Source organism: Dreissena polymorpha, chromosome 1 (assembly GCF_020536995.1).
Source record: "Dreissena polymorpha isolate Duluth1 chromosome 1, UMN_Dpol_1.0, whole genome shotgun sequence".
Classification (NCBI taxonomy): domain Eukaryota; kingdom Metazoa; phylum Mollusca; class Bivalvia; order Myida; family Dreissenidae; genus Dreissena; species Dreissena polymorpha.
Genome location: NC_068355.1, coordinates 116,034,892 through 116,179,070, shown reverse-complemented (window position 1 = coordinate 116,179,070; position 144,179 = coordinate 116,034,892). Strand labels below are relative to the sequence as shown.

Sequence of the window (144,179 nt, the reverse complement as noted above, 5' to 3'; positions counted from 1 at the left end):
TTTTTGGAGATAATGCTGACTTAATTAATTGACAGCTGTACTGAAAAAAAGTTGATATTAATATATAACATTGCAGTAAACAGGGTAGTATGCAATCCTACGTAAATTACAGTATTTAAAAGCAAATGTATTTCCCTTATAGTCAGGAATAAGAATTAAATCCAAAATATATTAAACCATGTATCTATTTTTATTTACATGCAGTTTAAAGTTAAAATATTATGTCACAGAAAAGGTGCAAAAAATCCTGTTTTATAGGATGCAATCACATGTTGTAGCGATGTCAGTTACTGAAAACTACTGTATTTACTTGAACGCGTATTCCGTCTCAGACGGATTCTCAGAATAAAACATGTTGTTAAGTTCAGCAAAAACATAAGGCCACTGGTAATTGACACCTAATGTCTCACGGGATGTTATGTTTGAAAGAGAAAATACTATTCAATATGCAAACGGCGAAATTAGAATCGCTTTTATGAAATGTTTAGTAAATTATTGACGACATCAAGAGGGCATTGGCATTGCAAACAATAGACGTATCTGATAAATAAAACACCACATATATCAGAAGGAACACCATCAAAACAGAAAATGTCTTGTATTAATAAATATATATATATAAACGATATGAGTGTCTATTTAAATCAACAAGTTTTAAGATTTTACTTGAACACGAGTTGAACGCCTTCGACAATTAAAGGGATCTTTTCACGCTTTGGTAAATTGACAAAATTGAAAAAAGTTGTTTCAGATTCGCAAATTTTCGTTTTAGTTATGATATTTGTGACTAAACAGTAATACTGAACATTTACCAAGGTCTAATATAGCCATTATATGCAACTTTTGACGATTTTCAAACCTAAAAATTATAAAGCGTTGCAACGCAAAACGATTAAATAATTTGGAGAGTTCTGTTTTTGTCGTTAAATTTTGTGAAACTACGAAGATTGCTTATATAAGGTATAAAATACGGTGACATGTGTACTCGGCGGAATAGCTCAGTAGGCTAAAGCGTTTTTACTTCAGGACTCTGGCAGGACTCCAGGGGTCACTGGTTCGAAACCTGGTCCGGGCAATGTTCTTTTCCTTTTTTAAATTTTATTCTTGATTTTTTACTGGAGCTTTTACGATCCAATTTTTACATTTATCGATATAAAGCATTTAATGAATAAGTTTAAAAAAATGCCAAAATCTGTGAAAAGGCCCCTTTAATATACCAGTAAACGGCCATATACAGTGTTATAAACCATAGACATATATACATGTTTAAAAACAATTCAGAATGAACAAACACGTTATCCTTACAACTAAAATAAAATAAAGTTTAATAATTTCTTCGATGTTGTAAATTCACCATATTAAACATTCATATAAATAATTGGAATAGATGTGGACAGATTTTTGTATCACTTATTTACTAACATTTCACAAGAAATGATTATACGATTTTAAAGAATGGTCATTTTCTGATTTTATTGCTCTTGATATGTAACCAGTAAAATGTCGAGTTGACATCAACAATTTTATTGTTTTTTATGATCATCAAGAGGTAATATGTCTTAACTAAATGATTTATACGGAATATTTGAATGTATATTAAGTAATTCGTTTTAATATTTATTAAAATACAATTTACTGAAATAGTAACATTATTATTCAGTGCCAATAATGATTTAAAGCAAATAATAATCATTAGTACTTCATAATATTTCATGAAATCATTTCCGGATAAAATAGTTACATTCAATTGATAGGCTTTTAATGCTTTATACAGCGGTTAATTTGTGGAAAGTATGACGGGTCCATAAGTAAACAGAAACCTCGTCTGCAGGTTACAAATTGTAGAGTGTTTTTGGAAATCAGTTCAAACATTTGAGCTTTTACTTTTACGTTTAAGTATTAATTTATAGCCAGAAATAAGAATGCCATTGTTTCCAGCGACATAACGTCGTTCAGAATTTTAACTTATTTATCGTTCTTTTATGATAATTATATTATAATCGTTTAGTCAGTCCGGCAACCTGTACGTCTTATTCGCCATGATGGCAAGTTATCAATACAAGATATTAAGTTATTAACCGTCTACGATACTCAGTGTAATACATGGCTACGTGTAGTTGATAATTCAGTCGGTCTGACTCCTCTAAATCATTTTACAGTAGAATAGGGTAGACATATATTAAATACTAACGCCAATTCACTATGTCTTTCATCAGTTCTATGTCAAACCATAAGTTAACACACACGTTCCCTCTAAATTGAATTGGTCTCCATAATTAATGTAGATGCTTTGAAGTAAATTGCTGTAAACGTTCGACAAAAAAGACTGCAAATGGTCTGACGTCGAGAAATAACAAATGTATTTGATGTCAATTGCATTATCCGTATAACATGTCTTTCAAATTGTTATGTTTCATAAAAATGTCGGTACTCGTAAAATATAGTTAAGATTTATTAAACATGAACATCTCTCAGATTGAAACTGCTTGGTATTGTTTACTGCCGGAGTATCAACCGGTGAAAGTCAACGACGAGAATGTTGTAGCTTATTAATTAAATCAATCAGAATCACAGAACTACGTAACAGCGTATTGAGATATCATTACAATGTTCAATATAATTATGTCTCCATCGATGTTTACCTATGGACGATGTAAAGAGAAAATTTAACATGTTATTAAATTATATAACATTATAGGTACGACGCAATGAAAATGAAAAAGCAACCTTGTTTTTACTCATTGAATTATGTGACGCATCCATTTGTTTCATACTGCCGACATATCCAAATTGTATTTCAGCATTGTGTCTTTTGATTTTATACATATACTTTAATAAGCATTTTGCATATCTAATACAGATTCATGATGTGATTCAAATAAAATTCACGTATAGATAAATATTAAAACAACTCAAAGTTTGTCAAAGCAGTAGAGAAATGAAAAGCGGTATTCAAATCTCAGCTTAATATTACATATAATGAACTTTATAACCATTATCAACTTTTTTGTTAGTATTCGCTAGTCTTTTATTTGAGGTTAATGACACATAACGTATACGATACAAGAAAATAAATATAAGGATCTCTCACATATAGCAGTAGATTGCTCTAATAAGCACTTCGACACTATTGTGTCGATCGCCACGTTCTTGAACATATAAGGATAGGTGGGTTATAGAACAGATTGTTCGGAAACCGACCCTAAACTGGACTCCTTTGCCCGGCCAACAATCTTCAAACTTCACAAGCAAAATAATTACCTACTTTCTGAACGTTTCAAGAATGTCAACACTTAATAAAGTTTAAATTCTAGGTTTACATTTTATGTGTTTAATTTATTCACGGTCTTTTTTATACAAATGGAAATAAAATATACTTTCATACTACTAACATTTCTTAAGACATAGATATTGGTCGAACCACAAGTGTGTGAAATCGCGTCTATCGCGTCGCTTCATAACGCCCTGCTTAAAAATTTCCAATTTCCCAATATCAGCTATAAATTATTACACACCATTACCCTTCTTCGACACTTGATTAAACGCAATTTGATATATTGCTAATGTCAAACAAACTCCCTCATGTTATAAGCTGAGCCGACAGTCGCATCCATATAAGTACATGCGCTTTAAAGTGGCGACAAGACAAATGACCATCAAGAAATATGTTGTTTAAGGCATGTATAGCAACATCTTTCATCTACATACCTCAATCCTGGAATGATGATCTCCATTCCTAAAACTAATATAACTCTACATATACCGAAGGTTGCTATGGCTATTTGGTGTTTGCAATCGGCGTTTGATCCAATACTGGAAAAATTATGAAGAAAACAATTGTAAGACCCTGTATTCAGTAATAAATATACTGATGAAAATCTTCTCCATGGTTCACAATTTGCTACGTTCTAATTTATCACAATAGCTGCCATTGTGTGTTATTGAGTATATCATTACCATGACATTTCACCACTCAAAATGTGCAGCTTCATGAGATACACCTGCATGCCAAATATCAAGTTGTTACCTTTAATATTGCAACAGTTATGGCCAATGTTAAAGTTTGACGCAAACAAACCAAAAAAAACAACAAACAGACAGGGCACACACAATATGTCCCCACTATAGACTTGGGGGACATAAAAACGGTTCACTATTGCTTAAACATTAAAGCTCATATTGAATTCAGTTTGTACTCCGCAAGTAGCTAAGCAATTATTTCGAGATATCATGTAAATTAAATTCATGTTTTATGTATATTTGTCAACCTAATGTTTTAATAATTTATTTCCTGATCGTGCGCTGGGGTTAAGTTAGAAAAATATGATGGATCTATGTGTGATTCATATCCGAACGGAAATACAATATTTAAAATGACGCAATATTTAAATAGTAAAATGTAGGACTGTTTCAACTTAAAAGCCGTAAAATGTGCGCTGTTGTCGTTCTTATCATTATCAGAACTAATAATGTTTTTTCCAGACCTACTAAGATGATTTTTAAATAACTTTAGTTTATTGAATATTAAAGAGCAAAAGTGTCGGTGAAATGTTCTCTTATAGTTAATATTTTATTGACGACGGAGTAAATACCGTGGGGTCGTTTTATTGATGACAGTACTTTTTTAAAGACCATATGTTCAAAGTTTTTCTGACAGCATAGTGGATATCTACATTCTTTTCGAGGCCTCTAAATTTTGAACATAACCATGCGGCACTTAATACGTTTCGTTGCATTAATTTACAAAAAAAACGTATGAAAGTCTTGCCCGGGTAAATTTTTAAATTATCTCAACATTATGACAAAGACAGTCGAGCGCTTTTATGATATTTACTATAGTACAATACACACGTTATATACTCAATGCTAAATGAATTCTCACATGAAGAATAAAGTATTTAATTACGTGAACGTTTGGTACATTACACCACGTTTTAATAATAGATGTATGTTTTTTTTCGACTTAGATTTAATTAATTTCATTAACATATTTATTGAATTATATAATGGCAGCATATGTTTTGAATGTATCGCTGATTAAACATGTTAAACATACCTGTGTTTATGTGTGAAGAAAAAATCAATTTGAATCTGTATAAATCTATTTAGCCAACGTGTAAACAATATACAACATTTAATCAATGAAATGTTTTGCAAGCGCATTACCTTTTATCAAGATTTTATTTTAATAGTATTAATGTATAAACGTGTCTCAAAACTCAGCTAATAACTGATAGCATTGCATAATAAATAACTAAAAAAGTTGGATTTAAGAGAGCATACCATCTTAGCAAGTGTCCATTTATATTTTAAAATATCGTTTTGCGTAATAATGAACATAAAATAAATGAATCAAATAAAAATATTGCACATTGATATTAAATGTGTTCTTAATAAAGGCATATTTTTAAAATAGTTTTCTTTAAGCTTAGTAAATATGGAATGAGCATTGCTTTATCGAAAAAGACAATAATATTCGCATTTCACTTATCCTTAGATGCAAACACATTTGAACGTGGTTTGAACTTGTTTCACTCAATTATTCGCGTACTGACACACGATTTTAGCTCACTTCAGTTTGCATGACATAACATTAAAAATGGAAGTAGGTTTTATTTTAATATCATTCAAATTAGAGTAAACAACTGTTTTATCAGAGCTCCCAACAACTGTTCTGCTGAATAAATTGAAGTAAGGACATTTTAATAATAGTAATTATACAAGAAATTGTTACACATATTTACTTCAGTACTTACGCTCAATTTAAAGCTTATGTCTTAATAATTAATGATCTCAAGAAATATAAGAGCTTAGATCATTGAATTATTAGTACCTGGTAAAGACATAATCGTTACTACTTTGTGTGAAAATTTGCTTTTTGTGGAATTCATTACGTGGAATCGATTTTGAAGCTGTAAAGCGGATATTGCCTGGGCCAGTAAATTATCCGCATTTACGTGCGTCAGTGGTCCCTAATAGAAAATCTAATTTATAGCTGTGATAATGAAAATGCTCGCTAATTGCATTTCACAAGTTCGCAAGCAATTGATGGAACTTTTGAGGAAGTCTACGAAAGGCATTAGAAGCCTTTAGAAGTACAGTTGTTAAACACCGTTAGGTAGTACATTGACTCATGAGATATAAAGTTGCTATTAAAACCGGGAAATATCTTAACACATTCATAAGGAAACATAAGTGGTTAATTGTGTATCGATCTTAACTTGTGTATTCCTAAATTGTAAAGGTGTATTATTCATTCTAAAGAAAACGTCCATCATATGGTTGTACAGTGCACAAAAAAATGCACAAGCTGCAAACAAATCTTTTCATCTGAATCTTATAATGCTATGTCCTGTAGGCTTATTTATCCTATATGATTTGTAGCATATGCTTTGCTTTCGTTTCTTGTTTCGCTTTCGAAAGTTACAATTTTGATGACAATGTTTGTATCCAGCAATTACAGATGTTAATTGTACTCAAATAAATATTTTATATCTTTTATATTTTTGTATTTGAAATCTGACGCCATACAAGAAATTGCTTTTTACACTCATATGGTTTGTGAATAATTTGGCCGAAATATTTATGTGTTTCTCCATAAACTAGTTTAAGCCCCAAAGAGGTTTGGATTGTCTGTACAAATACGGTTACCGCAGTAAAGTTAATTATAAGGGATTGGATGACCGTTACTAGGCGGTGAACGCAGTTTCATTCATGTTCGTGTGTCTGTTTTGTTCTTGTGCGTGTTGTCTAATGCATTTGATCTAAGTCTAATTGTTTGAAAATGTGTGCCATGCAATGAACCAGGACTGCATGTCAAGATAAAGTTTGTATTTGCGCAAATAAAGAAACCACGAACGACCATTTCATGATCTAATATATGACGCACCAATTACTTGGAACTTGGTGGAAGTTTATTTAGAAGCCATGTACAAATATTGTTCACTATACTTGATGTGCGAAACACGCTTAAATAGTCAACCTTACGATTAATAATATGAATTAACGACACCATAATGTATGTCATACTTATTTGGTTTTTCATTTAATTTGTTTTGTGTGATAAAGGCTTTTAATAAACGAATACAAAAGAACAAAATTGTGATTTTCATCATGTGTAATCGGTATTAATATTTTGTGTTTATATGTATTTTCAGTGTGATATGGCCGTGGCTACTAAGTTCTTTTTCGACATGGTGGACAGCAACATCACGATGGTTTTATTGTTTGGTGACGCGTGCTTAACTGTATCGGGGCCAATAGCAGAAATATCCAAAGAGTGGAACGTTTCTCTGGTAAAATATCATTGTCGGAATCGAACGCTGTATATTAGCCCATTTACCGCGAATAGTGCACATATATGACATAAGAACAAAACGTTGCCAGTGCCTACGACTTTTAATGGAATATTATCGTGATTGTAACAAACAACCGAAAATAAACAGACTGATTTTATATTGTTATAAAAAGGTAAATCAATTTAATGAAATACAATTGTTACAAAATCCAAATACTTTAAATACAAACTGGCCATGAGATAAAGTTCATTATGTAACACACTGGTACAAAGTTAAAAAAAGTAAAATGTGAATTTTGAACTAATCAAACGTATGTCGTAGCCGTTATGCGTCTTTCATTTTCATCAGTTAATTTGTGGGCTGACATACTCTCAACATAGCATACCAAACTTATTTGGTTCTTCTTCTTATATAAGATATTTTCAAGGGGCATAATTAAACATGACCCAACAGTATTGTTTAATTGCATGTAATATAATTAAAAGAATAATCATTAACTGTTCACGCAAGAGCGCTTAAAAAATCTATATTAAATATACGTTTCTAGTCGTAATGCATATCAAATTAGCATGTTGTTGAATTAATAACAGTCATTGTATTCAATACAAATACCGATATATGTCAATATTGGTGATGACAATTCAAACAAGACCCAATTAAAGATCTTACAGATATCGGAATTTTAATAATTCTACCAACATTTATCCAATCAATAAACTGTCAGTGGAAGCAACTTTATTCTAAGTCTCGATGGCTTGATCAAATACCACAGAGCAACTGATTCAAATAAATCTTGGCATTTTGACATTTCGTTTGGTGACAAAATTTGCTCTTTGTTAGAAATCGATTCCACTATAGGAACGACTAAGGTTTTGAAATGTATCCACAGCCGCGCGTAAAAGTGATAAATACAACATGGGGAGATATTTAACACACAAGAACGATCGTTACAACAAAACAAACACATGTGATTGAAAACAATTTCAAAATGATCATGCCTAGGTAAAAATTACGTAATTTACTTATTGCATCAATTTTAAATTCGGATAAAAAAATTCGTTTACATATATTCTAACAAATGTAACTAATAATTCCTTACTCAAACAGCCCATACAACAGTTGTAATTATGTGGCTCTAATGTGTCTTAATTTTTAAGTGCTCAAAAAGTAATGAAACCCATTTATTACTCTGTTTTATTAATTTGAATTACGATGCGTTAACTTTTATTGTTTCTAAAACGTGTATTTTTTATGATTTATTCTAGGCTTAGTGCTTTCAAATGGTCTTAAAGCCCAATTCTGAATTATTATTATTCCAAAGCGGTGATCACAGCTGTATTCATGATTTTATGTTCAATTTCGTGTTGTATGTATTGTATAGTAAATCCGACAATTAACACACATACAAACAAACGAACGAATAAGATTGATGCTTATAAGCTGTATAGTGTATATTGTAAAATGGGCGATTTTGTTATTTCAGAAAATTGGGTTTAAACCTATTTATTTTAACCTTTTTATTTTCACCTATTTATTTTGGCTCGATTGCATAGAAATCCTAAGACTTATTTGAAACGCTCTCGAGTCAGTTTTCTCTGAATAGAACCTGTAGTTGGTGTCTATGGGGGAAATCTAAACAACGCTCCCACAGTGGATATCGAACCCGTGACCTCCCGATTGCTAGGCGGACAACAAAACCACTACACCACTGCGACCTAAAATTTTAGAGCAAATGTCTCATAAAATTAAAAACACATATTTTTGACACTTGCATTTCAATGCAGTTGTCATACGCTGACATGGACCCGGCCCTTTCCGACAGAAAGAATTATCACAATTTCTACAGAACTGTTCCCAGCGACAACGATTTTAATCCTGCACGCCTGGCTCTGTTGAAAACATTTAATTGGACAACTGTGGGGACCATATTTCAAAGCGTTTCCAAAGGAACTGCCAGATATGGTCATGTAAGCACCATCACCATATCTTATTTCAGCCTTTTTTAAATCTGATTGTGTCAAGATAAATATATTGAAGCCCGCGTCCTGTTACAGTAATATATGATGTAGTAAAAAATCAGCAATGGTGATAATCCGATTTCAAGACAGAGCCAAAACCGAGTTTTCAGAGCAGTAAATACTGTTGAGAGTGGAAACTCAAATATGACGACAGTGAAATCTCAAACAAGCATTATTAAATTTAACATGATCAAAATCACTTACCTTGTATTGACTTGAGTTGAAACTCTGTTGTTGAGTCTTTTATACTTACTTCTGTTGGTTTGCACTGGCTGAACAACACGAATTATGTAGTCGTTTCTTATTAATCACAAAACAACATACTTAATGCATATGTTTGCCGGTTATATTTAGGTTTGCCTGTTGTATTTCCACTATCATATAAGTTTAAGCTATGTAATGGATCTTCGTATCCATGCATTTTTTCTTGAACTATGTTACGCTCGATTCCAAACTCATGGACGATTTTGTTGTAATATGTTAGTGTTTTTCAACACAATGTATACTTATCTACATAACAGCGCAGTAGAGTTCATTTTAAATACTTTGTGATGATGTAATTTGTTAATATTGTCTTAGCGTGCTTTCCAACATTTTCGTGGCAGCCATCTTGTTTTAACTGTCAGTATCGGCTAAGTAGCGAAAGTATGTTTTTCTCCCGAAAACGAGTTGAGGTTCGTTTTCAAAACGCTAAATTAACTTATCATGTGTAATTTGAACCCATTTTTTTTGTTCACATGTTGTTTTTACGAGAAAATAATACATTGGTCCTTGACATGCTATTGTAAACGACGCGCACCTAGCTGCCACATTAGTATCGATTTGCTTCGTCATGCCACAGGAGCTGTGGCGTTCCACAAAAATTGTGGCGCGACGCAATGTGGTGCCACATTGGGGTGTGTGGCATGTGGCATGCCACAATGTGGCACCATGACGAGTATAAATAGCCCGAGCGCGTTCATTCGGGACTCCAACTTTTCTGAACTCCATCTCGGTTTTTCTTAAAACTAGAACTTCTAAATTAAAACTTAGCAAAAAGGTATTTCAAACTTATTATTTAATTAGTAACTTATAGATAGTAATATAAACAATATTAAGTAAATAATATATTATAATATACTTTAATGAATTGAATATATTTGATCATAATTTTAGTAACGCACTTTGAGCCAGCTAGTCTCTTTTCGATAATAGTACGTTTTGCTAGGCTACACTTCACTAAACTGTGTAAACGTTTTATTATACTATCATCGCCATATCTTAACGAGTTTTCTTCAATAAAAGTCATAACTGTTTTCAAACTCTTTGTCGTCTTTAATCCTTTAAGTTTGAGTCATTAACAACAGCAATCACTCACTCGCTCATAATAACACACAAAACAATTCACAATCACCAAAAAGTACTAACGGATGACGAAGACCAGTCACCCCTGAAGGCGAATTCCAAGCCTGACAAAAACCAGTAACCCCTGAAGGCGAAGGTCAAGGCCGACTCGCAACATCTTTTGGTGTCAGACGTGTGAGATCTGTTTTTAAAAACTACAACAGATCCAGTGATCCGGACCTAATCTGGTGCAACAACCATGGATGACGATTGTGATCGTAAACTTGTTTTCAGGACTGCTGGGGACAGAAGGTATTGTGATGCGGAGACACAACTTTGTAGTGAAAATGTATCGTTTGGAAATGATTGCTCCGAATTGGACATTGTGTCGCAAGCGTCTGGCGATAGTGATCATCCTTCATCAGGAGAAACAAACTGTCCAAGTCAATGTAGCAAAGAGAAAATAGACAGCTTGACGCTTATTATCAAGGACTTGGTCAAAGAGCTTCAGTGCATGAAAGAAAATAAGCAGACAAAAATCCAATCACAAGAATATGGTGAGAATAACTTACAGCCCCCTGGACAACACTCTCTTATGGAAGGTCGCTCCAACACTGTACCTGTCGATGCTGGTATGGGGCGCGACTCCAACCTATCAACAATTGCACCACCTTTCTATGGGAGGGCTGATGGGTCATATGGAGACAGAAATCAGAATAAATGGGTTCCATATGACCAACGGTGCAACCAAGGTCAAGTACAAGGTCGCTGGAATCGCCAAATGCCATGTGGTATAGGTCAGTATCAACGGCACGGATACAGAACAGTGAACCCAGATCATGTGAAGATATCCCCATTCACAGGGAAGGAAGATTGGCAGGTTTGGATTTCGAGGTTTGAGGCAATAAGTATGCGTTACGGATGGGATGATGACACAAGAATAGACCAGCTATTACCTCGGTTGGAAGGTCAAGCAGCACAATTTGCCTCCACTCAACTCCCTCAAGATGTGATGCACAATTATAATCTGCTGATTGGTGAGCTTAATAGCCGCTTCAGAGTCATCGAAACAGCGAAGTCATTTGCTTCAAAGTTTGCACACAGGTATCAACGGCAAGGGGAGTCAGTTGAAGAATATGCTGCCAATCTGCGAGAATTGTATGACAGGGCACATGCACGTCGGGATAAAAAGACTAGGGATGAACATCTTGTGCGAAGATTTTTAGATGGGTTACGTGACGAAGAGGCACGGTTTGAAATTGAATTTCACAAGGATCCATCGACTCTTGACGAGGCCGTGTACTATGACGTTACATTTAGCGAAGTGAGAAAGTCTCAAGACTCAGAACGCCGCAGGAAGCTTGCTCGGGTAGTGCGAGAAGATCAGTTCTCTCAACGGGGTTCATCTGGAACACATACCGAAACAGTCATGAAGGACAAAAGGCACTTCAACAGAGTTGCGCAAAATACAAATAAACATGTTGACCAAACTGAGCTATTGAACGAAATACTAAAGCGCCTCGATAATTTGGAGCATAAACAACCTGCTTATAATAAGGGGCATCAGCTGAAGAAGGCTGGTGTTGAATGTTTTTTGCTGTCACAAGCTTGGACATTTTGCGCGTGGATGTCCGGAGAAGAAGGATGACAACAAAATAGAACAAAAGAGACTTAAGGCGGTCACTAGCAGATGGAATATACGTTCATGGAACGGTTAACGGGATTGAGTTGATCTTTACAGCGGATACTGGGGCATCTCGAACTGTAATATCCAGTAAGGCATTTGACAAACTACCTAGTACCATGCAGCCAAAGTTGGTGCGGTCTGCATGTTTAGTAGGTGCAGGGGGTGTTCCTGTGCCTGAGGTGGGAAAGGGGAGTTTTGAAATATCACGTGGGCCACACAAACTTATCAAAGAAGTGATCGTGGCAGACATCGAGGATGAAGCCCTACTTGGATATGATATACTGATGGGTAGCGGTCAGGTACCGGCTGACATCATTTTAAGCCAAAATAAGATCGTGTTAGATGGTAAGGAGATCCCGGGTTTTCAAATGGGTAGAGTAAAATTTTCCAGAAGAGTGACAGTGGCGGATGATGTGAAAATCCCTGGATTAACGGAAGCACTGGTGGACGTTTACATAGAGAGAGAAGAATCAGACGATTGCTTAATGGCTGCGAAATACATAGTGGAACCTAGCAATAACTTTAAGGACACATATCAGTTGGTCATGGCTTCCACCCTTGTTGATATCAATAAACTGTCGACATGCAAGGTCAGGGTCTTGAACCCGATGGATGTTGAAGTTACCCTGAGGCAGAATGCTGATGTCGGTAAAGCGGAGCTGATTGAAAGAATTGTAAGCGTCATCGCTGAAGAAGAACCTGAAAAATTAAGGCAAAGACATGGCAAATTGAGAAAAGTTTCTGAAGTAAGCAGCACGCAAACAAAACTGCATCAGTATATGGATCAACCAATACCGGATCACCTAAAAGACCTTTATGAAAAATCTGTTGATGGCAAAAGCCAAGAACAACAGCGTACTGTCGCAGCTCTTCTATGCAAATTTGGTGAGACATTTTCGAAGAACGAATGGGATGTAGGCCTTACCAATGTTGCGGAACACTCAATTGACACTGGAGATGCTAAGCCGATCAAGCAGAGGCCTCGACGCGTGCCATTCGCATTCGCAGAAGAGGAGAAATCTGCAATAGATGATCTTCTGAAAAAGGGGGTTATACAGAAAAGCACGTCTCCATGGGCCAGCCCAATTGTCTTTGTTAGGAAAAAGTCTGGAGCTGTAGGACCATGTGTAGACTACAGAAAGCTCAATGCGGTGGTCAAACCTGATGGGTTCCCTTTGCCAAGGACTCAAGATTGTCTTGATGCAATTGCAGTCTCTGCTTACGTTAGCAGTTTCGACCTTACAAGCGGGTATTTTCAAATACCTGTGAAAAGTGAGGATATCCGGAAGACAGCATTTACATGCAAGTACGGACTCTATGAAATGACGCGTATGCCCTTCGGACTGAACAACAGTGGCAGTACTTTTCAGCGAACGATGGAGCTCGTACTTCAGGGTCTGCAATGGCAAACATGTCTTATAGATGAAGATGACATTATTGTCTATGCAATTACATTTCAGCAAAACATTGAGAGGGTTTATGATGTCTTGGAAAGGATAGTAGAGGCCGGCTTGAAACTAAGTCACCTTCTAAAGACTGAAGTCGTTTTCTTAGGGCACGTGGTATCCAATGACGGTGTTCGGCCAAACCCAGTGAATGTATCCAAAATACTATCCTGGCCACAACCTGTTAACCAAAAGCAGTTGAAGCAATTTGTCGCAACAGCATCATATTACCGTCGTGTTGTGAAAAACTTCGCAAAAATTGCCGAACCATTGACAGACCTGACACGTAAAGATGCCCTATTTGCATGAGCAGAGGCTTGTCAAGAAGCATTTGAGGCACTGAAAGGGCAACTTACAAGTCCCAATGTAATGAGCTACCCTCTTAACGATGGAGGTACCTTCTACCTTGACGTTGACGCGTCAGGTAATGGAATTGGTGCGGTCCTGTCTCAGATGCAAGACTATAAGGAACGGTTGATAGCATATGCCAGCCGTGGTTTGAACAAGGCTGAAAGAAACTACTGTGTAACCGAGAGAGAGCTTCTTGCCGTTGTGTACTTTGTTCAGTATTTCCGGCAGTATTTGATGGGCAGACAATTCATAGGAAGATCAGATCACCAGGCTCTAGTGTGGTTGTTTAGTATGTAAGAGCCGAATGGAAAGATAGCCAGATGGAGTGAAATATTAGCAGCATTCCATTTTTCGATTGAATACAGACCTGGTAAACATCAGCCACACTGCGACGCCTTGTCAAGGTGTGAAGTACCAAGAGACTGTGAATGGGACAAGAATGATACCAGTGAACCTCTACCCTGTGGTCCACGCTCGAAGTGTCGACGAAGAGCAGAAATGATGAAGTCTGAAGATTTTGTGGCCCAGCTTGCTGAAAAGGAAACCGGAAAATAAAGGACCGTTGACACTAGAAGTACAGTTAAACCCTGGTTCCAACAATTTACCCCAGAAGAAATGTCCAAAATACAAGACAGGGATCCTGACATCCAAATCATTAAACAAGCACAAATCAAAGGGGAGAGACCAACAGCTGGTGACATGGCAAAGGAAAGTGCTGCTGCCAGATTCTAGTGGACCCTCTGGGAACAACTGTATCTTGAAGGGGTGCTATGTAAGCGTTTCAAGAAAGACAACGGCCCCGGGACAGGACAATATACTCAAATTATAGTCCCAGTTGAGTTGAAGCAAGAGTTGATGCGGTTGGCACATGACAATGTAATATCTTGGCACCTCGGAATCAAGAAAACCCTCCAAAAAATATTGCACCAGTTCTTCTGGTTTAATCTGAAGGAAGACCTGAAATTATACATCAAAGCTTGTGATACCTGTGCATACGACAAGAAACCACAGAAGAAAGCAAAAGCTCCGATGGGCCATTTACCAAGCGGCGCACCATGGGACACCTTAGCAATTGATTTTTTGGGACCATTGCCAGTAACAGAACGGGGTAACCAATACATTATGGTGGCTACAGACCATTTCACCAAATATGTAGAAGTAATTGCTGTACCGACACTGAGCGCCAATGACTGCGCTTTAAAAATTGCAAACGAGTTTAGAGCCAGATGGGGTGCACCGTTGTCAATTCACACAGACATGGGGTCAACCTTCGAGAGTGCCATTTTTCAAGCCTTGTGCAAGCTCTTAGAAATAAGGAAAACGCGCACTACTCCAAGAAATCCAAAGGGGAATGGTCAAACTGAGCGTTTCAACAGAACACTGGTCAAAATGATTAAGGCTTACCTGGTTAACCAAGACGAATGGGATTTATACCTGGGATGTCTGGCAGGGGCCTACAGATCAACGCCACACGAAGCCACCGGTCTTTCGCCAAATCTGATGTGTCTTGGGAGAGAGGTGAGGGTACCTGCTGATCTGGTTTATGGATATGCAAAGGGCAAAGAGCAAACATCAGACGCAAAATGTGTCAGTTCTATCCGAGCACACCTGCAAAAGGCACATGAAATTGCCCGTAACCACATGAAGGCATATGCAAAACGTAGCAAAGATGCATATGATGTCAAAACAGTATTCCATACATACAATGTGGGTGATGCCGTATGGCTTCTGCATGAATCACGAAAGGTGGGTGTGATGCAGAAGCTCGAAAAGGCATTCAATGGGCCATATTTAGTGGTGGAAAAGAAGTCCCCTGTCGCCTACAAAATACTGCTGAATGGGAAAGGTGGGTCACAGATGGTTCACGATGACAAGTTAAAGAAATATGAAGGAAATAAGAGGCCAACCTGGTTGATTAAAGCGGCGAACCATTTGGTTTCGCAAAGCAACACTCATTCGCAAGCATAATTAAACATGTAGCTATTTGTTTACGCACACATAATCAAGTACATAGTCATGACGAGATTATTAACTCCGATCACGCACACCAGACCTCATCACAACACCAATTCCTCACGCACAAGGCTCCAACAAAAGCTAACATTTCCTCAACTACTCGCTCACCTTTGATTCCCAAACCCTCCCTCTTTTGGCATAAATGACGATATGGTCACGTTGACGGTAGTGGCGTATTGCTTGTGGAGCCAGTCCTCAAGACCGTTTACTTCTTGTGTATTTCCAGGGAACAATGGAGGCTCGTAGGACCAAAAGACGCCAGTTCACCTGCCTGCACTGCGCAAAGTAGGGAAACATACGCGTCACAGAGAAGTATAGAATGGTTGATCACATTTACAAGCACCACCAGGTCCTCGACGATTGCCCATTCTTTTGCAAGTTGTGCATGTTTAGGTGCACCATAAAGGAAGCCCTACAAAAACACGTGACAAACTACACAAAACACACGGCGCTAGCTGGCAACAACAACGACGCGGCTCTTCCGAAACAATGCCAATCCAATGCCTGTTGCAGAAGGAACGGACTTCAGGGAGGCGACACAATATGAGACGGACCATCGAGTGATTATGATCTCCGACTCCTTGATGAGTGACCACGAAGAAGAAGAAAACAACGATGGTCTAGTCACAATAAAAGTCACGCCGGAAGTCCTGGCCCAGTTATCTTTTCATAAAAAGGTGCAGGAATATGACCCCTGTAACCCCGGGATGGGCGATCTGCTTTCCAGCGGGACACACCGCCAGATGTCGAGCGCAGCTGTAGCACAACCACAACAACCGTTGAGACCATCTGCGATTGCCTTCAACTCTTCAGCTGTAGAACAACCACCACAACTGTTGAGACCACCCGTCATAATAAACTCTCCAGTTAGCACCACCATCTCTATGACTGTCAACGCCCGTGGACCAAAGCCGAACAGCTCCGCAGACGCGTATCAAGCCACATCCACGGCTGAGGTGTTGCACACACCAGTAACAGTAAAGGTGCTGACACCCTCTTCCTTGATGATGATACGGATTTTCCTTTATCACTGCCTGAAACCAGAAACATCACAGAAGTTGGCGTGCAGACTGACGATGTGAGGCCATCAGAGGCAAACCAGACACTGTTGTTCAACGCCATCGGAACCAATCCTTGAGGCCGGGTTCGCGAAAGTGGCTGAGGCAATCGACCGGAACACCAGGGGCATAAGAGATGTCGATCGTGGCTTGACCAGGGTGACCTCGACCATGGACAGGATCGAAAGGTCAGTAGGGCGCATCGCCGCCGACTCAAGACCGCGGGGCAGGCCGGAGGAGACCGTACCGAAGAGGCAGCGCCTTCTCGAAGACAAAGAAAACAATAATTTTAGAAGATAAATTATAATTGTTGGAGATAAATTTTGCCTTATACTATCATCATCAGTATTATAAATAATAAGTAACCATTAAGAATAGTCATTTCCATTAGCTTAATTAAAATTATTCATTTTTTACACCTTGCCACATGTATTTGCGTATTATTCATTATTACCTTATAGTCAGCTATGCTTAAAGATCTAAAGTATTCTTAACATTTATCAATTGAAGAACTCCAATTGGTTGGAAATTGTCAAATATGTATCAAATCTGGTATTATTTTAAAGTTTAAATGTTTGTCGATATCTAGTCATTTGTATTAGTACACTAAAATTGTTTGATATCTATGGGATAATGATGTTAACAATTCTTAATGTTTTGAAATATTGTATGTCAGATTGTCATTATTTTAAAATTGAGTTGTGATTGTTGCAATGTTTAAAATGTTTAAGCCTTGTTTATTTAAATGTCAGTTCCAGGATTGCATTCTGAATGCGTTGGTGTTAAGTGTTGTGCTTACTGTAAAATTGCAGTGTTAAGATTAGGGAACTGTAAAATTGTTATTTGTTAATAAGATTATTTAACGACTTTATTGTTATTAAATTGTTTGATTTTCAAATACTTATCATTCACAAAGTTGTTAGAGTTATGGCTATCGGAGTTTAGCCATAAACAACGAGGGGGGTAATGTTGAGAGTGGAAATTCAAATATGACGACAGTGAAATCTCAAACAAGCATTATTAAATTTAACATGATCAAAATCACTTACCTTGTTTTGACTTGAGTTGAAACTCTATTGTTGAGTCTTTTATACTTACTTCTGTTGGTTTGCACTGGCTGAACCACATGAATTATGTAGTCGTTTTTTAATAATCACGAAACAACATACTTAATGCATATGTTTGTCGGTTATATTTAGGTTTTGCCTGTTGTATTTCCACTATCATATTACTTTAAGCTATGTAATGGATCTTCGTATCCGTGCATTTTTTCTTGAACTATGTTACGCTCGATTCCAGACTCATTGACGATTTTGTTGTAAAATGTTAGTGTTTTTCAACACAATGTATACTTATCTACATAACAGCGCAGTAGGGTTCATTTTAAATACTTTGTGATGATGTAATTTGTTAATATTGTCTTAGCGTTCTTTCCAACATTTTCGTGGCAGCCATCTTGTTTTAACTGTCAGTATCGGCTAAGTAGCGAAAGTATGTTTTTCTCCCGAAAACGAGTTGAGGTTCGTCTTCAAAACGCTTAATTAACTTATCATGTGTAATTTGAACCCATTTATTTGTAAACATGTTGTTTTTACGAGAAAATAATACATTGGCCTTTGAAATGCTATTGTAAACGACGCGCACCTAGCTGCCACATTAGTATTGATTTACTTCGTCATGCCACAGGAGCTGTGGTGTTCCACAAAAATTGTGGCGCGACACAATGTGGTGACATATTGAGGTGTGTGGCACACAATGCGGCACCGTGACGAGTATAAATAGCCCGAGCGCGTTCATTCGGGACTCCAACATTTCTAAAAGAGCCTGAACTCCATCTCGGTTTTTCTTAAAACTAGAACTTCTAAATTAAAACTTAACAAAAAGGTGCGCGTATTTCAAACTTATTATTTAATTAGTAACTTATAGATAGTAATATAAACAATATTAAGTAAATAATATATTATAATATACTTTAATGAATTGAATATATTTGATCATATTTTTTGTAACGCACTTTGAGCCAGTAAGTCTCTTTTCGAAAATAGTACGTTTTGATAGGCTACACTTCACTAAACTGTGTAAACGTTTTATTATACTATCATCGCCATATCTTAACGAGTTTCCTTCAATAAAAATCTTAACTTTTTTCAAACTCTTTGTCGTCTTTAACCCTTTAAGTTGGAGTCATTAACAACAGCAATCACTCACTTGCTCATAATTACACACACAAAAAATTCACAATCACCAAAAAGTACTAACGGATGACGAAGGCAAGTCATCCCTGAAGGCAAAGGCCAAGCCTGACAAAGACCAGTCACCCCTTAAGGCGAAGGTCAAGGCCGACTCGCAACAATACAGAGTAAAATTAGTTCATGTTTTTGTTTATATTCGATTAAGGACAGAGAAAAATATTATCGTAATAGTTGGTTATATTTGCATAATCATGTAATAACATACATAATTTATAGAAAGTGTAACTCTCATCATTCGTATACAAATACGCTGATGTATTTTTTATTGGAAGGCCCACAACCACTTAGTGTTCGCGTTGGAAAAGGAAGGAATTAGCGTGGTGAAATCGGTCGCTTTCGTAGATGGCACGGAACAATCCATTCAGGAACTCAAGGTTTAAAAAAAAAACAGTGACAAAACACACTTTTTTATACTTTAATTCCCATTTATTGTAAATGAGATGACGTGTTCTCTGTTGCCATGTTTTGATTGCTAGTAAGTTATGCATTTAAAAACGTTATATAAAGCCCTATGTTTTCAGAAAAATTTTGCTTTCAGAGAAATGATGTTCGGATTATTATTGCAAAATTTGATGGAAAGATGGCTAGACGTGTCTTTTGTCAGGTAGGTTTATTTATGCTGAAAATGATAAAACGTTATGCGACCTGACAGTAAACGAAACATACAAAGAGTGAAACGAAAATATAACCCAGCTTAATTTATACATTCAATATTGTAATTGCATTTCCGATATCACGCGAGTGTAACAGCAGAAAACATTGATGTTTTCTGACGGATTAATTATTGATGCTTCTGAAATGGTAAGGCATGAACGTCAATTGAAATAATAAAACCTGTCTGATTCTGTTTGAGACTACGTCAATCGCGGATATTTTACGACGTGATACCAATTGAGACTGGTTAATGTCAAGATGAAAGAAGCGATTGTATAGGGAAGTAGTCATAAACAGTTCGAAAGCATTTGGTCCGCCGTGAAAAACTTCCTATGCAAATGAAATAATATATATTCGTATTCAGATAACGTATTTTGTTAATGTATGTGCGTTGAATCCAACTGTGTGGGGTGATTCCAGTCAACGATTTAATTCTAAAACACGAAATTTGTGATCTTTGAATCTGGATTAGGTTGTCGATGGTTTTATCCTTCATAATATTTCACAATTATGTAATTTGGTTTTCAAACGTTTGTATAGCATTTGATTTGAAACCATACCACCACACCTTTATGAATAATGTTAAATTTCAGGCGTACTTAAATCAAATGTATGGTGCCAAATACCATTGGATTATTGTCGGCGGCTACCCTCCAGACTGGTGGATGGCGGAGGATGCGCAATTCAACCTTACCTGTTCTGCAGCACAACTAAACGACTCAATTCAGGGTTACATCTCCACGGATGTCCTTCCACTCAGTACTAGCACTAAAATGACAGAGTCGGGTCTTGTATGTACCATGCAATCATGTAACACATTATTATTTGCTGATAGTCTATGGACTACTCACAAAGGTGGAAATGATACATAAATATTTTTTAACTGTGTATGTTTTTTTTTCATATTTATACGCGAGATTTGAACAAAGAATGTTTTCAACCTTTCTTGAATACACGAACTGACTTATTGTCTGTGTTTTGATCTGAAACAATACGCAAAGTACTCCCTGTTTTACCCTCTTTATCAGAAACTTCATCATTGAATTTGTTAAAGCAGCTATGCTATTTAAAGATGTTCAGTAAAAGATGCACTATTCGACAATCGAACTTTTGCAGACTTCCTCAGAATACTTAAAAGAATATCAGAAGTACCTGCGGCAACACGGCAATCCATATAGCAAGTACCACGGATACGCATTTGACGGAGTCTGGGTCATTGCAAGGCTGTAGATGCAGTTATGAAGGCAATAGGGGATGGATTGCCGGCTACACTTAGCAATAATCTCTTCCGAGGAGACCGCCTAGCAATCGCTCTAAATAGCATGGATTTTAGAGGTGTTACGGTAACCAAGTAACTGACACATGTTTACACGTGTCATGATTTTTACGTCGTCGTATATTTAAATGCAAACTATTAATAACAGTGCACCTATCCAATTACGAGTTTAAATAGCATTTTGGTAGTTACGACACACGGGCACTATAATCGTATGCACTAAAAAGCTTACTAGCGGGTGGAAGGTATAATTTATTTCTAATAATGCTTATATTGAATCATTATGTTAGTACGTATTTTGGAAATCCACGCATATTTTTTACTTCTGGTTTATTTTATTTTTAATTCGGATAATTGCAGTCATGAGCATGAAAAGTTTGCGTAACCGTATAATGTCTGGGATTTCGCATATGCATGTATTATTAACTTTTAAGGCGGTTTTTTTAACAAGGAAAAACACATATTGCAGGGGCGTATCCGCTTCAACGGGGGTGACAGGATGTGATCTATTTTAGTAACAGTACCAAGGTTACTTGATCTTTTTGCATAAAAACTGCGGATATTATCTGATCGTCAGCCGCATGACCCTGGCGCATAATTACATTTATTAAAATGTATGTACATGTACTATGACGAAGTCATTTTTTCATTTAATTAAATAAATTAATATTTATCATTTTCTCACATTGTTGTATATAATATTATGTATTTGCAGGAGATTATATGGTAAAGATATACGAATACCATCGTATAACTTATGTTTTGACTTATAAATGCCAAGATTGTAGACCTCTTATTGTTCAAGGTAAGTTGTATAAGTGATAAAGAGATTAACTGCATGCTTCTTTGACGTCAATATAAAATAATTCTTATGAAATTTAATAATAGACAATATGATAACGAATTTACACCAATTGGTTCGATAATTATTAAAACTTTGGGTTTACTGGTTATTTTGCGATCTTTTTTTCGAATCTTTGATATAACCAAAACCAGAATGATTGTTTATTGTTAAGTATGAATAATAAATTAAATCGTATACTATCATTCAGGAAGAGGTCCGCATATCAATCGGAAGCACGTACGTGAGGAGTTCCGACGGATTCCACAGGGAATATACTACGGCATGTGTACCCTGTCCGTACTGGGCATCATCATGTCCATCTTTTTCCTAGCTGTTAATATCTGGTTCCGCGAACACAGGTACGAACACGTCCACTGCCCGACTATTAATTGTAATACACATTAAACATCGTTTAATATGTTATGAGATTTTTGGGTGAATTATTTCCGTTGAATTTAATCAATTTTCTGTTTCGAATTATACAAAATCCACTGTAATAATGAGGTACATGTAGCTGTATGTTGACATGTGTATATTTGTTATTTGAACAGACTTATATGTCTTTCCGTTTGAAACTTTTCAATGGTGTATTTATGTGTCTTGTTCTGTGAAAATTTGGCAAAATGCATGTGCGTAAAGTGTCGTCCCAGATTAGCCTGTGCAGTCTGCAAAGGCTAATCAGGGACGACACTTTCCGCTTTTATGGTATTTTTAGTTTCAAGGAAATCCTTCCTTACCGAAAATCAAGTTTAGGTGGAAAGTGTCGTCTCTGATTAGCCTGTGCGGACTGCACAGGCTAATCTGAGACGACACTTTACGCACATGCATTAAGCCCAGTTTACTCAGAACAAGGCTCATATTTACGCTCAGTACCATGTGATGTACATGTTTGTAATGATTTTAAAATGTTGATCGTTGTCTTCGTCTTGATAAAATGGATGGCTCGTTTTAGTCCTTAGAACTTTGTCCGTTTTAGGTACATAAAGATGTCTTCCCCTAACCTGAACAACATTATCATTGTGGGGTGTATCATGACCTACCTCAGCGTCTTCTTACTTGGAACGGACGGAGGGGTCATTGACATCCATTATCTTGGCAACATGTGTACAGAACGTGGCTTCACACCCACTTACGGCTTGGAGAATTTTTAAATTATAACAATTAAATTGTTAGGATAACATTTACAATGAATACTCGTATTCATAAGAACCTAATAACTTTTTAAAGTGAAACATAACTTACATAAAATCGGTCAGAAATATGAATATATTTTCCGCCATTTGTAAGATACATGCAGAATACATCTGACTTTAGATGTGTATATATATTTTACTTCCGATGATTACGTTTTATTACAGTGGTTGTATTACAGTCTCGTTCCTGGGTGCTTTCCATTGGCTTCACTTTAGCTTTCGGGGCAATGTTCTCCAAGACATGGCGAGTTCATTCCATATTTACAAATATTAAACTTCATAAAAAGGTAATGACATGTCATTCAACCGAAAGTTTCTCAAAAATTCAGCAACTAGTAGTCTCATTCAATCATAACGTATGCAAATGATATTATATATTGTATCACGGGTTATACATCTTTCGAACAATGTTATCGTTATTCATTTTTGGATTTATAGTCGTTTTAAAACAAAATGTAAATATATTAATAATAATCGTTAATCATGGGTAAATAAATCATCAAAACGAGAATGTTTGCAATTATATTTTTTCTAGGTTATCAAAGATTACAAATTAATTATTGTTGTGACCATATTATTGTTTCTTGACGCTGCAATCCTTGTGTCTTGGCAAATCAAAGATCCTCTTCGTACATCCGTCAAACATCTAGCCGTCCTGGTATGCGATTTATTGAAGTGAATAACAGTACAGCTTAATAACGTTACATGCATTAACTCATGTTTCGAACTAAACCAACATTGCTATGATGTTGTTTTATTTTGTTAGGTGTGTGCAATGTATAACGTCTTTATTTATGTGTAAATAGGTTGAAGGCGATTTGGATATCATACCAATCGTTGAATATTGTAGCAGTGAACGAATGACCATATGGCTTGTGCTCATATATGCGTACAAGGGATTGCTTTTGGTATGTTAGGGTTGGATTAGTTTTGTATAAAACACGTTAATTAGAAAAAAAGTCAATTAATTATGATGCTATGGAGTAATGCCATGGTTACTTTTTGATAAGGTGTAGTTAAAATAATGATGATTTAAAATATAATGTTGTATACGGTAGACATGCCATTTCGTTTAATGTCTACAATAATTTCATATTTGTCAGTAGGTCCTGATAGTTTCGTCTAAAACACGAAAGACGTATCAAAATAATACGTAATTTCAAATCAACTTTTTTATGTAGGTGTTCGGTTGTTTCCTCGCTTGGGAGACGCGTCAGGTGACCATTCCGGCACTGAACGACTCCAAGTACATCGGCATGAGCGTCTATAATGTGGTAATCACATGCGTTTGCGGTGCCGCAGTGTCCTTTCTCATCAACGACCAGCCAACATCCTCTCTCGTTATCATCGGTCTCTTCATTATCTTCAGTACAACCGTCACATTGTGTCTTGTCTTTGTCCCAAAGGTTGGCCATGTTTTTATTGTTGTACTATTTGTCTTTGTTTCTTAAATAGACAATTCATTATTGGCTTTATTTTCCAAGAACACATTCAACAGTTCCTTGGGTAGCAAGCATATTTGCGTTTCTTTAAGAATGCTTCAATGTTTGAAATAATGCTTCTTTACGAATATGTCTTCCTTATAGATCTCTCATTTATTTAAATCAACGGAACTGTATTACTTAGCCTTTATTGTCTTTTCTACTACATTGTTATGTTTGTTATATCTGTTACTTTGTCAAACTTTTAATTCAGATTGTTGAACTGCAACGCGACCCAACTGGGGAGGAAATGCGAATTCGTGCCAAGCTTCAGAGGCCAAAGAAACAAACGAGCAGTGATGATGCGACTATAGATCTGCATCGGCGCAACGAGGAGCTGCAGGAAGAGAACATCAAATTCAGAGCAATTATTGCAGATGTTAGTGACATATACCACTATTTGTTCATTTTCGTCAGTACCATCATAAGCGTCAAAATCATTACTATCGTCAGTCAATTGGTTGAAGTACCTTTTGTTATGCCTGTTATTTTTTGTTTATGTCTAGCGTTCTATGAACCATATACATACGAGAGGTTATTCGTATTTTTTAGAAAATGCGTGCGCTGCAAAGTCTTATGGAGCAACTGGGGAAAGATCCAAACGAATTGCAGTACCTCGGCAAAAGTCCTATTCATAAAAAGGTTGTCGAACTGCGACTTGCGAAGCCTTCGCCCGGTAAAATATCCTCAGGTAGTACTAAACATACACATTTAATGCCTTACAGTTGTTATTATTTGAATGGAGTAATGTCTTCATGTCACGTCTATTGTTCAGTTGTTTATCACGCGATTGAAATAACAAACACTTGAAGCGGAGTTAAGTATTCAATATACGATTTGTTTTCGGGTCCGAAATCGACAACGGGTCTGTGTGCTCTGATTCAAGTTTCGGGTCTGAGGTCTGGTCATTTCAGAAACATCCGAATGTGTATGTCCGACGAAAGAGAAGTTTTACTTCCATGGACTCGACGGAAGATAACGGGTTTGTTAAAACATAGCATTCAACTTAAGTATATTACTCGTTAAATGATACATATTAGTAAAGTGTCTGAAAAAATGCGTTAAAAAACACATTTCTGAAAACGTCGCATTTTGATATGCTATGTATTCTGCTTGAAGAAAAAAGATTATGTTTAGAAAACAAGGATTGACGAAATGCAACTCTGTCCAGACGTGCAAAAGTGAAATAGAAGAAGACGTCGAAGACGAAGATGATGACGTTTTCGGAGGAGTATATTGTGGACCATCAGGCAATCGAAATTCTATCAAACTCAAAACTATTCGTTTCGAAAATGGACGGTAATAATATAAAAGTTCAAATGTTTTTCAACATTCACATAAATAGTCACTATAATATTTATAAACTCATCTTTAAACATATATATATATACCACAATCAACTGGATAGAAACGATTGTGGAACACGTTATTTTGCCAAACAGTAAAATATTGATTGCTGTCCTAATGTAACTTTCAGAGCCAAGTCCATAACGGAAGTCATTCCATTAGTGCACGACTGTTCAAACAAGACATATAAGACGACGGATAACAAGGTTCGCATACCAATTACTGGTAAAATAACGATCGGTTCTGGTAAGTTATCGTCGGTTTGCGGCGGAATGACATAGTGATTTTCTGATCTCGAGTCCTTAAATAAAGGAATAAGTGTAGAAATTTGTATATATTAACATGAGCGACATTGAAGTAAAATATATATCTCGCTTCATATACAGATATGTAGAAATTTTATTAATTGAATTGTATAATATATTATATTATGAATGGAAATAAATGGTTTGTGATATATTTACATTTTCAAGTTTTAAATTTTAATACGCATGGTTTGTTGCTTGTTTTGACACAATTGTGTAACAAGCTACTGTGTAATCTAATATATTTTTAATATTATTATTAGCGCTCACTTTTACGATATAACAATTGGTCTCTAATAAATGCAACAGAATGTTACAATTGACATATGCTTTATTTTGTATACTAACACCAATGCATGATGTAATGTACGCATTTGAAGCGGTGCCTTACTAACACAAACTACTAACAAATTGCTTGCTGCATGTATGCTTGACCGTTTAATAATTAAGCGTACGTAACAGAACATGTGAAAGCTGCCATTTAATCCGCGGAATTAGGACATCACTTCTTTTCAGAGAATTGCACAGAACGTGGTCGGAAGACAGCGTTGCTGTCATAAAATGTAACCATGTTTGTTGTGCATGAGTTATTAAGTATGTTTTAACCACAGAAATTTAAATATGTTTTTTATTTATTGTGTTGTGTTAGTGATTATGCTGCTTTATTTGTTAAAAATTGTTTTTTTCAAGATGATTATAATAAGAACTTGACTATATGATTATAGTTTATATTGTTATTTACTATATAACTTTTTTTATTTACTCTATAGCTATAATAAAATGAAATATAGTAAATACATGTTATTATATTTTTTATTGGACATAAATCTTTCAGAAATTAAAAATAACATTTTTGGCTAAGGTTTCCAATGAATCGATTTAAACCGTAAACTAACAAAATGTCGTGTTGTTCAAGAATATAATTTAATAATTAAATCTCATTTATTTGAGTTTAATTTATTATTTGCTAACAATACATGTTCAATGTTAAATTGACTGTATAAGCATGTTCATAATGTCGATCGCCGTGATCTTTGCATGATTACATTAGCAATGTGAATGGCTTTCTGTATGTGAAAAAAATGTTGTTCAAATAACTAACACAGATTTTGTATTCAATTTTCGACAAAGATTTACTTTCAGCTGGGTCATCTAAAAAAATAGTAGCTTCTTTTTACAAAAATATAGAGTATAACCTATTATGTGCAACTGTTTTAAATTATTGTTACATTTTTGCTTAATTTATTTTTGTATTATATAATTAATTATTTACTCTTTTTTGTACAGTCAGGAAAAGCAACGACAAATCGACCAGTATTGATTGTGATCCGAAACGCGCTGGGCTATTAGGAAACAGGCGAAAGATTCGGCACATCTCCTTTCTGTTCCATGACAACAATGTTGATGTGGTGCCACGGTCTCATAGTACCATTGAACCCATAAGTGGGGACCCATCTATCTCTTGTTTGTCCTCTGAAAACAGAAGCTCACCATTCACATCGAACGGGGGGAACATTTCGTGCGACATAATCGAACACATATAGATTCAAAAGACACGATTATTAACACATTTATATTAATTCAAAAGTGAATGTTTATGTTTTTAATATGAGAAGCATCTTCATCGATGCTTATTGTTCTAACTTGATATGCCCATTTAACAAAGTAAATTTAAAATTCTTTAACATTGTTTGAATACGATGGAACTCTTTAATCTTTTTATAAACACTAACTACGTGATCAAGAGGAAATATACGCAACCACTGGTTTGTCCTTATTGATTCAGATTACGTTTCATTAACACAATGGAATGCAACATGTTTTGTGCATTTACTTTTGTGAGACAGTACTGTGCTTTGTTGAACGGGATAAACTCGTGACATCTTCGACCGAATATGTCACATGTATTTGTTTTTAGTCTTTAAAAATGACAAGCACTTAAAACTAAGAACATACTGAAAATTAAGTTTGCTTTTATATGTGATACAATATAAAACACCCGCTTTAAAGAAATAATTACTAAATGTCAATATCTCAATCATTATTTCTTATATCCGTTTTGACAAAAACACTAATTTGTCAATCGCATTATATGATACATTATTTATTACCCAACTTGTGTGACTGGTTTCATCACAGTTTCTAAGTATCTCAAAGTAGCGGTAATAACACAGCAATCAAACTTAAGATTTTCTTATATTTACATGTGCAAGCCCGTTGATTTTAAATGGGTATAGAAAACGTTTTATAAATGACTTCCTTGATGAAAGTGATGGATTTGAATCACAACGTATGTTTGTACAAACACATGCAACAAAATGTGCACTTTACATTTTTTAGGGCGAAATGTATCACACATTGTGAAATTATCGATCAATGGCATATAAACTTAAACAATCCTTGAAATCTGCCATTTGAACACATTATAAGCACAACGCAAAATATGGTAATTGTAGATTTTTCAAAAATTAAATCAATTCCAAATTGCGACCATCACTTGTATAAGGACTTTCTGTCAAAGAATGCCTATGGCTGTATGTTCAGGTTTTATCAGACATATACGTCTGGAAAGTAAATTGGTATTTCTTAAATGAGATGAAAGTCACGAATAAATACCTTATTTTGTGTGGCTGTTCTTATTCCTCTGACATATGTTTACTTATTTGAAATTTCATTTGCAACCTCACATACGATGGTGAAAATACAACGTTGAGAAATAAGTTGTTGGTGGTTTATTTCCCTTACAAAATTTTCGTTTAAGTTACATTTATAACTATAATACATAAATTAATATGTAAACACATGAATGATTTGTATTGTTTCGCTGGATGTCGATCGGTCGGTGTGTCGGTCGGTCTGTCTGTATGTCGGTAGACCAGTTTGTTTCCGATAAATAACTCATGAACGTTTGATCAATTGGCTTGATGCTGTACATGTTACATTGGCTTTGCCAGTCGCAGACCCCTATTGAAACTAGGATAAATAGATCAAAGGTCAAGGTCACTGTCACAATAAGTCTGAAAAGCGTTTGGGTTCAATAACTCGTCGCCGAATTGACTGATTATCTTGAAATTTCACATTTGCATTGGCCTTGGACAGGCGATTCGCCCCTAATTGATTCGGGGTCACTAGGTCGACGGTCAATGTCACTGTCACAACAAGTGTGACGTTGTTCCTGATCAATAATTCGTCAACCATTTGACCAATTGGCTTGATAATCCATATGTGCAGTTGTCTTGGACAGTAGATGTCACCTTTCGAAATTGGGGTCACTATGTCGAAGATCAAGCTTACTGCCAATAATATTTAAACTCTAACTTGATCTGTAAGTCAGGTAGATTGACTCAAACACAAAAAATCAAGATTATCTGCAGGCGTTAATGAAAAAAAGTCCGGAAAACTGTTACTCTAGAGAATAATCCAGTTACAGTATTTTTGCAAAAAATCATTGGACAGGAACTCAACTCGAACTCGATCTGTAAGTCATTCAGGAGGACACACACAACAAAAAGCAGATACTTATCTCAAAACGTTCAGGAAAAACTTCGGAAAATGGTGTGCCCAACTTACGGGCAGACGGACGGTCAGTCCTACTAGTATATGACATTATACCGGGGGCATGCAAAGTGCCAGGTATTATTTTACTTCTACAAATGACATGCCGGATTTGAATTCAGTTATATTCATCCAAAAAATCCTATCAAAAGGAAGTGTTGATCACGATTATATCAGTTGAACTATCGTCGGAACCAAAATTAGATTTCCGGATTTATTAAGTGCATTATATTTTAGGCACAAAGAAGTTCTGAGCTGTTCAATTCAGAAATGCCAAATTATCCTCAAGGAAAGAATACGTTTAAACTTAATGAGTTTTTTTATTTAATTATAATGCTGTTAAACGGTTTAAATAAACCAGGTTTGTTTAGTGCTCATAAACGTTGTGTTTTATTCTGAGAAAATTAAACTGGTGCGTTCAATGAAAATACGCACAATTTAAATACGCCATTGATTCCCATGTGGTTTTCTAATATTCTCATAAACTGCATCTTGAATATCAACGCTGCTTTCGATTTTTCTTAATTCGATCACTCAATATGACATGGATTACATGAGCGTTCAGACAATTCTGATATTTGAGTTAAGCACGGTTCATTTGAAAACTGCCCTTAAGGATTGCTTTGGTATTTGATATTCTCTAAATACTTAGAGCCTACGAATTGCTGCGAGTCTTCACTGGCAACATTTTTTGTACGGTTTCGTTAAATATATATATATATATATACATATATATGTATTATGTAACCTGCAATACTGTCAATGTATTGTTTGTAATTATGCATTTTAATCTTGACCTCTCGAATTAAAAGCGAAACAATCAATATTGTTTCAATTAATTTCTGTCTTCCAAATTATACGTAAACGTTTTAAACTTTTAATATTCCTGTTAATTTATTTATGTGTTTTTCTCCAGTTATCTCCTCATTTGTTCATATGTACATTATAATTGCTACAAATACTCAGTCAAACAGAATACCATGTGTCAATACCGCCATTCGACCGCCTGACCATACAAGTCTCTCTGTGGTCTATAGTCTTAAAAGAAGGGAAGCTCATGTCGGTTAAGTTTATTACTGTCGTTAAATCCTTTGTAGTTCTTAATTTTTACGGTTGAAGCTCCGGGCACTCAATAAGCGGTAACATTATTTTCTTAAAGACAGATGGTGCAACCTTCAACGATTGCAGTCATAACGGATTTTTGGGGTTTGTTTTCCTGAATGTAAATATAATTTCAGTAGACGATTCAGTCTAGAATATCGGATTAAACCTCAAATCAAGCGCAACAAAAATCATAAATTAAAATAATTGATTATGATTTTTTTATAATAGAAATGTACAGAAAGGTCAGCTACTGTAACATGTTACTATGTGAATCAAATTGTATAATTATTTATGTTAAATAGTTGGTTTACTTAAGCCAGTATCAGCGCCCAATAGGTCATGAAAAATACCTAGGACAGTGGACATTAATTACGTGTTTGAACACTCAAATTTGAACTTGGAAAACATTGTTTTTGAATGTACATAACGTAAATATGTTGGACTTTAACATTTGGATATCTGAGCAATCGTATTACTCAAACAATACTATCAGAACAGAACAGTACATAATAGTTTATTTTGACTTAAGCATGTATACAGCTCGTCGTCATAAACATATATATACAATAACAGCATGCGTTTCAATCAAATACAAAACATACATCATTTCAAAGAAAGATCGTTTCAAATAGAAATAAAATACAACATGTTTAAGTGAGAATGTCATATGGAATAGGTAAATACTTAGTGACCACATAATGTTAAAACGTTGTTTAATGATTGCAACAATTATTACAATATTCTAAGCTTATTAGCTTTATGAAAGATAAATAATGTATACTAAATATATACGACATTTTCTCGCATTCCAAAGCCTTTTACACAAAACTTGGCTAGTTTTCTTAACATTGTGTTCTTTGAACTATTAAGTAGTTCGATAAACTTAAACATATTTGAACGAAATCTATAATACTTTGGAAATAATGTTTTCCTAACATCGGCATAGTAAGGAAATTTAAGAACAAAGTGATACTTATCCTCGATATCATTAAGGTTGCATAAAACACATTTACGTTGATCTCTAGCAATGTTCTGGTGTCTACCCGTTTCAATAAATAATGTGTGAGACGACATACGTAATTTAGCAATAATATTTCTATGATTTTTATTTTCAACAATATCAAGATAAGCCGATCTTTCGAATACTGGTTTCAATTCCTTATATAAAATCATTGAACTAGATGATGTGACACTTATATTCCAGTAAGTGATATATTGGTCCCGTAATCTGTTTTTAACGAACGTAGTCCGTGGAGGTATTGAAAAAAAGCCTCATAAACGCTACTCCAACCGTTCGCGAACTTGCGCAATATTCACGAAAAAACAACTGCAATAAACACTTCGCAATATTAAGTCTTACCGACTGACGCAACATGCTGCAAGAGGATTACATGTTCAAAAAGGAAATTCTGAGGGAATAGAAAATCCTTGATGATCCCATAACAATTACTCTGACCGTGAATATCTATTAGGACAAAAAAAACACGCCACATTTAGAGTAAAGACAAATAAATGCATATAGGTGAGCATTATTTCAGTAGTTTATAGATTACATTTTCATGAGCGTTATAGTGCACTTACAACCATTTCCAAGTGAACAATAAGCATTTACAAAAAGATCACTTCCATGACACATATTAACGAACTTTTGTTTCGAAAATGTATAAGCTCATACTAGTGTAAATGAGCGTGTTCATCGATTTGAAAACAATATATGTTAATAACTTTGATAAAATAATTTAATGCTTTTAATAGGGTTAGACATTTATAATTGAAGAAAATCAAGTTTGATACAAAATAGTGTCTTTCGAACCCGTAATCTTTGGAAGCAAATCCAAAATCGCTATCTCTGCGTCACACAGACTTTCTAAAGGCGAATTATAAACCTCATGAAAGTAATACGCGTGTTTGTAAATATTTTTTTTTCCTTAAAGGGATCGTAACAAAAGCTTCGTTATTATACCGACTAAGAATTATGATAATCCATTTGTGAACTATGATTTTTCCGCGTACTTCACAAATGATCATGTTGTCTTATAGTCATATTTTTTATTTCAATCTTGATTAATCATAGGATTTAGTAATCTGTTTGTGCAGAGGTTAGTTGTTTGCAATATTTTTAAATATTTATTTTCATTTAAATGCTATTGTCTTTAACTAAGAGCCTATATGGTGCTCAATTTGTTTCATTTTGCTTCGGCTTATTTCAAGCTTAATAGTTTTTAGTTCAGAGTTATTTTGTGTAATAAGCAAATTCAAACTTGCTGTAGTTATTATGTATTTGAAAAGTCCCAAACTAACCATAAACATAATTATTAGAACTCATACGCGAGAGTCTGTATTTGTTTATTGCCTCATTTTAAAGCATGGGTAGAACATGTATTTAACATTGTTTAAAACACGCCAGACTGAGCTATGCTTCTATCGGTTGTTCTACACAAAAAGTACCGCACAATACACTAACTAACATACGTTACATTTAAAATTGTACATCATAGTACTCATCTTTTGTTTTCCGAAATATTTTTCAGTAATTTCAAGTCATTTGGGGTCTTAACTTTAAAATTGTTATCTTTCTATTCATTTTCCCAACGTTTATTTATAATTGTGTTAGCCCGCTATCAATCTTCCAAACGAGCAGAAAAAAAAAAAAAAAAAAAAATTAACAACAAAAAAATGTTGACCTTCTTTCTTACAGATCTCTCATTCTGGAAAAACAAACACAGATAACTAATAAAAATTCATCGACATAGGCTATATCAAGTCTTTGTTCACATGAAATCGCCTGGGAAATACGAACCATCTCATTCGGGAACGTTTATCACAACCAATAGCATACTAGCGACGTCAGAACAAGCCAGTGTAGGAACTATTGGAGTAAAAGTAGAATTTAACGTTAACATGATCAGTTTTCAATATTTAAATCTATAAATAGTAGTTCCACTAACAATTCAGTGTTCTTAGGTGTGATTTATCTACATTATTTTATTTTATCAAACATAACTGCCAATGGTAAAATTACATGTCTAATAATTAAATATAAAATCATATGAATCCATAGGCGCACACCAATAAAATTCCCAATCATTAAAATCAAAGTACTGACAGTACTGGTGTGACGATGCTTTTAAAGAGGATTGATATAAAAGCATCTTTTTAAGTTTATCTATATCACCACAATTGTGTATGTGGGTACGAAAATTGTGGGTAGGAACAAAATGGGTACGAACATTTTGGGTACAAAAATTATGCCAAAAACAAATTAGGTACGAAAAAGATTTGGTAACGGAAAAAAGTGGGTACGAAAAAAATTTTGGTACGAAAAAAAATTGGGTACGAGCAAAAATTTGGGTCCGAAAAAAAATTGGTACGAACAAAATTGGGTACGAAAAATGTAGGGTACGAAAAAAAAATGGGGATACGGGGAAGTAGTACCCGTGGGGAACTTGATCCATTCAGCGAAACTCGGAAGCTGGTTATATTCTCGATAAAATATAACAAGAAATATCTTTAAAAAGATATTCGACGTGTATTTTCTGTACCACTTATCTTTAAAAAACGTTCTGTTGCAGTAAAACGTTTGTGGGTTATAACATAACGTTTCAGCATATAAATTCAAAATTTAACATGCTCTTTAATTACACCATGCTCTTTAATTTCACATGTATATCATACCAAACTTTATATTTCGTTGTGTCCTTTCCTAAGTTAATGATGCTATGTGTACGGACGTGATTTCACATGCTTATGTGCATGAACATATATTTTTTCTCTTTTGATTATTGTTTTTTTCTCTAATTCAATAAGCTTAACATGTCTGTTCGTTAAGTACGGCAATAATTTCATGATGATTCCCGAAAGTAGGTATGAGCACATAGTCGTAAGAGCACTTGATACGTGAGTTCGCCCAAGAACACATGGTAAGGTTAACTAAATCTCCGCGATATGACCTAATATGTGTTTAAAACAGCAAACAATATCCAACAAACGAATGAATTGTCAAACACAGTATGTGCACTGATGTGGCTCTGTAATACCGTTTGAAAAGTTTATTAAATATGCAAAATGAGAAAGCACGCATAAGAGCGAGTTTCACAAATGCCATATGTCTATTATGCTGTGTATATACCATAGTCGCTACAACGTTTACAAATGGCAGGTCCGAAATAATTCGTTTTCATTACACTCATGATCGCGTTGAAAGTTAATTATACACGTTTTAATTCGCAGTTTATTTACTGAATCACGACAAATGTCAAATACAATACAGAAAATGCATAGTTGTTTCATTGATCTATAAACATATAATGGATTGAATATAACTGATTTAAAATTAACGTTTTAAACTATTATTAAATCTTTTCCCCAGAATATGCTGTCCTATTTATAGCTGAGCTTCCTATACCTTTACCAATGATAATCAGCGAGGTATGCCGATTAGAAAAATCGAGCTATCTTAATCGGACTGGCTCGGTCTTTTACATAGGTCGCCATTGTAAATATTTTTTTCATGGTATGATAACTAAGACGAGCTGCTTCGCAGCATCGTCAATATCACGAACCATATAATTTATTGTTGCGCATTAAACTGGAAACAAAAATAAATGGCGACACTACGCGTTGCGCACATCTTGTTTAATATGTTTATTATTTAACGATTACGTATTTTGATTTTTGCCTAACTTTAATATAAAACATAGATTATCAAGGTCATACATATATTTCACAATTTAACTCTTTATGAATTGTGTAGCAAAACCTACATTTAATACCAATATACAGCAATCACGTGATTAAGTAGAACCAAGAAGTCAATATATTTATTATTTAAGGCTCAGAGATCGTGGTTTGATTTTAATAAGAAAATCTTCATATTGTGGCTGCTTAGTATATTTGCTTTAACACGCTAACAATAGGTTCATGCGGTTTATCGTTGTCAAGAAAATAAGTCATCAATTGACAAATGGTTATATGTCCATTATAGTATTGAACGCTACTTGTATTAAATAATGGTAGCATATGCATTTCCACATTTGTCAAGAGACGTTTGAGTTATAACGATGTTCATTTTAAATCAGACATTAATCCGTGACATTCATATGAGTCGCGTTCTGAGAAAACTGGGCATAATGCATGTGCGTAAAGTGTCGTCCCAGATTAACCTATGCAATCCGCACAGGCTATTCTGGGACGACACTTTCCGATTTAATGGGGGTTTTTTTTTCGTTTAAAAGAAGTCTCTTCTACACGGACATCCAGTTAAGGCGGAAAGTGTCGTCCCTGGTTAGCCTGTTCGGACTGCACAGGCTAATCTGGGACGACACTTTACGCACATGCATTATGCCCAGTGTTCTCAGAACGCGACTCTGAGATTTCACTACGTCCAATTTACCGACCAGATTTGTATGCTTGATAAAATATTCCAGAGAAAATTTGTGTGAACATCTCAGGCATTTGTGACAAGAAAACTTATTAATATTAGTGACGCTATTCGGAATTGAGGCATTACTCGACAAATCGCTATGATCGCCCGTCATCGTAGTTTTGTAGACGACATCACAGTGTGTGATTATTTTACTCTGAGATTTCACTACGTCCAATTTACCGACCAGATTTGTATGCTTGATAAAATATTCCAGAGATAATTTGTGTGAACATCTCAGGCATTTATGACAAGAAAACTTATTAATGTTAGGGACGCAATTCGGAATTGAGACATTACTCGACAAATCGCTATGATCGCTCGTCATCGTAGTTTTGTAGACGACATCACAGTGTGTGATTATTTTTGATTTATGTAAACAAAAATAGCACCTTTCACCAATCGTATCATAAAAAGTGTACTTATATGTATGGCTTTAAGTATACTTAATAAATTAATAAGGAGGTATCTCAACAAAAGTTCGTGTCTATTGCTTATATGTATAAATGAGCAATACCACATATTTTATTCACTTATTCTTATAAGGGCTCCTGTAAAATGAACGTTTGTACCTAGACTTTATAAGCCCATGTAATAAGAGCACAATACTGATTATAACCCATATATTGTAGATGTATTTTAAACTCTTCTTTATAATACCCGGACAAGTTTTTGGATAAATATTCATATTGCATAAGTCCGATTCATACAAGATGTGGGTCGAATTTTGTAGCACACACTAGTTATATATACATATGGAAAATGCAAGTCTTAGTATACAGGCCGTTTGCTATCAAAGCAGTATTTGTTGGATTTGGTGGAATATCGATTTTACTTAACGTATGAATTAAATCGATATTCCACCAAATCCAACAAATTTTCTTTTATTTTATGCTTACACATCATTATTTTGGTAATTTTGCCATTCTGGACAATAAAAGTTCCCGTTGGCCGCCCTGAAATGTTATCACATGCATTTTTAAGCGAGCTAACCCGTTTGTTTTTTATAAACTTCAATGCAGAGAAGTCGCCCTTGGGCTTGGTAGAATTGCCTTTAACTTTGGGTTACAACGGGGAAATCAAAGATATCTAAAAGATAGTTCCGGTAAAACAATTAAAAGTTTCGATAATTTTCACTGTTATTTTTCGCTGTTTGAAACAGTGAAATATCAGTTTTAATTCACTGATATTTCTCTATAAACAATCGAAAAGCTCAAAATAAAAGACTTTACTTTGACAGCATAAAGGCTTTGTGTGAACATGTGTACAGTTTTCATTAAATATTGAGGATAATTGAAAGCGACATGTAATCCCCAGGTAATATCACGTGGCAACTGGCGTATACCTATGTTCAAGTGTAAACAAAGTTCAAAGACCTATTGCATGATGCGGCGTCTCATCAGGGTCTGCGATGTTTGATAGGTCTTTGTTTCTATGTTCTTACAAATAAATTGGTTCACTCTGTTAAGAATAAAGATTTTTTTTTTTACAACATGACTTACTTGAAAATTGAAAACAACTAATATTCATCCACATTTGATATCTTTTTTATGTTTATTCTGCAAAAATCGATGCTCAAGTTTGCCAAATAGTATGAGTATAATGCTATATATAGCATAATATTGCTCGCTGAACAAAACAATGGCTGAATTAGCATAGCCACTGTGTCTATACAGATTGAATAATGTTGTAAATATTACGTGTTCTGGTATAAAATACCTGCATTATCTACACTTATGACACAAAACGTAACATGAAGTGATATTAAAGCATACAATAGGTTTATTGGTCACACATACATCATAACGACGGGCATAGGTGCTTTGGTTACTTACAAAAATGGTTTTGCAATAGCAATCTGCGTTCAGAAGGTCATGTATTTGATTTGATTGACGTGTCGAATTATAACCATTACTATTCTTAAAAACAAATAGTTAAATTTAATCTTAGCAAGAGATAGAAATCTAGTCAAAATAATTACAACGTCGCTCAATGGAGAACTGAATTGATCTGACCAATGCGATCACAATATTACTTACACTGGTTACCAATAGCCATTCAAGCAAACACTTAACCGATGTTTCTGCAATGCTTCAAAAAGCGTCTCATCTGACATCAGGACAGAAAAAGCATGTTCACAGATCGTCAATCGCCTTCTTGTGTAGTAATTTTACTAAAACAAGTTAATTTTAAAAGCAGTCCCACACTGAAATGTACATAATTATTGCATACATATACGGGATATAGGTCTAACCACAATGATAAAAATTGCTACTGTTTTATCAGACGAAGATTAAATTCATAAGCAATAGATATTTATGTATAGATGATTAATACGCCTTTACAAAATAATTGCAAACACAAATGAGCTAATAACTCTTTTATTGTTCAGCGATGACCATAAAAAACATTTTAGAAAATCAACATGTTTTAGTCAGGGAAAGGTCCAGTCTTATGTATTAGAGGCTGAGCAAACCTGGGAACGCTTTCATCATATTTGGCTTGTAAACAAGAACAAGTAATTGTCACATACTTTTGTTTTTATATTACAACATTAAAAATACAATGGATTTCGAAACGCTTAACAATTACGGGAGTCTTTTTAATTGCAACGCGTTACAGAGTTTTTGATTTGATTGTTTTCCGTGCGAAACTTTAACATATGATTGTATAAACGAGCATACATAGAGATAAAGATACCGTTTAAGCAACCGTTTCCAGTTATTTTAAATTATCGCTCCTACCTAAAATTGATTTTAAATTATATACACTTCTACTGAATATAGAAAATAACGAGCTTGCTGAATACAATAAATCTTCCTCCAGATGGCGTCCAAGCTAAGATTGCCGCAATAATTGACATAATATTATTTGAATTTCCCTAAAATCCACGACAACCCTAACATAAAACGGTAATATATTAAAAACAATTCTAAGCTCACTCAGCTGACTGGAGTATGTAATGTTTGATGTATGTACACAATGATTTTTAGCTCGCAAATATTAACCTAACACTGACCTTCATGAATAACTATAAAATAATATGTTAACATACTAAAAGCGGTATGAATCGATTAGAGCCTAAGTCAGTATATATGAGTCGCGTTCTGAGAAAACTGGGCGTAATGCATGTGCCTAAAGTGTCGTCCCAGATTAGCCTGTGCAGCCCGCACAGGCTAATCAGGGACGAGATTTTCCGCCGTAATTGGATTTTTGCTTAGAAGAGACTTCATTTAAACGAAAAATGTCATAAAAGCGGAAAGTGTCGTCCCTGATTAGCCTGTGCGGACTGCACAGGCTAATCTGGGACGACACTTTACGCACACGCATTATGCCCAGTTTCCTCAGAACACGACTCATATAATGTTATGGTATATTTTGCGCGTGTCAAATCAGCATGAACACAACCAAATGCAAGTATGGAAAACATGCCTTTTGATAAATGTATGCGAACATAATTCATGAGTGAAAGGTCAATTGTGTTGAGCTGTTACTGCTGTTAAAATGAAATTATACCAAACAGACCAAAAATCATTTTGTGATTTCTTTCTACACATCGGCATTTCAGTTTGGTGAATAGCACTTAGATCTTTTAGAAAACCATACTGTCTTCCTTTTCAATCGTCGAAAGAATATGATCTCAAAAATACAAAAGTATAATGAATAAACGTAGTTTGCCTGCTAAACGTAAAAACAATAGCATGACGGTTTACGAGTGTTTCTATTGTTACAATATACATTTAAATATCTTGCCAAGTATTGTATATAATTGTTGTCGTATTCGTCACAATGTGTGTCTTGCTCAAATGTTACTATTTTGCGATACGCATACTGTCTCAATGTTACATACCAGTTAAACAAAGTGTATACTGTTTTATAATTCCTTTTTCTTCTATTCACCATACCTTAAGCAGGCGAAAAAAAAATTCCCGATAAGTTCATATATCTCGTATGTGTCTAGACACTTGTATGCATTTCAGTTTAAAGTAAACCGCTATTTTGCATTTACCAAACAAAAGGAATATTGTCGATCTCTCACTATTGTCTGCCTTTTTTGTTGTTCATTGTTGTTGTTTTTTCAGATGGGATGCTTTTTGGAAGATGACATATTCACATCATTGGTAGCAGGATAGCACATTCTAAAAGACAAAAGCGGTGGAAAAAAGGAATAGAAAGATAACCATTTTAAATTTAGACCCAAAATGAGTTGGAATTACTGGAAAATACTACGGAAAACAAAGGATGAGTACTATGAAGTACAATTTTAATTAAATGTATGATAGTTATTGCAGTGTGTGCTACATTTTATGTAAAACAACCGATAGTAGCATAGCTCAGTCTGGCGTGTTTTAAACAATGTTAAATACATGTTCTACTTATGCTCTCACACATACATGTATTTTAGTTCTAATAATGATGTTTTTGGATAGTTATGGACTTTTCGAATACATAGTCACTAAAGCAAGTTCGAATTTGCTTATTTAACAAAATAAGTCTGAACTAAAAATATTAAGCTTGAAATAAACCGAAGCAAAATAAAACAAATTAAACTCCATAAAGGCTCGTTATTTTAAGAAAATATCATTTTAATAAAATGAAATATTACAACTATTGCTACAAACACCCTTCTTCACAAACATACTACTATATTCTAAGATAAATTAACATTGAAACAAAAGAATATAATGACTGTAAGACAACATGAACATGTGTGAAGTGCGTGGGAAAATCATAGTTCACTAATGGAATGGATTGTCATCATTCTTCATCGGCATAATAACAAATCCTGTGTAAAGCTCCTTCTAGAAAAAGATTTGCAGATACATGCTTTACTTTCACGAGGTTTGTTATTCGCCTTTAGAAAGCCTGTGTGACGAAGAGGTAGCGATTCTGGTTTTGCTTCCAAAGATTACGGGTTCGAATGACAACCTTTTGTATCGAACTTGATTTTCTGGCAATTATAAATGTCTAATCCTATCAAAACATTGATAACTTTAATCAAATTTGTTTAAATATATTGTTTGTAAATCCATGAACATGCTCATTAATACTATTATTAGCTTATACATTTCCGAAGCAAACATGCGTAAATGTGTGCCATTGAAGTGACCTTTTTGTAAATGCTTATAAATGACTTGAAAAAAGGTGTAGAGGATATTTGTTGGATTCGGTGGATTATCGATTTTAATTCACGAGTGATCATAGAAAATAACATTTTCACGAGTGGCGCAAATTTTCTTTTTATTTTAGACTTTTTTTCACAGTTTATATATATTGTTAAAGAGTTAAACTAAAGAATTTTGCTGGGATAATGACGTCATTTCGTCAAAAAAGTGACGTCATTTCACAGTAAACAATGACAATTATCGATAATTTTCACTGATAATTTTCACTGTTTGAAACAGTGAAATTATCAGTTTTAATTCACTGATATTTCTCTATAAACCACCGGAAAGCATTAAAAAAATGTCGATAATAACGTCCTGAAAATGTCATCTATAAACTACTTAAATAATGCTCATATATACACATTTATTTATCTTTACTTTAAATGTGACGTGTTCTTTATCTTAATTGATATTCACGGTCGGGATGATTGTTATGGGCTCAGAAAGGATTTTCAAATCCCTCCGACATCTTTTTTGTACATTTAATCCTCTTGCGGCATATCATCAGTCGTTTAGACTTAATAGTGCGAAGTCTTTATTGCAGTGTTTTTATTTCGTGATTATTGCGTAATATTGCGAACGGTTGGAGAAGCGTTTATATTGCGTTTTTGTCAAGCTCTCTATGGACTACGTTTTGATGTTATAGTTTGAGTTATGCGATTGCACAGATATCCCTATGTTTAAGTCCAACAGATTCACGTTATGTACATTGGTTATTCAAAAACAATGTGTTCTTTGTTCAAAATTGAGTGTAAAAACACGTTACCAATGTCCACTGCCCAAGGTCTTTTTCATGATCCCTTAGGCGCTGATAATGAATTAGTGAACGAACTATTTAACATACATTATCATACAATTTGATGCACATAAATATATGTTACAGTAGCGGACATTTCTGTGTATTTCTTTTATAAAAAACCATAATAATTTAATTGACTTATTATTTTTATCGCGCTAGATTTAAGTTTGAATCCGCTAATCTAGACAGAAACTTCTACTGAATTCGTATTTACACTCAGGAAAAGAAACGTATATCAGTTATAACTTCCGTCGTTATGAAACTCGCGCAACAGTTGGCACAACTCGCTTCAGTTACCAGACAAAAAAACGCTTATATGGAGCTCATGAGTGTTTTAAAAATGTGGACCCACCGATGTCCGGTTTTACCGCTGGTCAAAAAAGCGAGCATGTTTGATCGAAAGGGACGTGTGTTGCTATTTGATATACTATCGGATACATACAGCGGGACGAACACAATCAACAACAGTTTGGATTTGTTTCAAAGACAGCGATAATTAAAAGATTGTATCTAGCCCTGGCTTTCACAAAGATATTGTCTACCAGTTAAAAGTGCTTATACTTAAAGGTTTTAATATCGTTCATTGATATTGAATGAAAATCCCGTATCGGAATCTATTTTACAAACAATAAAGACTGATTTTTAAAAGCACTGAGGTAACCGTATTTGGTTTTATTGATTTTTCGAATTAATGTTAGGAACTTTGATAAACACAATGACATCGATGTGTTGTACATAAACTTTAACGAACCGTTCTTAATATATGTCGTTTCCAAATGCCCGACGAACAATGGAAAATATCGATTTGTCAAGCACTTTCTGAATTCCAAATTGCGTCCCTGACATTAATAAGGATTTCTTTCTCACAAATGCCATAAGCTATTTACTCTTATTTTGTTACTGAATAATGTATTAGGCATACACGTTGGAAAATAAATTGGATTTTCTCATATATTATGAATACTACAGACAAAAGCCTGACTTTGTGTTTTTTCTCCGACAAATATTAACTATGTTGGAAATGGAATCTGGAAACACAAAGATTAGTTGTTCGATATAATGTAGCTTTTAATCATTTCGTAAAAAAGCGCAGACCATTGCATGCACCTACTGTAAATTGGGATCCAAACGTTTACCTATTACCAATCAGTTGGTTTTACCTATATTATTCCCACACACATGTCTTCGTTTAAAGCGTTTATATGTTTTATCATTCGAATTTCTTCACTTGTTAACAATGCTTTTTCTGTATCTAACGAATTAGATTGCAAGAGTGTATCTGTAATGCCTCGAATTACGAAAATATACGTTGACGCGCGTTTTATAGTTAGCGGTATTACACAGTTTGAATTATGCAGACCTAAATTCGTCTGACAAATATTTGTTTGCAGTTTAAAATTTAGCATAATGTTTTGTCAAGATTATGGGGTTTTAATCATTCAATTCTATTTTTCTGTATTTTGAGTGATTGGCGACCAGATAGTGATTACTTTTTGACATAAGCGTGGGTTATTGTTTTAATTTAAATATTCCATTTACTAGTTAACAAATCTTTGTCCTACGTACATCAAATAGATCATGATAAAACGTATAAAATTCGATCGCATGTATGCTTGAACATATCTGTAATGTGGAAATATTGCATTCCCATTTGAGATGGTCGTTCACGGATGAAATAGATAATTCGGATTTCCCAAGCGATTTAATGGGAATAAACAAATTGGTGTCTATAAATTCGACCAATGCCTGTCAGTAATGTGTAAAATCTTTGCATGTTAAACACTGTTTTAATTTGTATTTGAATATTTGATTTTCATTTTCATTTCTGTATGAAAATAAAGGAATTGCGCAAAAACACCCAGTATAATATTTAATCATAATCAGAAACATATAAATCTGAACTTGTTTGTGTACAACGAAGGATATATGTTAGAAAATAAAAATAACAATTTTATATTTTAATCTGTATTCGTTTTATAAAGGTACATTGGTCTGTTGCTAATGATCTGTCATTGCTAGGGGCAGTTTAATTTAAAGAGATGGTTATTTACACAACATGTCCTTTTTCTTGCATTTCGCTGAACTTTTGAAGAATACAATTGGACGGTATCAAGACAATTTCACTCGTGTGAAATAAAAAAAGGATATTTTCCCTTGTTTCTAGTTGGCATTTCTTTTTATTTTATTTCTAATTCAGTTTGAATATAAACTTAAAAAGTTGTTTTCCGTGTGCAAACTGACCCCATTTAACATTACAAGCACTACATGCTATACAATTAGGCAACAACGACAACAATAAATTAAATATACAAACATACATTTTAAAAGGTCTACTGCATCGTACATTTGTTTAACAACTTTTTTAATTCTTTATTGATTATTGCATTGAATTTATACGAAGACTTACAATATTGATTATACCGGTGAGCGAGAATCAGTTATTGTTCCTGACATATAAAATATGTAATTTATGTTCACAAACATGTCATGTTGCAATCTGCCATTGTTTCCCTGTAAGCTTCTTTGTTTGCATGAAATCAGAACTTTAAATCCGAATAAATCACATGTAATTAAGAGACAATCTGGAGTGAAAATGGCGACAGGATTGTTTTGTAATATAAGGTCACATGTGATTAGCTTGGGGCTATGATATTTTTTTTGTCAAAAAATATTTTGAATGAAAAATAAACAATTTATAACGAAAATCAACTTCTCCGGAAAAAAAATCACTATCAAAGATATATATAATAATATATTCAACACACAATCACCAGAAAACAGAGTGCATCGCTTTGAAAAGCCATAACTTCATCAATTGCGCAGCGATTTCCATGCACCCGGTTTAATTGAACGCAGATATAAATCCTGTCTGGAAATTTACATATTTTGTTATATAATTTTACAAATGCTGAGTCAAATGTAAAAAAAAATAACACGATACCCAATTCGCGTGACCTACTTGTCATCGACAAGACCCGATTCAAGTATGAAATCTTCAGGGAATAAAGACACACCTTTGCATTGGACCAATGAAATCACGCGTGTGCTTAAAATGTGGGTCAGTAAATGCATGCAAACAAATGTTTCAAAATGCGCTGGACATTAACTTCTTTCATGCATAATGTAACGGCAAGAACAGTAAGAATGTTTTGTTTCATACGTTTTATTTAATTATGGTACCGATGTCCGTGAACATTGTAGGGAAAATGCCCTTTACTCCGTACAGATTTCAGTCTTGGATCGGGATATAAAAATGAATTTCTTGCTTACTCATCAAACGTGGACAATAATGATTACTCAATTAATCTTTTTAAAGAATTCGCATCGAACCTTAGTATAACGTTATGTTACGGAATAAGGAATACATCCTAAGACGGTTGTCGTGCTTTGATATATGAATTATAAACGTTGCACACAGACAATGAACTTAAGTACGTCTCAAATAAATATATATATACATATATAATACGTAAGTTATCATCGTAGAAAACATAAAAGACATTGAATAATTAATATATAAAAAATATGCGTTAGTCTAAACAAATTTATTAGAAGCGAAGGTACAACAGTGTTAAAAACTTACATGTAAAACATAATAAGCAAGTAAATTTCATTAATAACCATTTTCTAGCGCAATGTGTCTTGTAAATGTAACATCTGTATCGTGAAGATAAGATTTCAACCGTTTGAACTATAAATTGTTGATGTGATGTGTGCGATATGGATTGTCACAAAAAATACTAAATTGTATTGTGTTTCGCAAACTAAAGGTATAATTATTTTCACAGATAAAAGTAAGATATAATTAGAAAGGGGTTTCAAGTAAAATATTTATATGTTCTGGCAGCCATAAATACATGCCCATATTATGTAATAAAATATTGCACCTCAACAACTTTGGCACGTACACGACGCTTATTAGGCATTGCTCTATAAATAGTTGATAACAACAGTTTGCCTAGATAAATTAGACATCACAACATAGTTAATATAGTTAATCGATGTTTTACCGGTTTACTATCTAATCAAACGCGAAATATCCATCCCATCAATAAATTCAACCAATTTTTAAAAACGATTGAACATTTAACTGGAAGCAGCCAGACTTGTTCTGTGAACTATTTCCTAAAGAGGTTGTAGTACAAGACGTTTCATCAAACGTTGCATATAATGAGCTATATGCTGCCAAACAATCGACCGGGTGCATGTTAATCACTGCCCAATTTTCGAAATGGCGACCCATGCTCTGTTTGGCTATATATATGACTATATATATATTTATAATATGTGCATATTATTAAATAATCTAACCGTTTGGACAGAAAGCATGCTATTGTTCATCAATTAAGCGCCAATAAAGTTCATTAAACGCTAATTATGACAGACATATCGGGTCAAAATGTGAACTGTGTTTGTTGTTTTCTGCTTGAAATCTAGCTAGATAGTACCTTTGTTCGTTTAATGAAAATGCAATAAGAACACCAAACACATGAAAACATCAGTTGTTAAATATATAAGTGTAAACCGCTGGCTAATTTTGTATATATGAGAATATTAAAAAATCTAGTTATGAACGTTTAGTATGTACGGGTGATAAACTATTCTGAGAACACATTAACTTGTTAGTATCTTAACAATGTATACTTAATTTCTCAAAATAAAATTGCAAGCACCAATGACAAATTATTATACAATATCGCACTATAGATAATTGGTTGTAATTCAGTTGACCATTTAAACAAAATAACAAAATATTTTTAAATAAATATCTGTCTTTAAAATGGCTTGCTATCAAAAATGACAAAACTTTTTAAAAACAATACACCCTTGTTAACTAATATCCTACAATATAACAGTTATATATTGTATTATACTTATATATACAAAATTACTGAAGCGATGTTTTATTTGATGAATGATGTAATTTATATATAATTCCCTACCGTTTGGATTCAGTTTCGAGATTATATCACACTTCAAAATAAACAAGGCTATTGTCAAGCAATATGGTCCCCTACCGGCTCCACCATTGTCAGAAATTTCACCATTTTCAGAATATTTTTTTTGGTTGCCATAGCAAACAAATTTTTTGACGTACGAACAAAATGAAATGACGTGCATAATGTCCATGTTGCCATCAATCCATGTTGTAAGTTTCATGAAAAAATATGAAGAACTTTTTAAGTTATCGCAGGATCCAGAAAAATGTGACGGACAGACAGACAGACTGACTAACACACAGAGCGCAAACCATAAGTCCCCTCCGGTTTCACCGGTAGGGGACAATAATTTACTAATGCGCACACATCTAAATTAAAAATTGTCTGTTAAACTCGAAGATAAAAACCTAGTATACCGTATTGTAAAATGATTTGCACATTGTAATCATTTTTACGAATTCGACTTATATTCCCCAGCATACAGTATAATTCGACTCAATGTCTACACTATGTAGCTTTTACTATTTGGCTAAACGCCTAAATTCTTAAGGAGACAAACCAACATACTGTGTTATTCTATCTGTGGTGATACTTAATATATATTGCTTATGAATGTAATCTTCGTCTGATAAAACAGCAGCAATATTAATCAGTGTGGTTTGTCCTATAACCCGTATGTGTATGCAATACTTATGTACATTTCAGTGTGGGATTGAGAAATAAGTTGACTTGTTTTAGTAAAATTACTATACAAGAAGGAGATGGACGAACTGTGAACATGCTTTTTCTGTCTCGGTGTCAGATGATACACTTTTTGGAACATTGCAGAATAATAAGTGTTTGCTTGAATGGCTATATAAAACCGTTGAAAGTTATATTGAAATCGCATTGATCATAGCAATTCAGTTCTCCATTGAACGACGTTGGGTCTATTACGGTTGTTATTATTTTGACTAGGTTTCTATCTCTCGCTAAGATTAAGTTAAGTTTAACTATTTGTTTTTAAGAATATTATGCATGTCCTTCTGAAACGCAGATTGCTTTTGCAAAACCATGTTTGTAAGTAAGCAAAGAACCTGTGCCCGTCGATATGATGCTTGTGTGATCGATAAACCTAGTGTATGCTCTAAGATCACTATATGTTACGTTTTGTGTTATAAGTGTAGCTAATACAGGTATTTTATACCAGAACACGTAATATTTACAACATTATTCCATCTGTATAGACGTGATGGCTAATTCAGTCGGTGTTTTGTTCAGCGAACAATATTATGCTATATATAGCATAATACTCATAATATTTGGCAATTTTGAGCATCGAATATTGTAGAATAATCATAAAAAACACTTTAAAATTTAAATTTGGATGAATATTGGTTGTAAAAAAAAATTAAAGTTAGTTATGTCGCAAAATAACCATCTTCATTCTTAACAGAGTGAACCAAATTATTTGCAAGAACATAGAAATAACGGTCAATGAAATTTGTTCACACTTGTACATAGGTATTCACCAGTTGCCACGTGATATTACCTAAGGATAATATGCCGCTTCCAATTATCTTCAATATTTAATGAAAAGTGTACACATGTTCACACAAAGCCTTTATTCAGTTAAAGTACAGTCTTTTATTATTTTAAGCTTTCCGATAGTTTATAGAGAAATAGCAGTGAATTAAAACTGATATTTCACTGTTTCAAACAGTGAAAAATAACAGTGAAAGTTATTGATACTTTTTATTGTTTTACCGGAACTTTTTTTATATATCTTTGATTTCCCCATTGTGACCCCCACTTAAAGGCAATTCAACCAAGGGCGACTTCTCTGCATTGATGTTTATATAAACAAACGGATAAGCTCGCTTTCCAAATGCATTTACTTACATTTCAGGGCGCCCAACGGGTAATTATATTTTCCAGAATGGCAAAAATACAAATTTGTTTGATTTGGTGGAATATCGATTTTAATTTACTCGTGAAGAAAAATCGATATTCCACCAAATCCATCAAATATCCTATATTTAATAATGCTTTAATAGTAAACGGTCAATATACTTAGAGTTGCATTTTCCATATGTATATATATATAACTATTGTGTGCTCCAAAATTCGACCCACATCTTGCAAAAATGGGTCTGATGCAATATGAATATTTATCCACTGACTTGTCCACGTATGATTAAGAAGAGTTTAAAATACAGTTACAATATATGTGATATTATTAGTATTGTGCACTCGTTACATGGGCTTCTATAGTCTATTTACAAACGTTGACTTTACCGGAGCCCTTATAATAATGAGTGAATAAAATATGTGGTATTGCTCATTTATATTTGGCATTATATTGTTATTTTGTAACATATATTTAAGCGATAGACACGAAATGATGTTTAGATGTCTTCTTATTAATTTATTAGGCAAACTTAAATCCATACATATAAATACACGTTTTATAATACGGTTGGTGTAAGGTGTTATTTTTGTTTACATGAATCAAAAGCATTCACACACTGTGATGTCGTCTACAAAACTACGATAACGAGCGAACATATCGATTTGTCAAGCACTTCCTCAATTTCAAATTGCGTCCCTAACATTAATAAGGATTTTTGTCACAAATGCCCTGAGCTGTTCACACTAATTTTTCTCTGGAATATTTTATCAAGCATACAAATCCGGTCGGTAAATTGGACTTAGTGAAATCTGATTAAAGTCACGAATCAATGTCTGATTTGAAATGAACATCGTTATTACTTAAACATCCCTTGACAAATGTAAAAATGCATATGCTACCATTATTAAATACAAGAAGCGTAGAATACCAATATAGAAATATATCGATTTGTCGGTTGATGATTATTTTCTTGACAACGATAAACCGCATGAACATATTGTCAATGTGTTAAAGCAAATATACTAAGTAGCAACAATATTAAGAAATTTCCACTTAAAATATTATAACGATCGCTGAGCCTTAAAAAATAAATAAATTGACTTCTGGGTTATACTTTATCACTAGATTGCTGTATTTGTTATTTAATGCAGGTTTTTATACACAATTCATAAAGGGTTAAATTCTGAAATATATGTATGGCATTGATAACTTATGATTTCTATTAAAGTTAGGCGAAAATCAAAATATCAAATCGTCAAATATTAAACAAGATGTGCACAACGCGTTTTGTCGCCATTTTATTTTGTTTCCAGTTCCATGTGCAACTTATATGGTTCATTTGAATGATGGGGAATAGTATTGGTGTGCGTCTATGTATTCATAACAGTTTATATTTAATTATTAGACATGTAATTTTACCACTGGCAGTTATATTGGATTAAATAAAATAAAATGATGTAGATAAGTCACACATAGAAACACTGGTGTGTTTGTCGTAATACTATTTATAAATTAAATATTGAAAACTGATCCTGTAAACGTTAAATTCTACGAAAAAGATATTTACTGTGAAACAAAACTTGATATAGCTAAATTCGATGTATATGTATCAGTTATATATGTCGGTTTTTCCAGAATGAGAGATCTATAGAAGAAAAGGTCAACATTTTTTTTATCTTAATTGTTGTTGTTTTCCAAGATTGGATGCTTGTTTGGAAGATTGATAGCCGGCTAACACATTCTTAAATAAAAAAGGCGTTAGGAAAATGAATAGAAAGATAGCATTTGTATATTTAGACCCCAAATGACTTGGACTAACTAGAAAATACCACGGAAAACAAAGGATGAGTACTATGATGTGCAATTTAAATGAAATGTATGTTAGTTATTGCAGTGTAGTTATTATAGTAGCAGTACTCAGCCTGGCGTGTTTTAAACAATTTTAAATACATGTTCTACCAATTCTTTAAAAATTAGGCAATAAACAAATAAAGGCTCTCGCGTATGGGTTCTAATAATGATGTTTATGGATAGTAATGGGCTTTTAGAATACATAGTTACTAAAACAAGTCCGAATTTGCTTATTAACCAAATGCATCTGAACAAAAAACAATTAAGCTTGACATAAACCAAAGCAAAATGAAACAAATTGAACTCCATATAGGCTAGTTATTTTAAGAAAATATCATTTTAATAAAATGAAATATTAAAATCTATTGCTACAAACACTCTTCTGCACAAACAGATTACTAAAAACTAAGATCAATCAACATTGAAATAAAAGAATTTAATGACTGTAAGACATCATGAACTTGTGTGAAGTGGGTGGGAAAATCATAGTTCACTAATGGAATGGATTATCATCATTCTTAATCGGTTTAATAACTAATCCTTTGTAACGACCCCTTTAAGTAACAGATGTGCAAATACGTGTGTTACTTTCATGAGGTTTGTTATTCGCCTTTAGAAAGCCTGTGTGACGAAGAGGTAGCGATTCTGGTTTTGCTGCCAAATATTACGGGTTCAAAAGACAACCTTTTGTATCTAACTTGATTTTCTTGCAACTATAAATTTCTAATCCTATCAAAACATTGATAAATTTTATCAAATTTATTTAAATATATTGTTTTTAAATATATGAACATGCTCATTAACACTATTATAAACTTATGCATTTCCGAAGCAAAAATGCGTAACTGTGTGCCATTGAAATGACCTTCATGTAAATGCTTATAGATGACTTGGAAAAAGTAATGTCAATAATAACGTCCTGAAAATTTAATATATATTAACTACTTCAATAATGCTGACATATACACACTTATTTATCTTTACTCTAAATGTGATTTTTTTTTTATCTTAATGGATATTCACGGTCGGAATGATTGTTATGGGATCAGAAAGGATTTTCAAATCCCTCCGACTTTACTTTTTTAGCATTTAATCCTCTTGCGGCATATAGCGTCAGTCGTTTAGACTTAATAGCGCGAAGTCTTTATTGCAGTGTTTTTATTTCGTGATTATTGCGTAAGATTGCGAACGGTTGGAGTAGCGTTTATGAGGCTTTTCTCTCAAGCCCTCCAAGGACTACGTTTTGATGTTATCGTTTGAGTAATGCGATGGCTCAGATATGCCTATGTTTAAGTCCAACAGATTCACGTTATGTACATTTGTTACTCAAAAACAATGTGTTCTTTGTTCAAAATTGAGTATTAAAACACGTTACCAATGTCTACTGTCCAAGGTCTTTTTCATGATCCCTTAGGCGCTGATAATGAATTTAGTAAATGAACTATTTAACATAAAAAGCACTGAGGTAACCGTATTTGGTTTTATTGATTTTCCGAATTAATATTAGGAACTTTGATAAACACAATAACATCGATGTGTTGTACATAAACTTTATCGAACCGTTCTTTATAGATGTCGTTTCGGAATATTCGCTGAATAATGGTAAATATCGATTTGTCAAGCACTTTCTGAATTCCAAATTGCGTCCCTGACATTAATAAGGATTTCTTTGTCACAAATGCCATTAGCTATTTACTCTTATTGTGTTATTGAATAATGTATCAGGCATACACGTTTGGAAAATAAATTGGAATTTTCCAGATATTATGAATACTACAGACAAAATCCTGACTTAAGTGTTTTTTCTCCGACAAATGTTAACTATGTTGGAAATGGAATCTGGAAACACAAAGATTAGTTGTTCGATATAATGTAGCTTTTAAGCATTTCGTAAAAAAGCGCAGACCATTGCATGCACCAATTGTAAATTTGGATCCAAACGTTTACTTATTACCGATCAGTTGGTTTTACCTATATTATTCCCACACACATGTCTTTGTTTAAAGCGTTTATATGTTTTATCATTCGAATTTCTTCATTTGTTAACAATACATTTTTTGGATCTAACGAATTAAATTGCATATGCGCATGAGTGTATCTGTAATTCCTCGAATTACGATAAAAATACGTTGACGCGCGTTTGATAGTTAGCGTTATTATACAGTTTGAATTATTCAGACCTATATTTGACAAATATTTGTTTGCAGTTTAAAATCTAGCATAATGTTTTGTAAAGAGTATAGGTTGTTAATGATTAAATTCTATATTTCTGTATTTTGAGTGATTGGCGACCAGATGGAGATAGCTTTTTGACATAAGCGTGGGTTATTGTTTTAATTTCAATATTCCATTTAAACAAATCTTTGTCATACGTACATCAAATTGATCATGATAAATCGTATAAAATTCGACCGCATGTATGCTAGAACATCTCTTTAATGTGAAAATATTGCATTCCCATTTCAGATGGTCGTTCACGGATGAAATAGATAATTCGGATTTCCCAAGCGATTTAATGGGTATGAAAAATTGGTTTCTATGAATTCGACCAATGCCTGTCAGTTATGTGTAAAATGTTTGCATGTTCAATTGTGTTTTAATTTGTATTTGAATATTTGATATTCATTTTAAATTCTGTATTAAATGAAAATGAATTGTGAAAAAAAAAACAATATTATATTTAATCATAATCAGAAATATACAATTCTGAACTTGTATGTCTACAACGAAGGATATATGTCAGAAAAAAAATCACAATCTTACATTTTAATATGTATTCACTTTACAAAGGTACATTCGTCTGTTGCCAATGATTTCTGATTGCTAGGTGCAGTTTAATTCATAGAGATGGTTATTTACACAACATGTCATTTTTCTTGCAGTTCGCTGAACTTTTGAAGAATACAATTGGACGTATCAAGACAATTTCACTCGTGTGAAATACAAAAAGGACATTTTTCCTTGTTTCTAGTTTGCATTTCTTTTTATTTTATTTTTAATTCAGTTTGAATATAAACTTAATACGTTGTTTTCCGTTTGCAAACTGACCACTTTTTAACATAACAAGCACTACACGTAATACAATTAGGCAACAACGACATCAATAAATTAAATCTACAAACATACATTGAAAAAGTCTACTGTATCGTATTTTTTTAACTACTACGTGAAATATGTTTAGTGTATTATCATCTTTTCAGTGAAATCATAAACTGTACTGCAGAAAAATCTCATTCAGTGATTTTGTTAAATTTGTATTGATTATTGCATTGAATTTATACGAACACCTACATTATTGATGATTCCGGTGAGCGAGAATCAGTTATTTTTCCTGACATATAAAATGTGTAATTTATGTTTACAAACATATCACGTTGCAATATGTCCTTGTTTCCCTGTAAGCTTCTTTATTAGCATGAAAGCAGAACTTTAAATCCGAATAAATCACATGTTATTAAGAGATGATCTGGAATGAAAATGGCGACGTGATTGTTTTGTAATATATATGGTCACAGCTTGGGGTTATGGTATTTTTTTAATACAAATTATTTTCAATGAAACATAAACAAATTATTATGAAAATCATCTTTTCTGGAAAAAATCAATATCAGATATAATATATATATAACAAGGTATTCAACTCACAATCACCAGAAAACAGGGTGCCTCGCTTTGAAAAGCCATAACGTCATCAACTGTGCAGCGATTTCCATGTACCCGGTCTAATTGGACGCAGAAATTAATCCTGTCTGGAAATTTACATATAGTGTTATATATTTTTACAAATGCTGAGTCAAAGTTTAAGAAATAACACGATACACAATTCGCGTGACCTACTTGTCATCGACAAGACCCGATTCAAGTATGAAATCTGCAGGGAATAAAGACACACCTTTGCATTGGACCAATGAAATCACGCGATTGTTTAAAATGTGGGCCAGTTTAAATGCATGCAAACAAAGGTTTCAACATGCGCCGGACATTAACTTCTTTCATGCATAATGTAACGGCAAGAACGGTAAAAATGTTTTTTCATACGTTTTATTGAATTATGGTACCGGGTCCGTGAACATTGTAGGGAAAATGCCCTTTACTCCGTACAGATTTCAGTTTTGGATCGGGTTATAAAAATGAATTTCTTGTTTATTCATCAAACGTGGACAAAATGATTAATCAATGAATCTTTTTAAAGAATTCGCATCAAACCTTAGTTTAACGTTATGTTACGGAATAAGGAATACATCCTAAGACGGTTGTTGTGCTTTGATATATAAATTACATCCGTTGCACTCAGACAATGAACTTAAGTACGTCTCAAATAAATAAATATATATATATATATATATATATATATATATATATAATAACACGTAAGTAATCATCGTAGAATACATAAAAGACATTGAATACTTAGTAAAAAAAATATGCGTTAGCCTTAACAAATTTATTAGAGGCAAAGGTACAACAGTATTAAACACTTACATGTAACTTACGTTTTCGAAAACATAATAAGCAAGTAAAGTTCATTGATAACCATTTTCTAGCGCAATGTGTCTTTTGAATGTAGCATCTGTATCGTGAAGATAAGATTTCAACCGTATAAATTAGTGATGTGATATGAACGATATGAATTGTCACAAAACACTAGATTTTATTGTGTTTCGCAAAATAAAAGTATGCTTATTTTCACAGGTAAAAGTAAGATATAATTAAAAAGGGGGTTTCAGGTAAAATATTCATATGTTCTTGCAGCCATAAAAACATGTCTAAATTCATTTAATAAAATATTGCACCTCAATAACTTTGGCACGTACAAGACGCTAAGGCATTGCTCTATAAATAGTTGATAACAACAGTTTTCCTAGATAAATTAGACACCACAACATAGTTAATATACTTAATCGATATTTTACCGGCTTACTATGTAATCAAACGCGAAAGATCCATCGCATCCATAAATTAAACACATTTTCTAAAACGATAAAACATTTAACTGGATGCAGTCAGACTTGTTCCGGGAACTATTTCCTAACGAAATTGTAGTACAAGACGTTTCATCAAATAATGAGCTAAAGGCTGCCAAACAATCGATCGTTTTCAAAATGGCGACCCATGCTGTGGTTGACTACATAATTATATATATATATATATATATTATTTATTTATTTATTTATTTATTTATTTATATTTATATATATATAAACGCGTTTAGTTATATTCGTAAACGTCAGAACGGAATGTTACCCGTAATCGTATCAAGTGAGAATCGTTTAAACGAAAATAAGGCTTCAGTGTTATGAAACTGCATTTCTTTTTCCGACACATAGATGTGTCTGTTCAAGTTAGCGATGCCGTATTATCCTATGGGCAACAATTTAAGTAAAGACTAAATGAATTCTTTATTTGCATAACGCCTGTTAAACGGCCTCAGCAAGCAATCGGCGTGGTACAACGTCCAGATGTATGGTTCGACAACAATATATACTGACGTGAAAACTTATATATCAGTTGATTAAAACTAGATGCATCCTGTTGAACGATGCTGCTTTCGTGTGTTTTTTTCGATACATAACTCTACAAACAAGCATTGTAAGGTTGATTCTTATCACAGTGCAATCAAATCAGTTAATAGTTTAATATTGATCAAATCAGAAACTCGAATGTATTTTTTTTAATCATGAACAAAAAATATTTTTCACAGATAAGTAAAATCTATCACACGCACACAGAGTTTGTAATAAACTTTTAGGCATGACATACTTTATACAACTGTATGACATGTATTTTGTTATTGAGAAGAAGAGCTATTGTAGCCTGTATAATATTTAAATAACATCGTGCATAAAACACTGTCAAATACAACGATATAACATTTACTATACATGCAAAATGTACTCAAATATAGTATAAGCGTATGCTGCTATAATCGGGATTGTTTGATCCGTATAAAAGCAACTGTTAAGAAACATTTTTTTTCAAGTCGTAAAAGCTGCATCTATTGACATGACTTTCTTGTTCCGACATCAAACGTGGATAAAAATGATGTTCAGAATGTATGAGATAACAGTGCTCCCAGTAAGCATTAGTATTGAAAATAATTCATAATATGGAATGACGGTCAAAGCGTGTCCATTTGCTCTTTCATTAACCATAATTACGTATAAAAAATGAACGCAACTTTAGCACATTCAAGCAAATGAATAATTGTCAACACTAACATAGTAGTAGAAAGCAAATGAATAATTATTAACACTTAAATAGTAGTAGAAGAAGTAGTAGTAGAAGAGTAGTAGTAAAGTAGTAGTAGAAGTAGTAACATTTAAGATAACATTGAGATGAATTCCACTGAGGTTGCAAACTTTTAATAACACATATTGTCTAAATGTGTATGTTAAAACTTCATTATCTGTTGAACGTATATATCGATATACACTGTCGTCTTAATGGTAACTATTTGAAGTAATAATGAAAATTGTCTTAATCAATTAAAATCACTTAAAATGAATTATATGCTTAAACTCAATGCATTCCTCCAAAAACGAAACGATGCAATGTATGTCAGATGTCAGGACAGAATGTATTATTCCGAGCGCAACCACAAAATTATCAAAATTCACTGTCCTCACATGGGTCTCCATCTTGTGGATAGTCTATGACAGGAGAACCAGGGGCCACCTGGTTTTGGACCAAGGTTTGGTCGCTGTAGAACCACACCCTTCGGTCAAGGTAACCCGGAGAGCGGCAAAATGAAGGCAGGGATTTCACCCCAGGTGAGCGAAGCAGCGACCTTACGTCTGTAGCACTCACGCTGTGAAAAGGTGCGAATAAATCTGCAAAAGGGCATATAGTTTATAAATCTGTTACTGTATTTGTTGTAAAGGGCAAATTTAATGATTACTATAAAAACCAAGTTTAAACATCGCTGTGCCCTTTTGCTCAGGAGGTGTTCAATAAAACGCATTAATTCGTCCTATTCTGCAATTAGGTAACAGTCTAAGCGCATTTTGTCAATGTGTTGCAATGTTCTGAAGTTATATTATAAGTCTTACCAATATTCCCAGGTAGTTTGGACCTGTTTGGTGATTTAAACAACGCGAATGACGTCGGTGACGTTACAGACATCGTTGGAGACTGCGGCGAACCAGAAGTCACGTTGACAAAGCATTCGCTATCTATGAAATTGAATTTTATTTTATTTAGGATAATACCTAAAAGACAAACCAAGTAGCGTCATTAAAATTCTCAGACTATGTTTCAAGTATGTACACTTATGATGTTGGCCATATGCATATTAAGAAAATGTCATACATGTATTTCTGTTCGATGTAAATATCGATTCGAAATGATAATCAAACACTTTTACCTTCAATGACTTCCGTTTTAAACGGGGTATCTTTGCTGCCGTCTGGGTACGCATGTTGTTTTAGAGACAACTGATCCAAACCTGCAGTCATTGAATACAAAACATTTTAACCTACGACATTAGTTTTCAGCATTTTAAAATATAATACGTTATTAACTTTTATTAAACTGTACAAATTTAAACAGTAACAAACGCCGAAACTTGGACCAAGTTATGAAAATAGTTAAATATAAGCTATATGATTTATTGATTCACGTTAAGACCCCATTGTGTTACTAATTATATACAGTTGTACCTTTAACAAAACAGTTTCAGATCCCATATATACCATGACTTGTTTGATTAAGAATAACAAATTCAATGATTAAATGTCGTGATTCTAATACGCCTTCGTATGCCTTTGTTCTAATATTGAGTCGTTAGTCTATGCTAATAACATATCGTTAGTCCTGCCTTTAGGATTTGACAAATAATTTATTAAGACCTCTTTCTACCCTTATAACATCTACATACTTAGTACCTTGTAACTCTTGGCGGTATGCGAGAGGAATGGTGTGTAGAATCCTGGGCGCTTGCAACACCAGAATGGTCAATATCCCCGAACCAACTGCAAGTAGCAGCGCAGTCAATACGTTCCACAGGAGAGCCTTCAAGGTACAGTGTTCACACACGTTGGCATCAGCACGTGTGTTAGTTATGCCATAGATTTTATGCTGATGTTTTTTTTTAGATATATAAGTGAATTAACACTGATATCTCACTGTTTCAATCAGTGAAAAATATAAGTAAAAAATAACAGTGAAAATTATCGATACTTTTCATTGTTTGACGGGAACTATGTTTAGATTTCTGTTTCCCCCATTGTACCCCCAATGTTACCAAGGGCGACTTCTCTGCATTGAATGTTTATAGAAACATACGGATAAGATTCCCTTAAACATACATGTAATAACATTTCGGGGCGCCCATATTGTCCGGAATGGCAAACAAATACAAAGAAAATACAAAAATAATCATTTGTAAGAATAAAATAACAAGAGCTGAGTTCGTGAAATACAAATCATTCGATCCGGGGGCATAAACATGAAGCGAAAGTGTCGTCCCTGATTAGGCTGTGCAGACTTCACAGGTTAATCTGGGATGACACTTTGCACACATGCTTTAAGGTCGGTTTTCCCAGCATGGAACAAACATCACTATTTAGCAATGTCTTGTTAAAACAAGGTACAATGTGATGCTTCAAGAAATATGGCTTGTTAAACTATGTGTTTTAACAAGCGGTAGCGCCCTGTAACATGTGTAAAGATTTCAACTATTTAAAACATATGTTTACCATTTCTTGTGCCGCTTTTTTTTGTTTTCAAGATAAATGTAGCATAAGCAAATTCTCGATTTGTACCAGTATTCAAAATGGGTGTGTTAAAATTGTTTAAATGTTAACACATTTCCTTACAAAATTAAGTTAATGGAAAATTCATGTTTAATTATTATTCAGACGTGAGCCTTTCATGTATACATAATCCTCAATAAAATCATATCTTAAATAGTTTTGTACATGAAGAGAAAAACAAGAAATGTGTTTTCAGAAACACAATGCCCCCTATTGCGCCGCTTTGAAATAAAATTTCAATATTATCATTTGGCAGGTTTAGATATTATCTCCCTGTTAAAGCTTATTACTTCCCTTGGATTTTTTGACTTTTGACCTTGAAGGATGACATTGACCTTGATCTCTCACCACTCAAATGTGCAGCTTTATGAGATACACATGCATGCTAAATATCAAGTTGCTATCTTCAATATTCAAAAAGTTATGAACAAACTTTAACAAAGGTAAAGGTTTTGGGACACAAACAATGAATGAATGACAGACAGACAGGCCAAAAACAATATGCCCCCGATCTTACGATCCGGGGCATAAAAAGGCAATACACTGTGCCATAGAAACAAATTAGTACATAATAGGCATTAACAGATAATGTTTACACAAACTTCGAATAGATTTTTTAGAATTTATACATCATAATTGTTCTTAAAGAGTTATTTGAAGAGATGAATCTTTGATGCATTATGAATGATATCTTAGGTGTATACACAAAATCAGCAAATATTGATAATATAGCAAATATTCGTTTAGAATAGACATTTACTATTTGAAGTTCTGCATTGAGTTTTGTCTATGAATCAAAAATATTATTGACATACCACGATAAAAAATATGTCATTCAGATAAATGAAGGAAAATATTAAACCAATATTTCCCTTCCAATGTCGCAACTAAAGCAAACAGTCTTTATAAAGAGCTACAGAATCGTCAATCGTATTATATGATTAATACCCAGTTTCAAAAGAATTTTCAACAAGTTTCAGTTTCAGTTTATTAGCAATCGGCAAAATATTTGCCTTTCAACAACAGAGCCAGATATAATAAACTAGAAAATAAAATCATAACGTACCCATTTTTTTATGAAAGAATAAGTCCAAAAAACTGTTACTTGAAAAACCGTCATACAAACAAAACCTGTTTTATATGACTCTTGTTATTTGTTAACCCATCCCTTGATGGCGATTTAAACGAGCATATATGTCTTGTTCTGATAAAACTGGGCATAATACATGTGCGTAAAGTGTCGTCCCAGATTAGCCAGTCCGCACAGGCTAATCAGGGACGACACTTTCCGCCTAAACTTGATTTTCGGTAAGGAGGGACTTCCTTGAAACTAAAAATACCATAAAAGCGGAGAGTGTCGTCCCTGATTAGCCTGTGCGGACTGCACAGGCTAATCTGGTACGACACTTTACGCACATGCATTAAGCCCATTTTTCTCAGAACACGACACATATTAGTTACACAAGCGTCTCATTCTGTTTCAAAATATTTTCCTTTCCAATATTATATTGAAGAGAGATGATGAAAATTGATTTTGCACTGAGATCTGTATCAAAGTAAAATAGAAAATATCTTCGGCTCCCTGTAACTTTATGTTGGGATGGACAAAAGAAAATTATGAACCATAAGCACGAAAATCCTCTGGTAACCAAACGTGTTAATAAATTAGCTTCAAGCATGAATAAACTAATTAGATAATGCTATGTCTCCCTATTTAAGACTAATATTTACATAATAATTAGCAGATAGATAGAGAGTTGTAGCAATTGAATGACTGGCGACAAGGAGGATGGAAGGAATTCATGAAATGTTATAGGGGTTATTAAGCATTGAGAAATGTACAAGCAGTACTTTGTTCCTTAATTTGTGAATGGGACCGGGCCACCTTTGGATTTGAATTGGGGAAAAATAGCGTTGTTTCTACTAATATTAGGAAAATGTGTGGGTATTTTTGCTTGCAATAATACTACAGAATCGGGAAAGGCAGTGAAATGATGGTTGTTATTGGCTTAAAAACTTTTTTTTTTTAAACCCTCAATTGTGAATTTTGAGATTGGCACTTGTCCCCAAAACTTAAACAAAAAAACAACAAAACACAATGATTTCTTAATAAGGAGAGACTAAATAATTGGGACCAAAAATGAATGAAATTACATAACATACATTTTAAATCACATGTACTTAGTGTATTTACTTTAAATACCTGAGAAGTTTTTATAAGCACATTGTGTACAGTGATTATATAAATTTTCAATATTTTCTTTTCTCTTGTATGTTTAACTTCATATTGCAGAACGTCAAATGAGACATAGGGTGGAATCCTTACACATAAGAAGAATAATTGTCAAATGTATATATCAAATGTGTGCAAAGTCAGACAGTTTAAATATCAACAGCAAAGTAATTTTACTTTTAACAAAGTGAAGTTATCATTAAACATACTAAAAATATATAAATGTCAGGTTGAATGATTGATATTTTTGTGGCTTTCAATGTAAAGCTAATGAAAATAGGTATAAATTTAATATTATTAATGTGATGTCAATTTTTTCAACTGCGTATATATGAACAATGGATGTGTTTGTCAGAAACACAATGCCCCATATTGCGCCGCTTTGAAATAAAATTTCAATATATCATTTGGCAGGTTTAGAAATTATCTCCCTTTTAAAGCTTATTACTTCCCTTGGATTATTTTTTTTAATTTTGACCTTGAAGGATGACCTTGACCTTTCACCACTCAAAATGTGCAGCTCCATGAGATACACACGGATGCCAAATATCAAGTTGCTATCTTCAATATTGCAAAAGTTATGGCCAATGTTAAAGTTTTCGGACGGACTGACGGACGGACTGACAGACAGTTCAAATGCTATATGCCACCCAACCGGGGGCATAAAAAGGGTGTTGGATTTGGTAAAATATCGATTTTAATTCACTGGCGATCATAGACAAAATATATTTTCACTCGTGGCTGCTCAACTCGTGAAAATATCATTTTATATGATCACTCGTAAATTAAATTCAATATCCCACCAAATCCAAAAGATATCATCTATATATTACATAAGGTAAACTCTTCATAAGCTATATAGTACCTATAGTACCTATCATTCGCTTTCGATGGAAGACTATGATAAGTGCGCATCGTATGTATAACGTTTCTGTGGTATGTTTCAGACGATTGCCTTAAGTTGTCATGTATGTAAAGGAAAATAAATGTACTAAGCATTTTTTTAAATTCATGTAGACGATTTTGAATAATAATAATAATATAATAAAATTATAATAATAATAATGAAACCACATTTTAAAAGAAACGTCGAACGTAATAGTTATAAAGCCTAACAAGAGCACCGCATAACGGGTGCCTACACTCGGCTGTGGGTGCAGTTTTGAATAAATGAAAGCTTGTCAGAAGTGACCTTGACCTTTGACCTAGTGACCCCAAAATGGGTGTGGCGTGTAGAACTCATCATGGTGCATCTACATATGAAGTTTCAAAGTTGTATGTGGCAGCACTTTGATTTTAGAGGTTTTAGCACGACGCGGATTAAAAACATACACATTTAAATTTTAAATGAATTCGCAATACCATTAAACATAACATGAACAGATTTCAAATAAAAAAACTGAGCTTCTATTATAAGCACCATCGATTTAAGCATAACCGTTCAGCGTCCGTAACTGGGCTATTTATGAGTGAACAGTTTGTACACATATGTATTTAAATCAAACATTTTACAGATGCCTTGACAGTTATATTTGGTCTGTTTCGGATGTCCATTAGGAGGTCACATAGAGCCAGATAATGAACTCACCAGTCCCGCCTGACTAGAACTGTCTGCAAAAAGGAGCCCAGAGCCTTCTGCAAATATCTGTACGCATACCACTCCCCATAGGCCTCCGCCAAAGTGGACTGCAACACACAAACGATGGTAAATATGTATTGCTAAGAACATTATACCGTGCTTTCTCGCGAAAATAGGACAACGTGCATTATTTCAGATAATAAGCATGCTTATATAATAACTAGAGAGTTATGAGATAGTTATCTAAATATAAGATCGTCGACACCATACATTTAGACTTCCACATTGAAAATGCACGTCTGATGACATTCATCAATACGAATCGCACGTTGAACAAGATACTGGCATGTGCTTCATTATAGAGAAATGTTTTTCGAAGTAAATAATCAACCGATGACAAAACTGTTCGAACAATTACACATATAGTTGTAAAACTAATAAAGCTTACTGGAAACAGAAAACATATGTGAGGTCATAACTATTTGACTAACAGAGCCGACAAGCATTTTTTTAATTAATTAAAGGGCCACTATTCAGAAATGTTGGGATATAAAACTAGCTCGAGATTATTTGGCCATTGTCACAAATACTGTGAACAAGTTTGATGTTTATTTAAACTAATTTTAAATTATTGACAGTGTGGATATTTCAGTGCTTTAGTCGATCTGGCTGGTTTGCTTAGATATTATGCAGACAAACATTGTCCCCAGATGAACACCCAAATAAAATCCCGCCAAAACGCCAGCCAACTGCAGGTTTTTTATGCTATAATAATAATATTGTTAAAAATGATAAATAAATAAATTGTTACAAGCTCATAATATTTAAACTTAAAAAAACCCTGCATTTTATGCTAAAAATGCAATCTTTGGTAATATGGGTTTATATGGCTAAAGACACCAAATATGACTGATACGGTTTTTAACACCTGACAAGAGTTTTTACCAGCTATAGCGCCAACTGGGTCATCTACGTTAAGTAAGTGAAGAAGTTCGCTCCAGAACAGGTACCCGAATGATGACGTCACGCCTACGACGAAAGCCGCCCAGTGCGCGTAAACATTGCAGCCTGCCGCTACAGCTGCCTGAGGTATGAACATTGAATTTCCGAAAAGATGCCATGTTTTAAATATTTCAAAATAACAGTTTTTAATAATACTTCCTTATCTCATCGCCCATTAACAAATTGTATATTTTGACATTACATTTTCCCTCAAATATTTGAGGTTCGTAATGGTCATTTAAATTTCGTTTTCTAATTGTGAATATGGCTTTACTCATCTGTTCGTGTCTAATTTATTTTTTAGAATGTGTTATGGTTTTGTCGATATCTGGGCCTAGTGTTAGTAGGTATTTTTCGTTTATATAGCAATTGGTTTCATTAAAAATAATGTTCGAAAACAACACAGAAGGAATTACCAATCCGCATATGGCGCCGTTTGCCAGCACTCTTGACGGCAGGTAGTGAAACTTGTGTCTGCCCTGAAAACATTCGTTTTATTAAGGTTTAACCAATTAGATTAGTGTGTATTATTAATAACAGTTGGTAGATGCACACATGGTAGACGTGCACATTTCTGTATCCCAGAAAACATTCATTGGACGTGAAATCTTAGACGTTGTCCTTAATCCCAATTTGAACATACTGGAGTATTAGTTTTCAAGAATATCAAATGTATTACAAAAAAAAGAGCGATACAACTTACCACTAAAGTAGTTATAATGTGCGTTATTATCACAATGAACAGTGCCGTTGTAGCTGACGCAATAAGGCTATTGATGACAGCACGTGAGATAACCTGCGCGATTGTCTGACACGAGATGCACGTGACAGTGACGCGCATACAGTTGCAGCAAAGAAGGCAGATGAAGGTCAGGTACCATCCCAACATTTCTAGCTAAAACAACAAATAAGTAAAGCCGTGAATTATTTTTTTCACTGCATGAATAAGTGAAGCTGTCGCATGCTCCACAATAATGCGCTGTTTACATGGCTGGGTGAGTATGGAAGCAATCAAGTATGGTTAATTGTTAATTAATGATAAATAGATAAAAACAATACTGGAAAACTCTGGAGATATGTTCATGCCCGAATATTGGGTAGTTGCCAATACAGTTTAAACCATTCTTGTTACTAGTTGCTGAGGTATTGTAAAAAAAAAACTTCATAAGAAATGTCATAATAAATCTAAGGACAATAACACTTTATGAACATTATTAGAACGGTACGACCAGATTTTCTATTTGAAAGAAATGAACAATCTCTATAAATAACATTAACAGACAAAGGCTTGTATCAAACATAAGCGAAATCAGCAAAAATGTCGTTATCCGCCGAAGGTATTATACCCTGATATTTCAGATGACATTTTTCAATCATACCTTATGCCAGACATTGTATTGAGGGAAAAAAATCTTGTTATTGTCATTTAGCCCATTAGCAATTTAGAAAAATGTTTAACTAATACGTTGTTACTTATATTATGCACGTCAACTTCCTTACCGGAATTGAGTGTCCAGCCAGATCAGTGTACAAGATTCCTGCATCTCTCCGCCGGATACGAGAATATCGCGGACCGATGACGTAGGTGAGCACTAATGCAGATGCCCCGCCAACAACGTGTATGACGCCACTTCCTCCGTAATCCTACTAGCAAGATAATATGTACGTCAATGTTTGTCAAATATGAAAACAACGGCATAATATGACCAGAGTTCAATATATAGGAAAAAATATTGAAAACGGGTCAATATTGAAAACCAGTGAATTTTAAATCCATAGTCCGTGCAGTAGAATTATGCTTGCTTTGCACATGTCCCTCGGTCGGCCGGTCGGATGGTCGATCAATCGGTCTGTCAGTACACCATGTCTTTACTTATTCTCGTACAAATTGGTATGATATAATGGTAACTTGAGCGGAACGGACACATATTTTGTGTTTGTTCATGTTTTAAGATATACATGTTTTTCTGTGTTAAGATATATTTAGTTTAATAAACTGTGGGTTTTTTTTGCATAAAAATTTCAAATTTATTGACGTTTGCTTTCATTTGTTAGAACTCGTATGCAATGCATGCACATATCCTATGTAGAACACGTCACAAAAGTCAAGTATGCCATTTTCATTTGTTTGCTGCTTTTTTTCTTTTTTTTTTAAATAATGTTTCGTTGTATGTTTCGATCGACATCAATTTATTTATCTTAACGCACTCGTTAATTATATTGTCTAAATAGAACAAAAGTGTCATTTTCATATAAATGGCAGTAATTTAAAAATAAAGAACAACAATGTTCTCTTCATGTCAACGGCATACCCTGTAAGCGACGCCTCCGAATGGGCAGTACAGTTGGTTCCAGCCGTCAGAGTTCCACACCCATCTTATGGCCAGGCTACATCCAAAACCTGAATTACATTATGTCAGCATTTTGAGCATGGTTTCGATCGTTTGCTTGGTAGAATCATGCAAAAAGCTGCTTTCATATGGAACATCACGTGATCATGAAAGTAATGTCACATGCTTTGATGGGTGTTGTGACAGTCTTTAGAGTTGTATGCATTTGATAAGTTTACGCTAACGTTAATTTTTTTTTGCAACACTTTTAAATTGAATATATAAAATATGAAAGTCAATATAAACAGTTCTCTTTTATTCTGTTACCAACGATATTTACCTGAAATAGCCGGAACTAGCATGCAGTAAACGTGTAGCGGACACCTCTCCAGTCCACCGGCAGTGACGATGTGGGCCGTTGTCGTACATATACATATTTGCACGAGCCAGTGCGAGGAGAATTGGGTCTCGAATTCATGACTGAACCATTGGCCAAACCCGATCACAGAGCTGCCTTCGGACATCGCTATGGCGTAACCAACACTCCAGACCGACATGGAAGAAAGGGCTGAAAATACAACATTTTGTTTTAGCTACTCACAATGCATCGGTTTCTTTTCCCCCTAAACTGTAAACAATGAGTAATATATTAGCTGATATAATTGACATTTTATAAGTAATTAATGATACGCTTAAAGAGAGTATGCACGATTTTGTCAAATATTTATGAATTGACCTAAAATGTGTAAACAACTTAATATACGTATATTTCAATATAAATTTAAATAAAAGTAAAAACGAACATTTGTCGAAAAATGCGAAATAAGCAAGATTTTTAATTCTGAAATCGAAAATGTCGGTACATTCGAATTCGCCAGCATGTATATCATGCATGTACGATGTGAATCTAAATTTAGTTTTACAGATCATTTTAATTTCCTGCAACAATATCAATTCATACGACACACGAATACTAACTCCGATCCTGATAAAAAGACGAATGCTTCGGTTATTGTAGGAAAATATGTACGAAATATCTTCGTCACAATCGGCTCGGGGCGCTATTTTGTCTTTGCTGCATTTTATGAATTTCATTTCAATGTATAATTGTTCTTGCTTATTTTGTGTTATTGTAACATATTTTTATCAATATATTACTATTTAACACATATAAAAATCGTGCATACTCTCTTTAACCATGAAGTAGACAGAAAATGGAATTTATCTAATGGACTATTTCTTTCTGAAAAAAATTATCATTGTAATTTTCATATAAGGGTAATACATGACTTAACATAAAAAGATCTGCAACTGCAATTCTTAACCGTGTATTATGAACTACCAACAATATGATAAATACTTCACTGTACATAATGAACTACCAACAATATGATAAATACTTCACTGTACATAATGAACTACTAACAATATGATGAATATTCCATCGTGCAAAATGAACAACGTACAATACGATAAATACTAAAATATTATTAAGTTTAGCAACTGTCACTTCTAGAAATTATTAACCAATTGCAGCGTTAACGTTTTAAATTATCGATTTTTTTAACAGATCAAGGTCCGCTAAAAAAGTTTCAAAAAACAGACAACAGCGGATAATTAAATCGTTTGAAACGCATTGAATGATGTATTTCATTATATTAATATCCAGTCTATTGTATTGCATGTTAAGCGACAAAACAAGAAATTGTCACTTAAAAGTGACATACTTATGACAGTTAATGTTATTTCAATAAGCCTAACATTGGTATTACATTTTTGGAATATCAATGATACAACTATATGGGCACAACGAAAAATGAACTGGACTTTCATAATTAACTGGGTGTTTCTGCGCATGCCATTCACACGGTTTTCAAAGAAGTCAATTTGCTGGGAACTTATATTTTCGTTTAGTGCATTACTATATTGGTTTGCATCCGAATGGTTGGTATTTCGTTAAATTAAATTTGGCAAATCTTCATGAGACGAAAGCTTCTTTTCTATATTACTATACTTTTTAATTGCTTGTGAAAGAGTAAGATTTCATTCATTTTCAAAATGAGTCATTATTAAAAGAAGTGAATATACACTTTATAAATCACTTTTTAATACATTGCAGGAATGATTGCTTCTGAGAAGAAATTTGTCGATGGAATATAATATCGTATAAGTATTTCAATTCACATAACCTAAATTTATATAAAAATCTATGAAAACTAAAATGCTTCTAAATCATTTATAAATTTAGGTGCTTCTAACATCGTTACACAAACATAATTAACAAAAAGATTGTTGAATTAGTCATTTTATACTGAACTATTTTTACGTAAATTCTTAATTTATAATCGTCATTGTCTTGCACATTTAAAAGAAATGCATTTCAGCAAATTGTCTTTGTAATTATTTATAGACAATTTTGTCATGACTCAACAATTGCAAAACAGCAAACAATCAAACTATTCCACGGTCGCGATGTTCGCTATATAATTTGGATTTATACATCTTTGCTTAACATCATTTAAAGGGGCCTTTTCACAGATTTTGGCAGGCTTTGAAGTAATTCATTAAATGCTTTATATTGATACAAGAGCACCGCCTTGCGGGTGCAGACCGCTCATCTATTTTTCTTTTTAAATGTGTAGGGACCTGTCTCAATTTCAATCACAAAGGAGGGAGGGGTGAAGTGGAGAGGTGTGTATAGTGTGGGGGTGTGGTCATTTATTACATTATCTTCCAAAAATGCACAAAAAATGCGATAACAAAAAAAATTGTTTGGGGGGTGGATTCTTGGGTGGGATGGTTGGACGGTATTTAAAAAATAAAATAATAAAAATCAATCTTTGTGTTTTTTAACCATGTTTGAAAAAAACAAGAGATGTGTTTGTCAGAAACACAATGCCCCCAATTGCGCCGCTTTGAAAAAAAAAAGTTTTTTTTTACCTTTGACCTTGAAGGATGACCTTGACCTTGAAGGATGACCTTGACCTTGAACATCCACCACTCAAAATGTGCAGCTTCATGATAACGCCGCTTTGAAATGTATTTTATTTTTTTACCCTTGACCTTGACGGATGACCTTGTCCTTGAAGAATTACCTTGACCTTGAACTTCCACCACTCAAAATGTGCAGCTTCATGAGAACGCCGCTTTGAAATTTTTTATTAATTTTTTATATTTGACCTTGAAGGATGACCTTGACCTTGAAGGATGACCTTGACCTTGAACTTCCACCACTCAAAATGTGCAGCTTCATAAGAACGCCGCTTTGAAAATTTTTATCGTTGACCTTGAAGGATGACCTTGACCTTGAAGGATGACCTTGACCTTGAACTTTCATCACTCAAAATGTGCAGCTTCATGAGAACGCCGCTTTGATTTTTTTTGATTTTTTTTTTACCTTGAAGGATGACCTTGACCTTGAACTTCAACCACTCAAAATGTGCAGCTTCATGATAACGCCGCTTTGAATTTTTATATATTTTTTTACCTTTGACCTTGAAGGATGACCTCGACCTTGAAGGATGACCTTGACCTTAAACTTTCACTACTCAAAATGTGTAGCTTCATGAGAACGCCGCTTTGAAATTTTTTATTAATTTTTTATATTTGACCTTGAAGGATGACCTTGACCTTGAAGGATGACCTTGACCTTGAACTTCCACCACTCAAAATGTGCAGCTTCATAAGAACGCCGCTTTGAAATTTTTTATCGTTGACCTTGAAGGATGACCTCGACCTTGAAGGATGACCTTAAACTTTCACTACTCAAAATGTGCAGCTTCATGATAACGCTGCTTTGAAATTATTTTTTTTTACGTTTGACCTTGAAGGATGACCTCGACCTTGAAGAATGACCTTGACCTTGAACTTCCACCACTCAAAATGTGCAGCTTCATGAGAACGCCGCTTTGAAATCATTATTTTTTTACCTTTGACCTTAAAGGATGATCTTGACCTTGAAGGATGACCTTGACCTTGAACTTCCACCACTCACAATGTGCAGCTTCATGAAAACGCCGCTTTGAATTTATTTATTTGTTAAACCTTGAAGGATGACCTTGACCTTGAACTTCCACAACTCAAAATGTGCAGCTTCATGAGATACACATGCATGCCAAATATCAAGTTGCTATCTTCAATATTAAAAAAGTTATGGCCAATGTTAAAGTTTTCGGACGGACAGACGCCATATATTTGACATTTGACCTTAAAGGATGACCTACACCTTCACCTTTCACCACTCAAAATGTTCAGCTCCATGAGATACACATGCATGCCAAATATCAAGTTGTTATCTTCAATATAAAAAATGTTATGGCCAATGTTAAAGTTTTCGGACGGACAGACACCATAAATTTGACATTTGACCTTGAAGGATGTCCTTGACCTTTCACCACTCATAATGTGCAGCTCCATAAGATACACATGCATGCCAAATATCAAGTTGCTATCTTCAAAAGTGAAAAAGTTATGGCCAATATTAAAGTTTTTTTTCGGACGGACGGACGGATTGACTGACATACTGACGGACAGTTCAACTGCTATATGCCACCCTACCGGGGGCATAAACATTATTTTTGGGGGGTGAGGGTGGAGGGTATAGTGTGAGGGTGTGGTCGTCATTTATTAGATGATCTTTAATTAAAAAAATAATGGGGGGGATTCAGGGGGGATTCGGGGAAGGGGGCGTGGGGGATGGTTTGGGTGGAGTCTATTGTGGTATGTCAGGTAAAAGTTGTTTTGTCAAAGTATCAATCGAATCGAATCATAAATAAAGAAGTTATGGCAATTTTAGCAAAATTTAATAATTTGACCTTGAGGGTCAAGGTCATTCAAAGGTCAAGGTAAAATACAACTTGCCAGGTACAGTACCCTCATGATTGCATGAAAGTATTTGAAGTTTAAAAGCAATAGCCTTGATACTTAATAAGTAAAGTGGATCTAAACACAAAATGTAACCATATATTCAAAGTTTCTAAGTCAAAAAAGGGCCATAATTCCGTAAAAATGACAACCAGAGTTATGCAACTTGTCTTTTACTGTCCCCTTATGATAGTTTGCGAGTGTTCAAAGTATGAAAGCAATATCTATAATACTTTAGGGGTAAAGTGGACCAAAACACAAAACTTAACCAAATTTTCAAGTATAAAGGGCACATAACACTGTCAAAATGCCAGTCAGAGTTACATAACTTTGCCTGCACAGTCCCCTTACGATAGTTAGTAAGTGCTGCAAGTATGAAAGCAATAGCTTTGATACTTTAGGAAAAAAGTGGACCTAAACACAAAACTTAACCAAATTTTCAATTTTCTAAGTATAAAAAGGGCACATAATTCTGTCAAAATGCCAGTCAGAGATACATAACTTTACCTGCACAGTCCCCTTATGATAGTTAGTAAGTGTTGCAAGTATGAAAGCAATAGCTTTGATACTTAAGGAATAAAATGGACCTAAACACAAAACTTAACAAAAAATTCAATTTTCTAAGTATAAAAAGGGCACATAATTCTGTCAAAATGCAAGCCAGAGTTATCTAACTTTGCCTGCCCAGTCCCCTCATGATAGTAAGTAAGTGTACCAAGTTTGAATGCAATAGCATTGATACTTTATGAGAAAAGTGGACCTAAACGCAAAACTTAACCGGACGCCGACGCCGACACCGACGCCAAGTAGATGACAATAACTCATTTATTTTTTTCAAAAAATAGATGAGCTAAAAAGTAACCCTCACATGGCTCGAACCACTGACCTCTGGAGTCCTGGAGTAAAAAGTCTTCTACTTAGACCACTCGGCCATCCTTCCAGATACAATGTTAGATGTATTTAATACTATATATAAGCAATCTTCGTAGTTTCACAAAATATAACGACAACAACAGAACTCTCCAAATTATTAATTTGTTTCGCGTTGCAACGCTTTATAATTTTCAGGTTTTAAAATCGTATAAAGGTGCATATTAAGGCTATTTTAGAGCATGGTAAATGTTCATTATTACTGTTTCCTCACAAATATCATAACTCGAACGAAAATTTGAGAATCAGAAACAACATTTTTCAATTTTGTCAGTTTACCCAAACGTGAAAAGGCCCCTTTAACTCTTTATATATCCACTAGTGTACTGAACATTTGTGAAAAACAATAGTTTTACACTTAAAAGTATATCTAGTGTTGAGCAAAAAATCGATCAAATACTAAGTACATTATAACGTAGTAAGATAATATCACTTCAATTAAAGCCAAAAAAATAAAAATAAACAGCAGATCCATCCAAATTATGATTTTAAGCCAGTAACAAATTGATGTTGAAGTGTTGCTGCTTAAAGCTCAACATTGTCAAATCGAGTAAAATACAATTTCTGAGCATAAAAATTACTAAAAATAACCTACTTCCAGGTTAAAGTAAAGCAATGGGCAATTTAAGTAATTATGCGATATATCGGTTGAAAGTATTTCGGAATACCAATAAAAAAGATGTGGCATTGCACCTCTTGTAAATAGCAAAATGTCAATACAGTATTCGAAATCGTCATCTCTATTGAAGTGACTATCGGACGGACGTAAAGTCATAATTATTTCATTGTTTGCGCATATATTAAACACCTATAAGCGAATAATACATTTACCCATTGTAAGCAGGTTGTTAATGAACGGGAAGGCTGCATTTTCCACTCTGGATGCTCCGCTCTGTACCATTGCAAAACCAACTCCACTCACTGAAAATGCAAACATTCTTGGGCATCACACGCGTTTGCCGTAACTGGTCTAACTCTTGTTCTGAATGAAGTCTCAAATGATTAAAAGCAATGCTATTTAAAGTAACGGCTGATAACAAAATGTGCAACGTTGTGAAAGATGTGAAAGGTAAGCTTAAGTACTGGCACGTATTGGCATACGATCATTGGTGTTCGTTTTTTTTTAAAGTTACGAGTCATTCAAATGAAATTGTTTATTGTATACACATACAACCGCATTTCATGTATACATCGTACAATACTCGTACGAACTGGTCTACCGACCGACAGACTGGTCTACCGACAGTCAGACCGACCGACATCCTCCAAAACAATATACACTTTCTTTGAAGAGTGGCATAAAAACCACGCGGTCGAAATGCTGCAATAGGTAGTATTCTCTTTATGCACACAACTGAAATAGATGCTCAAATATTCATTCACATATACGACGGTAATAATCAAATCACAGACAACAAGAGCTGTCACCATAGGATGACTCATGCCCCCTATAAACGCTTGATAGAAGTTATGAGCATTTTTCGAAACCTAAACGCAAAGTGTGACGGACAGACGGACAGACGGACAGTCCGATCACTATATGCCCTTCTTCGGGGGCATAAAAAGACAAGCAGCTGGGGTTATATAACACCAAAAGCTGTGTTTGTGAACCACAATGCCCCAGAAAAGTGAAATTTTAGAGAAACGTTCAAGGCCCGTAACTAAGTAAAACAAGAGCACCGCCTTGCGGGTGCAGACCGCTCATCTATTTTTCTTTTTAAAGGTGTAGGGACCTATCTTAATTTCAATCACAAAAGGATGGTGGGATTGGAGTGGAGAGGGGTGTATAGTGTGGAGGTGTGGTAATTTATTACATCATCTTCCAAAAATGCACAAAAAAAATGCAAAAAATAAAATAAAAAAATTGGCGGGGGGATTCTTGGGTGAGATGGTTGGACGGTATTTCAAAAATAAAATAATAAAAATAAATATTTGTGTTTTTTTAACCATGTTTGAAAAATCAAGAGATGTCTTTGTCACAAACACAATGCCCCCTATTGCGCCGCTTTGAAATTATTATTATTTTACCTTTGACCTTGAAGAATTACCTTGACCTTGAACTTCCACTTCTCAAAATGTGCAGCTTTATGAGGAGGCCGCTTTGAAATATTATTTTTTTAACCTTTGACCTTGAAGAATTACCTTGACCTTGAAGGATGACCTTGAACTTCCACCACTCAATATGTGCAGCTTCATGATAACGCCGCTTTGAAATTATTTAAAAAAATACCTTTGACCTTGAAGGATGAGCTTGACCTTGAAGAATGACCTTGACCTTGAACTTCCACCACTCAAAATGTGCAGCTTCATAAGAACGCCGATTTGAATTATTTTATTTTTTACCTTCGACCTTGAAGGATGACCTTGACCTTGAAGGATGACCTTGACCTTGAACTTCCACCACTCAAAATATGCAGCTTCATGAGAACGCCGCTTTGATTTTTTTTAATTCTGTTTGACCTTTGACCTTGAAGGATGACCTTGACCTTGAAGAATGACATTGACCTTGAACTTACACCACTCAAAATGTGCAGCTTCATGATAATGCCGCTTTGAAATTTTGTATTTGTTTTTTGACCTTTGACCTTGAAGGATGAGCTTGACCTTGAAGGATGACCTTGAACTTCCACCACTCAAAATGTGCAGCTTCATGAAAACGCCGCTTTGATTATTTTTTTTACTTGAAGGATGACCTTGAAGGATAACATTGACCTTGAACTTCCACCACTCACAATGTGCAGCTTCATGAGATACACATGCATGCCAAATATCAAGTTGCTATCTTCAATATTAAAAAAGTTATGGCCAATGTTAAAGTTTTCGGACGGACAGACGCCATATATTTGACATTTGACCTTGAAGGATGACCTTCACCTTTCACCACTCAAAATGTTCAGCTCCATGAGATACACATGCATGCCAAATATCAAGTTGCTATCTTCAATATTGAAAAAGTTATGACCAATGTTAAAGTTTTCGGACAGACAGACACATAAATTTGATATTTGACCTTGAAGGATGACCTTTACCTTGACCTTTCACCACTCAAAATGTGCAGTTCCGTGAGATACACATGCATGCCAAAACCTCAAGTTGCTATCTTAAAAAGTGAAAAAGTTATGACCAATGTTAAAGTTTTTTTCGGAATGACAAACAGACTGACTGACATACTGACGGACAGTTCAACTGCTATATGCCACCCTACCGGGGGCATAAAAAATATTTTTTTGGGGTGGGGGTGAGGGGGGTATAGTGTGAGGGTGTGGTGGTCATTTATTAGATGATCTTTAATTAAAAAAAATAATGGGGGGATTGAGGGGGGATTCGGGGGGAGGGGGATTCGGGGGGTGGGCGTGGGGGATGGTTTGGACGGAGTCAATTGTGGTATGTCAGGTAATAGTGGTTTTTTTTCAAAGTATCAATCGAATCTAATAAAGAAGTTATGGCAATTTAGCAAAATTTAATAATTTGACCTTGAGAGTCAAGGTCATTCAAAGGTCAAGGTAAAATTCAACTTGCCAGGCACAGTACCCTCATGATAACATGAAAGTATATAAAGTTTAAAAGCTATAGCCTTGATACTTTAGAAGTAAAGTGAATCTTAACACAAAATGTAACCATATATTCAAAGTTACTAAGTCAAAACAGGGCCATAATTCGGTAAAAATGACAACCAGAGTTATGCAACTTGTCCTTTACTGTCCCCTTATGATAGTTTGCGAGTGTTCAAAGTATGAAAGCAATATCTATGATACTTAAGAGGTTAAGTGGACCAAAACACAAAACTTAACCAAATTTTCAAGTATAAAATTCCCATAATTCCGTCAAATTGCCAGTCAGAGATACATAACTTTGCCTGCACAGTCCCCTTACGATAGTTAGTAAGTGTTGCAAGTATGAAAGCAATGGCTTTGATACTTTAGGAAAAAAGTGGACCTAAACACAAAACTTAACCAAATTTTCAAGTTTCTAAGTATAAAAAGGGCATATAATTCTGTCAAAATGCCAGTCAGAGTTACATAACTTTGCCTGCACAGTCCCCTGATGATAGTTAGTAAGTGTTGCAAGTATGAAAGCAATAGCTTTGATACTTAAGGAATAAAATGGACCTAAACACAAAACTTAACCAAAATTTTCAATTTTCTCAGTATAAAAAGGGCACATAATTCTGTCAAAATGCAAGCCAGAATTATCTAACTTTGAATGCAATAGCATTAATACTTTATGAGAAAAGTGGACCTAAACGCCAAACTTAACCGGACGTCGACGCCGACACCGACCCCGACACCGACGCCGACGCCAAGATGATGACAATAGCTCATATTATTTTTTTTAAATAGATGCGCTAATAATCAACGGGCTGGAGCGATACTCAAACTTGATCTTAGAGTCATGTTAAAAGACTCCACACACCAAAAGTCCTGAATAATACTATTCTTGAGAAAACTTTCAAGTCCAAGGCCCGTAACTTCGCCAAAAGTCAATTGATCTGAGTCATGCAGGTAGACTCACACACTAAAAGTCAGGTCAAGTTATGCAAGTGTATCTGAATAGAAAATCCGGAAACTGAATACCGGACGGACGAGAAGCCGGACGGATAGTGGGGTTTGAAAAAGATTCCTTATCTAGATATCAAAACAGAACCTACTTACGCAATATTACGACTATGGGACACAATGCGATAGTTTCCGCAAGAGTGGTGTACATGTTCACCCAATCGGACTGTGTTGACGTGACGTTGAACCGGAACAGAGACATGATGTCATTATGCTTCGCTAAAACATAAGAGATACGTGTGAAAGTTATAGCGACATCGACTTCCAAACTCAACCTCGTACGTTTTGCCCTCCTAATACTTTACAGAAATGACACAACGTATGGCGCCATCAATGGTTGTTTTACAATAAAATTGACGTTTATAATATATATCAGTGAGTCATGTGCGTGCTCAGACTCGCATTTCTTGTTTTACCTCTGGTAACTTTTGGCTGAATGGGTCAAGTTCCCCACGGGTACTTCTTCCCCGTACCCCCGGTATTTTAAAATATACTTCACCGTACACCGATTTTCAAATGATACGTTTGGGTACCCCGGTATACTAACAGGTAGCCCATCTTTCGTAATAAAAACATTCGTACCAAAAACATTTCGAACCCAATTTTATTTCATACCCTTTTTTTTTTTCCTACCCACATTTTGTTCGTACCCAAAATTTTCGTACCCACATTTTTTTCTCGTAGCCCTATGTGAAAAATGTGTGTACGAAAATTTTTGGTACGAAAAAAATGTGGGTACAAACATTTTGGGTACGAAAAAAATTTGGGTACGAACATTTTGAGTACGAAAAAATGTATGCCAAAACGAAAAAAAAATGGGTATGAAAATTTTGCGTACGAAATATTATGCCCAAAAAATTTGGCTACGAAAAAAAAATTTAGTTAGGAAAAAAAATTGTGTACGAAAAAAAATTTGGGTACGAAAAAAAAAATGGGTACGAAAAAGAATCGGAAACGAGATGTGGTTACGATTTTTTTTATTAGGAAAGATGGGGTACCTGTAAGTATACCGGGGTACCCAAAAGTATCATTTGAAAATCGGTGTACGGTGAAGTATACTTCTAAGTACCCGGGGTACGTGGAAGTAGTTTCCGTGGTGAACTTGACCAATTCAGCGTAACTTTAAAACATATGGCCGCGTTGTGTGTTGACACTATGCAATTAACATGCACACACAAAGTCCTGAATACGTTTATCGAGCTTGTAATTATGTGTATCTCTTTGTGTTTTAGGTGTATACCCTACATTTAATAACAAAGGTATATCCTGTTTTCGTAATACTAATCAATAAGACATATATGTATTTTATCCATACCCTGTTTCCCATGTAATATATCCATAATGAATATTTTTATCTTACACATGTGTAATATACTTTTTAAGCGTTTTCATTGGCTAAGTTTTTGCTCGATTGACTAATCGCCTTTTGTTGTTTTGCTGAAATGACGTTCCAACGTCAAATGACGTCACGAAATGTGTGTAAAAAAACATTCAGTTTTTATCATTATGTTTGCGTAAATAGTTATTGAATTTGCTCATTTAAAAGCCAAAGGCTCGCTAACTAACAAAATTCCTGAACTCGTTTAATAAAATAGGGTATGATATGACAACTAGTGCCAGGTCCTATATTTGTTGAATACTTGTACGTAACGTGTGGCATAGGTTTAGAGATTGTTCTGGCGTTAGTTTCTGGTGCTGTTTACTAGGTTTAAAGTGATATTATGGGCATTTTTCACTGTTGAATTGAGTTGAAAAGAATTAACAGGTCAAAAAAGTTAGTTAAAATGTGGTTACTGACCAATTATTTGCAACTCATCTTGCTACCAGTTGTTTATAAAAAAATATATATTATATTCGATATTTTACGTGACTCACCCAGTCCTCTAAGCCGAAATGATCCGTAAAGCAAAATAGCGTCTTTGTGTCGTATGAACGAATCTGCACTTAAACTAGATTTAGATTCACATCGTACATCGAATCATTTTTGTCGTCAGTTGTCAAAACGAAAGTACGGTTGATATTCAAATGCATTATTTTTCTCTTTCAGGAATATTGTTTTAGTATGTTGATGCTGCATTAACACATATAAGTGTATATGAAGTGAAAACACCAAAAAATAAACAACGGTTGCGATAGATACCTATAAACTGCAAGATGTCCATAATATCACTTTAAAAGCAAACAGTATGAATACATCTTTGCGGGAGTTTTATGTGCAGAGTAACATCTGTACGAGAGTGTATTTTGTCGAGGATAAAAGCACTTGTTGCTACTATAACTTAATACGTTGTTTTTGTTACAACGTACAACCTTAAAACGGAAGGCATTGAGCCATGGAATTATTTCATAAATCTGTGGTACTACGGCTTTTATTAGTCGGATAACCATACAGTTCGTATGCAGCTCGTACAACGTGGAGTACAATACAGCTCGTATAACGCGAAAAGTACTTAGCACGTCAGTACTTCATGCGCGGATATATCTACAGTTCGTTTAAGGCGGATAGCACTACAGCTCGTATTACAGGGAAAGAACTTCAGCTCGTATAAGGCGGATAGCACTAAGGCTCGTATTACGCAGAAAGCACTTCGGCTCGTATAAGACGGATAGCACTAAGGCTCGTATTACGCAGAAAGCACTTCAGCTCATATAAGGCGGATAGCACTAAGGCTCGTATTACGCAGAAAGCACTTCAGCTCGTATAAGGCGGATAACACTAAGGCTCGTATTACGCAGAAAGCACTTCAGTTCGTATAAGGCCGAAAGCACTACAGCGGATAACTCTACAGCTCGTAATTCGCGGAAAGCCATACAGCTCACATCCCGCTGATAACCAGACAGCTCTTATTGCGCTGATTACCATACATCTCGTATAACGCTGATTACCATACATCTCGTATAACGCTGATTACCATACATCTCGTATAACGCTGATTACCATACATCTCGTATAACGCTGATTACCATACATCTCGTGTAACGCTGATTACCATACATCTCGTATAACGCTGATTACCATACATCTAGTATAACGCTGATTACCATACATCTCGTATAACGCTGATTACTATAAAGCTCGTTTTACGCTGATTACCATACATCTCGTATAACGCTGATTACCATAAAGCTCGTTTAAGCGAAAAAAAAACACTTCAGTTCGTATTTCGTGGATAGCACTACAGCTCGTATCACGCGGATAACCATACAGCTCGTATAAGACGCGAAAAGCACTACAGCTCTTGTTACGAGGGTGCCGTGCGGACTATCGGTTTCATCATGAATTAATTTCGCTTCCTAAAAAACCTCGTAACATTTTCGGTCATGTAAGCCAGTTTGGTTTTGAAAGAATAATACAGCAATCCAAGATTTATAGTAACCAAATCGACAAATGTCTGCCAAAGGGCTTACAAATTCGCCATGTTTCTAATATACGCATTTTCACTCAAAAATTACAGCTTGAATCAAAACAAATATTTGTTTGAGCAAATTATTTACATGAATTGAACAAAATGAAAAGTTTCGTATGTCTAACATTTCTGTATCAAATACTTTAAAACAACATTACGTTAGTAATCAATAGGGTGTGTAAACCTCGTACATGTTAAAGAATTAAGTAATTACTTTAATCCTGAAATGTTAAGTCACGCTTTTACATCGATTAACAGTCACTAGTATGCTTTTTTGGAAAAATATATACATGCAAATGTTAATTAATAATCGAACTGCATTAAAATACTATTTCTGTCGCATGTGCAAGGTGTTAAAGATAAAATGTATATATATTGCCATAATTCTAGTTCTTTCAAAGATTTTAACAATATTATACCTTACCTTATCATAATGGCTGACGTGTAATTTTGGCATAATAACGATGGCATAGAGGTGACATTCACTCCTCTTTTTTTAAATTGCCCTCCTTTTTTTCTATCTCGTGGCCACGAATTAACTATGTCGTGACCTCGAGTTAATAAGTCGAGGCCACGAGATAGAAAAAAGAGGAGTGTAAAACATAATAAACCATAATAAAACAAGAGCTGTCAGAGGACAGCGCGCTCGACTATTCGAGTGCTTGACATTATAACGTAAGCTATCATGGGGAAATTGTTCATATTCAATAATTTATTAGACGATCTTTCAAAAATAAAAAAAGGAAAAAAATATTTATATTTTTTTTTGGTGGGGGGGGGGGGGTTGAGAGGGGGTATAATTCGGTGTAATTTATTAGATGATGTTTAAAAAAAATAAAATTTGGGGGGGTGGTAGGGGGGTAGGGGATGGGGGTGAGAGGGGGGTTTAATGTGGGGTGGGGTAATTTATTAGATGATGTTTAAAAAAAAAACAATTTTTTGGAAAGGGGGAGGTTGGGGGGGGGGGGAGGGATTCTGGGTAGGGGCGTGGGGTATTGTTTGGGTGGAATCCATTGTGGTATTCAGGTAAGTGTTGTTTTGTCAAAGTAATAATAAAATGTGATCATAAATAAAGAAGTTATGGCAATTTAAGCAAAATGTTCAATTATCTAAGTGTAAAAGGGGCCATAATTATGACCAAATGCTTGATAGCGTTGTCTGCTCTTGTTTATAGGTCGGGTCATGTTGGTAAACAAGTATGCAAAATATAAAAGCAATATGTCAAGGGACAATGAAAATAATTGGGGTAGTACGAAAACTTTAACATTTGCACGCTAACGACACGGAACGGAACGCCGACGACGGGGTGAGTAGGATTACTCCACTATATAGATTTCATATATAATAGTCGAGCTAAAAAAGGAGTGCAATTAAAAAATGAGCGGTACAGTAAATAAAGGAAGGGTGAATTAAACAAAAGAGGAGCGAATTTTAGCTATCTCGAGGGAACGAGTTAGTCAGCCAATCAAATTTTGCGTAACATGTGCAAATAGTCTGTACGCATAAATATAGCTGACCAAAGCGAGCTTTTACTGTGATGATTACTTCCCATTGTTTAAAGATCACGACCATATGGAACAATTTGATTGCCTGACTACTCGTGGCCACGAGTTAGCTATGTCGGGATCTCGAGATAGCTAAAATTCTCTCCTCTTTTGTTTTCTGCACCCTTCCTTCATTTACTGCTTCGCTCTTTTTTTAATTGCACTCCTCTTTTATTTAGTTTTACACTCCTCTTTTTTCTATCTCGTGGCCTCGACTTAGTAACTCGTGGCCTCGAGTTACTGAGTCGAGACCACGAGATAGAAAAAAGAGGAGTGCAATTTCAAAAAATTGTGAGAGTCACCACTATGCCACTGTACATAATAATGTTGTTTACCGTTAAATTGTCCACCGACAAGAATTTGTTGCGGTAGAAATGCCTGACCGGGTCTGACCAGCTGACTGTAGTCTGACACATTTGTGTAGCGCTCCCTGACGATTCCGAACAATGTCACCATTGCCTGGGAAAAAACAACTAAGGATACAATAATAACATACAACATTGAAAGGCTAAAACAATATATGTCGAAGTTACATGGATATGTACTTGTTGCAAGCAAACCTTAACCTAATTTTCATCTTGCACGCAAGCCTCACCCAGATTTGTATAAGTCAAGACGGAAGAATAGTCCTACAAAAACGGCTAATGGTTATTTGCGCGTGATTATTCTTGGAGACCATGAAGACCTGGGTAACATTTACATATTTGTAGTAGATATTGAAATAGTAGCTGCAAAAATACTTAAACCCGATTTTTAAGAAAAATAATGTGGCATCATACGGTAAAGCGGAATACGTCTACTCAATTACAGTTCGAGTTATGGAACTTGATCAGTGGCCTCACACACTGGACCCAAATACATTTGAGAAGTTCCAAGTAATACTTTTAGTAAAAACGGTGATATAAGGTTGTTGCACTTTTATATTAACCAGTGCGTAAGGCAAATGCCGCCAAAAAGCCGACAATTTGGTGAGGGCAATAGCTCAAACTATTCGGTCAATAGTCGAGCTAAAACGCATAGAATACACAATCAATTTCGCTTTTAATTACTCGTGAAGTTTGAGACTTTGGATTCGGTTATGATCGGTTGTTTGATCATTTTGAAAAATACCCACATTCCCTATTACGAAAACTTGGTCTTGTAAGTTGTATTTTGACTAGTTCATATGGAATTTATTAAACCAGTCTCGTCTAGTTCAATGTAAACCACCACGAAACCATACAGAAAAATATCTCATTTAGATTTCGTAAACATTTCCCAATCTACGCACAAACGCATAGTAACAATAAAATATACTGATTACAAACAATATGCGTCATGTTTAGGCTTCGTGTTCACAATGTCTTGCTATCTGGTTATAATTCCAGTTGAAGTACTATGAATTAGCACTAAATGCTTGAACCGAACATTCGAATCACACATCAATTGAGTTAATGCATGTGTGCTTTTGAACAAAACACGCGTAACAACACAAACAGACAGGCAACCAAACAATGCAAAATAACATTGAAAAAAGTGATGTGTTTGTGAAACACTATGCCCCCCTCATATATTTGACCTTTGACCTTGAATGATGACTTTGACGTTGACCTTTCACCACTCAAAATGTGCAGCTCTATGAGATGCATGCCAAATATCAAGTTGCTATCTTAAATATTCCAAAAGTTATGACCAATGTTAAAGTTTTGGAGCAGACACACACATACAATGACAGACAGACAGGCTAAAAACAATATACCCCCTCTTCTTCGAAGGGGGGCATAACAACTTCAATCAGAAAACACAAAAAGTACTGGTAAGTTTGTATTCAATAGCCAACTAGCTGTTTAAAATGCAAAAGTTAATAAGTTATAAGTACAAGCGGTTGAAGTAACTATATTGAAAAGGATTTCTACAGTTTAATAAATAATTTGTATCAACAACATCATGTACCTGATTGCGGGTGTTAATCCATACAAATGTTATGCTCAGATTTGCTACCTCTGATGTGTTTATACACTTGATTGATAGTGAATTGTAGTTTTCACAAATCACGTGAAATACGTTTTTACAGATTATATCGTGCAATTTGTTTGTGTTTTGAAGCAAACGTGTACAGTTTATGTTTTTTTATTGTTTATTGATAAAGGCCTGTCAATTTATGTCGATCGGATTACACCTAACCACATAATTATGTAATTACTCAATACATCATTCGTAAATTGTGTAAGAACGAAATGTCATCATTTTAATTAATATTCATCTGACATCGACTTCGTGTAAATAGGGAAAGCCTCCGCGTTGAAACAGTTAAATTCATAAGCCTTCCATTGGTCTTATTACATTTTTTACTTGTATGTATTGTATTAAATTATTTAAATTGACTTAAATGTAAATATTAACCTATGTACGTTCGTCTGGGCTAAACGCTACCTTTTACAAATCATGTTATGGCACACAAATTCAATTGTTTAATACAATTCGGTTGTCTTTCGTGTTGTTTTCTATGTTTAATATGCCTTGAATGACATTTTCACCATCAATTTAATGCTTGAATTAATTACAAACAAAGATATTGCATGATGTTTCCATTGTTATACTTTTGTTTCAAATTCTCTGGAAATGATTGTTCGTTTTGCAGTTTTTCTCGATGGGCGGTCGACGGTTAATCTTATAGAGCTATGTGTGGATGTTTGTAAATCTGCGAGCTTTGTATTTCATCCCGTATAACAAAATAAAAACAACCAATGTTTCTTATCAGAAAGGAATTGAATAGTCAACGAAAAAAAGCACATTCTATGTTGCAGTATATTGTTTTTCCTCTGACAGAATATAATCCATCTGAATTGTATACACCTAAAAATAATAGGCGATTATAAGGCTTTTTAATATGGGCCCAAAAACGCCTTACGTTTGGATTATGTCCATAGTAAGAAGTCGTCAATGATTCTACGTTGAACAGGATCGCCACCATATATGCAATCAATTGGTCAATAGTGCTACATGTCTTTGACGGGACATGGACACTTTGAAAGTAAAATAATACCGAGATCATTCGGTACACAATGTACACAGAGTTTGAGATGTGATCGTTCTGTCACAGATTAAATTCCTCGACGTTGAGTGATCTTCATGTCTGATTGTCGCGGGCGTCGGTAGCCAGAGTCAGTTGCAAACCTGTTTGACATTACACAAACTTTACACTTCAAGTGAAACTGTACTTAACAAATATCGGTGCTAACAATAAATTGCTCGAAACATTAAAGCTAGTGTGCATTGTGAGGGTTTCACAAAAATTAAGTTAAATTGCATATAGTTTATGTTATTTTCGAAATTTCGGATGACTGGTAAGAACATTATATTTTTCCCCAGAATATTACATGTATTATTATTTCGGATCAGCTATTATTATATAGCTGCAAATTTATTATAATATAATCTTATTTATAAATTTGAATCTACATTGAGGAACCCATAAGAGTTTTTCCTAATTTGTGTTAATTGATAAATCAAATTTTAATTTGCATAATCAGTGTTCATTAAGGTACATGTAGTCTGTATTCCATGTTTAGTTAAATTTATCACTACAAGTCGGGTTTCGGACTAGTGGCTATATGATCTAGACAAGTAGTTAACAATAAGTAATGCTTGTTACAGAAGTTAAGTGTCGTTCCAGATTAGCCCATGCTATTCGCACAGGCCAATCAGGGACGACAATATCCGCATTTATGATATTTCTCGTTAAAAGACAGTCGCGTCTTAGCAAAATCCAGTTAAGGCAGAAAGTGTCGTCCTTGATTAGCCTGTGCGGACTGCACAGGCTAATCTGGGACGAAGCTTTACGCATCTGCATTAAACCCCATTTTCACAGAGGACGACCCATATAAGTGTGCCTTAAATAAGAAAAGGCTAATACATTGGCGTTTTCTAAAAATTAAAACACGTTCATACAGTATCCTCGTTATTGTTTAAACATATCAACAATTAACATGCAAATTAGGCCGGCGTTACAAAAATATACTGCAGAGGGCGTCATTTGTAATTATACAGTATTCATCGTCCAATAAATTCATGTGTTGATTACACACTAAATCGAAAATTGTATTGTAAACAAGAAACCACATGTGTTCATTTAAGTTGGGCCATAAGTGTCTCGATCGTACGGCGAAATCAATAATTATTCAAAATACAATAAGATAACTGAATTAAAATCAACCTATCGGAACGTCCTGATTATGTGCATGTATGTATGTATGTATGTATGTATGTGAATTGTTCATTCAATAAAAAAGGTTGTATACAAAAATTGAATCACTAGGTCTCGCAATCGCGCGCAGAAACAAAATGTTTGATATTTAACTTATTGGAATCATTTTAACTCTGACGCGATGTCATATGTATGGTGTCGTGAATAGCTTTTTAAATCTGTTAACAAATTTTAAAGCAATAGCCTATACTTTTGAACATATTATGCGAAATGCGAAACAACTAGTTTGTGCAATTATACGGACTCGCCCGTTTACCGTTTGACTGTTTAAAATGTTAATAATATTTTTATGTTCTGTTATGTTCTATGTTTAAATAAGACAGACTACTGAATTATTCCTGTTTACTTATTTAAGTGCTTGAAAAATTTAGTAACATTAAAATGACTTAAATTTTAAAAAAGGGGATGGGTTTCCGTAATTATTCATTTTCTTTTCTAACATCTTTTGTATTTATTGTTAATACAGTGCAAACATGAAACGACTACTACTACTACTACTTAAATGTGCTACTACTACTACTACTACTACTACTACTACTACTACTACTACTACTACTACTACTACTACTACTACTACTACTACTACTACTACTACTACTACTACTACTACTACTACTACTACTACTACTACTACTACTACTACTACTACTACTACTACTACTACTACTACTACTACTACTACTACTACTACTACTACTACTACTACTACTACTACTACTACTACCACCACCACCACCACCACTACTACTACTACTACTACTACTACTACTACTACTACTACTACTACTACTACTACTACTACTACTTCTACCACTACTACTACTACTACTACTGCTACTGCTACCGCTACTGCTACTTATACAAAAACTACTACTACTACTTCTACTACTACTACTACTACTACTACTACTACTACTACTACTCCTACTTCTACTTCTACTACTACTACTACTACTACTACTTCAACCATTACTTCTAGTACTACTACTACTACTACTACTACTACTACTACTACTACTACTACTACTACTACTACTACTACTACTACTACTACTACTACTACTACTACTACTACTACTACTACTACTACTACTACTACTACTACTACTACAACTACTACTACTATTACTACTACTACAACTTCTACTACTACTACTGCTACTGCTACTGCTAATGCTACTGCAACTTCTACTACTACTACTACTTCTACTACTACTACTACTACTACTACTACTACTACTACTACTACTACTACTACTACTACTACTACTACTACTACTACTACTTCTACTACTACTGCTACCGCTACCGCTACTGCTGCTGCTGCTGCTGCTGCTGCTACTACTACTACTACTACTACTACTACTACTACTACTACTACTACTACTACTACTACTACTACTACTACTACTAGTACTACTACTACTACTACTACTACTACTACTACTACTACTACTACTACTACTACTACTACTACTACTACTACCACTACTACTACTTATACAAATACTGCTGATGCTGCTATTATTGTTGTTCCTCCAAGCAACTGACTTCTCCAACTCTTTCTCAAATGTATGTATATGTACATTAAAGGGTGATTAATCTTCGCTGAATCGCACTGCATTGCCCGAATTCTAAACTAATGCGAAATACGTCAAACGAAACACATATAAAACATATTCATCCTGTTTATTTTTTCATGCATTTTAAATACTTGACGTCCATAGTGCCAACTCGACAATGGCATTGACACATTTATCAATTCATGTCAAAACAGAGGTGGCGCTTGCGATTAACGTCCATGAATATGCAATCAACAATATTTTGATTGGTTAGCACTAAAAATATGTGTTAGATATTTATTGACAATAATTTCATGACAATGCTCGGTTTGCTAAGGGGTTGTCTCTAAATTTATTGTCATGGTCAATATGTACTTGTATTGACTTAATAACATTCATTATAAAATGGTGGTAAGGAGTTCATTTAGTAGCTATAAGATACTTCTTTACAGCTTAATTGAACTGTCTTAATAAGTATAGTATGCACATTGTAATGCTACTGATTTGAAAGAAAGTTAGTGCGGATACTTGTATGTTAAAAACTGTAATATCGTTCGTAGCTGCAGACTTGATATTTAAAAAAAGGGCCCTAATTAGTTGTTAGCCCTTAAAGGGAGCTTTGCACGGTTTGGTAAATTGACAAAATTGAAAAAAGTTGTTTCAGATTCGCAAATTTTCGTTTAAGTTATGACATTTGTGAGGAAACAGTATTACTGAATATTTACTATAGTCTAATATAGCCATTATACGTATCTTTTGACGATTTGAAAACCTAAAGATTATAAAGCGTTGCAACGCGAAACGATTGAATAATTTGGAGAGTTCTGTTGTTGTCGTTTAAATTTACGAAACTACGAAGATTGCTTATATAAGGTATAAAATACTTGTAATGTGTATTCTCGGCGGAATAGCCGAGAGGGCTAATGCGTTTTTACTTCAGACTATATCCAGGACTCGGGGGGTCACTGGTTCGAGCCGGCTACTTTTTTTTCCTTTTTTTAATTTTATTCTTGATTTTTTACTGGAGCTTTTAAAATCCAATGTTTACATTTATCAATATAAAGCATTTAATGACAAACTTCAAAATATGCCAAAATCTGTGAAAAGGCCCCTTTATGATATGTTCACTTATTAAATGAATGTTATTATAATATCGTTAATATATAATTATGTATTAAAATCATTAAAGTAAATATAAATATAAATATTTATAGAGAGTAAAAACCCAGAGCGATTTGGTTTTTAGAGGTAAAATTGTTCATATGTTGATATTTATAGTTACTGCGTTTTTAAAGTTTTTCAATAAATAGCTTTCAATAAAAATCACAAGAAACCATAAAACAAAAATATCTCCTTTCGTATTAATCTGTAACGCATGATTTTTTATAAAATTACTACAACTCTGCATAACTATTTTGACACTTGTAAAGTCGAAAATTAAAGATTTATATATGATATGTTTTAGTGGTTATTGGTCCTATGACATTATTGCACCCTTCAAAAATAAGCAATTATAAGGCTCCGATCACGACAAACCGTCGCGTCGGAACAAAACTGCACACCGTTTTGTCGGCAAATTTGTCTCCTTCTTCCTCTTCTCCCTTTTCTTCATCTGCTTGCTCTCTCCATTTCTCTGTCACTATCTCTTTCATTCTCGCTCTCTGCCTCGCTTTTACTGATTCTCCATTTCCCTGTCTCTATCTCTCTCACTCCCGCTCTGCCTCACTCTAACTGACTCTCCATTTATCTGTCTCTATCTCTCTCATTCTCACTCTCTGCCTCGCTCTTACTGACTCTCCATTTCTCTGTCTCTATCTCTCTCACTTTCGCTCTCTGCCTCACTCTAACTGACTCTTCATTTCCCTGTCTCTATCTCTTTCACTCTCGCTCTCTGCCTAGCTCTTACTGACTCTCCATTTCCCTGTCTCTATCTCTCTCAATCCCGCTCTCTGCCTCACTCTAACTGACTCTCCGTTTCTCTGTCTCTATCTCTCTCACTATCGCTCTGAGAGCTATCTATCTCATTCTCGCTCTCTGCCTCCCTTCACTGCCACTCTCACTCTCGCTCTTGTGAAACTCTGAACACAGCAGATTGCAGAGGTTGGACGAGACAATACAAGACAAGACAATGTATTTATTAATTAAAGGCCACCTGCCCCAAATGCAATATACAGACATGTTGCGTTATACATGCATCGGCTGTGAATAGTTTTATATTTATACTTTTCGCATTTAGAAATATATAACGAATGCAATTTTATTCAATGTCATATCATTTTTCGTTTTCATCAGATAAATAAAATCAATTTCTTCTCTGTTTCCACTAAACAAAAAAAGGGTGCATGTTACGTTCCTCGTGACATTTAGAACAATAAAAAAACATAAAATTCGTAATCACAAGTATTTTGTGCATTAAAACAATATGTTCAATTTCTAAAATCAAGTTCTTTAACAAGATGTCGTCAAGTTTCCAAGCTTTTTCTATGGTAGAATGTTATTTAAAGCGAAAGATATTTTTCTTGTGCAAGCCATGATTTGTACATTCTATATGTTTCCCATCCAAACGAGTCAAATAAACTCATTAACGGACGATTCACACGATCAAATACATTTTGGATACGTCGAGTCCGCTCAAACGCATTGAAGGGCTTAGTTTTCGATAACTTACTTGCTGAATATAATGAACATTTGCAGTATGCAGTTATGAAGTGTTGTCAACATTAAATGATGATAACCATCTTTTTGGATTGCTGCTTGCGGATGAATGTCCAAACAACAACGCATAATTCATAGAGAACTGCAAGAACAGTGAAGCCAATAAGGACAATAAATACACCGAACATATTTGATATATTAAGTTCGGAAGCCGTGTTGACTTTTGTCTTAGTTGCCTCGGTCGAACAATTGGATTCTGCAGACCACCACCTAGAATAGCAATGTTTATTTTATTGTAATTTATATGTAAATATAATATGTAAATATTTACACTTAAATTGTTAAAATGTAATATTGTCAACTTTATTCAATAACATATCGCTTATATTTGTTTTCATACTTCTCCCGAAGGGAATCCAGAATTCGATGTTCTTTGAGCTTCAGTAAAGCAAGGTTGATGTCGCCGAGATAGGGGGCGCCCTTTGGAAATCCCATCCCAAAATGCTTTACACCGAAGTTTTGTTGGATTGACTCGAGTTTACAGTTTTTTTGCGCACTATAGTCATTAATCACACCATCGTCTATGTAGGCATAATTATCTTTCTCCAGCACAAAGCTGACACCAACCTTTCTTTCAGACAGAATAGACACATCCTCGTTAAGTTTCATAAAAGCCCACATTCTCTCGTAAGGGTCGTCTCTAAAATAAAGTTTGTACAGTTAAGTCGGTAAACATACAGTCATACACTTAATATCAATTTAAACGGAAATCAAAAGTTTTAATATTAATGTAATAACACACCAAACCTTGAATTTTCGAAGAACTGCATTAGATCACTATTGTTCAAAACTCCATACTTGACCTTCGTCTGCCGTGCAAGATGGTCTACTGACTTAATACGATCGTCTATTTGCTGTAATGTGAGGAACGCCGCCAGATTAGCTGTATAAGCAGCATTGATCACCAATGTGCAAAACCAGAAAAAGGCAACTATTGTGCGCATGCTTGTGGTTTGCGGGGCGTACTCTGAGCTTCCTGCCAATTTAAATAAAAATATGAACATATCTGTAGGACCTTCGCATGTAACACAACGACAAATTCATATTACAGTAATTAAAGAATATAGCGATGTCAAAATAATAGATTTGTTTTAAATGTATTGATGCACGAGTTTGTGAAAGAAATTGCGGAAGTATAAATTCACTAACATATGTTTATTTAATAAAAAGCATGTACCTTGTAAAAGAACTGTTAGAGTATACCACATGCTTTCTTTTAACTCAAACTTTTGATTCTCGGATCCATTCAGAGTGGAATCAAATTTAGCCATAACGAAAAGGCCTAGCCCAACTGTCAGAACAAATCCAACTATAAGTAGCCATAGCTGCCATGAAAACGGGCCAAGAAACTGAAACAAATATAAAATTGCATATATTTTTGTCGAACTGATGTGGGTTTTTTTTAATTCTATATTTAACGACTCAACTGTCTTAACAGCTATTGACTTGTTTTACTGAACCAAAGTTGCCTAAAATGCAAATATTAGTTTACGTATATGCCATCATTTTAAAATTAAAATTACTTACCAAGGAGACAAAATCTAGAGCGATACAAGTGCGATAGTTATTCTCCGTAATATACTTAAAATGCGCCATATTTGTCCGTGAGGCTACCTAAGATACCTTTTGATCTTGAAATGCTGTGTAATTTGTTGCGTAATAATTGGATGCCAAATCGATTTGCAGAAATGTTCAAACTTTAAGAATTGAACATTAACAACAATTATTTAGAGGTCAACAATAACTGAGGGGTTCAGTTAGGGATTAAAATATAGATGGTAATTCACATAAGCAGTAACAATAAATTAATGAGTACGGATTCGACAAAAACATTGTCCCTAAAGATAATAATGAACATAATTAATGGTTGCATGTCATAAATAGAAGGTTGTAATAATGCGCGTAATACATTTTACGCCAACATAAGCGCTCTATACATAGCTAATTATTCAGCTCACTTCATTCGGCTTTGTCGATCATAAGGTGAGAATGCATGTTGAGCTCGCGCCCCGTATCATTTTGTTCTAATTATGTTGAGCTTATGACGCTTATCAAACTGTTATGCATTTAAAAATATACTATAATGGCGGTTGCGTTTTATTGTGATTTTTTTTACGGTAACATCAATAACTTCATCCGTATACGCTTGACTCTATCTTATTTTAATGGGTCTATCTAATATACAATCATTAACGTTAAAATCAAATACAATATGTGAAAGAAGTATTGCATTACGAGAAAATGTAACCTATATTATTTTAGTTGCATTAACACACTTTTTGCATTTCAACAGTTAAATAAGAACGCGTGTGTGTTTTTTTTTTTCAAGTTAAAAATACATATATTAAACCGTAATAAGTAGCGCTCTTAAATCAAGAAAACGTTTTGAATGTGCTAACACTTTAAAACGGTAGTCACAGTGTCGGCCATTGTATTTCACCATGTTCTGACATGCATGCGAAAACACTGAAGAAAAACGTTAGCATATTGATTCCAAGTATTCTTGTCTTGTCTCATTAACTTAATTTCTTCCAAGCTTAGATTGTTCCGCTTAAATTGCTTACCTGAAAGTAGTTTGTGCTATCGGGAGGGCGTGTCAGAAGCAAGCTTACAGAAGATGAAATGATAGTATATGAGAACGAGATTTGAGACTCTCTATCAGCTGTCACTGCAAAAGCTCCGATTGCCATTGACGCGTTCTACAAGAATAAAAAAATATATAGTACATGTTATACAGACAGTTGTTGAGAACATTTTAAAGGCTTAATATGGACACTTACTCCAATAATAAGCTGATTGGTGATGTCATCCCAGATTGTAAGCGATTTTCCAGCCTTGATTCCTCTAGCTGAGGAGGATAGCTGTTTAAGGCGGTCCTCATCCGCTTCAATTATTTCGTATTTGAAGTTGTTCAATTCTTTAGAGAGCTCATTCAGAACATCAACACAAAAACCATCGTATATTTTGGCACCATGTTTGTCTGTTCCTTTGACCATGACAAAAGGTTCATCCTGAATTTAAAGAATCGACATACAACGTGTAAAAATATCAATCAGTTTCCTCTGTAATGATGCAATTACAAATCCGTATGTATACGGCGTTAAAATGCATTTTTTAAATGTCCCACAATATGTTTAGGCAAAGGCAATTTCTACTGTTCCGAACGCTCAAAAGTTAAAAAAAAAGATGACTTGATTAATTGGTATGTCATCAACATAAACTGCATGTTCAGAATTTGAACGAAACTTAAATTGATAATAACGTTTGATGTCAAATAAATTTTTACCAGTTTTGCAATGACGGTGAAATATTTATCCTTGAATGGCTCAGTTACTTTGGGCTCTTCTTTTGCAGCAAAGGTCGAAATCCGAATGTCTTTTTTTGTCTGGAAAGATACCTCTGCTAACCGTAACTGAAATCAACAAACTGTTGTTAAGTAAGCAGCCCAGCAGCAATGCGGGTTTAATCAGGGCTTAGCATCATAACAGTTGTATATACATAAATATCGCTATATCAGCAGTCCAACAGCATGACAAACTTGTAGCGTGAAGTCAGCAGTCAAGCTGCTTATAAGTTTGGCAGTGGAAATTTAGCAGTACAACAGCCAAGGCACCTGTCAGCGTTCAGTAGGCAGTCCAGATTATCAGTTTGTCAGTGTCAAGTCGGCAGTCAAGTAAACGAGAAATCTGTAATTATGGAGAAAGTAATCAAACAGCTCAACACTTGGTCTGAACTGCTCAAAAATTGTATTATATTTACGATTGGAATCATTTACTGTTAATTATTATAGCCATACGTCTATAATATTGACAAAGCAAAACGCGCTAAGATTATGCTCCTGCATTAATTTTGCTTGTGATACATATATATAGAGAGATTAATATCGAGTAAGTCAGAGAAAAAAAATGTCGTTGCTTTTCTAAATCTCTGTGCATTATATGTGTACATACCAGATCATTTTCGCCGGTATATCTGAGCAAATCAATAGAGTAGTCATTCCTGACATTTGTTGATTGGTCCATGCCTAATTTTGGCCAAATATAATTGTCCAATGAACCACTGTAAGCGTTGGTCTAGAATGAGCAATGTAATAATTAGTGTCTTGTTCTGAGAAAACTGAGCATAATGCATGTTCGTAAAGTGTCGTCCCAGATTAACCTGTGCAGTCTGCACAGGCTAATCAGGGACGACACTTTCCACTTTAATGGTATTTTTCGTTTAAAGGAAGTCCTTTTATATATTAGTATATATTATTCCCATATCTTGGTGTCTTAATAAAAATGTGCCGAAAACCAATTAGACATAACATGAATATTTTCAATAACGTTAGCAATTTATATGCATTATTTAAATTATTTTAAACAATCATTATGTCAAACCATTATCGAAAATTTCTTGATTTTGTTTGCTCTGACAAAATATACCGTTTTTCCTAAAGCTGCAATAAACTCGAGAGCAGACATGCTCGAATTTGCCGACGGCTCTGTTCTGCAGTCTTGTGCATGCGACGTCAAATAATGACGTAGAATACCTACTACATCAACCATCAATCCAAGCTGTAACCTGGAGAGTTCGTGTCCAAATAGCCCTGTATATCCATTTGAAATGTGAAATCTCATATGTAACGACCATTCATTAAACAAAACTGCGCATGTTCCCAATAAATGGCAATGGCTCGTTATAAGTGCTCTTAAATCTAAGCTTGCAAGCTGATTTCTTAAGATTAATTTTGGTTTAGTTTGAATGCCTTAGGATAAACTTAAAATAAAGTTGCAGTTGAAATATAACGGATACAATATAATAGCTAATATACATCTCTAACGAAGCAGACATATTTGAATGTGTTTTCTAAATGAAAATAGATGGTCTAAGACGATATTATAACAAGTACAAACCGCGGACTTTGTGTGGAAATGAGCTATTATCAAACAGCTGAAGTCCATAGACCTTTGCCATTCCTATGATTTCCTTTGATACATCTTCAAAGTCCTGCAATTAAAAAATGTAATGCATGAATAAGGAGAAGAAAAAAGAATATTTATTTCAGAAGATTAAGTATATCAACGTTACTAAATGTCACGTTCATATAAAAAATAATTACTTGCGAGTGTCAATAAGGCGAAAACTCAATAAGGCGAAAATGGCTTGCGTTAGTTAAGTTTCATAATTATGGATTTGTAAACAGCAAAGGAGTTTTTTTAATTAACAGCGAGAGACTTAGACCAACTTTGTTTTCACATAATCAAAATGGATTTAGTGGATGGTTACACAAGATTTGTTGTAAAATTATTGTTACATTTAGCAATTATTTAGCTAATAGTTTGTTGTTGTTGTTTTTGTTTGTTATTTTATCTACGTTAGAAAAATAACCCCACATGTTTAGCCATTTCGATAAGCTTTATTTTAAGCAACCTTTATTATGCTGCACACATTCTGATTAAGTGACGATTTTTTTGCGCTTTTCTTTTCCATTTGCGCTCATATGTTTAATATTCTTTATAATAAAAATAAAATACAAGAAAGGAGGCGTAATAGGATTGAAGGGTTATCGGCAAAAATAAAATAGGCAACCCACCCCAACCTTGATTTGGCCATTTTCGTTTCAATGTCTTAAAATCCATTTACATTAGCTATGAAGTAGTTTATACTACGGTTAAAACGTATATTTCGGTAACTTGCTCATTTCCGCGGAGCAATATATTTCGTTAAACATACAATAACAAAATATAAAAGGCATGGGTTTATGTAAGAAAATTATCATCTGCAACAAAGCAATGAATACTAGCTTCTGATAAAAAAACTGGATTAATTTCTATCATACAAAAAAACGCAAAACGTACAAACTATATTGACGTTTAAAAGTATTTGTTCCAATTAAACGGATTTATTCACTCGTGATCATACAAAATACATATTTTCACTCGTGGCTGCGCCACTCGTGAAAATATTATTTTATATGATCACTCGCGAAATAAATTCGATATTCCATCAAATCCAACAAATATCCTCTATCTCTTACATGAGCTGAGCAGTTTAGTGTGAATTGTAGTCGTTGGTTAGTTTTATATATCACGCCCATGTATTTTAATCCTCTATTCGCGCAAGGTGATGATTTAAAAATATTGGGATGACTAATTTTGTGTTTTATTAAGATAGTACATACAGGATATTTGTTGGATTCGATGGAATATCGATTTAATTTCACGAGTGATCATATAAAATATGTACTTTTATGATCACGAGTGAATTAAAATCGATATTTCATCGAATCCAACTAATTTTCTTTTATTTTATGCTTTTTTCACCGTTTATTTACATTGTAAACGAGTTTAACAGGATCATATCGTCGAAAAAGACGTCATTTCACAGTTAAACAGTGAAAAATATCGTTATTTTTCACTGTTATTTTTCACTGTTTAAAACAGTGAAATACCAGATAAATTTCACCGATAGTTCTCTATAAACCACCGGAAAGCATAAATAAAGGTATATAACGTACCCACATTTACGCATAAAAAGTCAAAACACTACAATAGAACAATTTAAATGATAAATTAAAAGTTTGAAAGCACACGATATAGTTAATTCACATCAATATAATTGCTAAATATATGTGTATTCGCTGAAGAATGACTACATATAGTATTAAATATTTTCTTTATTACAACCATATTCTCGAACTGTTATACTTGTTTAATGTATCAATCGTATTCAACTTAAATGCAGTTGTATTCAATCTGGTTTATTTCAAAACCTTGGCGACTTAACACACGAAATATATTTATAAACTCAAAAGTATAATATTACAAGAAAATGATCAACGTGATCCGCTTAAAGTGAATACATCATTGGTAACCCATAGGTGTAATGAAGTGCTTACCAAGTATGTTATAAGCCACCGAATGGAATGGTGAAGAAGATGCAAATCTTGCGCCTGCAAAAGATAGTGAAATCAACGAAGTGAACAAGAATATACAGTTGAATTTAATGTATCAATAGACAATTGCTTAATAATACATCATATACCGCTAGAAGTACGTATTTCACTACATCCCGCTTCATAGAATGCAGGATAAATTTATCCATTTGCGATTCTCTCAGCGTTGTCAGCGTCTGTGTAAGTTGGGGATTCTTCGCTGACCGGATGTCTGTAGGCAATCGAATCGGGGACACGAATACCTTTTTCCCACCCAAAGCAATGACAGGTGAGAAATCTTCTGGTGAATAAAACAAAACAATATGTGTAAATGAATGTCAATGGTGTTGACAATAGACAATACAATAATTATGTAATTTTTCTGTAAAAGAACAATGGAATTCTTATTTCAAAAGCGGGAGAGCGTGCTTAAAAACGCAGTCGCTAAACGCAAACACAGACTTGCGGGGGCCTTTCACAGATTGTGGCATGAATTGAGGTTTGTCATTAAATGCTTTATATGGATAAATGTAAACATTTGATCTAAAAAGCTCCAGTAAGAAAAAGAATTAAATTAAAGAAAGAAAAAAAGTATCCCACAACTGAGCTCGAATCACTGACCACCGGAGTAAATGTCAATCGCTTAGACCACTCGGCCATCCATGCTCATACAATGAGTCATATATTTTTTGCCTTATATAAGCAATCATCGTAGTATCCCCAAATCTAACGACAACAACAGAAATCTCCAAATTATTCAATCGTTTCGCGTTGCAACGTTTTAAAACTGATAGATTTTTAAATCGTCAAAAGATGCATGAAATGGATATTTTAGAGCATCGTAAATGTTCAGCATTACTGTTCTCACAAATATCATAAATAAAACGAAAATTTGCGAATCTGGTAAAAGTTTTAAATTTTGTAAATTTACCAAAACGTGAAAAGGGCCCTTTAAGTACCTTACAGAGCGTTTGTGAAATGGTTGGAATCAGACAAAAAAATATACAGATACCTTGTGATAAAAATGCAACCTTGTTCCATTCTAGATAGCTGACAATACTCGCAATTGCTTTGGACAGTGATTTCTGATCCGGCAAGATAGGCAAAGCTCTTGCACTTTCCTCGTTAATAAGTCCCAAAGATGTCACGAAATGAATTTGATGAAGAATGACATATTCGGTTGATGTAAAAACATCAATTTGTGGTCCAATTGCTACAGCTATATGTGTGTCTTCAAACGTCTGTCTTGCTGTTGAAATAGAGAAAATTAGAGTGCTGAGTTAATAACAATTCTATTCCAATGCTCGTCTAAAATTTTGCTTTGAATCGTGGCACGTTATCTTACAGAATTTCTGACTTCCGATATGGTTTTAAATAAAATGAAAACCAACATCCCAAATCATTAAGTTATTTGTCTATGTTTAATAGTAAAAAATAGTTATGTTATAAACTTTAACTCATCTTAAAACAATTGTTAACACATACTATAAATATATGTGGCATCACATGCCTATCACGCAAAATGATTTAGTATTTAAAAAAATCTCTGTGAACATGTTTACTATATAACATAAGTGGTTTATTTTATGTCGAACAAACACGCGATCCAATTTTGAAGTTGCCGAAACACAATTGTAATAAATGTAATTTAGCGCACGTACATATCATATTTGGTATGAAATGACACATACCCATAAGTAAATCTATGTCGGGTATCTTGATTAGTGCACACACGTTTTCTTACTGGCAACACTCTTTTTATTAAATACTCTCGATAACAGGCTCTTCACAAAACAAAATGTACAACTCATGCATCTATAAAACACGACCCGAAGTAACAGGGTGTTTATAGTAAAATAACTTTTTAACTCTCGAGGGTCGTCTTCAACGTTTGTTAAAATCAGGACTCTCTGGTCACAGCAGGTCAAGTCCGTGGTCAAATTTTGTAATTATAAAACCTTAACAGTTATATTGGGTAAGTAAAATCGGATTGTGGTCCTCTACCAAGGTGGTATATCCCCGGTTTTACCATCTCATTAAAAATCAAACCTTTTACAGGAGAATAACGATGTTATATGCGTTAAAACCAAACGCTGAGTCTCGCGGTCTTAGAGGACACGATTTATGCAGTTTAAATATTTTTAACTTTAAAACTTTATAAACCTACATACGATGTTTACCGGGACGATTTGAAAGACGTTGAAAGAGGGTCAGCCAACAATCATTTATGTGAAGTTTCACAAAAATGCGTTTTAGTAGATGCGGTTGGAATTGTAAAATATTATTGTGTTTATTTTTTACTTATTCATATGTGAATAATGATGATGAGTTACCGTTCTTGAGGCTGGAGTACATGGAGCTTCCATTTGAGCTGTCATACTCAAGTGAAGTGAACTTGATGCGACAATACTGCTCGTTTTCTGTAGTAAGAGCGTCAGCAATCACTTGATACTGAGTGACATTGACATCGCCGCGTTCCCCCAGAACAACTGCAAGTATACGTTTCAGCTTGTTCAAACAGTATTTGTCTTCTATTGAATGCTGCATCAAAACATATTATTGTTAATGTGTACCTGACTATTTCCACTTCAATTCTAGCGAACAGTACTGTTGTAGAAAGTAGAGAACCAGCCATTAAACACATGTGAATGTATTTGTAGTATATTTAATTTATATGTATAATTGCCGTACGCGTTTGTATAATTCAAGTCATGCACTGTATTTTCTCTTTGATTGGTTTGTTTAACGAGTAAGCTAAAACTGGAAATAACTTATGAACACAAAGGGAACTGACTGCCGCCCATGATGTCCCATTACTGAAGCAAAATTTCAGATTATCGGGACATTAACCTATGATGAACTTTCTGATAATTGAATGCATTAAAAGCCATGATTATTTTAAGTTTTACACGGCCTTAAGCTCAACAACCCAGGCCATTATTAACTTAAAACTTTTTTATAAGTAATAGAAACATGCATACATACTGGACAAAGTTATGGCCCGCATAAAATGCTAATATATAATGTCACAAAATTGTCACATCTGAATTCGAAATGTCACCTTGGTTTTAGACCAAATTGTACCGTCTAATCTTGCTTATATCTACTGCCAAGTATTTTCACACACCCCACCCCCAAGTCGAGGCAATGCTTAGCACAACGCAAACGTTAAATACTTTTTTTTTAATTAAATAATAATATTTATAATAATTTTATTATTAATACTTATATTGACTATAAGCATAATAACAATATTTTAATTATAATCATTATTATTAGTATTATTATTATTATTATTATTATTATTATTATTATTATTATTATTATTATTATTATTATAATATTACTATTATTAGAAGTAGTAATAGTATTTTTAATAATAATAATAATTATAATAATAATATAATAATTATTATTATTATTATTATTATTATTATTATTATTATTATTATTATTATTATTATTGTTATTATTATTAGTAGTAGTAGCAGTAGTAGTAGTAGTAGTAGTAGTAGTAGTAGTAGTAGTAGTAGTAGTAGTAGCAGTAGTAGTAGTAGTAGTAGTAGTAGTAGTAGTAGTATTATACTATGATTATTGTTGTTGTTGTTCTAATTCTTTTTCTTTTTCTTCTTCCTCTTCTTCTTCTTATTTTTATTATTATAATTATTGTTATATTTTTATTTTTAATTTAATCAAACAAGAGCAAAATAAGTATTACTTACCTGCGCGTATCACAGTTTCCGATTTTTGTTGTGAAAATCTTAGGAGCGTAAAGATTATAACACATCTACAATCCATGGTCTGGCCGAGAAATGCTATCTTTCAGACTTCGCCGGGCTTAATGAGCCGTCTACGTTTCATTTCCGAAAAGCCAATTATATGCGGAACGATATTGGAATCGTATTGTCTTCAATTCTGTTTAATAATGCACTGCGCGTGTTCATAAAAGAACAATATTGCTTCGTGTGCTTTGTAAAAGTAATTACACTAATGCTTTTTTGATGGATATAGAATGATTACCTTCATCATAGATTGCATTGGCATTCCAGAGGGAGCCAGCGTTACTCCCTTGACAAGAGAATCAACGACAAATGGATGTTTTCAATTTGATGACCCATCATACTAGTTCAAAATGTTGACAGGGGGATCAACACTACTTACAGATGACGAATTCGGGGACACTACACATGATTTTGCTAATTAATAAAATGCGTTTCGTGGAGCACAATAGTGACGGAAACATTCAAGTTTGTATATATATTATGCGTTTGATACATTTCAGCGGCGTTCTGAGAAAACTGGGCTTAATTAATGTGCTTAAAATATCGTCCCAGATTAGCCTGTGCGGTCCGCACAGGCTTATCAGGGACGACACTTTCCGCTTTTATGGTATTTTTAGTTTCAAGGAAGTCCGCTCCTTACCGAAAATCACGTTAAGGCGGAAAGTGTCGTCCCTGATTAGCCTGTGCGGAATGCACAGGCTTATCTGGGATGACACTTTACGCACATGCATTAAGCCCAGTTTTCTCAGAAAAAGGCTCATTTCAATACAGTAATACCATATTAATATGTTTCCAGTAACTCAGGCGCGTCGGAAGCTAACACTTATTGGCCGAGGAATACATAAATAAATTCGTGCATGTGTTTTCGTTGGTATCTTCATTTTAAGCGTTCAATACTTTATTTGTATCGCCAGCATATGACTGTAGAATTAACCTCTTCATAATCGACCCACGTTTTATACTAAGTCAACTCATGCAATTCTAAGTCATATCATGCAAACTGTAACGATTATATATATATATATATATAGTTATAAATAATTGTTATCAAAATGTTATGTACATATAACTTTCAGACGTTTTTGTTGCGAAATAAACATGTAATTTGTTGAGAGATGAGAATGAAAACTGTTCATTCTAAATCTCATTTATTGCATTTTATATAATTGTTATTTTTAAATGAATGCAATGCACTCTGGTATTTGTATTTCTCATCCTTTTTTTGTATTAGTTTTATGTTCGATCACGTTAAAGTCTCACAATGACTTTGTGCGACAAGTAAATACATGTGTATTAACTGCAGACAATGGTCGATTGATATTATTTATGTATGTTCAATAACCTCGCTAATTCATAGCTTAAGTACTCATCTGAAATATGTTAAAAGTATTATAAATTTTGTTATCAATTGTATGCACTAAAATGTGTCCACATGACTGGCCTTCTGGAAATATTGTAAATTAAACATTGAATCTTGAATCATATATGTTCTTGAATCTTAATTATCAATGTATGTTTTGGAACTGATAAGTTGTGGATCCACGAATAACTTGTATGGAATTTATTGATAAAAGATTAAATAAATAAGATAGTAACAATAACATGTATTACAGTTATATTAATTCTAACCAATTATGTAAAATAATATGTCATGTACATAGTCACACAGAATGCATAATGAACTATTTGAATTAAGTAGAAAATTAAATTTTGTGTTTTCATTTGGTTTAAACATATTTATTTCGGAATGCATATACATGAATAATATACACAGTAATATGTGAATTGGCCTGTAGGCTAAACCAAGCTAAGTGTAAGTCGTTCCACGACAAGAAGAAAAAAGATGCATTAGGCGAGGAGGACTTCAATTGATAAAGATGTTTATGTCGAGTGGTTGTGGTGGAAAGTACTTTAAGGAAGAGATAGGGTATGGAGTAGAAAAAGAAATGAAAGCGGGGTAAGATTGGAAGATCAAGGTTGGAGCAAGAGTAAGAAGGTAGCTGGGGGCACATGAAGATTATGAGAGAATTGGTACCAAAGGCGTCAATGTCTTATCGAAGCGTTTAGATTTGTCAATAGAGGTATGTACTGCTGCAAAAATATTGCAGTTGGCCTCCGAAGAAAGAAGAGGATTTCCAAAAAGCAATACCTTCGTTGAGGGTATGCAGAAGTGCGATACAGAGTTCAAGAGACGCACTCGAATGGTGGAGTATAATGGACAGTGCAAAAAATGCTATCAAGGGAGGTGATTGTATAATGTTTTACTAAATAGGTCTTTTGAAAGCACACTGCAGTTTATGGGTAGTAACGAATACATTATCTGGGATTTACGTTTGCCATAATAGTAATATTTTGGAATTTGACCACTGATGATGGAAGACCTTTTTCAAATGAGATATGGAAGTTGCGTTCGAGATTTCGCCGCAGTTGGAAGGCTATTGTAAGCACAAGTAGTGAATGGGATAAAAGAGTTGTAGTAGAGCGCAGTTCTAGCTCTTGGGGTGTAAAGTGTTTCGGTATTTCTTAAATTATAGCGGTCGTTGGTATTCATGGTTGGACATAAGTCAGAAAGATAAGTTAGGGTTAGGTTGTTATTAATTTGTAAACAAAAATAAGAGTATGTTTAGCTCTATGATAACTTAAAGTTTCCCATACGACTTCTTGCAAAAGCTTTTGAATTGAGACAAATTTCGTGGCACCAGTAACTATTCGTGCAGCCTCTATTTGGACGCTTTCTAACGATTCTTGGTCTTGTAATGAGCAGTTGTCGTAAATGACATCGCCATATTCGAGTAAAGGACGTATAAATGATAAGTAGATGGTTTCCAATGAGGAACGGTTTTAATTAAATTTTACCTTTTTATTATGTTTATTCTTGTGTAGGCCTTATTAACAATGAACTCAATATGGGTGCCCAATTTAAGGTCTTTAGTAAAGTAGAGCCCTATGTAATATTTTTTTTGTGACTTTGCTAATTGCGACGTTATTCATATATACAGAGGGATGTTGAATTGTGCTAGTCTTGTGGTTTATAATCATTGACTCCGTTTTCTCAGGATTGAAACAGACAAGTCATGTTTGAACCAATGTGTTGATTCTTTTTAGATCGGAGTTAGTGTAGCTACAGCGTGAACTGGATTGTCGACTACAGCATAAAGGCTAGTGTCGTCGGCATATAACCCAATGTTTGTTTAATATTTAGAACACTATCATTAATAAAGTTTAAAAAAGAAGAGGCCCTAAAATTGAGCCCTGCAGTACTCCAGCGTTGATATTAGACCAATTGGGATCTGCGTTTGGGAGAACAACTTTTTGTTTGCGGTTTGTAAGGTAAGATTTGTTCCAAGATAAAAGACTGACTCTTATGCCTATATTGGTAAGCTTGAATCCCTTATGCTATACACAGTCGAATGATTTGCTAATATCGCAGAATATAGCTCTGACCTCTTTTCCAGAATCGATAGTTTTGCTAAAGAAGTTATAACGAAACGTTAACTGGTTTATTGTTGAGTCACCAGAAACAAATCTAGATTGTAAGGAGGAACGGATAGGAAGTTAAATGTATGTTTGAATACAATTATTTCAAATACTTTTCCAAAGGTGCTTAGTAGGAAGATAGGACGATAGTTGGCTAGATAAGTTTAGTCTCCTGATATGAATATTTGGGTGACAAAAGCTTTTTTCCATGGTTCGGGGAATACAGAGGTGCGTAACGAAGTAGTGCAAATATCACTTAGGGGAAAAGAAAGTTCAGTTTAAAGTTCTCTCAGGATGCGACTGTTAACTGTATCTGGGCCAGAAGCTTTGTTTAAGGGTAAGCCCCGTAGCCTTGATTCGGCCTCAGTTGGAGTAACCACGAGAGAACTCGGAGATTCGATGTGTTGATAAGTGAAGTGGCTTGGGTTAGGTGCTTATGACTCGTCAAGGAGCGTTTGTTCAGTAAAGAAGTTATTGAAGACAGTAGTCATTTGTGTGTCGTCTTCAATTATTGAATCTTTATCGATAAGTGAGGGTATAAATGAAGTCGTATTGGGTCGAATAAAACTTTTTTAACATAAACACCATGATCTAGAATTCGGCGTTAATTGAAGCTTTTCAGTAAAATTTTCTTGTTGATAAAGTTTTGCGCGTCGTATTTCGGCAACAACTTTGTTTCGCATAGTTCTGAATTTTACCCAGCTGCGTTCAATGGTTGTTTGTTTGGCTTTACGAAACAACCGTCGTCGACACTGAATCAGAGTTTTTATGTGTAATGTTATCCAGGGTGGTTCGATGGGGCGAATTTTTATAAGTCTGTTTGGAATATAGTTTTTCGCCATAGATATTGTACTCGGTTAAGTGTTTTGAATATATAATAAGGTTGTAATGCTTCTTTTTGCCCCAGTCTGTGTTAGCCATAACTTCGCGAAGCGTTTCGTAGTTGCCCTGATCGAAAAGCCATATATGCCGCTTAAATGTGCGTTTATGTGTCTTTTTAAAGTTAAGAAGACCATAGAAAGGGCAGTGATATCTAATATTTTGATCAAGACAGGGGTCTCCCACCCCCGATGAGTGAATAAGGTTAGCACCAGAGGTAATTATGATTTAAATTGTTGAAGAGGAACGTTGTGTGTAATTTGTAGGGTCATCAATGGTTTGGTAGAGGCCGTATAAGTTGCAAAAGCTGTGTTTACATTTAAATTTACATTTTCAAAAAGTATAGGGTCAGTAAATTTAAATGTTTCGTTTAATTAATTAAACTTGACCAGCGGTCTCTCATCCTTTAATAAAGTTGTTCAATGACCGAAATATCACAAATCGCGTTGTTACCTAACAACCTTTATGTTTAAATCTTAGTACAGCGAATATGGTCGAATGTAGCAACAAGTATAAACGTCTGGATAGAATAAAAAAACAGGTTTTCGAAAATCGTTACACGTTTTACTGTTCATAAACTTAAGCCTTATATTACAGGATCTCTAGGTTTGTTCGCGAATATAAATTAACACACCAAGTAGACACTAAAGACACTTGTCGTTGTTTCGTGTTGTCGACTTTCGAATCCACGCACGAAAGAAAAATCGGAGACTCAAGTTTGTTTCTGCAGGAACACATCATTGCACATTCCAATTAGTTTCTTTATTTATATGATTCGTTTGTTTTTACTCAAATGTAAAAATTCTGAATGTCAAAAAGAAACATTTTATCCCACTTTTACAGCGAAATTGGTTGATTAAAGCCCCGTTTCTTAAATTTCATCTATAATCAACGGCAAAGCTATAATCAATGGCACGTAATGACGTCATCAACTGCCGACCCGGGACTACTTTTTCCCACGCACCTCGTCACCTGTATTTGCCCTTTTCCCCACGCACATCGTCACCTGTATTTGCCAAGTGCATCACTAATAAAAACAATCTCAAATGTTTGTCAATCTTAATGACATTAAAACAAATACAAGTAGAAAAAACGTGTTTGTTGTCATTTATTGTCATTAAACTTCTAATAGGTAAATTTAACACTATGTTGCAAATAGGTTCTGTTGTTGTTGTTCCCCTTTGACGGAGTCAGTTCAAGTTGCTCCCCTTTGACGGAGTCAGTTCAAGTTGCTCCCCTTTGACTATAGAACGCAATCGTCTGCGAAATTGTAAACCCCTAAAAATGTCTGACGAATATGACAAAGTCAATTTCTCATTAACTTGGGATGAATTAAATAATGAACATGAGCAACAAGCAACTGAAATGGAATTAACACTAAGCCAGTTCCAGGAACAATATGGGTTTGATCCATCTATTTTGTTCACAAATGAAATTGAATTGACCATTGAGAATGAAACAAGCCCCAGTAGTAACGCACCATCCAGTAGCAATGTCTTCCCTCCAACTTTAGATCTGCATGATAATAAAGAGTTCTTAGATGTTAACCTCACTGAGGTTGGTGATTTCATTGTCCAAACTGAAAATAAAAAGACTGTAGCGAAGACCTTGTCTGACATAAACAAATTTAGGTTAGGTTTCTAATGTCAAAAGCTGAATCAAAAGAAATCCACTACATAGAACCAACTCTTCTTGATGAGTATTAGGCCACTTTCCTGTTGTCCCTTTAAAAGTCAAATGGCACAGATTTTGAACCAAGCTCCCTCCGTGGCATCATTGCTAGTGTTGACAGGTACCTGAAACGTCATCGCTATGAATGTTCAGACATGACAGGAACTAGAGCCCTATTTGCACTCACAAGGGACCCCTACAATGCAAAGAAAAAAAGTCTTAAGAAACAGGTAAAATTGAGATGAAGGTTAAAACTAAACGAAATTTGGCAAAATAACATATTCAACAGAAAACGTATCATTTATGACAAAATTGGGAAAAAATCCCAAGTGTAGTCTGTACGAAACTAATACCCTGTCAACATAAAGTTGCAATTAATAAATAAAAGTCGAAAAATCACATTAGAAGTAATAATGTAAGCCTACGAAAGATAACATACTAAAAAAAAAAAATTTGAATTAAAAAATATAGTCGAAAAGTTAAATGAAACAGTATAATAAATATAAATCACCACAACCTCCACCACCACTTTTATTATATTTCAAAAGAAAAATGCCTCCGCAAAGACGACATACCTTATATTTCAGTTATTCGTGTGCTTTCCTAGACTCAGGACATATGATGTGTGACCTCTCGTTCGTTTGAGACTATATATGTTCAAAATATGCTATTGCTCTGCCTCCACGCTGTCATTCTGTATCGACATCTAGAACTACTAAACCTCGTGCAAAAATACACAAGGGGTCTATTTGTTTTAGTGAATAACCTTTTACAACTAACATACCATGTTTTCGTTGTGTAATATTTAAAAAAGTATTTCATAATTTGAAAGTTCACTTCTCATAATTCTCAATAGGAGGCCCATGTTTGTAAAATTGGAATTGTCAGGAGTTATTCAATATGTTGTACGTATGTGATCAGTTTACGAACACATTATGAGCAAAATAATCGTGGGAATGTTGGAGTCCTAGAGGAATATGTCCGAGACGGACTATGCACAGGGCAATACGCAGGAATTTTTAACTGGGGGCAACCGGGGAAGGTGCGTTACTGTTCAATAGTTGAATTTTACATTTAAAAAAAAACTTATTTTGTAATATGAATTTATGGAATATAAAAAGTAAATCACCACCGTACTGAAATCTAAAGCTTTAAACATTCGTGTGAGATTCACATCTATGTTTAAAGCAATATATTTCAGAAATGTGTGATATTTGATCAAAAAGGAAAGCAATATTTAAAAAAATGGCCACATACAGTATGGCTGAAATATAACCATAATTGTATTTCTCTTTGAATTTAAACCTCCTATAAAGTTTCAAAGTAACTTCCTATTAAACTGTTTGTAATCTACTACAAGTTTTACTTTCACTATCATAAATACAGATACACCATGAAAATCGTCTACAACTGTGACATTAGATTGGACCTTGAAAGTTTTTCTATAATAACTGTTTCCGGAGGTTTTTACGGAATCTTTTCAGATATTGAGCTGATTTTTTGGTATGCGAGTCTACCTAAATAGCAGAAAGATAAAGTGTAAATTCGTTCGGGTCCATCGATCTTAAACGAAATCATTGTCCGTGGACCTATTTTTTCTCTCTATAAAAACCGTTTTCCGAAGGATTTTTACTCAACTCTTGCTATATGGGGCATTCGAATGTAAAATTACTTGTTTCTATGACCAAAAATGTGTTCTATTTGTTACATATTTGATAAAAACAAATTAAAACACAACGTCATAGACGTGTTTGTAAATACTGTACACCTGACAATATTGATATCGCGGGAATGAACAATGATACAATTCCCTGTATACATGTACGAGCGAATTGATTGTCCTATAAAAAGTCGGAGTAGGGGTTAATTACACATAAGCCAACAAAATATTGCAACAGTGTCTTTGTTACAAGCGTGGCATATCCTTTTGTCTACGAATTAATCATTCATGTAATAAATGCGTTGAGATCAGACGAATTATGTTGTTATTGTGTTACATTAAGGTCTAATGTCATGGTGAGTCATTATAAATCGCTTGCAGCCAATGAAACAAAAGATAAGACCTTTTAACACAGGGCGGGTACCATTGTGATATTCATTTCATAAATCGGTAACAATTCGGTTCAAATTACGTTTAAAAGTGATTTATTTTCGCTTCCTTTCATAACCCTGCCGATCATTCGGTAATGTTATCCTGATAGACTGGCTGATTTGGTAAGCTGCTTGGATAAGATATACAGCAAAGTCATTCTTATATACTAGTACGCCATTTTACACAAACACACGTGAGGCCTTAATGAAATGTAACGCAATTGGAAGAGTGTATTTGAAGACAGCATATTCATTGAGCTCAAATAATATTTGCTATGAAAGAAACTTTATCATAACTTAATATACGTTGTATATTGCTAGTAATCTTAATGGTAACATCAAGAGTGTCATACTGATAACGTCGCCTTCTTCATAAATGAGTTAACGTAATGCACATTTAATGTATGAATAGACTCATATATAACGTATATATTAATATATGAATTAACTCGTATATAATACAAATGCATATATGACCATTGTCCTCTCGGTTGACAGCTTCATTTTAGTATCGTGTACCTTGTTTTAAAATAATCGTGTCAAAGAACATTTGACCAAACTCCAGAGCAGCTACTTACTTATTAAAGTCGGTTACATGTTTCCTTCGATAAGCTGTGAAACGATGCACATTGGAAATAGCACTGACTGTTCGAAAACGGTCTACTTTAGTATTATTTAAAGCATTTATTACATTATAACACGGCTGTTTGGCAAGTTTAACAGTTAAACAATATACGCATTATCAATTATAAAAACGACGGAATTGTGTTGTTTGTTTGAACGTGCAATCAGTACAATTCTATGTGGATGCTTTAACCAAGCTTTAGGTAGTGTGCGTTTCAAAGATGTTATCTTTTTAACGACTTATTAAAGGGATCTTTTCACGCTTTGGTAAATTGACAAAATTGAAAAAAGTTGTTTCAGATTCGTAAGTTTTCGTTTTAGTTATGATATTTGTGAGGAAACAGTAATACTGAACATTAACCATGCTCTAATATAGCCATTATATGCATCTTTTGACGATTTTAAAACCTAAAAATTATAAAGCGTTGCAACGCGAAACGATTGAATAATTTGGAGAGTTCTGTTTTTGTCGTTAAATTTTGTGAAACTACGAAGATTGCCTATATAAGGTATAAAATACGTCAATAATGTGTACTCGGCGGAATAGCTCAGTAGGTCAAAGCGTTTTTACTTCAGGACTCTGGCAGGACTCCAGAGGTCACTGGTTCGAAACCTGCTCCGGGCAATGTTCTTTTCCTTTTTTTAATTTTTTTCTTGATTTTTTACTGGAGCTTTTATGATCCAATGTTTACATTTATCAATATAAAGCATTTAATGAATAAGTTAAAAAATGCCAAAATCTGTGAAAAGGCCCCTTTAAGTGTGCAAATGAAATAAACAACATGAAGCCGATTCCAATTGTTTTACAATATTAATGACTGATTGTAAATTACTCATCATATGGATCCCGGGTTTGAAAGGGGAATATTGTACTGTATCTCATCCATATTTTCACAACAATATCTTAATATTCGCGTATATTTGAAAGAAGCGAGGTGGCGAGATAACTAAAAAAATATGTTCGGGTTTAATTAAGCCTGCTATGAAATGACGACGATTGTCATAATTTTGTATAATATGCTTTCAAATTTGCAAAGGAAATCCATATTTACGCATGGTAAAACCGGTAAGTTTTCAACGTTTACAATATTATAAAAGAGAGATGGCCTTTGATGTTACGACCTGACAAAACTTAAGTCTTCGGGCGCTTTATACTCCATGGACCAAAAAGTGCTTACTGACCAAGTTGAAACGATCCATTCAAAATATTTTGGTCGACTGCCCCCCCCCCCCCCCCCCTCCCTCCCTAAAAGTATTCGATCGGCCGTGAAATCAATTGTTTTACCATACAATGCTGGTAACGATTGTTCTAATTAAAACATCTCTATAAAAAGCTTGCTTCGTGGTTGAGCAAATGATGACGAAACTGACTTAAATCAATCAAATACAGTACCACATTAGGACCACTTTTAACTCGGAAATGCGAGTTTTTTAACAATAAAATACAAAATTAGTACCTAAATTTGTGGATAATTACATGTAAAAATTATTTTTATATCTGTATGTGCCACGGACAATATTAATAAAACAATGATGTCGCATGTGATTAAATCAAGAAGAATTTGTAATGTAAATTCTCCCTGTTCTCTTTGGGGTTGTGCAGAAATTAAACAAACACATCATGGCAATCGTTAAAAGTTTGTTTTAACCCGTGCTCACGTGTAATGCGAACTCGTGTTTTGTCCTCAATACAGATTAATTTGATTTGCAAGGAATTATTGAGATGTATCATTTAATATCTTTTTACAAAATATAATTATAATGTTGCTTGTAGCGCCGTTAAATGTCGCATCGCCGTTATATGTCGCAGGCTACGAGATTTGTCGCAACGTTGACGATAAATGTCGCAAGGAACGATAAATGTCGCAAATCCTACAGACGATATATGTCGCAACTTTAACGATAAATGTCGCAAAAATTTCAGCTGCCGAACTATGTCGCAACCTTAACTATAAATGTCGCACACCTTTGTAAGTCATGTTAAAATGAAAAGTTGAAGTAAAAATGACTAAAACTTTCAGGTTAGATCTAGATTAACCGACGAGGTTTATTTGGGCCGACTTCCACCAGAATGATCAGTTTTTAGTTAGTATTGTCCGAAATGGTCAGTTGTGGTCAGTATTGTCCATAATTGTCAGCTGCGGTGAAGATCGACCGAAGCGGTCATATTTATTCATTTTCGACCAAAAACGTTAAGCTGTAGTAAAAAATGACAAATTCTTGTTTTAAATTGGTCGGAAATCGGAAAAGCGAGGGGCCCGTAATTTTTTGCTTTGGGTTTAAGGCCGTTTGGCTATATAAGGTCAGTCTGACAGGAACCGTCTGGGTAGAACAATATGTGAATGCCTCGGTATTTCTGCTGCTGACAGCTTTGCCATCTTTGAATAAGCAATAGAAGGCGAATATTCTTGGATAGAATCATCGATCCAGGATCACACCGGGACCTCTGGTCCCAAACTCTGTGCTCAGCTCTTTGGGTAATTATGGGGCCGGCAAAGGAAAATGCCTTTCTATGAAAACTGCCATGAATTACGGGTTCTCTTCTTAAACGGGTGGTCGTTTGGGTGCAGCTGCGCAATGCATCAGATACTAAACCCATAATCAAATTATCGCCGAATACAGCTAACTTTACTCTGTGAACGGCTTTACACCCAACGTCAGTAATCAGGCTAAAATGACTAGGACTCCGTGTCGGTCGTAATTACCAGTTAACTGAACATGCTATCCGATTGTCCTACCTAAATTTGAAGAAAGGCTTGCACTAGGGTCTGTGTCCATTCAATATTCTTGTACGGCGATACGATAAGTTCAGTAGGTGAAAAAAGTCTCTTAAGCGACACAAACATTACTGTTGTCATTGACAAAAATAAGATACAAACGACAATTCTTCATAGAAATCGGAATATATTTATGTCATTTTTCTTAATTCCATTTATGTTAATTTCACAAGATTATTTTGTGAAACAAATATGTCGTTTTGGTGTTCCCTTGAACATTTTGGGACCTTGGCAAGGGCGGATTTAGGAGGGCGTAAGCGGCGTGTGCCCCCCCCCCCCTTAAAATCAGCCAATATTTTTTTTAATTAAAATGTGCATATTTGGGGCCTTAAAATCGAATGCCAAGGGTTGGTTAACCCAAAAAATTGCCTGCGGCGAATGGAATTGGATATCATAAGCTACGCTCAACCGTTTTAGGGTTGTCAGTTTTTCACTAAAGTATCCACCCCCTTTAAAACTTGGCCTACGCCCCCGCCCCCCCCCCCCCCCCCTATTCGAAAACCCTGGAACCTGCTTTTATGTCACAAACATGACATCACGAATCGACAGATGTCAGATGTCAGCAACAGTACGAAGGTCTTATTGCTAACAATCATTTTTGATAGACGATTCCATTTATTTTAAAAAAATGGCAGCAAAATGAGATCGTCCATCCGGTTGACATTCAGTTTAGACTATTCATGTTTCTACAAGATGCGAACACGATTCGCGAGTATAATTTAATTGCATGAAGTCTTCTTATCCAACAGTTGACTTATCTGGGATTTCATTTTGGCACACTTACTACAGAAAGAACCATGAAGACAGCGATGCTGATTTTGAGGTAATTATTTTTATGTTTGATTTTAGTAGGGCATGAATATACGATTGCTCGTGTGATTAAATCATGGTAACTATAGCATACCTTTATATACCCTGATTTCATAAAAAGCTTTGCAAAGTCATATACATAATGTAAACGTCATTTGCATGGCCTTTGTTGGTGAATTTTGACATTTTTTAAATGTTAAAGAAGATATTTTAATTTTGAAAGGCGATTACAAAAATAAAAAAAAAATGACGTTAAAAATTATTTGTTGTTGTCCGAGGCGAATATTTTATTTCTTCAAAACGTAGGACACGGGTGCAATATTATTGGTTGTTCATTTTCTTGTATCTTTAAGACGTTGCCAATAGTCTTTAAACGAAATATTCAAATTGGTACATAAATCCTGTCTATTTACTAAATGGTTTAACTATTATTATAAAATGCATTTAACATGAAAAGTATATGTATCAGAAAAACGTATGATTGTCGCAACTAGCATTTTCCTTAAACATCGAGACCAGCACCGATTTCATTAACTATTTCCTATTTGGATTCAACATACTCTAATCAAGTTTATATGCGAAAATTTCTATGGCGAAATATATTTAAATTAATGAATGCATATATTGTAATTATTCATTTTTCTAGCGGTAATTTTGCGACATCCATGACGTCATATCCAAAGCCGTCGACGTCGCCAATTAACGTATCGCGAGCGTTAAAGGGCGACTACTCTAAATGAATATGTCGGAGCAGAAGTATAATGCTGCCACCGGACTGAATACTTCGAGTTTTTTAATTGGCTAATTTAATGAAGCGCACGTGCCGTCGCAATTCGTTATCACGCGCTCTGTATTAAATAAGCCAATGGAAACAATCGATAGTATTCACCCCGGAGGCAGATTTTGACTTCTGCTCCGACAAAATTATAAGAGTATTTGCCCTTTTACTCAGTGCGCGTGGCTCGCGATACATTAATTTTAACAATACTGTAAAATGTTGAGATAATGGGGTACGAGGGTCAGCCCCAAAGCATCTAGAGTGTTCCAATCATTATCAAAGTACTTGAAGAATTTACTTGACACTTTGTCCATCCATCGTATTACCAAATGCTTATGTCATGTGCGATTGCAATGGGAAAATATGTTTCGCTTGCTATGGAATCAGGGAACGCACAATTAAGGTCTCATATAATCGGCCGGTGCAGGTCAGGGAAAATGACGTTTTAATTGGAATAATGTCAGCAGTGTACTTTTATGTCAAGCTTGGTAAACAGTGAGCTCTATATTGCTTGTTGATTAAGGTCCTATAATAAAGATTGATATTCACGTATTTTGCGATTTTTCGAAAAAAGGAATTCTTAAAATATTACAACAGTTTATGGTTGATAAAAGATATTAGTAAAAGCAATAAGATAATAGAACCGTTAACAGAGTTTTAGTTTATTGTTGTTAACTAACATAATATTAATGCTTTATTTCAGGTTGATATGTTTGCTGTTGCCTGTTGTGATGGCGCTAGCAAAGGGCTGGAGGACGTGCGGGCTAATGTACGATACAGAGTATAGGATCATGTTTGAAGCGGTATCGGAAGGGACCTATCATGCACCGGTTGCAGAAAGGACACCCTTAGAACGATCTACACTGCGAAGATTTCACAGATACAAAGAGTTTTATTCGATTGAAAATAATCGACTGTACTATAAGGGAAAAGAGCTTTTGTGTGAATCAAAATGCAGCAAAGTTATAACTCATAATTACCATAAAAGTAAAGGCATTGGTGTGAGAAGGTTATATCATCTGTTAAAACGAAGATATACTGGCGTTTCAGAGGCAAAGATAAAGCAAGTTATTTCTAAACTGCCGGATTATCAGAAGAGAAATGCAAAGTTTTCGAACAAAGCCCCTCTAAAGCATGTGTGCAGCAGTTCTGTGCACGATATACTTCAAATCGATCTCGTCGATATGCAGATACATGCAGTTATATACAATAAAGAAAAGTGTAAATTCATTCTAAGCGTAATGGATATATTTAGTCGGTTTGTGTGGTTACGAGCTATACCTAGCATCAGCCGATGTAATCACTAAACATTTGAGTCGCATATTTGCAGAATTCGGTAAACCAAAAATAATTCAGCATGATAGAGGACGTGAATTCGATGGGGAAGTAAAACGGTTGTTGAAAGTTCTCAATATAAAGAATATCAAAAGTCGCCCTTATCACCCTCAAAGTCAGGGGAAAGTTGAAAGGACGTATAAAACATTGAAGCAAACGATTGCATACGATTTGACGCATGCGAATAGCTTTGGTATAAACTGGGCAAAACAGCTACCAGAGTATCAACGTAAACTAAACAATGCCCCAAAAGAATGTCTAGCATGGAAGTCACCGCATGAAGTTTACTATGGAAGGGATCCTTATAATGACAATTCAAAGCTAAATCGCAAACTGCTAATAAAGAAACTAAGAGATGCCGCAAAAGTCGCAACACTACAGTGTAATAGGCGAAACGACAGAGCTCAAGAAAAGGCAAACAAAACACCGATTTATAATATTGGCGACTCAGTGCTGTTACGCTATAAGAAAAAAGGTTTATTAAATAGGAGAATATGGGCAGTAGATGGGGTGATACAGAAGCGATCTATGAAAACAAACATGTACAAAATTAAATATCGTGTCCCCGAATCTGCTCGAGCAGGACAATCTGCCCGTTCAGAAGAAAAATGGTACCACGTAAGCAACCTCACACAATATACGTGTACATCAACTGGTGCATCCAACAAGAAACGGTTACATCGAAAACTATTGCATAGCTACAACAAATTCGTCTCGGAATTCGGATTGCCCGTCATAATGGATCCTATTGGGAACGGAAACTGTCAGTTTGCAGCTGTTTCATATCACCTACGCCAGTATGGAATACATAGGTCGGAAGAAACGCTTAGACAAGACGTTGTAAACTTTTTGAGGCAAACACCCGTACTTGGTAATAGGATTTGTGGAGCAAACTGGTGGAACTCAATACTTGAGCAACCACGAAATTATTTGTCGCGGATGTCTACAGAATATGAATATGGTGACCAAATAACATTGCAAGCGATGTCGCAGCTGTATAATATGCAGATTTTAATAGTGTCGACTAGGAATAGTGCCACTACATTGATAAGTCCGGATGGGAGTTCATGTCTGCCAAGCCGTTACCCTCTAATAATACTTGGACATTACGAAGAGGGCGCCGGTGAGCATTACGTTGCCCTTGGTTATAATAGACATGTATTAGAAAGAATTGTAGACACATCAGCACAAATAACGTGGGAAACTGATCCACCCACGAGCGATGAACGTCGGCGGTGATGACCTGAGCGCTGGTGGTGATGACCTTAACGCTGGCGGACCTGAGCGCTGGCGGTGATGACCTGAGCGCTGGCGGTGATGACCTGAGCGCTGGCGGTGATCACCTGAGCGCTGGCGGTGATCACCTGAACGCTGGCGGTGATGACCTGAACGTCGGCGATGATCACATGAGCGCTGGCGGTGATCACCTGAGCGCTGGCGGTGATGACCTGAACTCTGGCGGTGATGACCTGGACGTCGGCGGTGATGACCTGAGCGCTGGCGGTGATGACCTGAGCGCTGGCGGTGATGACCTGAGCGCTGGCGGTGATGACGGTGACCTGAACGCTGGCGGTGATGACCTGAGCGCTATTGTTTTCATCATATCAACAAAGACATTGTTGGTATTTTACAGTATTTTATTTAAAAATTATTATAATGTCTACATATATTGTTTACTTATTATTTTTGATTCATTTACTGCTAATTGCTTACAAAATGTAGAACCATGCAGTTATTTGTTGTTTTTCAATTTAGTGTAAAATAAAAACAAATTGTCTCGTTATTTTGTGTCCTGTTGATTTTCCTTGCAATAGACCTTCATATTTTGAATCATATTTTATCACATGCTATACCTTGTTTTCAATGTAATACAGACATTACGTATTTTTCACATTGCTTCATTTACTGCTTATTGCTTACAATATGTAGAAACATGCAGTTATTTGTTGTTTTTCAATTTATTGTTAAAAAAACAAATTGTTTCGTTTTTTTGTGTCCTGTTGATTTTCCTTGCAATAGACCTTCATATCTTGAATCATATTTTATCACATGCTATACCTTGTTTTCAATGTAATACAGACATTACGTATTTTTCAAATTGCACATGTGTAATACAACATTTTTACGCGTTTTAATTGGCTACAGAATCAATAGCTAACCAATCGCATGGCTTTAATTTGGTAAAATGACGTTGTCAACATGAAATGACCTCACGATAGTAAACAACTTATAGATCTATCAGCATTTGTTTAAAGTAAATGCGGCCATTTTCGTGATTGGTTAGTTTAAAGAGTACGAGTTCAAATTCCAAAAGGATCGGGAATCTAATAAAACAAAATTACCGTGTACGGAGGATGATATTTGACACTGTTACTATCCAAAAACTTTTAGGAAATAACTAACAGAAAGCTAAGTTCACTGATAAACGGGGATGAGTTATTTTTCATTAGATTGATATTCTGCAGCGAGCCAGTGAATCGGCGACATAGAATACCGCTGCCTATATGTTAAGCATTAACTGAAGGCAACGATATTGAAAAAATAAAAAGAAATACTGAGTATTATTCTTCAGTCAGTTCATCAGTATGCCAGTACAAACTCCGGCATATGCCAGTGCGTCTGCAAAATAGTATTATATTAACTAAGATAATGATACATGTACTACAGTCATGTAACTAACCACGGACTCAAGATTACACGGATAAGAAACGGGACCGTTGCGCCAAATATCTTGTTGTGACTAAGTCACGTGACCGTGTCGTAACTATCGATCTTTTATCGAAGCGCCGAGGTTATACATTTGATGTACCCACTCACGTATTTTGTTAAATTATAGTTTCATTTCTAGGCCGATTTTGACAAATTATATATCATTAGAAAGCTTACGTAACGTAGTTTTCAGATATATAAATATATATTAAGTTTTTCTTCTGATTTCGGCAGCCCGGCGAGTTATAACTAACTTTTGCAAATATCACAACGTTTTGGAGTTTTAGAATCTAGATTTACGGTTGACATGTTCGTACTTTATACCGATTTGTAGCGTTTATATTTGGAGTTCTGTTTTAAAAATAACATCTTGCTTTGGAGAACAGAATTCTGTATATGATAGAAAAAAAATGGTTTAAAAATGTGCTTATACACAACTCTATTTGTATCGATAAATCTCTGTCAGGTAAACTTAACTATATTTAGATTGCTGATTCATTACTAAGACCTTGTCCGATTTATGAGGTATAATGTAAACGCGTACCTTAAGTGCAAACCAACTTTCGCTTTCAAACAATGTTTATACCATTTTAACCTTGGGTTTAATTGTGTCAGTGCATGTAGCTCCTTGTAAGGTTAAGCCTAAAAAGTAGCTATTATAAGTTATACAAACCAAATACATATCGACAAATACATGCACAATTAAAATTCGTTATTGCATAAATCACGGCACGGGATATGAATAAGTAGTGGACCGATTTTAGTTGCGAGTTACAAATTCTTTAGTTATTCAATAAAAATGTAAATGACAAAGCAGTTTTATTTTCAATTGAAGAAGATAGTGTTTTGTTTTCATGTTTACGTCAACTTCGTCAAAGTCCATATGAATTACATAAACCAGTAACAGTACATGTCGACAAAACAATTCGCGATTTCGCATACGATCATTAACCATGCACATCCGAGTGGTCAGTGGAATATCCATATTCTATTACTGAACATTGTTTTCAACATGGTTCAAAGAGTGATATTTTAAAATAATGATAATGTTTATTGTTAACCTTAACAAAATCTTGACATGCGTATATCTCACGTGCTTTACTAACATTTAGATAGAAAAATATTGAGTATTATTTCTACAATAAAAGGCAGTTGCAGCTGGACCCTCCTGCATTTAGTCACCGATTGCATATGTTGTTTTAGCTTTGAAGTTATAACGATATTAACCCATTTATGCCTAGTGGACTCTACCATCCTTCTAAATTGGATCAATTTATTTCCAAAATTAGGGGTGTCAAGTATATTTATGTCTATATTTAGAATATTTCATAAAGAAATTCATTTCAGCAAACAGCGAAGACCCAGATGAGACGCCGCATTATGCGGCGTCTCATCTGGGTCTACGCTGTTTGCAATGTCCTTTTTTCAGGACGCTAGGCATAAATGGGTTAATAAATCAGCAGAGTTCTTATAACAAACCCCACCTTTCTACGTACATTTTATGGGCAATTTTACAATTGCACACTTAAAACACGTATACACACAAATGGGAGTACAATATGCGTAAACAAAATAATAAAGCAACTTGAAACCTTATTTTAATAACACAGAAGCATGACCCTTAGTTGAGTTATAGATAACAAATATGCTAAATCCACATACACATTGACATCTGTCCCAAATAGAAGAATTATATTGTACCGTGCAGTTCTTTTTATTTATTTTATCATTGTTTTAACCGTGATTTTGTTATTAGATTTTGTGTTATGATGAACTGACACAATTTTTGGAATTATATATTTCGATTGTAAGCGAAATAACGTTATTTTTTTTTACATTGTACGTGTAACATATGTTGATGAAAAGTTAAAGCACTGATCCGCATGAAATATTATAACTTTTAATGGAATAAATTATAAAAATGTTGTTTAGCTGATTTTTTTTTAGTAAAACGCTCACGTGTAGCGATAGCTATACCGACAACAATACTCCATTTAGGCATACTCTCCTTGTCTAGCTGTACGTGTAAAATGAACTGAAAACATATTTTGTTTACTACTGACATCAACAAGATCCATGTGAGTCGTAGCAATATAAAGGCGGTCGTAACGGTCAAGCTCGTATACGGCCTTCATATAACTACTTGTTTGCCGTCTGCCGCTGAGATTCAATCTCTGCTCTCCGAGCATTCGGGTGGATCCGTACGTGTGCGATAAAACTAACAGGTACTGGATGAAAGTTTGAGTGTCGAAGGCAACTGAGGATGCGTTGACGTCGATGACGAGGTTGCTTGAAACGATGTATAGGCCTGCCTGACGAATCATGATTTGGCCTTCTTTTTCTAGGTGCGTTATATAAGATATGTTCGGAACAGTCACTGACTGGTTTAAAGTGTTCCACAAAAGGGTAGTATTGCCTGTAAATAAGGGATGACACATCATAAGGCATAACAATGCATTAATAAGTGTTGGTGATTACTATATCAGCCTTGTTCTGAGAAAACTGGGCTTAATGCATGTGCGTAAAGTGTCATCCCAGATTAGCCTGTGCAGTCCGCACAGGCCAATCAGGGACGACACTTTCCGCCTTAAATTGATTTTCGGTAAGGAGGGACTTCCTTGAAACTAAAAATACCATAAAGCGGAAAATGTCGTCCCTGATTAGCCTGTGCGGACTGCACAGGCTAATCTGGGACGACACTTTACGCAAATGCATTATGCCCCTCAGAACGCGACTCATATAAAGCGTTCGATTGCTGCTTAATTAAACTAAAACGCGTATAATGCAATAAGGCGCATTGGCGATTGGGCTAATCTGCAGAAAATATTTGTAAGCTTATGTTTATTATAAGGTACGATTTAGAACATCCAGGCACATTTTCAGTTTCTAAAGTTTTTTGCAGTTAAACATTTAGGAACTATATCCGAAAGTTGTTCCTTAATTCTTCTCAAAGAACACACTAAACACATGTACGCTTGATCGCGTAACAATGACATACCATTATTGCGTGTTTAAGGTGTCGAATAACTGGTGAATCACTGCAAAATGTTTTTATGATGCTTTAAATATTCATTCCTGGTATGATTCACTTGTCAGTACCAAGAAGTTGATTCACTCGTATTGACGGGGAATAATTCGCGTACTATTGCGGAAGAAACCTCATTTACGATAGCAATCCTGCGAACAAACCCCTTCAACGGAATAAAAAGCAAGCTAAGTCTTGTTGGCGTTATATGTCCGCACCACGATTAAGTGATATCGGGTTCGATCCCCACTCTAAAATAGTTATCAGGACTTCCACCGAACAAATAAATTACTGGCTCTATTATAACAGACGCCGTAGAGGCTTAAAAGCTTCCGGTTACGTGCATTCAAGAAACCATAAATAGGATTAAGTAAGCTTCTTAAAATTGAACTTGCATTTTCAAAAATTGAACTTTTTTGTGAAAATTGCGTACCTGATATTTCCTAACCTGATATAGGCTTTTAAATAACAGACATACCTTCTTGTGACAGAGAACCATTGATTCCCACAAGCCTAGTGTACGGAATAGGGTCCTCAAAGGCATTGCACAGGTTAGAGTATGCTCTGGCTAAAATAAACATAGATTTTATTACGAACCTATATAGGTGTGTTTAAATTCTACTAGCCTAAATGTATTTTTTTTTTTATTTTACAAGAATCGAAAAAAAAAACGAAACCAGATAATTATCATGTTTTGAGTTGTTGTTACGATGGATTTATTCGTACCCAGATACTGCAACAAAAACATATTACCGTCTAATCTTCCACTTTCATACAGTTTTGTCACCGTCTGGAAAAATAAAATAATAAAATTCAATTCAATACATTAATGTGTGAGTTTATTGTTTTGGTTGATTACAAGAGACTTTGTTGTCAGTTAAATCAAAGGTGATTCTTTATAAGCGGTCCCCAATCGCGTAAACAAGTTTACAATATTTAACGTGTGTAACATAAGTTCTACCCTGGGTTTTCAACTAAAGAAAACTTAATAAAGTTGTAATCTTGCTCGATTCGTTTTAAACGAAACTACATACATGTATCACCCAATATATATTAGCCGAGCTCTGTGAAAAGAGGGTTTAATGCATGTGCGTAAAGCAGTCAGCACAGACTTATCAGGGACGACACTTCCCGCCTTAACTAGATTTTTGCTTAACAGAGACTTTCTGTAAAAGGAAAATACCATAAAAGCGGAAAGTGTCGTTCCTGAATAACCTGCGCGGACTACACAGGCTAATCTGGGACGACACTTTACGCACATGAATTTAACCCCCTTTTCACAGAGAACGGCCAATATCTTAAACATGCATGTAAACTACTGAGAGTATATATGTTGCTATGAGTGTTCGTATATGCGAACGAAGTGAGACTTGTTAATAGCTGAACATTTAGATGTTGGAATCAAATTAGGATGAGCATTATGCGCGTGTATTTTGTTAGCGATAAAAATAATCACAGTTTATTACCGGGTAAATTGGATTACCATTGTCATGCGTGGGACAATATTATTACTTATTTATTTCTTGTGATAGCATCAATTTGGAGAAAATGGAGTATTACGTTCATTGTTTTATAGAGTTAATAAAAATCAAAGATATTTTTCTAAAGTACTAGTATACGCCAATGTTAACCGAACATGCACTAATGCATTGAACTCTTAATTTTAGATTGTCATATGCGTATATAGCAGTCTCTTTATCTCTAAAAGCAAACTATGGGATGGTTGTTCGTAAAAAATGTACCTGATTGACTTCATAAATCATCTTGTGCTGTACATTCACGCAGTGCGTTTTGGTTTTTAAAGTTTGCTCCGCTATCATATTTGATTCACCAGATTTGGTGACATCAATGTCTGTTTCATTGTTTAAACACACCGCTGGTGTCACTCGGTCAGCGTTCATATGCCGTCTGTAACGCCAGGCAGATGCGACGATCAAAAAGCATGCAGCCTGGATCATGGTCAAGGCTACAAGGAATACAAAAGTGGTCCTCATGCAAAGGGACTCCATAATATGTCCGTGTCTTCTGGTACCACCTGGAATAAACAAATAAGCTTGTTTATAAAAAAAATAAGAACAATCGGCGTGAGAGACTTATACCAATCCTCGTTTCGGCTAAGTTTGTATAGCAAATTATAAAAGAGTCGCGTTCCTTAGAAAACTGGGCATAATGCATGTGCGTAAAGTGTCGTCCCAGATTAGCCTGTGCCGTCCGCATAGGCTAATCAGGGACGAAGCTTTCCGCTTTTATGGTATTTTTAGTTTCAATGAAGTCCCTCCTTACCAAAAATCAAGTTTAGGCGGAAAGTGTCGTCCCTGATTAGCCTGGGCGGACTGCACAGGCTAATCTGGGACGACACTTTACGCACAAGCATTAAGCCCAGTTTTCTCAGAACGCGGCTTAAAAAAAAAGGCTGTCAGATCAAACACGAACATAGACTTCCGTGCGTCAAAGTATTTCCAAACAGAACTCTTTTTGCATAATCAGCGTTGTTCGTTTATACTAATTCCGCGAAATCTCTTGTTTGAACCGCTGAATATTCTTTCAAAATTGTCATTATAATAATTATAATTAAATGCCTGAATTTTTTTTTTACTTTTTTCCCGTTAAATATTCGCTAAATTGAAGACATTCCTGTCGTCTATATCGACATTGCTGTCTTATTATTCATTGTCGCCGTAGACTATAAAGCGATTGCAGCTGCTGATTTGTTGAATTTGTTGCATTTGAAACACAAGATAATTCAAAACCTCTGTCATTTATCTATTTAAAACCGTTGTTAAATTTCTTCGACCATATTACGAGTATGTACTCCGATGTTCACCAGGCCAGATAACGAGCTCATTTAACAGAGCGCTGTCTTTTAACATTCGTATCTAGTTGTTTATCTGCGGGGTTTTTCGGGGATTTTATACCATAGAAGTTAACTGCGCATGGTTATTGTAACATATATAATTTTATCTCAGAGTATATGACATGTATGATCTGTGTTATTTGCACGGGGGTTAAACAAGCTTATTTATGCACGGAACAAATAAACTGGTTAGAAAGTACATATACTTGTAAAATCATGAATAATGGTGTAAAATCATGTATTATGGTGTCATGTTTTGTGGTGTAATATTATGTATTATGGTGTAAAATCATGTATTATGTGTAAAATCATGCATAATGGTGATCCATGTCATGCTTATTTTACAGTAAGCGCAAAGCGAAGTCTTGACAAGTACTTTGTAGGCTAACATTAACATAAAAGCGACTTGATGGCTATACAGAAAAACAACGCTTCAGAGAACATTCTGGAAAACGTAGCACTTTTATTGTAATACTTCATGCGACATTATACAGACTGTAAGCACAAGTGTTGACTGATTTTCACGCTTTTTCAAAGTCGGATTTTGTCCGACAAGTCTTACTTGCTGTGATTGAATACTATAAAATATCCTATATTCCGAAGCTACGTTTTGTTAAACCAGCAAGACTACTTTCTAGACACAAGTTTACATTTCGTTCAGTACCAATATCGAAATTCACTAGTGTTAATTTTATACATTGATATAAATTGTAATTGACTGAACTTATTATGACTGAACGACGTTGATAAACACTGAAACTGCTCTGTCCCTTACTACGGAAAACATCCCCTTTGTGATTGTACTTTTCACAAATAATTATTCTATTCGTATTGCTTGTTTATGTTTTATTGCACTATAAGTCGATATATTATTGTTTAAACGTATCGATTGCACTACATGTAATAATCAAACTAATCAAATTGTAGTCATATCAAATTCCATTTGAATATTTATCGCCCTCTACATTATAAAGCCGGCTAATGACAACCTGTCCAAAAATAGGTTATATATTTTTGTTTTAATAGTTTTATAGTTTAGAGGTTATGACCTTCTCAGGGCGTAGTCTTTTTTTTTGTTTCATTTGTTTTTACTTTTAAAAAGCTCTTTGTATAATAAAGCACAAATCATGAACGCCCATCAACTGTTATAGATCTAGTAAGAGCTCAGAAACAGAAACAAAATAATGCATTATAAAAGGTAATATGTCATTATCAAATTATTGCTAATACACTACAGGGGAAACATACAGTACACTAATATAACGTTCAACCTGTTAAGACTGGGGTCTCCGCCTTGGAAAGCATTGTGCGAAGCATCAGGGGTATAAACTGGTTCAATGACGCGTGGCACCTCAAATTTAGCTCAGAATTAATCACAAACACATATGTTAATGAAAAGCTTTGCAATAAGGTTTTAAGAACATCAGTTGAAAAAGCTCTTACACTCTTGATGGATTTGTGAACGTATTGTGGCTTGTAATTATTATATACAGAATATTAGGTTAGTGTCAATATGTCCTTGAATTAATTCGACGAGTGGAAGAAAGGTTCACACGGCGAGGGGGCCTATATATTCAAGTACAGCAATACAGTGACCGATTATTATTTTTGTCCTGCCATATTTTCTTAATTTCTTTAGAAAGCTTGTAATTAATTAAAATAACAGAGCTTATACCAAAACCGCATTAAATTAAATGAATCTAACATTGCGAATATCGAATCTTTTTGTCATTTGTAATGGTTCTGCCACACGAAATAGCCGTTACAAACGCAATAGAAAAATGACAAAATATTGAAAAAGCCTCGATTTAAATTTAATAAATCCAGTAGAAAACTAACGGTGCTGCTAAAATTGTTTCGCCAAATAGGCTGCGGTTACGTCAAGTTTTGCTGATAAATCCGACATAACCCGGTATGATTTTCCATTATTAGTGTATAAACCAGTATTCGTAGACATTCGTGCAAATCGAGTGGCACAATTGTGCTAAGTCACATAATATATGTATATCATCTACTGCTCTATCTCAACCCACCAAAAATGTGCAACAATTAAAACTTCATGTCGATTGTCGTCAAAAATATTAACATATATTTTCACGTAGTTTACATGCTGAGTTGTTAATTTACGCAAGATGCAATCGACACATTTGTTAAACATAACCTGCATTTTCCATTTTAAAACAGTTGTCAGTGGGTTATCTTTTGTGGATAGACAGTTATAGATCAACGATTGAAAATCACCCTTTAATTTTTATTCAATTTCTTTCGATAAGAAGACTGCACTAACATTATTAGAAATGTAAATTTAACACGTTATTCCCAACGCTTTACACAACACTTAAATCATCTCAAGTACATTGTGCATTATAAACGAAAATTGAAATTCAATCTCACCAGTTTCATTCGAGCCATATATTCCGAACAATCTGTCAGTTTAATTTAAATCAGATCTAATCTAAATCAACTCAGAACAATATTTCTTGGCACATTTAAATTAGGTTGCGTTTCAAAATATTAAAGCACTCTCGTCCTTGGACTGAAGGCTGCGATCTTCATGCGTGGTCATGTCATCAGTCACACATGTGCTGTTTGTTTAACAATTAGTTTTGCTATCAGTAAACAAATAATAGAAAAATTGTGATTGTTTGATAGTGCATAGTTTTGATTCTGAAACGCCACGTTGTGAACATGTACTATTTAACCCATTTATGCCGAGTGGACTCTCCCATCCTTCTAAATGGGATCGATTTATTTCCAAAATTAAGGATGTCTAGTATATTTATTTCTATATTTAGAATATTTCTTACAGAAATTCCTTTAAGCAAACAGCGCACACCCTGATGAGACGCCACATCATGCGGCGTCTCATCTGGGTCTACGCTGTTAGCTAAGGCCTTTTTTCTAGACGCTAGCATAAATGGGTTAAATATGTAAACTTACTAGAACTGCTCGAGTTGGATGTGTCGCCTGATGATAGCATACCTGTGTTAATTATTTACTGTTATATCGGGTATGGGACATTAATTCTTAATGTTGTTACAATCAAACTGTTACCATTTGTTGTCATATTTAATAACATTTTGAATAAGCAAAACTTTTTTTAATGAATGACCAAAATAATTTTGTTTGAATATTGTAAAAGTAATAGCAAACAGACAAAAACACACAGACAGACCAAACACAATATGCTCAAGTTCAAGGTCAAGGTCACAGGGGTAAAAAAAGTGTATGCCCATGGACAGGTGTTTTCCAGATACACATGCATACCAAATATGAAAGCAATATCTGAAGGGACACAGTAGTGATGAGCCTTTTTCGAAAAGTGTGACGCCGCGGACGACGCCGCCGAATCCGCCGAAGCAAGAAACACCTATATGTCCCCTGACCATAGTCAGGCGACACAAAAATGAATTATTTAATGGGTTTTGTTGTACTTCCATCAAAGATATTTTTTAGACGTTTCAATAACATATTTATCAAAACGTAGTCCGTCATGTGGTTGTCGAATACACCTTAGTTCTTGAACCATTTTTATTAATTAGCAAATGATCGAATGCAACAGTAGCATTTCCCTTTTTCAGAAGTGTTACATCTGTTAAAAAATATTCAACATAATATTCAGTTTGTCCCTCTCTCGTATTTATATGGCATATTAGATCCACAAAAATGACACAATCAACTTTTGAGAAGCTAAACTAAACTATTAACGAGTAACAGCAATGTTCACTCTCGTTTTAATACCAGTGATGCCTAAGAACTTGTATCTAAGTATAACTGCCTATGGCATTGAATCTTCTTATCTCTCATCTCGTGACCGGGTACATTTTGTCATTCATTATATGTAATGTTTTTGGTGACTAAGTACGGAATACCGATAGGCCATCGTGGTTACACATTAAAATCTAGAGGGATAGTACGATGACGACAATGCGACAGTGCGACAATACGATGGCGACAGTGCGACAGTACGATGGCGACAATGTTATAATCATATCGTACTGTCGCCATCGTATCATCGCATTGTCGCCATCGTACTTTCGCTTTGTCGCCATCGTGTTGTCGCACTGTCGTCATCGTATTGTCTCATTGTCGCCATCGTACTATCGCGTTCTCAAATTGTCGCCATCGTACTATCGCACTTTCGCCATCGTATTGTCGCACTCTCGTCATCGTATGGGCGCACTGTCGTCATCTTATTATCGCACTATCGCATTGTCGCCATCGTACTATCGCACTGTCGCCATCGTATTGTCGCACTGTCGTCATCGCACTGTCGCATTTTCGTCATCGTACTATCGCGTTCTCGTCATCGTACTATCGCATTGTCGCCATCGATTTGTCGCACTGTCGTCATCGTTTTGTCGCATTGTCGCCCTCTTACTATTGCGATCTCGCATTCTCGCCCTCTGGATTTTAATGTGTTACCACGATGGTATTTACGGTATTCCGTAACTTACTCTATAACCCTGCAAATAATTCACCATTTATAAATAAAATTCATTTTTTTCTTTCATGATTGTGTTTTTTTTTCATTACGCATTGTTCATCATCATTTCAGGTTTAGTATACACATTATTTACATTAATTGTTCTTTTTCGTAAATTGTTTTTTAAACCATTTTCGACCATATTTTGGAAACCATTTGAACTCCACATAAGCAGATGAAAACAAACCAAACGACGTCATCAACATGATGTTTGTAAAAACAATCGAAATATACACAGTCTTTCTGTGTATGTTTGTGAAGCAAGATGTTTTAACAATAATGTGTCACATATGTGATATTTCAAATAATCACATAAAAATATTCAATACTTTAAACTTTTAAAATATTTTAACAAAACTAGTAAATGTTATCAGAGGCTTTTATCATTTTATTTTTATCATTTTATCTTAAATGACCTCATAACCCATTATTCAAACCACTTGAAATCATGTTCTGTCTTATTCGTATGTATCTTGTTTGTAATGTCTGTATGGATATGTGCACTCGATAAAGTGTCAATTTTAATAGATAAAGCTTGATTGAGTATGAGATTTGATAGATTATCATGAGTATTAACATATGATTATTATAACATATGACTTATAATATCATGTACAAATGATAGTCGCATAAAAATAATATGTGAATCACTTTTCAATGACGCAGAACAAAACATAACATACAACAAAAGAAATTGGGCTTATCAAATCAAATCAACACTCGAGCAGCTAGGTTTAACTTTTGTATGGACTGAACAAGAAACCCTGACAGAAAAATCTGAACAAACCTACATATACAATCTAATAAAACAGCGATTATTCGATCATTACAAGCAATACTGGTACAGTGAGATCAATAATTCATCAAGACTAAATACATATTGCCGCATCAAGGACACGTTTAATACAGAACAATATCTGGATATCATCACAACAACAAAAATTAAAATAGCACTAACTCAATTACGCCTATCATCACATAGATTAGAAATAGAACGAGGTCGATACCACAATATTCCTCGGGATAATAGGAAATGTAAATTTTGTAATCTTTATGTCGTAGAAAGTGAATACCATTTCTTATTAATATGTCCAATATACAAAGATATTAGAAAAACTTATTTAAAGGCATATTATCAAAGATGGCCAACATTAAATAAGTTTGATTTATTAATGAAATCACAAAATAAAAAAGAAATCATTAATCATTCAAAATACATATATAATGCGAATTGTTTACGGAACTATTTAGAAACAAATTAATTTATCTATGTATACTATTTTTTCCCATAATTTGATGAGTAATAATCAATATGAATGTTAAAATGAAACTAATTATGTAAAACAATGTACTCTTTGTCTCATTATTTTATTAACAACTTTCATTATCGATGTTAGAAGAAAATATCCTATGTTATGAATCAGTAAAATATTTGTTAACTTCCTCGATTACATAATTTTTATAATTATTACCTAATTTCATAATAATTATCATCCTTGTCGTTACACTTGTGTATTATGTATAATTGTATAATGCATTTGGCTAAAAAGCAATTGTACGCTTAAGAGCTAATAAATGTTGTTGTTGTTGTTGTTGTATTTTACGAGCAATTGATTACTAGTAGAAAATCAAGACGTTCGCAAATGGTATGTTATTTCAAGGCATCTTTTACTAGAAGGCAGTTACCGATATATCTGATAAACATATGCACATATTTACGAAATTGAAATATAAAAGTCGACGTTCATTTTTTCAAGAATCTCCATCAATTTATCACCAATGCTAAAGTGTACAATCATGCACAATATTTCGCATTTGGTTTTACCTTTATTTGAATAAAATCGTCAAACATATACTCGCATTTTTTATAGATCAATATCCATTTGTCTCTTGAATGCGAAACACCGCAGACATTTAAATACAACTTGATTAATGATTAAATGGAGTATGGATGAATGACATACCCTCTTTGTCAAGCATATTTTCGGACTCAAACTCATTTAAGGATGGAAATGGAGGTTCCGTGTAATGGTTTAGTGTTTCGTTTTGCTATTTCGTGTTTTTTCCTTAATATTACTCAGATTCAAACTCGCACATGAAAGTGCACACAATGTCGCGCTTTTTGCTAATGTATAGTTCATTTTTCGATTAGGGTATTGAACACGTCAATATTAACTTTATTATAATAAGAATAAAAACGTTAATTGCTTTCGGTTCGTTAAGGTCTTAACAAAAAAACTTCACGAGCAGCCCAATTAGACTTGTCGCGCAGCTGCGTAAAGCTATCATGTGTCATAAGTTTTCAGTCTATATTGCCCCCAGCGATTAAAATTTGTAATTAATACCCACGAGTTGTACTTACACCTGCCGCGAGCGTCCAGAGGTAAGTTTGTTTCATGCTGAAAGCCATTAAACACATGGCAGTCAGTGCGAGGTGCGAAAGTACGAAATACCGTTATTGCCATCGTGGTCACACATTAAAATCCAGAGGGCGAGAATGCGAGAACGCGAAAGTACGATGGCGACAATACGATGACGAATGACGACAGTGCGACAATACGATGGCGACAATGCGATGGCGAGAATGCGAGAACGCGATAGTACGATGACGACAATGCGACAATACGATGGCGACAGTGCGATAGTACGATGGCGACAATGCGATAGTGATATCGTACTGTCGCCATCGTACTATCGCGTTCTCGCATTCTCGCATTGTCGCCATCGTACTATCGCACTGTCGTAATCGTACTGTCGTACGTTCGTCATCGTATTTTCGCAATGTCGTCATCGTATTATCGCGTTCTCAAATTGTCGCATTGTCGCCATCGTACTATCGCATCGTCGCCATCGTACTGTCGCACTGTCGTCATCACATTTTCGCAATGTCGTCATCGTATTATCGCGTTCTCGCATTGTCGCCATCGTACTATCGCACTGTCGCCATCGTATTGTCGCAATGTCGTCATCGTATTGTCTCATTGTCGCCATCGTACTATCGCGTTTTCGCATTCTCGCATTGTCGCCATCGTACTGTCGCACTGTCGTCATCGAATTTCGCAATGTCGTCATCGTATTATCGCGTTCTCAAATTGTCGCCATCGTACTATCGCACTGTCGCCATCGTATTGTCGCACTGTCGTAATCGCACTGTCGCATTGTCGTCATCGTACTATCGCGTTCTCGCATTCACGCCATCGTACTATCGCATTTTCGCCATCGTACTGTCGCACTGTCGTCATCGTATTTTCGCAATGTCGCCATCGTCTTATCGCGTTCTCGCATTGTCGCCATCGTCCTATCGCACTGTCGCCATCGTATTGTCGCACTGTCGTCATCGTATTTTCACATTGTCGCCATCGTACTATCGCGTTCTCGCATTCTCGCCCTCTGGATTTTAATGTGTAACCACAATGGCCTAACGGTGTTCCGTTGTTACGTATCTAGTTTGTGGGTCATTTTGCGGTGTGGAAATAATCAAGCTGGTTGGCCACTGCCAGGGTTCTATGTATGTAGTGGAAGGCAAGTGTCCGGGTGGTACCCCGGTATGTATCTGGCACGTGTCTAAAGTGGCATTTTGCAAGGAGGGTCTTATAAAATAGATTATACTTACTCGTAGTTATAAATTGTATGTATTGCCAGCAAGTCATATATACCTCATTAAAATGATATACAACGCACTGCAAACTAGGTTAACTATACATAGGACTTTTTAATTTATGAATTACTATCCAAACAGGTATTTGCAAATGGTAAAAAAGGAATTGATACATAAAACCCTACACGCATCAAAGGTGATGACCTTACAGTCTAACAATATGTTTTGGAAGTCGCATTGGTGGTAGGGTAAGCTTATGGCATAGTGCATTCAAGTGCAATACCTTTATATAAACAGCGTCGTCCTAAACAGGTGTAGTATATATACGTATCCACGGTAAATGAATATGTATGTTTTAGCTGAATAAATTTCTAAGTATTGTGCTGCATGAAAGTAAAGTGTGATGATGAAGTCCTCTTAATGTTCGCTGAAAAGACACAAATATGAGACCTTTTCACAGAGTGCAGACAACTGTGGGATATTCATTACAGTAAGCTGTAACAAAACCGTTTGAATTCTATTTATACAAACCTAAGTTCGGTTTCAAATGCTTTGCGTGTATGTCTTATTTAACTATTTCAGTTTCTTGAACCGAATGTTGAAGGCCTTTGCAAACAGTTTGGATCCAGATGAGACGCCACTGAACGTGGCGTCTCATCAGGATCCAAACTGTTTGCTATTCTGATAGTATTCTTTGAAAAAAAATCGAAGAAAATGCTGATTTTAGAAATTCAGCAGACGACATTTTAGCAGACGACAAATTTCCCAGCATGCAAAGGGTTAAACATTGCCAATCACGCTGTTAACTAGTCCAGTGTGTGTGCAATGTGGTTATCAACTACTTGAATGAATCGTTATGCAAATATTTACAACAAAATGAACCTAATAAACCGATCGAGTCGACGGGTGCACTGAAACAAAATGTCACTGTATGCACGAAGCATTTGCAATTAAATAAAACATAATAATAGTTTCAATGGAAGACATCTAATAAGCGGGTGAAAAGTGAGTGTTTCCTACTGATATCTGCCAAAACAACTGACTACGGGTTATGTCTGTGGAATTAGATAAGGTTTCACATTTCAAGGATGTATTAAAAATTGCTTACAGTTTTTCAAACATATCCATCTTAAAATAACGTATTTATTAAGGATCACGATAAATGTTACACTGGCATATCAAATTTGAATCCTAATGGCAGTATATATCTACATTTAGATGCGTGAAATTAACACAGCGCACGTTATAGGACCATAATACAAGACAACATAGCACAACCATACTTTAACTGACCTTAAAGCGTATTAATATGGTAACGAACGTATATTTTACTCAATAGCAAAAGTGTGTATCGTCAAACTGGCAATGTCTTACAACGTTTAGCCAGTTGACTGCAGTCACATTTATTGCATATATTGGTAAGGCGTTTCCTTGACGATCTCGCATAACTCAATTCTGTCTGTCAAATATAAGCTGCGAAGTTTAATTTAAGTGATATTTTTCGGATATACTTATTCTATTTAAAAAAAAACTATAAATAAAAATGCATGATTTGTATGAAAGTGTTTTAAATAAATAAACATGAAGTATTATTAGGCGGTTAGTGCCTAGTTGAAAGCATCTCCTTAAATTACCAACACAAATTTTTTTCTTTAATATAACCACACATGGTTTTGCGGTGTTAAATGTTAATCTAATTAGCCATTTCGAATTATATTCGCTCTGTTTGGAGTTTATTGCACTTGAACTAGTACAATAGTTTAAAAGTTTGGCCTATTTAAAAGAAAGCTAAAGTGTAAATTATGTTATAATATCCCCTTGTTTACACCGTATCACATTATTGGCAGGAGATAGCTATTATCATTGATTTGTGCGCACTTGTAATCCCCGGGGAAGTCCCGAAATAATATTTTATGACTCAAACAGTACACGATGACACCATTATTTTCAAACAGTGAATATAGTTATAATAAATAGGCTTATAATGCTTTTTTGGGGTCAATATTTCGACCCGTCATGTTAGCTCGATTATAAGATGTCAATAGGCAATATTTTACAATCACAAAAATCGCATGAAGTAAGCAATATGTCGACCACTCGTTCGCAACAAGACTGAAATAATTAACAGCCAAAGATATAGATAAACATGTACATCGAACAAGTCTAGTTTATTCATCTTGTATGTTTTGCTTGTATGCGCAGATATAACGGTGACAATACTTACCGGATCTCTTTGTTATGGCACAGCAACTGGCCTATTTAAAATACGTTATTTCTTCTTTAAATATTGTGATGTAATTCTACTGTAGTAATAATTGAATTAGTAGAATTCTGCTTGCGTTCAATACGCTACATGAAACAATATATGAAAACATTGGCTTACTGTTTACATAAGTTTTATCTGTTGCCAACGATGTGCAATTTCACCTACTTTTTGACGATGCTGGAACAGCGTCGTCTAAGGTTTGATAACCAGTACAAAAAAATCTTCACAATGGGAACCTATGTAAAAGACCGAGCCAGTCCGATTGAGATAACTCGATTTTTCAGTTACTTCCCTTGGCATTCGCCACTGCGTAGGAGATTGCTGGTTGATTTTCATTGATAACATTCTCCTAGCAGAGTTGTCGTTCGTGTTGATAAAGGTAAATATTAATAGAACAGCATATCCTGGGGAAACAGATTCAATAAGTGTATCAGAACGTTAATTTAAAATTAGTAATTTTACATCCATTTTATTTTTATGGACCAATGAAACAACTATATATTTTCTCTATTTTGTTTGATATTTGTTCTCGATTTAGTAAATAAATTGCGAATAAAACATGTAATATTAACTTTTTACGTGATCACAAAACTAAAAAATGCGAACAATTTCGAACCTGCAAATTGTAAACGCTGCACTGCTATGGTATATATAGATATAACAACATTTCTCTGCGTAATTGTCCGTCCCGCTAGCGCATCGGTAAGGACGTTCGCTTCTTCACCTTTACGACACCGGTTCGATTCCCGCTCCCGGCGCAATGTTATATTTTGCCTGTTTTGTGGTCACCATTCCGGACAGGTGTTTTTTTCCGGATAATCTCCCCCCCCCCCCGCAGCATTTGACCATATAAAAAATTAAAAAGTATTTCAGTACAAAACAAATAGCTGGAAATTGCAGCTATCATTCAAAATTCGTCCCAACTGTCGTCAATCTAATCTTATTAGGTAGGAGTGCTGGACACACTCCGGGTCCCAACATTATGCAGCCTCAGCGCAGAGGTAACTCATTACCTTGGAAAAACACAAATACACAGACTGGGTGCAGCCTAGGCGCGTATAGACTCAAACAAGGCAACAAACTCAAGTGCGGGCACAATCATTTAAAATTTACATATTGAATACGATAATCTAACAAAAATTACACAAACACCTAAGTGTACATACCATGTTTGATATTTCGTTCGATTGTTAGATTTCAGCATATACATGTATAAGGTCATTTCGCTATTAGTTAACTTATCCATATGTTCGTGGGCGAACTCGGATAGTCAAGTGCTCATACGATTGAGCTCACATGGTCCGGCTATGTGCTCATACCTACTTTCGAGAATCATCATGAAGGTATTGCCATACTTAATGAAGAAGAATGTGACCCGCCTCCCAGTTTCGCTCAATGTGTCAAGTTACCCACGGGTACTACTTCCCCGTACCCCTAAACTTTTTTTCGTACCAAAAATGTTTCGTACGCAATTTTTTTTCGTACCAAATTTTTTTTCCTACCCAAAATTTTCATACCCAAATTTTTTATCGTACCCAAATATTCGTATCAACATACGCAATTGTGGTGATATAGATAGACTTAAATTGATGTTTTATATCCATCCTCTTCAAAAGCATCGTCACACCAGTACTGTCAGTACTTTGATTAAAGCGGTGTTATCCAATGAGCCCCCTAATCGTGTTCATGTACATCTTAGCAAAAACTGTGTACGCGCGCGTTATGATCTGTTATCTTTTATAACCCATTAAAAGTGTCAAAATAAATATTTACGTTGTAACGCGTCAAACAACGCAAACTCACGCTTCTTTTCAATATCATCATTAATACTGTCGAGGGCTTTTTACAAGGAAATCACTGTTATACATCTATTGTTACTATATAATTTGGTCGCACCATCTTTACATTTTACTGCAATTGAAAAACTTGCATTACAAAATTGCAACATTAAATTACAAACAGCGAATGCCATTAGTGCATTAAATTCCCATTTGTTTTCCACACATGCTTTCTAGTTACACTTCTAACGGTGCCCGGCTTCTTTTACATAGAAATCACTGCCCTTATATACCATTTATGATATTTTTTGTCCGATGCATTCAAATATTCGTGACAATTTCAAAAGTGGCATTTTAAAATGACAACATACAAAAATATTTTCAACTGTGAATGCAATTAGTATATTTCAATATTAAATCGAAAATTAACGTGTACATTTCAATAAGTTGTTGGCTACAATATATGGCAAACATAAAATAATTAATAACACTAAAGATGATGTGTTTCATCTAGCGGACCAACGGTTGAACGTTCTCTTTTTCAAAGTACACAGTATCCAATGACCCGTAGTAAAATAGTTCAAATTTTATCTATGTTTAACAAAATTATTGTCCATTGATAAACACAATAAATATGAGCCGTGCCATGTGAACAGGGGGTAAATGCATGTGCGAAAAGTGTCATCCACGATCAGCCGGTGCAGTCTGCATAGGCTAATCAGGGACGACACTTTCCGCTTTTATGATATTTTCTGTATAAAGAATGTATATTCTTAGCAAAAATCTAGTGTAGACGGAAAGTGTTGACCCTGATTAGCCTGTGCTGATTACACAGGCTAATCTGAGACGACACTTAACGCATATGCATTTAATCTCTTTATCACAGAGCACGGCTCATATGCTTTTTCCAATACACAATGGACCCACTGCCAACATTGTAATATATCCCTCATCATAAATAACTAGTTGCATAGTAGTACAATCCCTGGGCACCTCCCGTGTGCAAAAAAGAGTGAAAGTTGATTTATATATCATTTTTTAGGTAAATGTCTGAAGTGTCAGAAAATTTTGGGTGGACGTGCCGCGTGATGGTACGTTTTTTTTGTAATCCAAAATGGCGTCCAAGATGGCCGCCAAAAATGCTAAAAAAATCAAATTATATGTTTTTCAGTCTGAATTTTCTGAAATTGAAGTAGATTCTTATTTGTCTTGAATAAACCATGGAAAACATGTTTTTTCGCAAAATATATCACTTTCTGCCATATTTGTTGACAAATATTTAAAAAAAGACAAAAATAAATATTTAAAAAAAAGGCGTAAACAGGCATTAAAATTGAAAGTGAGTGCAAACTTTCATTTCTGTTGATTGTCATTTGTAAATTATTTCAACTTTATAGCTGTATAGTGTACGGGCATCAATATTCTTTACATTGATGCTATTTTCATCTAAAACGGACACGGCGTCGTTGTTTTATTCCCATTAAAAGGTGGGTGGGGTAAATCAGAATTAAACAAAAAAAATATACAACTGAAGTAGGATCAATATATGAAAAAAATACCTTAAACCACCAAAAAGTTGCTACAAAAGGTATTTTAACTGATACTGGTAGGGTAGAAGATCCTTAAAAACACCACAATCGGACTTCCGGAAAGATGTTGTTTATAAGATGGCCGCCAAGATGGCCACCAAGACCTATTAAAGATCATAACTATGTAACTATACGATCACATTTGATGAATTTGGTGTCTATACATAGGTTGCAAGGGGCAAAGAACACATTCAGATCATCAGACAATGTTTAAGTTTACAATAGTACACACAAATCCAACATGGCGTCCAAAATGGCCGCCAAGATGGCCACCAAAACCTATTTATGATCATAACTATGTAACTATCAACTCAAATTTGATAAATTTGGTGTCTATACCCAGGTTTTAATGGGCAAAGAACACATTTATATCATCAGACAAAGTGTTATTTCATTATGTTACACAGAAATCGAACATGGCGTCCAAAATGGCCGCCAAGATGGCCGGCAAAACCTATTAATGATCATAACTATGTTACTATCCACTCAAATTTGACGATTTTGGTGTCGATACATAAGTTTCAGGGGACAATGAACACATTAAGATTATCAGACATTGTTTAAGTTTATTATATTACACACAAATCCAACACAGCGTCCAAAATGGCCGCCAAAATGGCCGCAAAACCTATTTATGATCATTAAATATCACTATGTAAATATCCACTCAAATTTGATGAATTTGGTGTATATACCTAGGTTTCAGAGAGCAAAGAACACATTAATATCACATCTATATCATCAGACAAACTGTAAGCTAATTATGTTGCACAGAAATCCAACACGGCGTCCCAAATTGCCATCGACACAATACGAAGGACCACAAGTCCCTAACTTTTTACTCAAACGATATTGTTGTTATGTAAAACGCCATAGTTTAGGAGACAGGGAACACTTAAATCGAATTGAGGTTTACACTAAGGAGTTGAATAATCATAAAATCCAATTTACGACATTTAGAAGAGAGAATGAACTAGCACATGACTTCATGATAGGATCAGGTTTTTCTAACTTATGTAGACTTCATTTTTTACCGTTGCTGAAAATCATTGAAGATTAATTACAGCCTGAATAAGCATGAGTTCTTTCAAAAGGTTAATATTATACACTTAGCATTCCTATGACTATTTATTTACATCAAGGCGGAAGTAGATGGTCGTATTGTCTCTTTAGAAGTAATGCAGAGTCAAGATGAGCAAATATGTATCCTCGCTCACCAACGTTGTGGTGCTACGAATGGATCGTTATACTGTTGCTTGAACAATTTTAACGTCTTCATCCCCTGAAGACAGAACTACATAGCATCCCATTTAAGTCAGAGTTATGCTGATCAGAGCAATCATGTCACGAGACAAAAAGTCTTCTATTTTTACATGAGCATTTTGTTTCTTTGCGGAAACTCAGAATATGATTCACGTTTGTTTCATCGTCTCCAGTGCGTTTTGTCTTTGTTATAATGACCGTCTTCGTAGTCATCGAACCCCAGTGTCGCTTGTCCGTAATGCCTTTTTCTGAATCTACATAAGACTCGGCTATTGCGTTATATGAGTCGCCCTTCTCCATGGTCAACGATGCAGCGAAGTGCCACCATCATGCATCTGTTTCATGAATACTGTTCATCACAGCCTCACATGATGTGTCTACAGCATACTCTCAAATTGCCTGAGCGATCTGAGGCTTATCTGCTGTACAAAGTATGTTCTTGGCTTCAAAGAAGGCAGCAGGATGGGAGCTCAGTTCATAAGACAATACGACTGCAAGGGAAGGATCTCCATATTTTGACACCACCAGAAAACGCTGAAACAGAAGATCAGGATAAAAAGCACGGTCAGAAACCAAGCTATTCCCAAGAGCTTTGGCTCTGTATTTTCTCGTGAATTTATAAGCAAAGACCGACTTTCCTATGATATCTCTTATGGTCGTTTTCCCAACCCCCTCAATTGCATGAACATTCACATCGGACCCAGCCACTATCTCATTGACCATGTTTCTCAGAGTAGGGTCAGCTGTGTATGGTGAGAAGGTTGTAATCTGTGTCTGCATTTTCTCTAGATCAGAAGAATCCCCTTTGATGCACGCATCAGTTGAGTCTTTGTGTTGTGGACTTTTAGTATAGGACAGGTTTGTTAAATCCTGCATCGCACTGTTGTGCTCGGATATTGTGGATAGGGTCCAAGGGGTTTGAATTTCCTCGGCCATTCCACTGCTTCGAGTTAGACCACATGTGCTCTATAAAAACATCATCAATGTTTGCTCAATGACAAAATCACGTCCTAGCCCAGCCCAGCATTGATGGCTCCTACGAACGACGTGAAAACCAATACCGAACTTTCGATAAATGTCCGGGTGCGTTTCGTCTAGGTTGCTTATTTGCTGGAGATACATGTAGTAATAAGCAGATTGCAGGTAATGTACCCAGCTGTAGCAAAGATGGATAGCAAATTGGGCACTGCCAGCACATGCATCAGCCAACACCCAGTACGATATGCTTTAATCAACACTCTTGAATTGTTAATCATAAGCTGACAATTCAGCCATATTATGCTTGTCATTGAGGTCTGGTCAAGTTCATGTTTCTTCTTTTCTGTAACCCTATCGAGTTTGATCAAAATCGCATAACATGTATCATCTGCTAGCGTCGATTTGCCCCTAAGAAGGGAAGAGTACAAATCCTTGGCATGCAGGGGCGTAGGTAATGGTGCGGCAGGGGCGGCGGCTGCCGCCCCAATATTCCTGCTAGTCGTTGTTATATAAATAAAACGTAAAATCCCCAAAAATCGCCGCCCCAAAAACAGTATTTTTGTAATCACGCCTCGTCAGTGTAGAAGCCATGTGTCCCCTCTCCGTCTGCTTCGAGGTTGCCAATAGTGATGTGTCAATATCCTTTGTTAGGTGTCATAAACCAGGGGCCCGGGTAAATGTCATTGAATTAATTGTTTGATTGTTCTTTTCCGTGATTGCACTGTCGGAGTTTTGATTAAGTACAGGCTATTCTTTTAATTTTAATTGATCGCTTTAATTCAAAGGCAACTGTCACTTAAAACAATTTTGATTAGATATACGCGTGAGTTCAAAATGAGTATTCCTTATCAGCCTCGAATTTTGCTTTTCCTAAGCGTACATTTGGGAAGAAAAAGCCAGAACAGCGTTCATTCAAATCTAGTTGGTTTGATTCGTTCACATGGCTCTACTACAATGAGGAATGTATATTAGTATTACGAAGGTGGACGGCAGCTTAATCAGTGACGGCTTCTCCAACTGGAAAGAGGGTCCCGTGAAGTTCCGGAAGCACGACGGCAGCGAGTGCCACAAGGAGGCTGTCGAGCGACTGGAGACGCTTCCCGCCACTACGTGTTACGTGGGAGAGATGCTCTCAGCGGGGCACGCTAAGGAGAAGGCTGACAACCGGAAGCAGCTGCTGCAAATCCTACGCAGCATACGGTTCCTCGCACGCCAGGGCATCGCGCTACGTGGGCATGACAACGATGAGGGAAACTTGTTGAGATTTCTGGGTCGTCGTCGGAGGCATTGGACAAACTGATTTCATGACAAACTGAGAGTGAGACAAAAATCTAGCATTTATATCAACATGAAAGTTCCCCCAAAACGCATCATATTAATTGTAATGGTAAAATTGTTTGGAACCACGGGAGAGGACAACCCTCTCAAACGAGCTTTATGTTCCCAGTACAGAAACTGGACCGCCGCCCCAATGTTTGGAGGTTAACTACGACCCTGGCATCATCCAGTAGTGTCTGAATGTCTGGATCTTCCTGGGTCATTTCGGCTGTAAGCTGGCTGTGTATGCATTTTGCAACAAGGCGATGGTTCCATGGAGCCCTCTGGACAGTTTTCGTGTCACAATGTGCACGATTGCATTTTCTCCATAGACAGCCTCAAGTATGTTTTTGAGAGCAATTTCTTCCATAAGGGATCCTTTGCCCCCCCCCCCCCCCCCCCGCAATTCCATATGTTTATGAAACATCCCAAATTCTGAACAACATTTTCAACTAATTTGTGGCGCATCAATCATGATTTTGGCAGCCTTTCAATACAAGTGTTGGTCAAACGTTACAATGGTGTGAAGAATGTGGCAAGGTTGCAAACTTAGGCTTATGTTGACAGAATGCACGCTTTGTCCCCATTGTACATATTAATCATATGCATGAATTTGACTGACAACATCCCATGGTACTGGCGTTGCTGATGCAAGATAAGCATCAATCCCTGCCAATTCAATGTTGCCTAAGATGAAAAATATCGATTCTCTTATCAAAATCCAGAAATCGCGGTAGGTCCAAACTAATGGACTTGCGGTCCTTCGTATTGTGGCGTTGGACACAATGTGAGATTTCAGTGTAACATAATAAACTTTAACTATGTCTGACAGTCGTAATGTGTTATTTGCCCCTTGAAACATCGTTATAGACACCAAAATAATCAGATTTGAGTGGATATTTACATAGTTATGATCATTTATAGGTTTTTGCGGCAATCTTGGTGGCCATTTTAGACGCCATGTTGGAATTGTGTGTACTATTGTAATCTTAAACAATGTCTGATGATCTTAATTTGTTCTTTTCTCCATGAAACCTATGTGTACACACCACATTTATCAAATTTGAGTGGATAGTTACATAGTTAAGATCAATTATAGGTTTTGATGGCCATCTTGGCGTCCATTTTGGACGCCATTTTGGATTTGGGTGTAATATAATAAACTTATACAATTTCTGATAATCTTTATGTGTTCTTTGCCCCTTGAAACCTATGTATAGCCACCAAAATAATCAAATTTGAGTGGATATTTACGTAGTTTTGATCATTTTGGTTTTGGCGGCCATTTTGGACGCCATGTTGGAATTGCGTGTACTATTCTAAATTTAAACAATATCTGATGATCTTAATGTGTTCTTTGCCCCTTGAAACCTATGTATAAACACCAAATTCATCAAATTTGATCGTATATTTACATTGTTATGATCATTAAAAGGTCTTGGCGGCCATCTTTACGGCCATCTTGTAAAAAACATCTTTCCGGAAGTCCGATTGTGGTAAACTTTTGTTATGTTTTTAAGGACCTTCTACCCTACCAGTATCAGTTAAAATACTTTTTGTAGCAACGTTTTGGTGGTTTAAGGTATTTTTTTCATATATTGACCCTACTACAGTTATGTATTTTATTTGTTGAATTCTGATTTACCTCACCACCTTTTAATGGGAATAAAACACAAACGCCGTGTCCGTTTTCGATGAAAATAGCATCAATGTAAAGAATACTGATGGCCGTACATTATACAGCTATAAAGTTGAAATAATTTACAAAATTACAATCAACAGAAATTAAAGTTTGCACTCACTTTCAATTTGTATGCCTGTTTTCGCCTTTTTAAAATACTTTTTTTGTCTTTTTTAAATATTTGTCAAAAAATATGGCAGAAAGTGATATATTTTGCGAAAAAAACCTGTTTTCCATTGTTCATTCAAGTAAAAAAAGAATCTACTTCAATTTCAGAAAATTCAGACTGAAAAACATATAATTGGATTTTTTATCATTTTTGGCGGCCATCGTGGACGCCATCTTGGATTACAAAAACGTACCATCACGCGGCACGTCCACCCAAAATTTTCTGACACTTTAGACATTTACCTAAAAAATAATATATAAATCAGCTTTCACTCTTTTTTGCACACGGGAGGTGCCCAGGGACTGTACTAATAGTGGTATTTTTCTAA

The 144,179-nt window shown here is 34.9% G+C and overlaps 3 protein-coding genes across 7 annotated transcripts; all 3 read right to left on the bottom strand.

Moving 5' to 3' along the window:
• Window positions 1-39,961: 39,961 nt before the first annotated feature.
• Window positions 39,962-84,482, bottom strand: LOC127846082 (ammonium transporter 2-like). The gene is made up of 17 exons (XM_052377263.1): window positions 84,408-84,482; window positions 82,811-82,934; window positions 77,621-77,743; window positions 73,800-73,889; window positions 67,516-67,743; window positions 67,158-67,246; window positions 66,346-66,489; window positions 65,549-65,740; window positions 65,262-65,324; window positions 64,789-64,927; window positions 63,853-63,950; window positions 59,162-59,288; window positions 58,642-58,722; window positions 58,328-58,450; window positions 57,905-58,108; window positions 54,924-55,027; window positions 39,962-40,768 (listed from the first exon to the last, which is right to left on the bottom strand). The coding sequence occupies exons 2-17, from the start codon at window positions 82,929-82,931 to the stop codon at window positions 40,745-40,747; spliced, it is 1,950 nt and encodes a 649-aa protein (XP_052233223.1). The 5' UTR covers window positions 82,932-82,934; window positions 84,408-84,482; the 3' UTR covers window positions 39,962-40,744.
• A 5,963-nt stretch (window positions 84,483-90,445) lies between these two features.
• Window positions 90,446-100,461, bottom strand: LOC127846100 (glutamate receptor ionotropic, kainate 3-like). The gene is made up of 13 exons (XM_052377308.1): window positions 100,248-100,461; window positions 98,927-99,163; window positions 98,025-98,215; window positions 97,879-97,932; window positions 95,901-95,987; window positions 94,949-95,071; window positions 94,285-94,410; window positions 93,779-94,009; window positions 93,563-93,697; window positions 92,176-92,347; window positions 91,746-91,974; window positions 91,339-91,638; window positions 90,446-91,208 (listed from the first exon to the last, which is right to left on the bottom strand). The coding sequence occupies exons 1-13, from the start codon at window positions 100,459-100,461 to the stop codon at window positions 91,004-91,006; spliced, it is 2,304 nt and encodes a 767-aa protein (XP_052233268.1). The 3' UTR covers window positions 90,446-91,003.
• Window positions 100,462-120,423: 19,962 nt separating this feature from the next.
• On the bottom strand, window positions 120,424-127,326 carry LOC127846136 (uncharacterized). Of its 5 annotated transcripts, none has more exons than XM_052377335.1 (5): window positions 127,121-127,326; window positions 123,615-123,907; window positions 122,626-122,662; window positions 122,351-122,440; window positions 120,424-121,263 (listed from the first exon to the last, which is right to left on the bottom strand). In XM_052377335.1, exons 2-5 carry the CDS (start codon window positions 123,879-123,881, stop codon window positions 120,842-120,844), a joined length of 816 nt encoding a protein of 271 aa, XP_052233295.1. In that variant the 5' UTR covers window positions 123,882-123,907; window positions 127,121-127,326; the 3' UTR covers window positions 120,424-120,841. The 5 variants fall into 5 exon arrangements, with proteins under 5 accessions (XP_052233295.1, XP_052233276.1, XP_052233289.1 ...); XM_052377316.1 differs by lacking the exon at window positions 127,121-127,326 and adding an exon at window positions 125,998-126,046; XM_052377329.1 differs by lacking the exon at window positions 127,121-127,326 and adding an exon at window positions 124,469-124,744.
• Between the last annotated feature and the right edge of the window lie 16,853 nt (window positions 127,327-144,179).

Excerpts from the sequence above, each read along its gene's own strand:
- LOC127846082 (XM_052377263.1), bottom strand. The coding sequence starts at position 82,931 with ATGGTGACATTGTTCGGAATCGTCAGGGAGCGCTACACAAATGTGTCA. Across the intron at positions 77,744-82,810 it reads TGTCGGTGGACAATTTAACG|CGAAGCATAATGACATCATG; the intron begins GTAAACAACATT and ends CTTATGTTTTAG. Across the intron at positions 64,928-65,261 it reads ACGGCGCCATATGCGGATTG|GCAGCTGTAGCGGCAGGCTG; the intron begins GTAATTCCTTCT and ends TTCATACCTCAG.
- LOC127846100 (XM_052377308.1), bottom strand. The coding sequence starts at position 100,461 with ATGCAGCATTCAATAGAAGACAAATACTGTTTGAACAAGCTGAAACGT. Across the intron at positions 99,164-100,247 it reads GTACTCCAGCCTCAAGAACG|CAAGACAGACGTTTGAAGAC; the intron begins GTAACTCATCAT and ends CTATTTCAACAG. Across the intron at positions 98,216-98,926 it reads GGTTGCATTTTTATCACAAG|AAGATTTCTCACCTGTCATT; the intron begins GTATCTGTATAT and ends TTTATTCACCAG.
- LOC127846136 (XM_052377316.1), bottom strand. The coding sequence starts at position 126,043 with ATGCTTCGCACAATGCTTTCCAAGGCGGAGACCCCAGTCTTAACAG. Across the intron at positions 122,441-122,625 it reads TGAAAGTGGAAGATTAGACG|CCAGAGCATACTCTAACCTG; the intron begins GTAATATGTTTT and ends TGTTTATTTTAG. Across the intron at positions 121,264-122,350 it reads TGGTTCTCTGTCACAAGAAG|GCAATACTACCCTTTTGTGG; the intron begins GTATGTCTGTTA and ends CCTTATTTACAG.